The sequence below is a fragment of the Capricornis sumatraensis genome, chromosome 6, assembly GCF_032405125.1.
Source record: "Capricornis sumatraensis isolate serow.1 chromosome 6, serow.2, whole genome shotgun sequence".
In the NCBI taxonomy this organism is placed as follows: Eukaryota; Metazoa; Chordata; class Mammalia; order Artiodactyla; family Bovidae; genus Capricornis; species Capricornis sumatraensis.
In genome coordinates, this window is record NC_091074.1 from 88,760,839 (window position 1) to 88,905,017 (window position 144,179).

Consider the following 144,179-nt stretch of genomic DNA (forward strand, 5'->3'; position numbering starts at 1 on the left):
AAGTTTTTAAATTTTATTTTCAATTTATTAACCTCCTTACTTATTTCCAAATTGTGTGTGATTTTTACAAAGGCCACTCCCAATCCAAGGTTACAAAAACATTCTTCAATGTTTTCTTGTAATTCTCCTATAGTCACTTTTTTTTTTACATTTAAATTTTAATTATCTTGGGAATTTATTCTGAGTACCGTGTGAAGTCTAGAGCCAACTTGATTATTTTTCTCCACAAAAAATTGGAAATCAAATTTGGAGATCAATCAAAAAATCTGCTGAGATCACCTTTTCCACATTTGAGATGTCACCTCTATCATGTACCAAAGTCCCCAATATATTTGAGTTTATTTCTAGATTTTTGAAAAGTCTGTTCCTTTGGTCCGTCCACATAGGTGTACCCCCTGTTTTAATTACTGAGACTTTGGCAAAAGTTGTGCTATCTGGTAGTGTATATCCTCCCTTGTTACCTTTCCTTCTTAGAGTTTTGCAAGCTCTTGTTATTTATATTTTTCTAGATTAACTTTAGAGTTAGCCTGCCTAGCTTCAAAGCTAAGCAAAGTAAAATAAAGCAGAGACCAAAATCTGTTGTGTGTTCATTAAGGTTACATTAATTTATGAATCAACTTGGCAGGCATGTCACCTTTGTGATGCTAAGTCTTCCTTCCTAGGAAAGTGGTGTGCCTCACAATTTTCTCCACCTCTTTTATTTTGTACCTGTTGTTGTTTAGTCATGAAGTCATGTTTGACTCTTTTGTGACCCCATGGACTGTAGCTCGCCAGTCTTCTCTGTCTAGGAAATTTCCCCAGCAAGAATACTGAAGTGGGTTGCCATTTCCTTCTCCATGGGATCTTCCTGACTCAGGGATCAACCAGTGTCTCCTGCAGTGGAGGCAGATCCTTGACCACTGAGCCACCAGGGAGGCTCATTTGTACCTTAACGGTGTTTTGATGTTTTCTTAAACACAACCCATGTTTTAAAGTTGTTTATTCCTATATATTTAATCTTTTTCATTGTTATTATAGTTTTTTCACTTTATCTTCCAACTGCATTGTTTAAGTATTTGAAAGTCATTGATTTCTATATAGTGATTTTGTATCCCACCACTTTATTAAATTCCTTTTACTGTTTGCAATCATTACTAAGTTGATAATTGGGGGTTATTCAGATATATATAATGGAGAAGGCAATGGCAGCCCCCTCCAGTACTCTTGTCTGGAAAATCCCATGGACGGAGGAGCCTGGTAGGCTGCAGTCCATGGGGTCGCCAAGAGTCGGACATGACTGAGCGACTTCACTTTCACTTTTCACTTTCATGCATTGGAGAAGGAAATGGCAGCCCACTCCAGTGTTCTTGCTTGGAGAATCCCAGGGATGGGGGAGCCTGGTGGGCTGCCATCTATGGGGTCGCACAGAGTCGGACACGACCGAAGTGACTTAGCAGTAGCAGTAGCAGCAGATAAATAATCACAATTTCTGCATATGTTTATGGTTTCCTTCCTCTTTTCAACTTCTTATTTAATTACACTGGTGAATGCAGCTAATACAGAGAGAAACACTACTGATAGTAGTGCATGTAAGAGTTACTAATTTCTACTGTAACACTTCAGAACAAACTCTCCCCAAATTTAGAAGTTTAAAACAGCATCTTCATAGCTGCTCAGACAAGTTGCCTGACAGTTCTGTAGGCTGGGTTCCACTATGTATTTTTAGTCAACATAGATCAGATGGTCTAAGATGGACTTATCTGGGAAAGTGAAGTTGCTCAGTCATGTCCAACTCTTTGCGACCCCATGGACTGTAGCCTTCCAGGCTCCTCTGTTCATGGGATTTTCCAGGCAATATACTGCAGTGGATTGCCATTTCTTCTCCAGGGGATCTTCCCAACCCAGGGATTGAACCCGGGTTTCTCACACTGTAGACAGACCCTTTACCATCTGAGCCACCAGGGAAGTATATATTAACTCAGATCACCTCCTTGTGGCCAAATGGTGTGGCCAATTTATTTATTTATTTTTCTTGTGGTCTTCCCTAGTGGCTCAGATGGTAAAGAATCTGCCTGCAATGTAGGAGACCTGGGTTCAATCCCTGGGTTGGGAAGATCTGCTGGAAGAGGATATGGAATCCTCATAAGTTTGTGAATAAATGAATGAAGTTAATTTACTAAAAAGAAATAATGATTCTGATACCCTTGAGGGAAAAATGGGTGTGACCCGTTTTCCTGAGTTGAACTCTCACAGTTGCCACACAGAACTTGGATTTGCAAGAGAACTAAGGAAAACCTATTGAGAGGACATGCTGCTTGGGTATATAGCTCTGTTATCTGGTTCTGAAGTTCTCAACCTCTGCCAGAAAGATGAGACCGTATGCTGAAATGTTTTCAATCTTCAAAAAATTATTTTGCTGTAAAATATTTATTAAAGATCATGAAGGTTGCCATAGGCAGAGCTGAAGCTGGTCCAGTTTCCTTTCAGACACCTTCTCTGTGAATACAAATAAGGTTCCAGGGTATTTCTCTACACTTAATATTTTTCCTTTCCAGGATAGAAAATGGACTGAGAAAAAGGTATTTACAGAGGTGTTTGCACTAAAGGAAAAAGCCAGATGCATTTTCAATTCTCCACATCAAATACACAGAATGTCCAAAACTAAAAGCTTGAATACATTAATAATGCAAACTTGTCCTTGCATTTCCCTGTGTGTTTGGTAAATGCAAGGCCAAGGAAAACTGGTCACATTTTATAAAATCACTCAAGGGTCCCTTGGGACCATGTGTTCTGCCAGATCTCACACAAAACACAGAGTTCAGTTCATTTCCTTCCTTAATTCCAGCCCCATGTGACATGTCTGGACAGTTGTATGCAATCTGCATGTGTCTGTTATAGATGAAATAACAACTATGGCTTGAAGTGCATAAGGACTCATGTGAATAGGGTTAATTCAGAAATCAAAATAAAACAAGAACTTGAAGATATGAATTGCCAAATAAAATTAGTTTGCGAGTGTGGAATGACCTACGCCATTGAGAATGATGGTCTGGAGACATTCTTAAATTTTTAACTTGTATATCAAATTTAATTTTTTTTTCTCTTTCTCTCTCTTTTTCTTTCTTTCTTTCTCAAATTTAATTTTGACATGAAAATGAGTTGTAAACCCTGTGGCTTAGTAGAAAATAATATACTAAAAGAAAATTAAGAATTACAGTGATCTTTCTCCTGAAATTAGGGTTTGCTTTGTGGGTGGCAAAATGGAATAATAGGGAGATGGTTCATACAGTTTGAGGAATGAAGAGAGACCCAAAATAAGAAAAGGAATCATGAGATCAAAATGAGGAAAACCAGGGCTGGAATGGGGAGTAGAGTGTGAAGTAGGTGGGAAAACTGATTCTAGATGAATGGGCAACAGTAGTACCAGAACAATACCTGTTAATGTAGCATGGAGAGAAGGCTCTTATGTGGCATTAATAGCAAGGCACAACATAGGGCTTGATGCAGTAAAGGACATGAATAGAAGTAGATAGATATTAATTGACAATTATTTTTCAAATCTGTGGTAATAGAGAGGCACCAGTAATTCAAGGGAGAAGGCAATGGCAACCCACTCCAGTTCTCTTGCCTGGAAAATCCCATGGAAGGAGGAGCCTGGTGGGTTGCAGTCCATGGGGTCGCTAAGAGTCAGACACGACTGAGCGACTTCACTTTACTTTTCACTTTCATGCATTGGAGAAGGAAATGGCAACCCACTCCAGTGTTTTTGCGTTGAGAATCCCAGGGACAGGGGAGCCTGGTGGGCTTCAGTTTATGGACATGACTGAGGCGACTTAGCAGCAGCAGCAGCAGCAGTAATTCAAGGAATAGGTTACCAGTATTAGGTATTGCCTTAAAGTGCTAAATGCTAGTTAAAAATGGCATTTACTTCTACCTTATATGCATGAATTGATTATTATTGAACGTTTCCCCACATATTTGCTTAAAATTTTTCTTTTATGAATTATTTATACTTTTTTTCTGTTTGTACTGGACAAATTTATTTTCAAAATGGAAGTAGCTTTATTACCTTTGCCAATAATAAACAAAATAATAAAAGTTGTATCTATACCTTATAAAATTCAGATTTTCAGCAAAGGATAGAGAGAAAAATCAATCATGATTTCATTGCTCAGAGAATAAATATTTTTCTTAATAATAATATATTATATTATTTTGGGCTTGCGTGGTGGCTCAGATGGTAAAGAATCTGTCTGCAGTGGAAGAGACTCAGGTTTGATTGCTGGTTTGGGAAGATCCCCTGGAGAAGGGAATGGCTACCTACTGCAGTATTCTTGCCTGGAGAATTCCATGGACAGAGAAGCAAACAACTATTTTCATAACACTTATGAAAATTAGATTTAGTAAAAAAAATTTTCATTGTGAAAAATACACATAATGTAAAATTTGTTGTTTTAGCCATTTTTGAGTGTAAAATTTAGGGGCATTAAGTACATTAACACTATAGTGCAAACACGTTGTATTTCATCCAGTTTTTTTCACTTACACTGATAACGTCTCATGTAAAAAATAAAGATACAATTCTTTAAATGCTCCCTGCGGTTGCATTGTAGGACGGGCCCATTGATGGACATTTGGATGTTTCTAATGTTTTTAGCTGTTCAAAACCATGTTGTGATGAACATTCTTATGTCGTTACTTGTACATTTTTGCAGACCAATCTATTTACTTTAGGTTAAACCCCAAAGGGTGAATGACTGGAATGAACAATAATCGCATTTGTAATGCAGATGACACATATTGTCAGACTGACTTTCAGAAATGCCATAACAGTTACACTTCTACTGGCAGGAAATGAGCTTATGGGTAGTGATAGCAGAGGGGCTTCACAGGTTGCTCAGTGGTAAAGACTCTGCCTGCCAATGCAGGAGCTGCAGGAGATGTGAGTTTGATCCCTGGGTCGGGAAGATCCCCTGGAGTAGGAAATGGCAACCCACTCCAATATTCTTGCCTGGGAAATCCCATACACAGAGAATCCTGGTGGGCTACAGTCCATGGGGTCCCAAAGAATTGGACCTGACTAAATGATTGAGCACCCGTGTCATAGCAAAACAGGATTTGCCTCATTTAACCACCTCATGATCATTCCTTGGAGTACTCTTACATCAGTAAGGTGTGAGAGACCCTGTGGTCTAATGCTGTAGAACACTTGGAAAATTTGAGTGAATGCAGTCATAGCTCTTGTATATTTAACACTGGTCTTGAATAAACAGTTAAATTTTATATTAAATTAGTAGGGTTTCTAATAACTAATGATAAAACAGCAAAGTATCCATTAAGTCATATGGTCTGTTTGGGTGTAACCAAGAAGGACAAACCTGACTCCATATTGGATCTGTTTATTTTATTTTAATCTTTATATTCTATTGCTTTTGCTTCAAGTTAAGAATGTTGCTTATGGCCTGTCATATATAGGATAGCCTGTTCTCAAGACTTTGACCATTTAAAGGTATAACACTTCCATTCACATAGAGATAAAAAACATGTAGAACAGAGAATAACATTTGTCTTGCTGGAGGTTCACAGGAATGTAGTGACCTGATTTGTGTGCAGCAAGAACAAAGGATTCCAAGAAGTTTGCAGTAACCAATCACACTGCCTCTCCTTATAGTAAGTATAAAAGAAGCCTGAGTTCTAACTCAGGTAAGACGGTTCTTTGGGACACTAGTCCACCATCTTCTTGGTCTGTTGGCTTTCAAAATAAAGTTCCTATTTCTTGCCCCAATAATACTTGATTTATTGGCCTGTCATGTAGTGAGCAGTAAGAGCTTGGACTTGGTAACATATGTTGTTGATTTTCTGTTGCCCATTCATCTATTGACTATCCACCCATCCATCCATCCATTCTCTTTCTACTTCCAAAAATAACTCAAGGTGTTCTTGATATATTGAGGTAGTTTTTTTGAATTGTGGTTTGTAGGCATTTGTATTAGAATTGGGCTTCCTGGATGGCACTAGCAGTAAAGAACCTGTCTGTCAATGCAGGAGATGTAAGAGACATGGATTTGATCCCTGGGTTGGGAAGATCCCCTGGAGGAGGGCATGGCAACCCACTCCAGTATTCTTGTCTGGGAAATCCCATGTACAGAGGAGTGTGGAGAGCTACAAGTCCATAGGGTCTCAAAGAGTTGGACACAACAGAAGAGACTTAGCAAGCACACATGCAGTAGAAGAGCTCCAGATGCCCTTTCAAAATGTAGATTTTTGATTCTCACCACAAACCAGCCAACTTGGAATCTCTGGAGCATGGGGCCTGGGCACCTCCCTAACAGCCTTCCCCTATACTACTTGACTCTGGAGTGCCCTAAGGTGTGTGGACACCAGGGATTATTGGGATGTTGGAGTGTGGAAATTTGATTGTCCAACTAAGTTAATTAATCTCTGTATGGAACACCGTGGTTGTTCTAATTTTGTGGTTATTTTTCCAACCATTTGTTGCTTTTTTTTTTTTTTTGAACTGGGAGTCATACGAAAAATGTCACTCACACTCATATGCTATTACATAACTTTAGTAATCCCTTCATCCCAATCCAATATTTTTCTCTAAGAAAAGAAACAATGTAGGGAAGGAAAACATCTGAATAGCAACACCCATTTATTTTTCAAGAGAAGTTTTGAAGGAAATTGTCAGGTGTTTTCAAAAGCCACACTTTTTCCCTGAAGGCAAAGGGTGAAAACTTGGATCTTTTGAGCCTCCTAATCCCACTGGAAGAACCCACAATTATGTGTACTTTATGAGGGGTACTGTGGCTTGTAGTCTTTTCCTCATTCACAAGGTAAGAGTCACCTATGATTAACTGCCCAAGATACAGTTTCCAGAGCTCTGCCCCAAAGATGCTGAATTGGAATCTCCAGGGGAGTCAACTGAGAATCGGATTTTAAACAAGTACCCTGGAATAGAATAGTATTATTCTATTCAGGCACATTTGCTTTTGGAATCAGTTGTGTGTGTGTGTGTGTGTGTGTGTGTGTGTGTGTTAGTTGCTCAGTCATGTCCAACTCTGCAACCGTATGAACTGTAACCTGCCCGGCTCCTTTGTCCTTTGGACAAAGAATGCTGAAGTGGGTTGCCATTTCCTTTTCCAGGGGAACTTCCTGACCCAAGGGTAGAACCTGTGTCTCCTGCATGGCATGCAGACGCTTTAACATCTGAGCCACCCTGCCAAATGTGGTATGGAGTCAGTTATATGTGGGTTTAAATCCTCGCTCTGTTACCTTAGCTTGATGATCCTTGGCAAATTACTGCTTTACTTCTCCAAAGTCAGTTTCTCCACTTATAAAATTGAGATGCTTCCTTACTCAGGCATCGTGAACTAAACTAATAGCAGGTTAAGTTGCCAATACAGTGTCTAATGTAGTCAGATTTGTTACTTCCCATTCTACTCCCTTTAGAATGATTATGTTTGTTCAGATCCTATTGACGTTAGGAATTTATGATTGCCCTTCATGCAAATAATCCAGACTAGCTTGCTGGCAGGGAAGCATATGGCAAAACCACAAAAGGAAACTTCTCCCTGTAGATCTGAGCTCTGTTTTTCAAATTGTGGTCCATACATGTGAATCACCTATGACTCGCTTTAAAAATAATTAAATCAGTAAACTAGGCTCCTGGCTCTGACTCCACACTCATCAAATCAGAACTCTAGGAGCAGGATCCATGACCAGCCTTTACAACAAACACTTTAAATAATCCTTACGTATCTGAAAGTTGAGAGGCAAAGAGAAAAATCTCCTAACAGTCAAAAGAACCTCCTTCCAAAGAGTGTCCAGAATTGCTGGCTGACATCCCAGTGTCTGTGCCATAGCCCATCTCATTCATCAACATTCTCCTTGGTAGGCAGCATCCTCCTCTGTCACTCTGGCTTATTTAACGGTGCCCAGCCCTGGGATGTTCAGAGGACACCATCATTCCAGCTGGAGTGGAAAAGAAGCTTGATCTAACATTTCCTGCAATGCCTCTGGTTTCCATAGCCTACTTTCCTGGTCTCCCTCCACACGCTGTCCTGGCAGCAAGGGCTGTGACTTGTGCACAACTACTGAGTTGTATCATCTCCAGTTGACAGTGGTCCTTCTGAGACTGTTGGCCCAGAAGATGACCTTTGTTGAAAAACCATCTAAGAAACATGATTCTGAAGACAAAGTGCTGAAAGTACAGCATGTCCTGAGGGCTGCTTTGCAGAAGTGACAGGTGGTAACTGGACTGAACCCAGAGATATCTGAATATTCCAAGAACAAGTGTCCAGTTTGGGTCCCTCCTAGCCTCTCAGTTTTCCAATGACATCAGCCTCAGTGTCTGAAGATAGGGAGCACCTCAGATTCTAGACTTGTTCTAGTTTCAGGGATGCTGGGCTTGTCTGCTGACTTCAAAATCAGGAGTCTCTATTCCTTCAAAAATCTAGCTCCTGTGCCTATGTTCTGGCCGATAACTAACAAATAAGAGCAGTTTCAAGCTCAGAGATGGAGCTTTGTTTCTTCCATGGCTGCGCACATTGGTTAGTGGTAAAGAAAGCCCCACCCAGAATGTACTAGGAGAGATCCAAGCAAATGAGGTCCTGAGTTTCCCAGAACTCAAGATGACCCTGAAGTTAGTGTTCAGGTTTGTACTCTCAAGAGAATACGAGGGGAATAAAGGGGGAAACTCTGCCCTTATCTTCGAACATAGGTCTCTCCTTCCCTGCCCTTGCCGAGTGGAGATAAAGTGATTTAAGGCAAACAATATCTGAACAGCATTCCTCATCCTGGCTTTTAATTAAAGGAATCTATGAAAGATCAGTATTAACTCACTCAGGTCTCCAAGACCAAAAATGATTCACATAACTGAAAACAAAAACAAAACCTAGCAGAGCTCCCCCTTTGCCAAACTTTTCCAGGCTAGCTCTCTGTGCTGCTGCTTTTCATGTGATAACAGTGTGTCCTAATGTTAATAATTCTTGTATTCAAGGAACACATGTTCTTGAGTCAAACGCCTTAACAAATTGATGATCCCAGTTTCCTGTGGATTAATTTTCAGGCATAAGAAATAAATTGTCGAAGTGTAATCCCATGGTTCAGCTAGACATTGAACAAGTTTTCCCTAGAAAGCTGTCAAGGAAATCCCAGATACAGATGGTGTCACAGGTTGGGAGGTAGACCTGTGATGAATTTTGATGTGTGGGATCTTTATTAAAGGGTGTCCTTGGGAAGGGGGAAGGGATCAGGAGTGGGAAGAATGCAGACACATGGCAGTCTTGGCTGATGCCATCGAAGCTCTGGAAATAGAATGGCCCTTCAGAGTTGCCCCAGGTTGAGGTGAGATGGACCAGCAATTAGATGTGAGCCACCCCAGAGAGTGTGTCACTTTGGACAAGACAACTTCTGTAGCTGAGGCAGTCCTGTGAGGGGCTGATGGTGAAGGCTTCGGGCCAACAGCATTCTCAGTGACTGAGACCAGTCCTTCACTGCAGGGGGCCTGCTGGGCACATCTTTATGTCCACCATAGATGGTGCTCCATCCATGTGTCAATAACACCCATTAGAAATACTCTGGTGTGATTTGGCACCACTACTCACTTTGCATTGAGGGGTCTCCCCCTTTCTCCCTCTCTTGTTCTTATCTTCTCTAGCTCTTTGTCTTATTCTCTCTCCTGCCTTTCAAGATAATTCTCCACCCAGCTTCTACCATTAACATTTGTTTTAGCATTCAGTGACTCCATCCACATTGGTCCCTGGTTTGAGCATTGTGTTTTGAGCGCTGACCCAAAGCTTTGCGTTCGGGTTTATAGCTTTAGGAGTATGTGCCACTCCCACTTCTTCTGATAAGTCGTCACCCTTTCTGTGTATCACCTCTATCTGCAAAAAGAGAACATTAAACCCCTGCTTTGTTTGAGATGGGACAGCAACCTAGAGGCCACGTACTGTCTTTGACACTTAGCTTTGTCATTTCCCTTGAGAAAGTCCCTTTGAGGGACTTGGGTTTGGGTTTGGATCCAGCCTTGGGTGTTTGTATATTGCCTAGCTCCCAGCCTTTGGCTCTCCTAAAAATGAGCTGGCTACTCATCAAGGGCCATACAGCAGAGCTCATATCCATGAATTCTGAGGGACTGTCACTGAGTGTCCCTTACTACCCAAGGCCTGTAGATCTGGAAGGATCATAGTCGCTAGCATTGGCGCCTTAGCAATAACAACTGCTTTGTATTTTCTGCTCAGATTCAGCTGAAACTCATCGGAAATCAGATCTGATGAGGGCCTTAGTTCTGGTGACTACACTAACCTCATCTGATCAGATTTCCAGTTAGTCAAGCTGGTTGCTGAGTCCTTTGTCCTGTTGTTTCCTTGAGGCCAATTTGGAATGGTGGTGCTTCATGAATAATCCATGGGTATTAACCAGCTGCATACAGAAGGGCATTTCCACTGTGTCTTTGCCATGGAATGTTAGATGGTTCTGATGTAATTCATAAGTAATCAGGAAGCGCTAGGCTCTGATTTAAAGTATCTAGAGACCTTTGAGGGTCTTTTCAAGTTTCCAAAGGAAAGGCATGCTATTAACTGTGAGTGGTCATAACAGGGGAATTTCCCCTGGAGAGTCTTTAATGTCACCGTTGGCTATATTACAGGGACAAAGAAATATATGAGATACTTCTCAAAATGTTTGAAACAAAACTTGATGCCAGCTTTTTTTGGTTTCTGTTGTTGCCTTAATCACCAAGTGGTGTGGGTTAAAACAAAAGCCATAATTAAATTGAGCCCAGTTTGGGGGGAAGAACTGGGCAACTCTCTGCTTAAACAGAAGCAGGTGGTGTTGGAATGCTCAGTGGAAGTGAGCTGTGAGGAGGGAATGCAGATTTTTTTTCATTGAAATCACAGTTAAAAATACTTGTGCCAGGCTGTGATTAAGATATATACATATATATATCTTAATTTTATGTTTATATACATATATACATATAAAAACTAGGATGTATGTGTGTGTGTGTATATATATATATATATACACACATATATAAAACTGAGATAGACATATCTATCTCAGTTTCAGAAAAACTGTGACGGAAATGCAATACAGTTTTAATTAGAGGGTGATCTTTTGTGGTAAGGGAGGGTGGGATTTGTTTCTTTGTCTGTGTGTGAGTGAGAAAGAGAGTTTATTTTAAGGATTGCTGTAAATAAAGATGTTCTCCTATTCCAATTAGAAATGTAATTTAATTTGCACTCCATTCAGGAACTCATCCATGCTGGAATGGCCATCATTTATGTAGCAAATTTCACAATGGAAAGGAGGACGGATGGAAAGATTTGGTCAACACGTCACTGGCTGTCTGGGACAGGAGAGCTGCCCTGCCTCTCAGGACTCCTGAGAGCAGGAGTCCTGCTCTTCCCTAATCATCCTAAGATGTTCATTCCTGAGGGCATGTTTTGGTGGACTCTCCCAGTGGGGTCACATGTCTCCATGGCATGGGGAATGAAAAGGGCCACAGCCCAACTGCTGAATTTCCATTTCCCTCAGCTATTGCTGTCAGATAAAATACATGATGCCCAATTAAGTCTGAATTAAGATAAATAATGAATAATTTTTTATTAAGACTATGTCCTATGCAATATTGGGGACTGAAAATTACTCATTTTAAACCTAGACTTCAAGTTTAACCTCTTGTCCTGTAATTTTATTTGCTATATCTGGCATCCCTCCCTCCAAACGGCATTTTTTTCTTCTGATGGAAAGTGAGGCTGACACTTTTTGAATTGTTAGATTTTTTTTTTGTTACTGTTGTTGTCATTGTGCTTTTAAAAAAATTTGTAATTGTTATTTTTGATCTTATTAAATTCACAAAGATGCCTGGATGGAATTGCCTAGCTCCCACTCCATCACTGAAATAGAGGCCGGCTTCATGATTTCTGCTTAAGAAAAGGATAATAAGGCGGCCAGCATATGCTCCCACTTGTACATTACCATTCCATTTTTCTTAGTTGAATGCACAGTGTAAATGCTAGTACCTTGCCAAGTTGGTTCTTTGAGGATTTTTTACAGATGAGGAAAAACATTAGGGTTGTGCCTTGGGAAGACTTGTTATAAAAGCAGAGGAAGCTTATCAAAGGCCCTGATAGGACCAAAGATGTTTAGTAAAATTTGTGGTGATATTACAGGTTCTGTTTCCGGCTCTGATGATAATTAGCTGTGGACCTTAAGCAAAGCACTTTATCTCTCTGGCCCTTATTTTCTCCTTTTACAAAATGAGCTGGCTGGATTAGATGACTTTTAAGGTCCATTCTGACTCTCTTATTCCACTAAAAATATGTAATTTTTCCAATACTTCAGTACTATATCATTTCTGATTTGATAACTGGGGAGTCTAATTCCGTGGAAAGCTAGGATAAAGTACTTTCCGGGCATGACAAATAACTCCAATGAATAGCAGTTGTTTTATCAGTTCAATAACAGCAGCCTGTTCGAGCAGCAGTTTCTAGTTTATTCCATTGCTCATCTCGCAACTTTTGTGTGGATTTGAGGAATCAGAAAGTGCAAGACAGGGTCTCTGTCTCAGTCTAGTGGGTATGGGATAAGGATGGTCATGGAGAGGGACCAAATGAACAAGTCAGGAGCTTGTGGAAAGTGCTAGGCTAGAGACAAGGGTGGAGGAGTATGAATGCCGCACATATGACTGGTTTTTAAGGAAACTGTTTCCCTAGATGTGGGTGATTGAATTCACCATAAATTCTAGTATCTCTAGTGTCTGGCCACTCTGATCAGATGCAGAGTCAGAATCCCATTATTTACTCCCATGCTACGGCATGCGTGTTCTCATGAGCTGGTACATACACACACGTGCACACACGGACACACAAGTGAAAACTTTCTAGAGAGGGATAAAGCGAGAAGTTATGTGTGTAGAAGAAAGGAAAGAAAAGAGCGAGATAGAAGAACTGCTGCTCAAAAGAGCCACTCTCTTGTCTCCATTTTTTCTATCCTATATTATGTCACTAAGATAGTGATAGTTGCTCAGTCATGCCTGACTCTTTGCAGCCCCGTGGACTGTAGCCTGCCAGGCTCCTCTATCCATGGAATTTTCCAGGCAAGATTACTGGAGTGGGTTGCCATTTCCTTCTCTATTCACTAAGATAAGAATATGTTTATTCTATACTATGTCACTTTTTGAAAAAGCTGACATTTATGAAATACTCACTATGTGCTAGTCATTGTTTTTAACATGTTACACTCATTCACTTATTTAATTCCCTCAACACCCCTATGTAACAGATATTCAGCACTATTTTTAACCCATTTTATTGAGGAGGAAATAGGCATATATTTTGTTTGTTTGTTTGTTTGTTTTGTATGTCTTCCCTTTTTTTGGTTGAGAAATCCTTCTACTATTTTTACAGTGTAACTGGTCCAGGTCTAAGAAATCTATATATTATTCTTCTGAGGGCTTTCATTTCCTAAGGAATTAATAATTATGATTTCGTGAACTATTTCCTCATAGCTGACTTTTCATAATGCAAATACAATGCTTTTACAACTATTTTTCACATTTTCCCCGGATCCAACTGAGTAGTTTTTTCCCCATTATTTCAGAGGGGATGGTAGTTATGCAATGTGCATTTCTTCCCTTCAGCTCCATGCCTAGAAGATAGATCAATGTATTATTTGAATTGATTTGCACAAATAATTCAGAAATCATATTTTAAAGAACTATTAGATATGAATGTGAGAATTCCAAACTGGGTATTAGATTAGAAGTCACCAGATCAAAGCCATGTTTAACAATAATCTACGTAAGAATTGGTGAGAAGCATTTGTGAAGCTTTGATGAGGAGCTGGAGGATGTGGGAGGCAGTGAGGCGGTGGAGGGTGGAGCCTGCTCTTGGCTGTCTTAGCTGTCCGCGCCCGCCACTGGAGGATGGGGAGTAACAGAGGACAAAGCAAACACTGACCATCCTCTCTTACGTACCTGGGAAATTCATCTTGAATTTATGAGCCACATAAATCACTTTTCTGCAGAGCGTAGCCATAAATCACCACAGAAAGATTGAAATGGTATCATTTCTTTGGGAATAATAAGCTAGAGGTGGTATAGCAGTCCAAGAGCAATTATAACACAATTAAACGTTCAGGTTACTCCCTCTTCCTCATGATTTATGCCTGAGAAAAGTGCACCCAAAGGTCTATATTTTCTAAAGGAGGTCAGAGCTGCCCAGAAGCCAAGAACAGCAAAAAGACATTGACGATTGCCAAGCAGAAGACCAGCAATTTGTCCTTTCTTTCTTAGAAGGGATAATATTATACCACATAAAACATGTAAAAAACAAAAATGCCATGTAAAAAACATGTATCATGTATACACACAAAACATGTATACCACATAAACATGTTGAAAGCACATATCCTATGTAAAATATGTGTACAATGAAACATGTAACATAATACATACCTTGTAAACATGTAAATATGTATGTCATATCTGTAAAAACCATGTATTCTAGGTAAACATGCTGACCATGTAAAACAGGTAAAAATATGCATACTATGGAAACATGAAAAAAAGATGTGTATCAAAACTGACTTATATATTTATGATTTTTCTAAGAGTCTAATAGGGCTTCCCAGGTGTCAGAGTGGTAAAGAATCTTCCTGCCAATGCGGGAGATGAGGAGATCCGAGTTCAACCCCTGGGCTCGGGAAGATTCTCCAGAGAAGGAAATGTCAACCCACTCCAGTATTCTTGCCTGGGAAATACCATGGACACAGGAGCCTGGCAGCATTGCAGGGTCTCAAAGAGTCAGACACGGCTGAGTGACTGAGCACAAGAAACAATATGTTGGTTTAAGGAAATTATGACATAATCTGAAATATGATTTCAAATAGCCTTAGAGTCCTAGAATGTTTGAGATGGACAGGAAGTTAAAGATCGGTTTCTTCAGCCAAATAGATATAGGAAACCATCTGACAAACATTGGTTGACTTCCTACTAGGTGTGTAGGGCTAAAAGGGATGATTGGACTCTTCAACATTAAACACATTTGTGTATCAAAGCAATAATCAAGAAAGTTAAAACACCTAGAAAATGAAAGAAAATATTTTCAAGCCATAAATTTGATAAGGGTCTAGTATTAAGAATATAAAGAACTCCTACAATTCAGCAAGAAAAGTGAAAGTGAAAGTCACTGAGTTGTGTCCATAGTGAAAGATAAGTGAAAGTGAGTCACTCTTTGTGACTCCATGTACTATATAGTCCATGGAATTCTCATGGCTAGAATACTGCAGTAGGTAGCTCTTCTCTTCTCCAGGGGATCTTCCCAACCCAGGGATCAAACCCAGGTCTCCCCCATTGCAGGCAGATTCTTGACCAGTTGAGCCATCAGGGAAGCTCAAGAATACTGGAGTGGGTAGCGTATCTCTTCTCCAGCAGATCTTCCTGGCCCAGGGAATCAAACCAGGGTGTCCTGCACTGCAGGCAGATTCTTTACCAGCTGAGCTACCAGGGAATCCCCAACAAGAAAAAGACCATCTAAAAGAGGCAAAAGACTTGAACAGACAGTTGATGATGATATATAAATGGCCAGCAAGTCCAGGAAAATATGCTCAAAACCGTTAGTCATTAGGGAGAGGCACATCAAACCTATATGAAAATGTTCTGGAACTTGACAGATGTGGTGGTTGTACAATGTTGTGTGTATATTAAATGTCACTGAATTTGACACTTCTAAATGGTTAAATTTTATGTTGATGTAAATTTCACTTTTATTGAAAAATAAAGAAGTGCATTGTAGAATAAAAAGGGCACTGGATTTGGAATCACACTTGGGTTTGTGACTTGGCTTTTCTTTCTCTTTATATGAATCTGAAGAAATCATTTAATTACACTCTGGAAAATGCACATTCACAAATAGGTAGCGTTCTAAACTACCTCAGTTAGGTTTTCAGGTAACAGTCGGTAAACAATTGAGATAACATATGAAACACTTTCCTATCTGTAATTATTATTTCATATAAACTAGATATTGACTAAGCAAAACAAGAACACTTGAAAAGTAATACTTATGGGGAAAATGAAGCACAATTACTGTGGAAAGGAAGAAATGAAAGAGCGAGCTAAGTAAGGTAGAGAGGTGTGGGCAGCAAGACTTGCGGTTCCTGGTCCTCTGCTGGCCTGTCCACATGCTGGGAAGGCAAGGACTCATTGTACATTAAGCAAAGGATCAGACAGCAGTGGGAGCGAAAGGAGGAGAGGGTTTGGCTCATTACAGTGGGATAAACTGAGAGCTGGCTAACGCCTGACATGTTAAGGGTCGTCACTGGGGGTGGGCTTCCCTGGTAGCTCAGCTGGTAAAGAATCCACCTACAGTGCAGGAGACGCCGGTTTGATTCCTGGGTCAGGAGGATCCCCTAGAGAGGGGATAGGCTATGCACTCCAATATTCATGGGCTTCCTTGGTGGCTCAGCTGGTAAAGAATCTACCTGCAATGTGGGAGACCTGGGTTTGATCCCTGCGTTGGGAAGATCCCCTGGAGGAGGGCATGGCAACCCACTCCGGTATTCTTGTCTGGAGAATCCCTGTGGACAGAGGAGCCTGGCGGGCTACAGTGCATGGGGTCACAAAGAGTTGGACACGACTGAGTGACTAAGCACAGGACAGCACCATTTGACAGCCCTTAACATTGGTTGTGTCAAAACCACTGCTGCTGACTCAAGGACTGCTGATTACATTTATTTTGCAATGTGCAGACATGCCTCGTTGCCTGGGCCTCTGGGCACAACAGTGATAATGATGCAATTTATCAGCCTTGCTTCATTTTCCTTGAGAAACCCAGCTCACGTGCCCACTGGTGGTTACCTCTGCCAAGGGATAGATTTAGAAGGAAGATCCTAGGGACCCTTAGGGAGGCATTTGTGCTGGCACCCAGGAAACAAGGGGTTGCTATTGTTTTGAGTTGCGTGCAAACTGCTTTATTTTTCAGAACAAGGACATGGAAAAAGCTTTTGTTCAGGGAACAAAAATCCTTTGTACAGTGAATCAGCATAAGTCTGAGGGGCAAATTCATTCTGTTGCTTCCAGTAAAGGAAAAATATGTTATTTGATAGTGGCAGGTAATTATTTATTATGTAAATTCTTGGTTTTGCTTTAAATAATACCTAAAACTGTATGTATATAATCATATAACTTAACTAGAATTCATATCCTAGAATGAGGAAAGAATCCATTTATTAGCAGTCAATGTCTGTGAAATGGTCATACAAAGAGAACTTTAAAAATTTTAGGCTAATGTAGGACAAATTAAAAATTCTGCAAATCTTCAGCCTTTACTCTGTGTGTACTTGCACATGCACACATGTGCTTGTCACATGCATGTGCAAGAGTCCGTGTAAATGCCTGTTGCTGAAGGACCACAAAGCTCTAACACAGATGTGGGTCTGCCCTTGAAACAAAAAGCCCAGTTCATCTGACATCTGCTCATTGACTCAGAGCAGTCATGGCTTCAAGTGTCCACAATATAAAAAGTGGAGCTGATTCACCCAAGATTAGATTAGTTATTTAAATAACCACAAGGTGTCTAACAGAATTGAACCTGAACTCTCAGAGCTTCAGATTTCCTTCTTTTTGATAAGGCACACATTTCTATTGAGAAGGGAGAAGGACTTTTCGAATATTACAGAACAGATGAGTAACATATCAGTTGACCAGACTTATGCAAAGGTGGATTTACAGGGAATATGTGATAAAGGCAAAATTGTTCTTCAAGGCATTATCAAGACCTCCGTTACTGCGATGGAATATTTTAATGATGGTTTGCTGAAGAACTGCCCTGAAGAAACAAAAGCCAGAGGAGAAAGTGCTGAAGGTCTTTGACTGTTTGGGAGAAAATGTCAATATGTGGAGTGTGTGCGTGCATGCTCAGTCACTTCAGTGCTGTGACTCTTTGCGACCCTATGAAGTGTAGCCAGCCAGTTTCCCTGTCCATGGTGATTCTCCACACAAGAATACTGGAATGGGTTGTCATACCCTCCTCCAGGGGATCTTCCTGACCCAGGGATTGAATCCATGTCTCTTATATCTCCTGCATTGGCAGGCAGGTTCTTTACCACTAGTGCTACCAAATCTTGGGCCCCAAGAGAAGAGGAGACAGAATGGGGAAGAGAGGAGAGGAGAGGAGAGGAGAGGAGAGGAGAGGAGAGGAGAGGAGAGAGGATGTAGTAGGGCTTCTCAATTTGGTGAAAGACATGAGAGTCTAGGGAAAACAAATGAGAAAAAAATGGTTATTTTTCTCTTTTTGAAGGCTTTTTCCTTCCCTGCCTCTCCCAGGAAAAAATTAGAAAAAAGTAGAGTTAGGAAATAGTTTTGAATGATGAAAAGTATGTTTAAGACAAGGTGTTTACATGGCATTGAATTCTGAAAAATGATTTTTTAAAATTGTGTAAGAAGAAGACTTCCTGGGAAACATATTGCTTCTGTTCATTGTGAGCCATCATAATGAAGAACCACGCACGACTGAATCAGCTTAGCGTGGCCCAGCACAGCAATGATAAATAGGATTGTTCCAACATTCCAGGATAGGCACCAGGCATATTTCTCCATAAAGGGAGTACATTTCAGTGTTGGCAGTGGCTGCTAGGGGGTCAAGGACACAGAGACATTTCATGACTTACTAATGCCTATCAACCAATCAGTCACTTTTCTGGATTGGGTGGGGTTCTCATTGCCCAGGTATTTGCTATTCAAGTTTCTGGAGTTATGAGGTTATATAGAGAGTCACCATAAGAGAAAAAAATAATTGATCACTTTAAACTTTAGTCCTCCCTCAAACAGCGTTTCCCCTTCACAGTAAAGTCAATTTTGCTGTCAGATGTTGTGAACACTCAGTGATGCAATATAGATATAGTATTAGGCCCAGGAGTGTATAATCCCTCTCTTGAAAATGAGAGAGGAGAGCCTCTTCAGTGACCCCATGGAGTTCTCCACCGTATCTAATGAGGTTTCTGGCCACAGAACAGCTTTTCAGGGACTTGGAATCAGGGAGGTTACCCTGCCAGTGGGGAAGTCCATAGTGTGCCCACTCCAGGCAGCCCTTGGTATGTCCTATGCTGTGTCCTTGAGCACACTGTAGAAGCTGTGTCCTTAGCCTGTGTCACGTTGGTTTCACCATGTGACAACCATGCTCATGTGTGTCTTGTCCTTTTGGGCTGCTGTAATAGAATGCTACAGACTGGAGGCCTTATGGACAACAGAAACTTATTTCTTACAATTCTTGAGGCTGGAAAGTCCATGGTAAAGTGCCGGGATATTTGGTGTCTGGTGGAGTCCCACTTCCTGGTTCATAGTAGGCTGCCTTCTCACTGTGTCCTCACATGGTCTAGGGACTGGGCTACTCTCTGGGATCTTTCTTATAAGGGCACTAATCCTATTCATGAGGACCCCACCCTCGTGACCTAATCACTTCCCAAAGGCCCAACCTCCAAATACCATCTTGGGGGTGGGGTGGTTAGATTTAAATATATGACTTTGGGGGGAACACAAACATTCAGTCCATAGCAACGTGCATAGATGACAGAGTGAGGGAGAATAAATGACCTAAAAAGTGACAAGAGTGAAAATAACAGCAGACCATGGAGGTTATCAATTGTATATAAGGAGAGTGTGTTTTGCTGACTGTCATTGTTAGTCTGTGCAGAGCCCAGACACACACCATAGGGACAACACAGGACTGGACACCTGCCCTGCATCTGTAGCAGGACAAAAAACAGGCTTGCTTATTTTACTCTCTCTATATTTATATATTTAAGTCGCTTCAGTCGTGTCCGACTCTGTGAGACCCCATAGATGGCAGCCCACCAGGCTCCCCCGTCCCTGGGATTCTTCAGGCAAAAACACTGGAGTGGGTTGCCGTTTCCTTCTCCAATGCATGAAAGTGAAAAATGAAAGTGAAGTCACTCAGTCGTGTCTGACCCTCAGGGACTCCATGGACTGCAGCCTTCCAGGCTCCTCCATCCATGGAATTTTCCAGGCAAGAGTACTGGAGTGGGGTGCCATTGCCTTCTCTGATTTTACTCTACAGTCCTTAGTTTATATTGTCTATAGTCTTTTAGAGACTATAGTCTTTAGTATTTTTTTTCCAAAAATGAGCAAGGAAAAACAAAAACTTGACGCAATCATATGAGTAAAAGCCAAAGAAGCAAGCAAAGGTTGCAGTTAAGAATTTTGAAAACACCCAGAGGTCCCCTCTGAAAGGTCTTTGTGGTCAAGATGATCTCTGCATCCATCTGTAGTGCTTCCCTAGACTGCCAGAGTCCTTGGTTGTCATTCCATCTGAATCTGCCAGCTCATTTTTGTCAAAATCCATCTCCAAGGGTCCTGGATTCAGAAAACGTCAGAGGAATTTTGTGAAAGAAAAGACAATGACTCTATTGAGTACCTGGAATAATTTTAGAATATTATTTGTGCTCCCCTGAATCTTTAAAATCTGGACTTTTCTGGTAGTCCAGTGGTTTAGGATCCACCTGTATTCTGCAACGAGAGACGCCACCACAATGAGACGCCTGAGCACCACAACAAAGAATAACCATCCCCCAACTCCCGCTCACCACAACTACAGAAAGCCCTTTTGCAGCAAAGAAGATCTACCAGAGCCAAAAATAAATAAATAAATAATAAGATACTGTAAACAACTAAAACCTAAGGCAGAAATCCTTTGAGAATTTAATACAAAGCAGAGAAATCCTGTGAGCATGAGAGTACACTAGTACTGTATTTCTTGATAATATAAAGCAAGCAGAACCTCCCACACTTGGTGTTGAAAAGTCACATTGAAGGGTAATGTCTGATGCAGGAAACTCTCTAGGATCCATCCATCTTACGATGGGCAGCATTCATGTTCTCACTTTTCTTCTTTCCTTTCTTCTTGCTTGCTTCTGTAGGATGGGAAAGAGGTTGATTTGTATCAGAACAATTTCAAACAAATGAGAAATTATGTGTGTTCCTTCTTCACTGTATACCATAGATGACACTAGAAGGTAAAATACTTATTCTTAAACATTAATGTTGGTGTTTTCCTGGGTTCTCATACATTTGTCAGGTTAGCATAAGCTGGCAGACCTCATTATGTGTTAGGTTAGATTTCTTAAGGTTCATTGATACACAATTCCATGTAAAGACATATTAAATTTGTACACATATTTCTCAGACAATACAAGACAGGATCCTTTTATGAGCAGTCTATGTAATGTGTCTTCCTTCTTTCTCTGCTCTCATTGGCTTTTCTCCCTTAAATCAATCTAAGGAGATTTTATTGTCTCTACCTTTCCCACTCTTTGGTTTCATAGGGCAAAGTGAGGAAACAGTGTAGGAGCTTCCATGGTGATAGCTTTTGTCCTGCCGCACATGATATATTTTACCCTCTTAAACACAGTCAAGGCTGTATATTGTCACCTTGCTTATTTAACTTCTATGCAGAGTACATCATGAGAAATGCTGGGCTGGAAGAGGCACAACCTGGAATCAAGATTGCCGGGAGAAATATCAGTAACCTCAGATATGCAGATGACACCACCCTTATGGCAGAAAGTGAAGAGGAACTAAAAAGCCTCTTAATGAAAGTGAAAGAGAGTGAAAAAGTTGTCTTAAAGCTCAACATTCAGAAAGTGAAGATCATGGCATCTGGTCCCATCACTTCATGGGAAATAGATGGGGAAACAGTGGAAACAGTGGCAGGCTTTACTTTTTGGGGCTCCAAAATCACTGCAGATGGCGATTGCAGCCATGAAATTAAAAGACGCTTACTTCTTGGAAGGAAAGTTATGACCAACCTATATAGCTTATTGAAAAGCAGAGACATTACTTTGCCAAGAAAGGTCCGTCTAGTCAAGGCTATGGTTTTTCCAGTGGTCATGTTTGGATATGAGAGTTGGACTGTGAAGAAAGCTGAGTGCCGAAGAGTTGATGCTTTTGAACTGTGGTGTTGGAGATGATTCTTGAGAGTCCTTTGGACTGCAAGAAGATCCAACCAGTCCATACTAAAGGAGATCAGTCCTGGGTGTTCATTGGAAGGACTGATGCTGAAGCTGAAACTCCAATACTTTGGCCACGTCATGGAAAGAGTTGACTCATTGGAAAAGACCCTGATGCTGGGAGGGATTGAGGGCAGGAGGAGAAGGGGACGACAGAGGATGAGATGGCTGGATGGCATCACCAACCTGATGGACATGAATTTGAGTGAACTCTGGGAGATGGTGATGGACAGGGAGGCCTGGTGTGCTGTGATTCATGGAGTCGCAGAGTCGGACACGACTGAGTGACTGAACTGAACCAGACTGAACTGAAACATATCAAGAGACAGTTTGTCAATGGAAACACAAAGCAAGTTGGATCCATAGCAGTATCTCCCCACTTACTCCCATCACTTGCCAAACAATAGCCCAGTATAGTATATTCCTTTTTTTTTGGCTGCAGATTTTTTGAAAAGTTCACATTTCTCCAAAAGACATACTGAGGAAAGTAGATGTGACCCTTTCAGGAAAAAAAGGCATGGAGATGGCTTGATGTTATACCAGAAAATGAACTTCTCTCATTAAGATGTCTTTGACACACTTCTGCTTACCAAGTGGCCAACACGTTTGGCATGATTGCAGGCTCAATAAATGCCTGATGGATTGACCTGTCATCTAGGATGTTCTCCTTAGTCAGAAAAACGATGATGACTTTTGTTACAGTCAATACTTGGGAAGGAGCGTTGGGGTTAGTGATGCCACGTCTTTAAACACACCCTAAAGTTAGATTGGAAATATGTTTTGTTCAGAGATGATTTTGTGAAAGTACAAAGAGTCCAAATTAGAAGATAGCTCATCAAGCAACTGATGGAAAAAAGGTGAAACTTCCAGAAAGGGGGTAGGAATTAATATTTGTTGTTGAACATTTGCTATATAACAGACAGTGTGATCCTCAGAAGTATAGGTGAGACATACATTGTTTGATGTAATCCCCTAAAGGGATTGGGTTTATGATCTCCATTCCACAGATAAGAAACCTGAGGTTCAGGGAAGGTTGTAGATTGTATAGGATTACAGTTAATGAGCATCGGAGGCCAGTATTCTAATCCAGGTTATCCAACTTCAAAACCTATGCCCTTTCCCTAACTGGGAAACACCCCTCTTGCCCCACTTAGAGTTAGAAAGTTATTAATCCCATTGGCATGGAAAATTTTCTGAAAGGTAGAGTTCCATGTGGGGACTGTGATCAAGATGCTGGGTGTGAGAAGGAAATCAGACAGTGTCCCTGCCAAGGCCTGGGGCGCTTGCCCAACTCTCTCTTGGGAGCTACAAAGCCAGAGGGCCAAACAGGGGACTGGCCCAGAGCAAAGCTTAGAGGCAAGGAAAGTTCACAGCTCGAGTTGCAAGAAGGCATATGACACAGATAGAATTCAAGATCCAGAAGGCTGAGAAGTCTTCCTTTTGGAAGCTTATGGTTTGCAAAGTCAACACAGACAAAAATAGTGTCTGCTGAGCAGAAAGGGAGGGGAGATGGGAGAAAGATGCTTCCAGCTATATCAGTCTTTTCTCCTTTTAGACTGTATGCTTTTCATTACACTATTACTTACATTTAATGGTTAAAGTCACACTGAGCTCTAAAGTATAAGTTCTATAGCTCACTTTTTGCAAAACTCACCTTTTAAAATTGGGCAAGAAAAAATTGGTAAGTACAGTAAAGTAGGAAAGAATGTTGCGTAGTGAAATATGAAGTCCTCCTGGGCAGATCCAAATGTTGAGGGGATAATGTGAAATCATTATTATGAAAATAAACAAATAAAAGTTCTTTGTTGAATACCTATAAAGGATTTCTGGATTCATTTGTATGCCTCTTGGACTTGGAGATTGGCATAATTAGGAGAAAAGGAATCAAAACCAGGGTCTGGCAAACAGGAAACCATTTCAAATATAGTTTAAACTGTTAAATTACTTCCAAGTCTAGGCTCTGTCTGTGTCCTCGTCACAAGGTTGTACACAGGAGGTGGCTCCAGGGAAGAGAGGCATTCTAGACATGGATGGAAACAGGCTTTTCAGAGGGAAATACCTGAGGGATGGGAGAAGTCTTCTTTTTCAGTTTCATCCTCTTAAATATTTAATTACTGCATATACCACTGGGTACAGTGACTCAGACTGTAAATATATTGGAGAGACATGAGGTGGTTTAAAAAAAATATTCCCATTATATCATATGACATGACTGAAAAGGGAGAACTTGCCAGATTTATGTATGTGTTATGGTGATGCTACTTTTGTGTCATTGAGGGAAACTCTTATGAGGCTTCATTCGGTTTAATTAGGAAATTCAGCTCATGGGAAAGAGTGAGTTTTGAGCTCCATTTCTTGGAGCTGGATTACCCATGTTCTCTTGATCTTGGTTTCCTGAGATCTCTAAGTTCCTTGATCTTAGACTAGAGAGATTCCACATCACTCCATAGGTGATCCCAGAGAGAATCAAAAGAGCAGATGCTGCACTCAATGTTGGGTGAGTGATGGACCACAGCTCCTGACAGGGCACCTGGGTGAGGAGTGAGGTTAGTACAGTTGCTTCCAGAGAACTATGCAAAGCCAACACTGGCCACTGTGGGCTTCACCATACACATAATTCTTCCTACTTCTGGCAAAGAGCCTAGTGAGGGCTGAAATCACCTAAGAACTTCAAGTGGAAAAAAAAGATGTAAGAGAATGGGAGAATCCAAGGCTAATTCTACATAGAGGTGCTTTTGTGTTTTTTTATATTTTCATGTGTGACGAACTCCCCAATCAGATCTGGGCATGGCTGGAAATACTAGACTTTTCTAGAAATGGCAAAATGAAGTCAAAAAGAAATTAACAAGAATGAAGAGGAGTGATCATTAGAACTCCTTAGCTCCTGTCTGGTGCCAAAAGTAAAGCAGAATAACCGGTTGCTTGGAGGTGGTTATTTTTCCCAGTTTGGACACCACGGCCAGGATCCCTTGGATGTTTGCTCTCTGCAGGCTTTTTACCGATGCTGTGTGTCATTCATTCAGTCGTTTAATCATTTGCTGTGTCAATGTGACAAAAGAATCAGTTTGCAACAAACCCCGGGTCCCCCAGACTGTCAACATATTTTTTATTCAGTTTTAAGAGTATAACCATGAAAACATATGTTGAGGACCCATATTCTAGCATCTCCTTGCTGAATCCAAATGAATCAATGGCTCATAGCCTTTCTATGCACAATGATCATGGTGACAGTGAAATTTCCAGAGAACTCCAGCTCCTGTTTTTTTCCTCCTTTACCATCTTGTCAGTTTTCTATGTTATTTTCATTATATCTAATCACTTAGGAAAAGAAAGAACAGAGTAAAAAGAGCAAATGACAAAGGTGGTAAAGAATTGCAATGAAAGTTCAAAATTATATGTTTTGATTACTTTGTGCTGTGTGCTTAGGCGCTCAGTCATGTCTGACTCTTTGCAACCCCATGGACTGTGGGCTGCCAGACTCCTCTGTCCAGTGGGATTCTTCAGGCAAGAACACTGGAGTGGGTTGCCATGCCCTCTTCCAGGGGATCTTCCCAACCCAGGGATCGAACTCAGGTCTCCCGCATTGCAGGCAGATTCTTTACCATCTGAACCACCAGGGAAGCCCATTGATTACTTTACTTACATTATCTCTAAGTCTGTAAATACAATCTCTATCAGTATATACCTTTCTAATTTCCTTTGCTTATTTATGTTTCTTATAATAATTCTATAAGCTTGATATAAGGGACTCATTAGACAAAAGCCAGGCTTCCCCGGTGGCTCAGATGGTAAAGAATCTGCCTGCAATGTGGGAGACTTGGGTTCGATCCCTGGGTTGGGAAGATCCCCTGAAGGAGTGCATGGCAACCCACTCAAGTATTCTTGTCTGGAGCATCCCCATGGAAAGAGGAGGCTGGTGGGCTACAGTGCATGGGGTTGTAAAGAGCTGGACGTGACAGAGCGGCTGTCAGCACAGCATGCACAAAAGTCTCACAGCCAGGATATACAGAGTTGGATTTAACTGGCTTCCAGTCTCTTTCCAATACCTGAGGCTGTCCTGCTATCCTGCAGGGAGTCGTGGTGATCACGCTTGCAGACCAGTCTCTTAGTTTCTCGATTTATATTTGCCAAAACTAAAAACAAAACCCAGCTTATAGAAGCAGATTGATCCATAGCTTATAAACTGATCTGCTCTTTGAACCACTACCTCCAAAATATGTTCCAAGTTAGTGTGCATTAAAAGAAGATTCTCTGGGCAAACAAATTTGGGTCAGACAAGTTTAAAGTATTTACAGGAGGATATCTCAGAGATGTTATTTTCAAATAACACTGTGAAGCACTGCAGATTATTGGTGGTAGTGGGTACAACTGGCTTTCCAGACATGTTCGTTCATTGTCTTAGGTTGGGTTCCGTGAAAACAGACACTGAGATGGAGAATTGGAGTCAGAATATTTATCAGTATATGTTCTCAGGAGTCATACCTGCATGGAAGCAAGGAAAGCAGGACTGGGCAGAAGGAGCAGCTGAGCTGCCACACAGCTGTATTTGAATCCTCAGTCATTGCCACCAGGAGTTCCAGAGCTGGGATGGGACCCTCAGAGAGTCCTGAATTGTGCCAATGGGGTGAGACCTTTGGGCTTAGAAGATTTTATTGTTGACAGGCTCCCATGGTTCACATGTGATTTTTATCAAGTACTTTAAATTCATTTGGGGTTAAACTTAGTTCATAATTATTGTCATTAACTTACAGCCAATTTCAACTAAGGTTTACCTAGATTTTAAATGGGCTTTCCAAGTGGTTCAGTGGTTCAAAAAAAATCTGTCTGCAATGCAGGAGATGTGGGTTCAATTCCTGTGCCAGGAAGATCCCTTGGAGAAGGAAATGGCAGCGCACTCCAGTATTTTTGCCTGAGAAATCTCATAGACAGAGGAGCCTGGCAGGCTATAGTCCATGGGGTTGCATAAGAATCAGACATGACTTAGCAACTGAACAACAACAACAAACTTTAAACAACTCTAGGTGATCTTCACCTCTTGTATCTTTACCTCTCTATATTCTTCTTTGGCTTAATTTTCCTTCATGTTGAGGTATATCCTTTCAAATCTTTTCCAGTGAGGATATGTGAACTATAAATTATGTCAGTATTTATTTGCTAAAAATGTATTTAAGTTACGCTTTCTTGTGTGTACAACAAAGTATAAAATTCTATCAGAGTAAAGAGTGTTGCACTCAATATGCCAGCAAATTTGGAAAACTCAGCAGTGGCCACAGGACTGGAAAAGGTCAGTTTTCATTCCAATCCCAAAGAAAGACAATGCCAAACAATGCTCAAACTACTGCACAATTGCACTCATCTCACATGCTAGTAAAGTAATGCTCAAAATTCTCCAAGCCAGGCTTCAGCAATATGTGAACCATGAACTTCCAGATATTCAAGCTGGTTTGAGAAAAGGCAGAGGAACCAAAGATCAAACTGCCAACATCTGCTGGATCATGGAGAAAGCAAGAGAGTTCCAGAAAAACATCTATTTCTGCTTTATTGACTATGCCAAAGCCTTTGACTGTGTGGATCACGATAAACTGTGGAAAATTCTTCAAGAGATGGGAATACCAGACCACCTGACCTGCCTCTTGAGAAACCTGTATGCAGGTCAGGAAGCAACAGTTAGAATTGGACATGGAACAACAGACTGGTTCCAAATAGGAAAAGGAGTATGTCAAGGCTGTATATTGTCACCCTGCTTATTTAACTTATATGCAGAGTACATCATGAGAAACGCTGGGCTGGATGAAGCACAAGCTGGAATCAAGATTGCTGGGAGAAATATCAATAACCTCAGATATGCAGATGACACCACCCTCATGGCAGAAAGTGAAGAAGAACTAAAGAGCCTCTTGGTGCAAGTGAAAGAGGAGAGTGAAAAATCTTGGCTTAAAGCTCAACATTGAGAAAACTAAGATCATGGCATCTGGTCCCATCACTTCATGGGAAATAGATGGGGAAACAGTGGAAACAGTGTCAGACTTTATTATTTGGGCTCCAAGATCACTGCAGATGGTGATTGCAGCCATGAAATTAAAAGACGCTTAGTCCTTGGAAGAAAAGTTATGACCAACCTAGATAGCATATTCAAAAGCAGAGACATTACTTTGCCAATAGAGCTCTGTCTAGTCAAGGCTATGGTTTTTCCAGTGGTCATGTATGGATGTGAGAGTTGGACTATAAAGAGAGCTGAGCACAGAAGGATTGATGCTTTTGAACTGTGGTGTTGGAGAAGACTCTTGAGAGTCCCTTGGACTGCAAAGAGATCCAACCAGTCCATCCTAAAGGAGATCAGTCCTGGGTGTTCATTGGTAGGACTGATGTTGAAGCTGAAACTCCAATACTTTTGCCACTTGATGTGAAAAGTTGACTCATTGGAAAAGACCCTGATGTTGGGAGGGACTGGGGGCAGGAGGGGAAGGGAATGACAGAGGATGAGATGGTTGGATGGCATCACTGACTCAATGGACATGGGTTTGGGTAGACTCCAGGAGTTGGTGATAGACAGGGAGGCCTGGGGTGCTGCAGTTCATGGGGTCATAAAGAGTTGGACATGACTGAGTGACTGAAATGAACTGAACTGAACTGAAAGAATTTTATGTTGAACATTTTACAGGATTTTCACAATATTTCAATATCTCCTGGCCTGTATTATAGCTGTTGAGTTATATTAGTTAAGAGATCTCTCTTTTTTCTCTGGTTGTTTTAAAGAATTTCTCTTTGACATTTGTGTTTTGCAGTTTCAATATGCTGTTCTAAGTGTAGTTTTATATTTATTTATTCTGCTTAGGCTTCATATTTGTTAAATAGGAAGATTTATGTCTTTCATCTATTTAAGAAAGTTTCAGATATTATTTCTTTAAATATCGCCTCTACTCCAGCTAGACATACATTGGACCAGCCCATTATCTATGTTTCTTAACCTCTGTTTCATATTTTCTGTCATTTTTTCTCTATGCTATATGCAATAATTTTTTCAAATCTGTCTTGTCAAATATACTATTTGATCTGCCCATTCAATTTAAAATTTTAATGAAAATATTTTCCATTTATAGAAGTTTCATTTGGTTCTTTTTCAAATCTGCCTGTTCATTTTTCATACAGTCCAACCCCTTCACATATTTCTAATTTTTTATCCTTTAATCATACTTTATTGCTTATATTACATTGTCTTTTCTCTGAGGTCTTTGATGAATTAATCATCTATTGTATCTGCTGACTTTCACTCATGATGGATTGTTTGCTCAAGTATTTTGTAGTTCTTAATGAAAAATTAGTTTCAGAAGAACTTTAGTTTTATGGTTATTTGTTAATTTCTTTACTTTCACTTGGAGTTTCATAACTGATATGCATAGTTAAAATTAAAAGTTTTAAACTGGTGCAAGGCCCAGGTGCAGAGGATTTTTGGTCCATCAGAACAATTGAAGATAAAAGCCTACTAGTCATTTTCCTAGGCACACTGGGACATTGACATTCATTTATCCTTTCATTGGGTTGAAGCCCTTTGAGAATTCCAACTTTTGTAGGAGTCTCAGCTTCAACTCCTCAACGTTAGCCTACCAAGATCTTATAAATTGTTGCTGTATAATTTTAAAAACCAGTATCTAGTCATCTCTGAACTTCTTCTTTTTCTTTTGGGACATATAGTATCAACTATTGCTTACTGTTCTGACTCTCAACACATTGTCATCCTTCTAGTTTCCTCACCAAGACTGAAAGTACGCTTCTTTCCTGTCTTATACGTTGCCAGAGCAGCAGGGACTAGCTTAGTGCCTGGTACACAATAATAAACAACCAATACATTTTGTTGAATGGATAGATGAATGGATGTCACATGTGGTACCAGCTTACTTCTTTTGAAGAGAAATGAAACAGTCTCCTCCCTTGAGGCCAGAGAGGAGATGGATTTGCAAACAAGTAGTTTGAATTCAAGGAGATGCTATAGTAGAAGGGTAGGCAAAGTGTCATCATGTAGGGGAAAAAAAAGTTTTGTGAAGATGGTGGCATTAGAGTGGAGCCTTGAAGAATGAGTAGGGTTTCATTTGGAGGTGGGATGGAAGAAAAAGCATGGCAGGCAAGGAGGAAGGCATAAGCAAATGTGTGTATGTGTGGAATTAAAAGTTATGCTATGGAAACTGAAGGTCACCTCTTTGGCTGACTTCTGTCTTGTGGCAGCTATGAGAATGCCTATGGGAATGTCCCTTGCAGACATCCAAGTCCAGTGAGGGTAACTGACCAAGGGCCCCAGCTAATACTGTCTGAAATCCGCAAACCAGTCCACCTGGGGTCTCATCAAGATCATGTGCATCCCTAGGGGCTGCACTCAGCCAGTGGCCGAGTCAGGCAGAGACACTAAGACTGGCCCATTCCTAAGAGCGATGGAACTCCTTTGTTGGCTGACTCTCCCTGGATGTGCTCTGACAGCTCTTCCCAGTGGCCTTGTTGCAACTTTCTCAGGGTCTTTGGCAGACCCTGATGATTCTCCCCAGCATCCCCTCCCTCTCTCCTTCATTGCGGGTCAAATTGCTATGACAGTCTGAGAGTTCTTTGAGCCTTGTCCAGTTCCCTTCCCATTACCACCTCCACAGGTGTTGCTGCTGCTGCTGCTAAGTTGGCTTCAGTCATGTCCGACTCTATGTGATGCCATAGATTGCAACCCAACAGCCTCCTCTGTCCCTGGGATTCTCCAGGCAAGAATACTGGTGTGGGTTGACATTTCCTCCTCCAATGCATGAAAGTGAAAAGTGAAAGTGAATTCGCTCAGTCGTGTCTGATTCTTCACGACCCCATGGACTGTAGCCTACCAGGCTCCTCCATGCATGGGATTCTCCAGGCAAGAGTACTGGAGTGGGTTGCCATTGCCCTCTCTGCCACAGGTGTTAGCCTTCATTAAATCTGTGCACTGGTAATGCCACTGTGGTGTTTGCTTCTCTGTAGAACCATATCGGGGAAGGCAATGGCACCCCACTCCAGTACTCTTGCCTGGAGAATCCCATGGATGAAGGAGCCTGGTAGGCTGCAGTTCATGGGGTTGTTATGAGTCAGACACGACTGAGGGACTTCACTTTCACTTTTCACTTTCATGCGTTGGAGAAGGAAATGGCAACCCACTCCAGTGTTCTTGCCTGGAGAATCCCAGGGACGGGGGAGCCTGGTGGGCTGCCATCTATGGGGTTGCACAGAGTCGGACACGACTGAAGTGACTTAGCAGCAGCAGCAGACCCAGATCATCACGTACTATCTGAATTTTCTATAGGGAGCAGATAGAAAAAGAGACTGGATGGATCCATCTTGTTGAAGGCCTAGAATATCACCCTTGAGTTTGGGATGTAGGCAGAGGGTGTGCTGGGGAAATAGTACAGGAGGAAGAAATGCCATCTGGTTCAGATTTTGGGAAGGTGATCATGGAAGAAGCAGGAAGGGATGCCTTTTTAGGAAGTCATTGCAGTGAACTTGATGGGACGTGGCAGGCCTGTGTAGGAACAGAGGAGATGGCAAACTGACTTCACGGCTTCCATAGAAGAAATCTTGACTCTAGTGTCAGATTTTACCTTCTCTCAACTTTATGGGAAGAAGGCAGTCTTTTCATTAAGTTTATCACAGAAGACCCTACAGGTGAAGTATTAGCAGAAAAACATCACTCTGGGCCCCGTCCCGTTACTTTCCGGCATGGCCTCCCCACCGAGTCTGTTGGAAAGGCACTCGAGAAACAACAGCAGATTAGGCTTCTGTCACCAGGCTTCTTTTTTCTCAAGCGCAATCGAAAAGGGAAAGGATGCTTTCCACACGCTTTGTGACATTCTCTGTCCAGGGTCTCTGGCAAGCTGTCCAGAAAATGAAACCACAAAGGAGTCCTTGTGTCCTGTGAGCCCTACGAGGTGTGGGGGACAGTGAGGGGTTCCCCTGAGGGAGCGGATCTCTTTGGGGGATGGCCCAGAAGCTCCATGTTTTAGACTTGAAATTGGAAGGCAGCTCAAGAAAGCACAAAACTGTCTGTTGTTACCGGACATGGGGGCGAGGGGGCGAGGGCCAAGACAGGAATTACGTGAGGAATGTTGGCCAAGCCTGCTCCAGCCCCAGCTTCCGAAGCAGCTGCTCCCTTTATACCCAGACCAACGCAGAAGAATGGCGCCCTGGAAAACAGGCGGGCATGAGGGTCCTCAAGAGGCCCCTGGCAGTGGGGAATACAAGCGCTGCCATGCCCTGAACGAAACTGTCAACCTTTTAAACTTCCGGCTGAATGGGTAGGGTCCAGGCCGTCAGGGGCTTGGAGGGCGAATTGGCACATTTACCCCCAGACCTCATTTCAAAGTGAGGCATTAGAGGCTTCCTAACTGAACAAACAGGAAGCCTGTTAAAAATGCCATTGTCCCTTCCCGCCTGTGTGCTGACAGGACTGTGAAATGGCCAAGTCAAGGGACCCGGGGACATGCAGCTGCCGGTGCCACCTGTGTCTATGTGAGTCCAGCTAAGTGATATCCTCTGCAGCCCCTTCCCTCACTCCTGTGGAGCCCGGGGTCCCTGGAGTCCAGGGCAGGTAGAGGACTCATGGGAGAAGGGAGGGAAGAAGCAGTTGCTGCCTCATCCCTGGTTCCCTGGCCGAAAGCATACAGTGCTGCCTCTGTTTCAGTCCTGATCAGGAGCTGGTCTCACCCCCAGCCCCAACCTCCCAAATGCTCTGGCTAGAAACCAGATCCAACACAGAGCACCTGCCTTCCCCTGCTGCCCCACAGACACAATGCCCCACATGCTGGCTGGCAGCAGAGAGAAAAGAGGCCCATTAAAGAAAAACCCCTGATGGTATTAAGAAGGGCAGTCCTGCTGCTGTGTGACCTCTCTCTTTTGCGCATGCACACACACACACACACACACACACACACTCTCCTAGGGCTGTAAATTTACTTTTGCACATGTCTGAGGCTCCTTCACTGTCAATCAAACACTAAATGAGAGAGATAGCCCTCTCCTCTGGGGCCACGGCCTCTGTGAACCATAGGTGTATAGGACTGTGTGTACAGGTGTGTGTAGGTGTGTGTAGGGGTGTGTGTGTATGTGTGTGTGTGTGTGTGTGTGTGTGTGTGTGTGTGTGTGTGGTGATGGGTTCTGGGGTCTGGTGGTTACCAGCAGAGCCGTCCAGGAGGGGCACGAGTGAAAGAGGAGTCACGCTTCTAAGCCAGATGCTTGGTGAACCGGGCATCTCTCCCCACTGACCCCCCACCCCTCAGTGCCTGGGCTGTGCAGTGAGGAGGTGCCTCTCCCACTGGGGTACTGGAGCAGCAGGGGACCTCGTGGATGGCAAGTCAGGGCGACAATGCTTCCCTGGCCCCAAGATGACAGTCCATATCCTCTCATTGTCACCATAACCCCTGAGCCTGAAATGGCGGGTCCTGGGTCCGAACCATGCTGGCCGGCGGGGTGGGGGCCATTGGTCTGTCTGTTGGCCTGAGCTCTCCTGGTTCATCAGGGGTGGCTCCCTGCCAAGCCCGCCCGGCCAGCCGTCGCAGACAGTGGGGCTCTGTGAGCTGGTCTCCTGTGGGCAGCTGGTTGTTTTTCTATAGAGGGGACTCGTCATTGGAGGCCCCGGAGGATGAGGGGAGGCACCTTGAGCTGTTTTCCTTTCTCTTTGGCCCCCCCATTTACTTTTCCTCTTGGAAGGAGCACGGCCACCGGCCGGTGCCCACAGTTCACTTGTCCTGGTGAAGGCAGCTTGACAGCTGCATAAATCACGTGGCGATACCACTAATAGGTCGCTGCCTGAGACTGTACCAGACCACCCAGGCGCAGCCCCAGCCGCCTCGGAGGCTGCACATGAATACAGTAATGCAAATCGCTTAACCCTTTGTTACTTCACAGCACCAGGACAAACAGCTCCTAATGTCCTTTTCCCTCCGGTCCCTATGCCCAGACCAGCTTCGTTTGCTTCTCATCTCTTCTCTTCACCCCACCGAACATCTTACACTTTCCTTCCCCACCTGACATTCTCCCATTCTCTCCAGATTGTGGCTGACCTTGGGCTTCCCACAGGTGATGGAAGACCAGGGCTTTGAGCTCAGGTGAGACGGCATTGCCTGGGGATCCCGAGACTGAAGGAGGGGCCTTGGGCGAGCGGCAGAGCTGGAGACAGAGGCTGCGAGCTGAGCGCACAGGATTCTGGCCTTTGCAACTCCTACTTCTTGGCCTCAAGGGTGGTTTCTTCACAGTCTAGTGACAGGTGTCCTGGGCCTCTGTCCTGGATGCCAAAGGAAAGGGAAGTGTGCAGTGAAGACGGAGAGAGAAAACCATGCCGCGCGCGGAGGTTCTTCCCTCCAGCTGTGTTTCTCAAGTGCTAATAATGCATGCTCACCTGGTGCGAGGTGCCAGGACACCAGAGAGAATGCGACAGTGTCCAGAGGCTCCCCGTCCTGCACACTGCAATGTGACAAAGCTGTCTTCTCCCTGGCCCTCCCGGCCCTGCAACCACCCTCCTGCTGATTCTCCTGTAATGCAGCTAGCCTCCAGCTGTTCCAAATGCCCAGGCTGCTCCTCCAAGGGGCCTTTGCATTATTTGCTGTTTCTTTTCTTAAGGAAATCGAAGAAAGGGTGTGGCTCCCTCCCTCACATCTTCAGGTCTTTGCTCAAATGCCAATTTCTCAGCCAAAACTTATCACCTGATTTAGCACTGCAGCCAAATTATATGGCACCCCCACGCCTCTCCTCTGCTTTATTTTTCTTTATAGCACTTACTCGCTTTCAAATACTCTGTATAATTTTCTTCTTTATTTTATTGTATGCCTTTCCCTCTAGCAGGGTGTTTCTTTCAAGGTAAAGAACTTTTAATTGCTTTGTTCACTGATGTATCCTGGATGAATAGATTACTGCTTCTAGATACTGCTGCTGCTGCAGCTGCTGCTGCTGCTGCTGCGTCGCTTCACTCGTGTCCGACTCTGTGTGACCCCATAGATGGAAGCCCACCAGATTCCCCCGTCCCTGGGATTCTCCAGGCAAGAACACTGGAGTGGGTTGCCATTTCCTTCTCCAATGCATGAAAGTGAAAAGTGAAAGGGAAGTCGCTCAGGCGTGTCTGACTCTTCACGACCCCATGGACTACAGCCTACCAGGCGCCTCCATCCATGGAATTTTCCAGGCAAGAGTACTGGAGTGGGGTGCCATTGCCTTTTCCGTTCTAGATACTAGGTGCTCAATGAATATTTGTTGAGTGATTAAATGCTATAGTGGAGGAATATGGCATAAGTATTGGAGACCTGGGGTAAATAGTGATAGATTGGCATATAGGGGCTGGGGAAGGAGTCGTGAGTCCCAAATTTAACAACCCAGGGATCAGTCTTCCTATCAAGCAACTTGGAAGCCATCATGGAATTAAGGAGATTCACTTTCTTTTTATAATTACTTAGCATTACATCATCGCCTCCAAAAAATATTCATTTATTTTTCCTTGAAAATTGTTGTTTATTTGTGGTAGGCTAAATAATGGTCCCTAAAACTGTTCATGTACTGATTCACAGATGTGATTAAACTGGTGACCTTATGATGAGGAATTATATTGGCTTATCTGCATGGCTGAACGTAATCATGAATGTTCTTATGAGGCAGACAGGAGGATCAGAGAGAGAGAAGTGACCCTGCAAGCAGAGGATGGAACCATGATGGGCCACAAGCCAAGGAATGCAGGAATTGATATCAATTTCATATTAGTTCAGTTCAGTTCAATTGTTCAGTCGTGTCCAACTCTGCCACCCCATGAACCACAGCATGCCAGGCCTCCCTGTCCATCACCAATTCCCGGAGTCCACCCAAACCCATGTCCATTGAGTTGGTGATGCCATCCAACCATCTCATCCTCTGTCGTCCCCTTCTCCTCCTGCCCTCAATCTTTCCCAGCATCAGGGTCTTTTCAAATGAGTCAACTCTTCGCATCAGGTGGCAAAACTATTGGAGTTTCAGCTTCAACATCAGTCCTTCCAGTGAATACCCAGGACTGATCTCCTTTAGGATGGACTGGTTGGATCTCCTTGCAGTCCAAGGGACTCTCAAGAGTCTTCTCCAACACCACAGTTCAGCTTTCTTTAGAGTCCAACTCTCACATCCATACATGACCACTGGAAAAACCATAGCCTTGACTAGATGGACTTTTGTTGGCAAAGTAATGTCTCTGCTTTTTAATGTTGTCTAGGTTGGTCATAACTTTCCTTCCAAGGAGTAAGTGTCTTTAATTTCATGGCTGCAATCACCATATGCAGTGATTTTGGAGCCCAGAAAAATAAAGTCAGCCACTGTTTCCCCATCTAGGCGCTTAACTGGCTCTGAATTAAATGCATGTTCCATAAGCTTCTAGTTTGTACATATAAATGATGTGCCTGTCTCCTATTCTGGCAAATCAAGGCCATTTGACATGTTTCTTCATTTACCCTCAAAACTCATTTGGAGCCTTTAACCCCTCCTTCTGCTCCTCTTTTCTCTCAGAAGAGATACCCTTACTCATTTATGATTGATGTTTATGTTCTTGGAATTTATCTCTTCTGCCTAAAGCCAGCAAAAACAATAACTTGGATGTCATTGTAATTGTCAACATCATCCCCCTACTAATGATATGTGATATGTTACCCTTGTCTACACACACACACACACACACACACACACACACACACACACACACACAGAGGTGTCCTGTGGTGATGCAGTGCAGTCTTCATATTTAGCAGAGCATCCTCACAAAAGATATACACAGCCACTATGGGGCTTTAGCCTGATGCCTTGTACATAGCAGATACACAAACTCAGAGAATAAACTAACATGTCTAATAGAAACATCTTTGTTATTTGAAATGATCAGAAATAGTCTAGTAAGAGATATTTGTTATGTATAGCCTGTATGCCAATTTTCATGCCTTGTTAATCTTTCTATTATTAATCATAACAATATAATAATAACAATGATAATATCTAACATTTGTTGTTGTTATTCAGTTGCTCAGTTGTGTCCTACTTTTGCAACCCCATGGTTTGCAGCATGCCAGGCCTCCTGGTCCGTTACCATACCTTGGAGGTTGCTCAAACTCATGTCTGTTGAGTTGGTGATGATGCCATTCAGCCATCTCATCCTCTTTCATCTTCTCCTCTTCCTACCTTCAATCTTTTCCAGCATCAGGATCTTTTCCAATGAGGTGGCTCTTTGCATGAAGTGGTCAAAGTATTGGAGCTTCAGCTTTAGCAGCAGTCCTTCCAATGAATATTCAGGGTTGATTTTCTTTAGGATTGACTGATTTGATCTCCTTGCTGTCCAAGGGATTTTCAAGAGTCTTCTCCTGCACCACAGTTCACAAGCATCAGTTCTTCGGTGCTCAGCCTTTATTATTGAACATTTATTTATCTAACATTTATTGACCATTTGCTCTGTGCCAAGACTCTTCATCTCATGCAAATCCTAGAAGGATGGTACTGTCATTACCCTTCACCCTGCCCCCTCAACCTAGAGGCTCCTACTCAGTTTGCTCTTATTGAATATTGCACAAAGTGTTAACCCAGGCCTGTTAACTGTAAGTGCCAACTGGACCTTTGTTTCTAGGTAGACACAGAGTGCCCGTGATACACCAGAACCTCAAGCCCATGCTGGGGCATTGTGCAGGCAAACCAATAACCTTGGCAGGACTTCAAATGGAAGCCCCAAATTGGTAAGGCCTCTGGCTCAGCAGAGTAAACTCAAAACCACTAGAGGGACCTCCAGAAACCGGCGCAAGGAGGACAGAGGTGAGAAATTGCTTTTGTAGCAAATAAGCTCATACTTCCAAATTCTGAAGCAAGACAGTAAAAGCACCACCATATGAGAGTGTTCTCAGATTTGAAAAACAGATAGCCAAAGAAAAAGTTATTATATTTATAGGGTAAAATACCTATTTTTGAATATATGTATTTTTAAAAAAAAATCTGAATGATAATGACAAGATATATGTCTAAAGTATCTTAACTCAAGAAAGTAAAAAAGCAACAAAACAAAAATCCAAAGTAAATCCAAAGAAAATGTGAAACACAAATTAATGAAATAGGCAAAATCTTTAAAACAGAAACCTGATTCTTTAAAAAGATTATCTCTAATGAGATTATGTGTGTGTGTGCATGTGTGTGTGTGCTTGAGCAAGACAAAGAGAGAAAAGAGGATAAACATAAGAAATACAAAGGTGAAATAATTCAGATATAGGGATTGAAAAAAAAAACAAAAACAAGAATAACAGGAATATCTCTAAGCCCTAACTGAGAACTTAGGTACTAAAGGAAAGCTATGTGACTCTGACCCACTCCGCCTCTCTCTCCACACACTCTTCAACCACTTGCTATTTCCATGCTTCTCCTCCCAGCCATGAACATCTTCAGTTTCATCTGAACTTTACATCCATGAAATTATTGGAGGGAACAAGACATTTAAGTAGGGTTGTCACATGTAGCAAATGAAAAACATGGGATGCCAAATTAACTTTGAATTTCAGATAGACACAAATCACTTTTTGTTATATGCATGTCCCAAATATGCAGTGAAAAATGATTTAATATCTGTAATCCAAATTTAACTGGCCACCCTATTTTTTTTTTTAACCTGGCAACCCTACAAGTTTAGGATCTGTTGAGTTTGATAACCGGAAGGGTTGCCAGATTTAGCAAATAAAAGTACAGGACACGCAAATATATGCTAATATGGCATCTGGTCCCATCACTTTATGGGAAATAGATGGGGAAACAGTGGAAACAGTGTCAGACTTTATTGTTCTGGGCTCCAAAATCACTGCAGATGGTGATTGCAGCCATGAAATTAAAAGACGCTTACTCCTTGGAAGAAAAGTTATGACCAACCTAGATAGCATATTCAAAAGCAGAGACATTACTTTGCCGACTAAGGTCCGTCTAGTCAAAGCCATGGTTTTTCCAGTAGTCATGTATGGATGTGAGAGTTGGACTGTGAAGAAGGCTGAGCGCTGAAGAATTGATGCTTTTGAACTGTGGTATTGGAGAAAACTCTTGAGAGTCCCTTGGACTGCAAAGAGATCCAACCAGTCATTCTGAAGGAGATCAGCCCTGGGATTTCTTTGGAAGGAATGATGCTAAAGCTGAAACTCCAGTACTTTGGCCACCTCATGTGAAGAGTTGACTCATTGGAAAAGACTCTGATGTTGGGAGGGATTGGGGGCAGGAGGAGAAGGGGACGACAGATGAGATGGCTGGATGGCATTACTGACTCAATGGACGTGAGTCTGAGTGAACTCCGGGAATCGGTGATAAACAGGGAGGCCTGGCGTGCTGTGATTCATGGGGTCGCAAAGAGTCGGACATGACTGAACGACTGAACTGAAGTGAACTGATACTAAAAAACTGTATGCTGTTTACCTGAAATTCAAAATTAAGTAGACATTCTAAATTTTGTGTGGTGACTCTAATCCCGAGGACAAGGTTTACTGTTTGAGAGTAGCCTAACTGTGGAAGGCCCTGTGGTGGGAATTAATCACCCGGTCTGAAGTCCTACTAAGGCATCTTGGAGAAGCCCAGAAGCCAGAGGAGATGCTGGAGTGGGATGCTTTCTACCTGGGGTTCTGGTAAGAGGGTCTGGCATGCTCTCTGATTTGTAGAGGGCATGGGGCTTCCCTAGCTCTTGGGCCGCTTTGTTGAAGAGTCAGTATTCAAATCCAGATCAGATCTACTGTGGATCCTTCAGAGTGGAACATCTCTCTGTCCAAAATGTATTCTGATCTTGATTTATTCGGTGCTTCATTAAAGAAGATCTACAGCTCAGAGTTTCTGAACCAAACAATAATGTGGGGAAGGGAGGGGGGAAATGGCTTATGCCTTTTTCCAATTGTTGGTTAATCATTTTGGATTGTTAAAGGTTAAGTCAGAAAAAGGTAAAAATGTATGTGTTGCTGGAGTGGGGGCAAACTTGGGGTCTACACTGCCTTTAGTCATTTACCTTCTGGCTTAATTCCCTTTTATCAACTTTGTTTACCCTTCCCCCACTCTAGTCTCTTGCAAAATACTTGTAAAAGAACATCAGCAGGAGGAGGATCAAGAATCTTGTTTTCTTTTCATTCTTTTTGATTTATGTTCCTTTGTCTTGAAAGCTCCTGTAATCTCCCACATCTTCAGAGCCAGTTCCCTGCTGACAGGGTAGAGGCAGCAAAAACTCTCCTGGCTTTGAGATAAACCGTCCCAAGCTGATCACTAACTAGCTATACAAACTTTCTCCTTTGAGCCTTCTCTGAAATGTTGGGAACTCTAGAACTTCTGCCTTGAAAATGAGGGAAAGCAAACATTACAGGCCGTGTCTTTAGAAGCATGTAATCAGAGCTTTTTATTAACTCTGGTGGGAGTAAGACCTTGTATTGAATTGGTCTGGTAACTCCTTTATTGCAGCTGACATGTATTGAGGGGCTACTATATGCCACGGGCTAGGGCTGTAGGGGAGGCAAAGATAAACATGAGGTTGTGCCTTCAGGAACTTGCTTGTAAAATAGTTGGGGCCAAATATAACCAGTCTTCTAAGATCTCACTCTATAGCGGGTGAGATAATCCTGCTTTACATCCTTCCAGCAGTCTCTCTTCCTAATACTGCACATTTAAAAATACATTCACTCCTGTAAGGATTGGTGTCTTGCTCTCTCACGAGTTTCTATGCTCTGTGAGCTCCAGGAGGGGAAGGGCTGGATCTAATTTGAAGATATTCAGAAACGGGCACCATGGTCTCCTTACACACTGTACAGCTGTGAACTGAACGCACGGCAAGGACTTGCAGGATGTTTACTCAGAGGGCATTCTTCTCAGTGGTGGAAGGAGGACACACTGCCCCCACCTGGCTCTTACCAGGGGATATCGGACTCAGCCCAGAGATGAGAATCCGTCTTTACAGCCTGCAGCATCCCTACCTTCACTGACCTCAGCTTTAGAGGAATTAGCACCAAACCCTGAATCGGAACACTGCAATCAGAAGGTTCCCTATACCCCTCTGGGAGAGGCAGAGACCTGATCCCAGTTACTACCTGAAGCCCAAGGGTCAGTGACAGTGTGTAGCTTAGAGAAAATCTTGGCTAAACAATAGGGACTTGAGAATGTTCCTAGCACAGTTAGGTAAGCATCTGATTGACTTTCCAAAATTTGGCACTTTGGAGAATAAAGGGGGGGCCCTATTATTAATTACTCTTACTTCCCTGGTGGCTCAGACAGTAAAGCATCTGTCTACAATGCGGGAAACCCGGGTTCGATCCCTGGGTCAGAAGATACTCTGGAGAAGGAAATGGCAATCCACTCCAGTACTATTGCCTGGAAAATCCCATGGACAGAGGAGCCTGGTAGGCTACAGTCTATGGGGTTGCAAAGAGTTGGACACAACTGAGCGACTTCACTTCACTTCACTTCCTATTATTTACTCTTACTTCCCTGGTGGCTCAGACAGTAAAGCATCTGTCTACAATGTGGGAGACCTGGGTTCGATCCCTGGGTCGGGAAGATCCCCTGGAGAAGGAAATGGCAATCCATTCCAGTACTATTGCCTGGAAAATTCCGACAGAGGAGCTTGGTAGGCTACAGTCCATGGGGTCGCAAAGAGTAGGACATGATTGAGCGACTTTCACTTTCTTTCAGGCATGAGCCAGGATTTTCTCAGGCAAACTATGAGTAGTCTGAATGGCTACACTATAGAACAGTGGTTAATAGTGCAAACTCTGAAGCCAGACAGCCTGGGTCCAATTCAAACTCTGCCTCTCATTAGCTGTGTGACCTGGAGATGTTACTCAATCTCTCTGTATTTCAGTTTCCTCAGCTGTTAAACTGAATATGAAAACAGTACCATCTCACATGGTTGTGTTTAAGATTCCACGAGTAGAGAAATGCTAGTAAAGTGCCTGGGTGCAGGGCAAATGCTACATAATTGTTTGCTGTTGTTTTTATTAAGGAATGGAAAGAGAAGTATGTATTTTTCAAAATTCCATAATGGGCCAAGCACTCAACTTGGTGATATATGTACATTTTGTTTTATAATCTTCAAGTAACACTACATTGTTGGGATTTTTAACCCAACTTTAGGTATGGGGAAACTGAGGTTCTAATGAGGCTAAGTAAAGTCAATTCATGTGTGATCTGAGCTCCGTTGTGCCTCAAAGCCCAGGCTCGGCCTGTTATTACCATCCTGCTCTGGCAGAGGGTGCTACCTCCACCCCCACCCTACCCCCTCCTTCCCGTTCAGTGGTACAGGGAATAGCTCATAAATTCCTCCTACATCTGACAGTCCTCAGGCCTCTAGTATTTGCCTGTGTTGTCCCCTCTACCTGGAAAGCCCTTCATCTACTTGTTTAGTTTTGTTGCCTCCACTTTACATCTAATTCTAGCTCAAGCATCACCTCCTCTGGCAATCCTTCCTACATCATCCACCCTAGTCTTCAGTCTGAATTAGGTTTTCCTCCACGGTCCTGCTTGATGGTCCTATAAGAACTCTTAGTCTCCTCTGGGTAATTATCTATTTCCCTTACTAGCCTACAAGCTTTCTATGTTTATTCATCTCAGTAAATATAGTACCTGGGCATAACAGGTCCTCTTAAATTTGTGGGGGTTGGATGGAATCGTGAGTGAGCTGTGGAGAAATGTTGAGAGATACCTGTAGAGAAGGGCTAGAACCTGGAGATGCGGTATGTCATGTCGGAATCCAGACTTCAGGTTGTTGCAACATGAACAGAGGGGAGAGATCTGAATAAGCAACATGATGAGCATGGGGTTTTCAGTCCTGGATGTTCTTCTGGGGGGATTAGAAGGAAGGAGAGTAGGGGCCTTGAGAAAAGTGATGCTGCTGCTACTAAGTCACTTCAGTCATTCCTGAAATAATACAGGCTTCAAGTGATGACGTTGGCAATGGGAAAGGACAAGAAGGCTCAGGTGGAGAAATGGGCTCAAAAGGAAACTGATGATTCAAGAGAAGACTCAAAGTGCTCCTTGCTATTAATCAAACTAGGAATCAGAATACGAGAACCAAAGTAAGACCAGAAATAAAAGCTGGAGACCAGGCTCAGGGTGGACTGGATTCTCTGGATTGCCTGGAACCTCGCTTCTACAATGCAGGGAGAAGTCAGAACCAGGTGAGCTACAAGAGATCTGAGGCTTCATGGCAAACCTACCTTCTCTTTCCAGGTCTGATCCTTAGAAACAAGACACAAACATCAGTCCTAGAAAGATCTGAAAATAAAGGATGTTTTTCAATCAGGCAATAAGCTTTTACATTTTTCCTTCTAGGACATGAACCAATCACAGGGTTTCTCTTATCTTGACTACAGTTAAGTATGTTGTGCTGATGAATTGAGGGCTTAGTAGAAACAGTTTCTGAAAAGTTCAAAGAAACAATACATATTTGTTAATTGGTTAATGTGTGGTAACTTTTAAAAAGAATTAGCATTTATTTTGTTTTATTTCCTGCCAAATTAATATATATCTATTGCAGAAAATTTGGAAAAGGCAATCACAATGAAGATTCAGTTCAGTTCAGTTCAGTTCAGTTTAGCTGCTCAGTTGTGTCTGACTCTTTGCAACCCCATGGACTGCAGAATGCCAGGCCTCCCTGTCCATCACCAACTCCTAGAGCTTGCTCAAACTCATGCCCATTGAGTCGATGATGTCATTCAACCATCTCATCTTCTGTCATCCCCATTTCCTCCTGTCTTCAATCTTTCCCACCATCAGGGTCTTTCCAGTGAGTCAGTTCTTTGTATCAGGTGGCCAAAGTATTGTAGCTTCAGCTTCAGCATCAGTCCTTCCAATGAATATTTAGGACTTATTTTATTTAGGTTTGACTGGTTGGATCTCTTTGCAGTCCAAGGGACTCTCAAGAGTCTTCTCCAACAACACAGTTCAAAAGCATCAATTCTTCAGTGTTCAGCTTTCTTTATAATCCAACTCTCACATCCATGCATTGACTACTGGAAAAACCATAGCTTTGACTAGATGGACCTTTGTTGGCAAAGTAATGTCTCTGCTTTTTAATATGATGTCTAGGTTGGTCATAGCTTTTCTTCCAAGCAGCAAGCATCTTTTAATTTCATAGCTGCAGCAGTGATTTTGGAGCCCAAGCAAATAAAGTCTGTCACTGTTTCCATTGTTTCTCCATCTATTTGACGTGAAGTGATGGGACCAGATGCCATGATCTTAGTTTTTTGAATGTTGAGTTTTAAGCCAGCTTTTTCAATGAAGATTAAATTACCAGTAATTCAAATACCCAGTGATGATCATGGTCAACGTTGGAAGAATTCTCATAGCCAATCATTGTGTGGCCTTCAAATTGTTAATGTGATTTAGGCATTCTGAAGGCAAAAGGGAAATTCCACTATGGGTGAAACTGAGGAGCATTTTTTTTTTTTTAACAAAGATGGATGCTAGTAGGGTTTTGGTGATTGTTATTTGGTGATCACCAGATATTTCCCTAAGCACTTTATACTCAGAAAATATTCCATGTTTTATGTACATGTGCATATTTATACATGTAGTATCATATTACAAAAAAGGTTTGGTAAATCTTTAGAATTTTTCCCTGATGAAATGAAGTTTTCCATGTCTCATGACTGTGAGCACATAGAAAACAAGGACTTTATTTTAATTCATCTCTTCCACAATTCCTGACATGTGATGATCTGTAGAACTGAACTGATATACATCCACATCATCTAAGATACTTCCATATGCTCTAGGGTGGAAAGGCTACCTTGCTGCAAAGGGCCACTGTTAGTTTAACTGATCTATGTAATAGCTATCTGTAGCTGTGTAACAAATTACTCTGAAATTTAGAGGCTTAAAAGGACAAACATTTATCATCTCACATTTCCTGTGAGGCAGGAATTTGGGGGCAGCTTGGCTTGGTGATTCCAACCTAGTATCTTTTGTTAGTTGTAGTGAAGTTATTATCCAAGGCAGATGTTGCCAACCCCCATCCCCTACCCCCGCCAGAGGATTCTGATGTACACTACAGATTGATTGTTCTAATATAGTATTCTTTTCTCAGCACTGTGGTGCTTCCTTTTCACTACCCTTTAACAAATATTTTTGTTCAGAGTTCATTGAGAGATTCCTAGATACCTTCCCAACTTGGTCTCTACTTCCACACCACTTCTGAAGGATGGATGAATGCCTGAACTGTTTTGTTTAGTAGAAACAGTACCATGATTGATTAGCAAGGTCTGTCACAGCAGAGCAGGGCCAATGCAGCCATCAGCATCAGCCCTACCTTAGCCTCTGGCTCTCCGGATAATTTGAGAATTAAAAAAAACAACAACACACACACACACATACCACAAATTTCTTTAAATTATGAAAGAGGCATGTAAATTGTCTTTGGTTTGTACTATTTTATATGGTGTTTGCAACCTTTGTAATTTTAGGAGAGATCTTATTTTGTATTAACCACACATATGGGCAGGAGTAAAACAAAGCAAAACAAAACAACAGAAAGAACTTACTGTTTGTTTTTTAAGCCAGAGCTGCAAAAAGCTCCGTGTTGATGGAAGGCTCTGTATTTTTCTTTGGCAACTAGACCTGGAGGGCCCGGCTAGAATTTATTCCCTTCCCAGGACGCCCCTCCCGGGGACCTACTCCACACCCAAGAGGGCTCTGTGGTTACTTTTCATAAGCTGCCATAATTTTCAAAGCCCAAAGGGCTCATAATCAGATTTGGGAAAGCTGCTCTATTTGTAAGCGGCTGAGGCTGGCTTTCACGAGGTTGTTCCCTGAAGGGAGCGATGAGTGACAGCAAAGACATCCTTTTTTCCCCACTTGGGGATAATCCTTTGTTTAGCAGGTCTTTATTGTTGCGGAGGAAGTTTACTTAGCTTCTGATCCCACTGGACTGATTCAGCTGCTACGCCATCACCCCCGCCCCATGCAGCACCTCTGCAGACTGAGCTCCTGGGAAGGGGTGTGAGGAAAGGGTCAGTCTGCTTGGTGTATGCACAGGTTTTTAGGCAGATCTTTTTTCTGCAGGCTTATGGATTATATCCTTCCACCTGCAACCTCAGTTATCACACAAAGGGAAACTGTTTCAGCTGGGGTTACAGCAAAATGCCTCTTCTTGCAAGGTCATCCTTGTCCTCCAGGGAAAGCACTCCAACTGCATGGCTGCCTTCTTTCTGCCTGCTTTGCCTCAAGAAACGCTGAAACATCAGAAATGTAGATTCCAAATCCCGCTCAGCTCCTTAATATTGATCAAGGGAGCTTTCAGCAAGGCTTCTTTGCCCGTTTCCTTTGCTTTTCACAGTGTGCCCTTACATAAGCTTCTTCGAGGACATTTTTAACTTTGAACCACTGAATCTAATTGCTTAACTGTCACTTTAGTTCTTTGCTCTTAACCATTTCTTCCTCAGTTTCTCATGTCAGGTCTCTTGATTCTTCTTTTCACGAAAGAAGACAGTTTATTAACCCATCATTAATATTTTATAAGGAAAAATCCTATTAATTATAAGTATCATTTATTGAGTTTTTATATCATTCTATTCTTCAAAGAGTTTTCCATGTAGTAACTCCTTTAATCTTTGCAACAACCCTGCATGGTCAACAGTATTGTAAATGACAATTTTCAAGTGACGATGCTGACTCAGAGAGGTTAAGTGATTTGCCCGAGGTCATATGGAATGCTTCCCTTAACCAGTTCTGCTTAACAGTTTACCCTAAATTAATCATAGACTTTGACAGGAAGGATCTTACTTTTAGAAGGAGACTGTTTGGGGGATAGTAGGTCAGTCCTTGGTTGTGAAAGAAAACTTTTTCATTGTGATGTTTATCACTTGGCTGTACCATGTGGGGTTTGAATTCTTGAGTCTTGTTAAATACTAAGTTCCAAACAGCTGCATTAACTGACTAGTGAAGAGTCACATATTTGCAAAAAGGAAAACAATCTTCACCTCCACCTAGTGTGGGTTTCGTCAGCCAGATACAATTTCTCGTTTCACGGCTCAAGGGCTCAGAAAATCTTTTTCCTTGATTAGAGTGGATTCTCCAAATTCCCTACCACCTCCTCATTCTGGGCAGAGACCCCTTTCTTTAACTGAGCATTCTATTTAGTTGACTTCTAAGATGCTACCAAAGCTAGTTTCTTTGCATCTGTCTCTGGTGCACACCCTCCAACTGAGACAAATTAATTAATAACTGATGGATTTTTCAGTTTTACCTGTAGGTTTTTAGATATTCAGCTCATCAGTAAAATACAGGATTGATTTTTGTCTGACACATATTTCTAGACTTGAAGATTCTTTGATTTCAAGAGGACAAAATTAACCATATTCTAGTCGTCCCCGTAACTTTCTACAGGCAGTGACTGACGATTATTACCGCATGTTAACCTGTGTTCAGTTCTTTCACTTTGGCCTTGAAGTCCAAGTGTGTCACAGGCAGGAGTATGACTCACCTTCCCTTGGGGGAGGTATTTGACTGTCCTGGTCCCTCACTCACCTCGCAGATGTCTGTGAGATCACAGCCTCTGGGAATGAACTCCCCACGTATTGTAATTCTAGATGAGCCAAAGCTGTTACACACTTTATGTCACCATTCAACATATTTCTGATTACAGGAAGGAAGCCAGAGAGAATGAATAATAATTTCCTGTGGTGGTGAATTTGGGATGCAGTCAACAGGTGTGGGAACATCTGTAGCTATCCAGCAGCACTGTTCTGAATAGTGTTTTATAAACATAATTAATTCTGCTTCCAGTGGATTCGACTATATTGATGGAAGAGAACTGCTAGATCCAAGGAATAAATTACTGAATGCAACTTATTGTTTTTGGTTAATTCTGTAGTCAGAAATCTTGTTTCTTGAGAAGGACTTAATGAAATTAGCAATTTGCAAATCCTCTTTCTTGGGGGTCAGTTTCACGAAAAAAAAAATGTACTTTTGAGAATCCTTGCTGAAGCTTAAGGAAGCAAAGTTTATTCTATGAATTCTCTAGGTGACCAAAACATTGGAAAAGAGCACTGTATTTTTCCTAAAGACTGTGAATGGAAAGTAGGACATGATTTATAGTCAGTGTCACCAGGGACACAAACTTGAAGGTAGGAACAACCAACAAATCAGTGAACTGTGTTTTGCTCTAACTTCTTTTTCTTGTTTAGAAAGAGCTCTTTGCTAAGATGTTGCAAATAAAATATGCTTCCATACAGAACAGAAATAAAAATCATTTTCATTTGGGTAGTCAGTTTTCTTCCATCTTTGTTTCCAGAATGAGCAGACCTTGTTTGAACCCTTTTCCACAAACGTTTTATGTTGCAATTTCTTGACCTAGTAAAGAATTATAAATGTGTGATTTGAATTCTATATCCAGAGCTGTACAAATATTTGAATTTTGGTTTTAGCAGAGCATTCATCAGTCATGACGTTGCAATGTGGCTTCTCCTAGCATTTGTTGTCTTTGTTTTCTACTAAAATATAAATTCTGGCTTTTCAATTAGAACTTGATTTATCTCCAGAAAGTTACCAAAATAAACTCACTATTAGTGAGCTCATAGGAAAATATTGCCCAGGTGCTCTGGTAAGCAGGGGTCATGATCTTTTAGCCTTCTCTCCTACTTATCCTCTCCACAATCCTCGAGAAAGGCTTCTCTAAATGAAGCTATTGCCTTTAAGTGTCCTTAGGAATTTGAACAGACTGAAACTGCCTGAAGCCATGGGGTTTACTGAAGGGCTTTAAAAAATTGACATTTCAAAGAGCAAGGGAGCGAACAGAGGAGGGAGACCTCCCTCAAATTGGCTCCTCGGTTTCTTAGTTAACAAAATGTGATAGATATTTGTTTTACGTTACTGATGCTCAGAAGATGGCTAGGCAATCTAGTGCAGATGCTACTAATTGTGTGTGTGTGATACAACCCTATTACCAGTTAAAAACATTTTATATATGCAAAAGCATGTACCTCTCTATATGCACTGCATGCATTTATAATTTGTTTCATTCCCTATGATACCTCTATATGATGTACATTAAAACATATACACAGCGAAATGCACAGCCCTTGAACAACAGGGACCCTTGTTTGTGGAGTGAAGAGGGCATTGAACTGGGAGCTGGTACACAGAGGTTTTGATTCATCTTTCTAAGCAGCTCAGAGCTGCCACTTGAGTTCTTTTGTATTCCATTTTGTCAAATAAACACGAAAAGGGTTGAATTTACTTTATTCTTTCCGAGTTTCTGGAAGCTGAGAAATATGCCTGAAGTCTGGGGATACTGTAGAGGAGATTTTGGAGATTGGTGGGATTCAGATAATCAGGGCCTTCCCAGATGGCGCTAGTGGTAAAGAGCCCGCCATCCAATGCAGGAGACGACAGAGATGTGGATTCGACCCCTGGGTTGGGAAGATCCCCCTGGAGAAGGGTATGGCAACCCCACTCCACTATTCTTGCCTGGAGAATCCTGCGGAGAGAGAAGCCTGGTGGGCTATAGTCCATGGGGTCGTAGAGAGTCAGACAGGACAGAAGTGACTTAGCATGCACACAGATAGTCAGAGGGAAGGAGCGGATTCCTCACTGGGGTGGAGGCAGCTCTGGTAAAAGGCTGACTCAAGGATGAGGGTGGCAGGGTTGGGAAAGCATGAAGCAGAAAAGTTGGGGGCTGCTAAGAAATGTTTTGTGGTAAGCAGAGAATGGTGGGACAGATTTTGAAGCCCTCAGAGTGAAGCAGAGAAATTTAGCTTAATGCTCTAGATGAAAGTTTAAGTCATTTGAGTAATAGGATAATTGCGATTTTTTCTTGAACATTCATGTGATAATGGTATGTAGGATGAATTGAATGGGGAAATTAAGTCTGGAATTAACATCGTGGCCTGGAAGGCTGGTACATACGTTCATTTATGCATTTAGTCAATCAAGATTTCAGTCACTGATCATATGATTGTGGCCTGTTTAATATATGTCAGGATAGTAAGCGCAGAAGACTCATGGTCTTTGCATTCATGGAGCTTTTAGAATCTGTTGAGGGAATGCAAACTAAACAAAAATTGATATTAATACTTAATTTAAAAGTGTGATAAATACTAGAAACATGAAAAGATTGCTCATAACAATAAGAATAAATTTGTTATGATTCATGGGAAGAGAAACAATACATTTAACAGAGATAGCGGAGGAATAATAATGTGGTCTGGAGGCAGAATAAGGAAGATTGACGGGTACTGGAAAAGTCAAAGATGACTCCAAAGTACCTAGAATGGAGGAAACTGTTCAGCCACACTCCTCACATTATGGATTTTGATGGTTGTATCATCTAGTGTCATTTGCCATGCTCTTCTAGCCCCAGTATTTCCTGTGAACTGTCAGTTTAATATGGAGGATTGATTAGATTCAGTTTCAGTTTTTCAGCTAGTATATATCTTAGGTGAGGCCCTGTCATTCCCATCTGCTCACCTCAGAAGGTTGCTACTCTTGTGATGGCTGTTCTTTTTGGTGATGTTAATTTTGATCAGTGTCCTTAGGTGTTCTCAGCCCGTCTCCTTATTGATCTTTGATCTAATGGTTTTAGCAACCTCTAATGATCATTGAGGGCTGTCAAATGGGGCTTTCTTAGTGGCTCAATGGTGAAGAATCTGCCTGCCAATGCAGGAGACATAGATTTGATCTCTGATCTAGGAAGTTTCCACATGCGGCGGAGCAAGTAAGCCTGTGCGCTGCAACAATTGAACCTTTGCTCTAGAGCCTGGGTGCACAGGCTCTGAAGCTTGGGTGCTGAAAAGCCTGAGCTTGGCAACAAGAGAAGCTGTTGCCATGAGAAGGCTGAGCACCACAACTAGATAGAAACTCTCGCTCACTGCAGTTAGAAAAAGCCCGTGCAGCAACTAAGACTCAGCACAGCCAAAAATAAATCAACCAATAAGATTTTCAAAAGAGCTGTCAAATGGTGATTTTATGATTCTCTGATTCCTTGTGTGTTTATTACCCTCATCAACTATTGGGTTGTCCTGAAGAAAAGATTGAGCAAAAGGGATAGAATGAATGCTTGATCATTTTTGTTTTCTTTATCAGTTTTTAGAATAAGGAATCGGTTCCCTAGCATCTAGGAAAATAAGGAAATGGTAACCCACTCCAGTATTCTTGCCTGGAGAATCCCATGGACAGAGGAGCCGGGTGGGCTACAGTCGATGGGGTCGCAAGAGTTGGACATGACTGACTTTCACTCCCTAGCATCATCCAGAATTGAACAATATTTACTGTTTAGTATTTTTAGTGTCATGTTGAATTTCTCAGTTTTTAACATAATTGGTATGTTTCAATCCATTGCAGCCGTAAGGGAAGAGAAACTTTTCTTTCTATCCTTTTAGATGTAGCATCCAGGGACCATGAATCAAACAGATAAAACACAGATTAACGGAAGACAAGGTTTCTTTTGTATGCACATTGGGGTCTTAAAGTGAAGGTAGTGAAGTTGCAAAGAGGAAGTTAGACCTCTATGCTTACAACGGTTTTAACAAAGGGCAAAAAATTTGTGGGGAAGTGACAAGACAGAGGAAAAGGGGCTTGGGCTCATAAAGGTGGTAAATTGTGCAAAAGCAAATTTATGAGAAAATGAATGGAAGATAAGGGTCATTTTAGTAGGGCTTGTTTGTGCCGTCTCATCTTGGTATCATATCCAACTCCAGTGATAAATGTTATTTTTCCCTTCCTGGTATAAGAGAAGGGGATGCTGTCACAAAGGGAATCTTAGGTTCTCACTTTAGGCAGATGGGAGAGAGCAAAGAACTTTTTTCTATATCTGGTATTTCTCAATTGCCTTCAGCTCAAAATAATTCTCATGCTAAAGTGGCATGTATTGGGGGTGTTGTACATTGAACTCCTTCACATCTCTATTCTTTTGGACGCTCAAATTATTTCATCTTTGGCTAGTAGGAGTTTGTTTTTGTCTCTTTTGAAACAACCCAGTAGTCTTAATAGCTTGCTGGATCTCTGGCTTAACAGAGGTTCTAGGTTCCTCTCATACATTCCTTGTGTCAGACCCAGGATGAGTCATTTCTCCAAGGATCACTGGTTCCTATTAGAGGCACATGGTATTTGGAAACCAAACTCTGGGCACAGCAAATATATGTAATTGAATGCAATGCCGTCATTTGGACAATTTAGATCAGGGCAAACAAAAAAAATATATCTTTAAAGAAATTTTGTATATATAATCTTATAAACCAAATAGTACTTTGGCATAGTGAACTTCCTTTGCAGACTGTTCAATAAAGCTAATGCAATATGACTATAAAGTTTGTTGTAAAGCTCACATAAAAATGTCTTATTAATTTGTGACTACCCTGTGTGTGTTGGGAACTTTTCTCAAGGGTAGCAGTGATGAATGATTTTCTACAAAATAATCTTTATTAAAACTTATGAGCCCTGCTATGATCTGAATGTTTGTTTCCACCTCCCTCTACCCCTAAAATTTATATGTTGAAAACTTAATGCCCAAGATGATGGTATTGGGAAGTGGGATCTTTGGGAGGTGATTAGGTCATGAAGGTGGAGCCCTCATAAATGTCATCAGTGCCCTTATGAGAGAGACCCCAGAGAGCTAGCTCACTCCTTCCATCATGGAGGACACAGTGAGAAGTAAGCAGTCTGCAAGCTGGAAGAGGACTTCACCAGAACCTGACTGTGCTGGCAGCCTAATCTTAGAATTCAAGTCTCCAGACTGTGAGAAATATATTTCTGTTCATAAGCCACCCAGTCTGTGGTATTTTTCTATAGCAGCCCAAACAGACTTCAGCAAGCCCTAAATGACCTCATGTGCCATTGTAAATTATGAGATAATATACAAAATGTTTGGCCTGATGAAAAGCAGGAATTATGGATTAGTGATATTAAGAAGAGGTGGCAAGAATACACAAAAGAACTTTACAAAATGATCTTCACAGCCAAGGTAATCACAATGATGTGATCACTCACCTAGAGCCAGACATCCTGGAATGTGAAGTCAAATGGGCCTTAGAAAGCATCACTATGAACAAAGCTAGTGGAGGTGATGGAATTCCAGTGGAGCTATTTCAATTCTAAAAGATAATGCTGTGAAAGTGCTGCACTCAATATGACAGCAAATTTGGAAAACTCAGTAGTAGCTACAGGACTGGAAAAGGTCAGTCTTCATTCCAATCCCAAAGAAACGCAATGACAAAGAATGCTCAAACTATTGCACAATTGCACTCATCTCACACGCTAGTAAAGTAATGCTCAAAATTCTCCAAGCCAGGCTTCAGCAATATGTGAACCCTGAACTTCCAGATGTTCAAGCTGGTTTTAGAAAAAGCAGAGGAACCAGAGATCAATTGCCAACATCCGCTGGATCATCAAAAAAGCAAGAGAGTTCCAGAAAACATCTATTTCTGCTTTATTGACTATGCCAAAGCCTTTGACTGTGTGGATCACAATAAACTGTGGAAAATTCTGAAAGAGATGGGAATACTAGACCACCTGACCTGCTTCCTGAGAAACCTGTATGCAAGTCAGGAAGCAACAGTTAGAACTGGACATGGAACAACAGACTGGTTCCAAATAGGAAAAGGAGTATGTCAAGGCTGTATATTGTCACCCTGCTTATTTAACTTATATGCAGAGTACATCATGAGAAATGCTGGGCTGGAAGAAGCACAAGCTGGAATCAAGATTACTGGGAGAAATATCAATAACCTCAGATATGCAGATGATACCACCCTTATGGCAGAAATTGAAGAGGAACTAAAAAGCCTCTTGTTGAAAGTGAAAGTGGAGAGTGAAAAAGTTGGCTTTTAAAACTCAGCATTGAGAAAACGAAGATCATGGCATCCGGTCCCATCACTTCATGGGAAATAGATGAGGAAACAGTGGAAACAGTGGCTGACTTTATTATTTTGGGCTCCAAAATCACTGCAGATGGTGATTGCAGCCATGAAATTAAACCAGGGATGCTTACTCCCTGGAAGGAAAGTTATGACCAACCTAGACAGCATATTAAAAAGCAGAGACATTACTTTGTCAACAAAGGTCCGTTTAGTCAAGGCTATGGTTTTTCCAGTGGTCATGTATGAATATGAGAGTTGGGCTGTGAAGAAAGCTGAGATCCAAAGAATTGATGCTTTTGAATTGTGGTGTTGGAGATGACTCTTGAGAGTCCCTTGGACTGCAAGGAGATCCAACCAGTCCATCCTAAAGGAGATCAGTCCTGAGTGTTCATTGGAAGGACTGATGCTAAAGCTGAAACTCCAATACTTTGGCCACCTCATGCAAAGAGTTGACTTGTTTGAAAAGACCCTAATGCTGAGAGAGATAGGGGGCAGGAGGAGAAGGGGATGACAGAGCATGAGATGGCTGGATGGCATCACCAACTCGATGGACATGAGTCTTAGTGAACTCCGGGAGTTGGTGATGGACAGGGAGGCCTGGCGTGCTGTGATTCTTGGGGTCGCAAAGAGTCAGACACAACTGAGCAACTGAACTGAACTGATCTTTTTTTCATCCTTTCAAAATATTTCTTAATGATATTATAAAGGTTTTATTTTTCAGGTAAAAAATCACACATAGAAACTGTAAAGGAAGAGAACACTCTCAAGTATTAGAAGAATGAGAGCTGTTGATTCCATTAAGAAGAGTGTCATTGTGCCAACAAAGGCTAATAGACTAGAGATTTTTAAGAGGTTTTGACTCTGTGCAATTCTGGTTGCTGACTAACTGATCTTTGTGTCTGATCTTAGAGAAGCTGGAAGGAAAGGAAGATGGAAGAGGGGGGAGAATAAAAACCAGCTGAGGAGCATGAGTGGGAGCTAGAAACCTCAAGAATGGAATAGAACCTTTATCAGGTTCTCATCACTTCCAACTTCAATGATGGGGTGATCTTGAGCAAAGCATGCACCTGGAAGGAGTTGGAGAAAGTTGAGGAAAATCTGGGGATGGTGGAACAGTGGAGGCCTGGCTGCTGCCTGGTGTCAGTGATGTGAGCTTAAGTAACTTGGGACCCCTCAACTGACATTTAAATGTAGTAATTATATAGTTGTTGCTTCACTTTCATCTTCCAAAATTCAAAAAGTCCTTCATGGTCCATCTTTGTTGATTCTGCTTCGTCTTCGTCATGTGGGTGTGATGTCACATTTCTTTCTTTTTTTTAATTTTAAAATCTTTAATTCTTACATGTGTTCCCAAACATGAACCCCCCTCCCACCTCCCTCCCCATAACATCTCTGTGGGTCACATTTCTTTCTTGCTATTATTTCAATTAGACATCACAGCTGTATTTCTGTCTCCAGCAAGTATTAAATATTATTCCTTTATTATCTCATTACAACAACAAAGTTGTGTAATGAAGTCTTTCCTGTAGAGTCACCATTTTGTTATGAGTGGGAGAGACCTTGAAGTAGTAAATTATAGTTTTAGCAAAAACATATTTTTCCACCAGAGTTAAGATACATGATTGCAACATTCTCTAGAATGAATAAAAACCCAAACAGAAATTGCCTGTGAGATGAGGAAATCGGCAGAGGTAGTTTATTGCTGCAGCTGAATGATATGTAAGAAACACTTACATTATTGTTTCATAAAGACTATTCAGATTTCAAACATTCTTTTAAACTTTGTAGTTAAGTATAGCAACAGTTGGGCTTCCCTGGTAGCCCAGCTGGTAAAGAATCTGCCTGCATTGCGGGAGACCTGGGTTAGATCCCTGGGCTGGGAAGATCCCCTGGGGAAGGCATGACAATAGACTGTAGTATTCTTGCCTGGAGAACCCCCATGGACAGAGGAGCCGGGCGGGCTGCAGTCCATGGGGTTGCAGAGAGTCAGACATGACTGAGCGATGAACACTTTCACTTCATAGCAACACTTAAAGTAATCTAATTAGAAACTTATAATACTCCTTAATTCATATCTCAGTGGTGGCTTTTGCAGAAGAAATCTGACTTCTCTCAAAGGAGGTTCCAAGTCCATCGAAAGGCGACCTCTATTCATTGGTTCACTTTTAATTCTTAATCTCCTCTCTGGCAGTAATTTCCACTCTGTTGAAAGTTGACTTCTATTCTGCCCTAACTAGCTCTGTGATCATACTTACGGGGCCCAGAGCCCCACCTGCCACATCGTGAAATGACAGGGTTGGACATGGATGATTCCTAATGCTCCTAATGGCTTTAACGATATGTGTGACTATGACGGATTAAATCACCACTCTCCCGTAACCATCAGGTTTCTCTCTTCAAACTGCCAGAAGACAAATTTGTGGTCCCATGTGACACGTAATTAGTACTAAGCTTATTTCTGGCTTCATTTAATACATACTTTTGTTTTCTCATTATTCTTTCTCTTATCCAGTCTTATTTCATGGTTTCTTTGTAGTTTATATTATCTTCACAAACTATCTTAACCATACTTTGGAAAATGGCAGGGTATAAACCCCGAAACATTTATTCTTATTTCATGATATAGAAGCAGCAACATAGGATTATAATTAAGAAAATGACTTCCCAGCCATTGAGGTAGAAAAAGGATTTTCATTATTTGAGGGCTTTGGTTAATTGAGTTATGTGCTGCACTGTGGGGAAAACATTTCAATATGCGTACAACCACAGACACATCAAAGAGTGTTATGGGTTCTGCTTTATCTGACCCCTTTCTTAGCATAGGCCTTTGACTCTTGTTTGATTTCCCTACTTTCTCCAAAAAAATGCCAAGCTCTTTCCCCACTTCAGATCTTTGCTTCTTGATCTTCTGTTTCAGACTATCAACCCCTTTGGTGGTAGTGGTGTTAGTCTGTCAGTCATGTCCAACTCTTTGTGACCCGATGGACTGTTGCCTGCCAGACTCTTCTGGCATGTAATCCTCCATGCAAGAATACAGAGTGTGTTGCCATTTGTTTCTCCAGGGGACCTTCCCGACCCAGGGATTGAACCTGGGTCTCTGCATTTCAGGCAGATTCTTTATCGTTCAAGCCACTAGGGAAGCCCCATCAACTCTTTTCTTCCCCCACTAAATCTCGAGGCAAGATTTTCCATCTCTTACACATGTCTGTGTTATCTGTCCTTCAGGATGCATTTCAAACCTTATCTCCTTCCCAGTGCATACTGGGTAAATCATGGAATTGAGAACTTCAGATTGTATCATCCTTGCTTTTTACAAAGTACTGCTGTTGCTGCTTAGTTGCTTCAGTTGTGTCTGACTCTGTGTGACCCCATGGACTGTAGCCCACCAGGCTCCTTTTTCCATGGGAATTCTCCAGGCAAGAATACTGGAGTGGGTTGTCATACCTTCCTCCAGGGGATTTTACCAACTCAGGGATTGAACCCAGGTCTCCTGCATTGCAAGTGGATTCTTTACCATCAGAGCCACCAGAAAAGCCAATATTTAGTAATAGGCTTGCAAAAGCAAAGCTTGATGTAGCTTTATTTCTGGATATGCTATAATTTCTACACGAAGAGTTGGAGACAAAAAATACCCCTTACTCGATCAATAGCTATAATGAAAACAATCTAAACAGAGATGTAAGCTTCAAGATTCTAAAAATATTTTGAAAAGGGGAAAAAATTGGAGCAGTCGGTGATTTAGTGGTCATAGAGAATTCCAGGCGTTTTCAGTGAAAAAATGAACTCAGTCATTTACAAGTGGCTAATAGGTTTGCTTTGCTTCTCACCCAGGTTTCTGTGATTGGTAGGTGCAGCACCAAATGTGAGTCACTGATGCTGGTAATGTGCTCTGTGGCTTGAGGTGAAGTGGCATTCCTGAGCTCACACATCTTTTATGACTTCTTCCAGCCCAGGCAGGTGGGACTCCAGGCAACATGGCAATTGCCTATTTACTTGCTGAGTTGTCCTGATTGGCTTAGTTCTATGGGCAGAACCTGGGTCCATCATGTTCACCACTGGTTCCCCAGATAAGATCTGTAGAACTGGTGATTACATATTACCCCAGAATTGAATTTTGAATCATGAATTAAACATTTCCAGAGAAAAGAAGCTTCAACCCACCAGAAAGAGTTTTTATTTACCCATTAAACGGTTTTTGATATTTTTGTTGCCAGCCAGATAGTTGTGGGAAGTATTGTTTGAAACAGCAGTCAGGATCCATGGCTTTTTATCAATTCGGTCTGATGTATGGGCCCATGTTTAGCATAAGGTGCTATCCCTCCAACAGTGTGAAGATTGAGACACGTTATTCCCTTTATTTGGCTTGTTCAGCCACAAATTGTTCAAGGCCCCTTTGAAACCTAAATCATTAAAACATACTGAAATTTGAGGATTGATAGCTTATCTGGTGTAAACATAGATTTTGCCACAGAGCAAATTACAGCATTTAAAATAGAAGAAATTCATGCTTAAGATGAGAATATTATTATAGCTTTGCTTTCAAGGAAAATATAGCTTTGTGTGTGTGTTTGTGTGTACTATGACATCCTGAGTCAAATTTATTCAGACCTGTGCTGCTTTCTCAAAAAGGAAAATTATAGACTATTCATTACTAGGGCAGCAATATTTTATTAAAATAACCATATATTTACAGTTTCAAATCAAATTGCTTCCCAAAGATATTTGAAGCAAGTCATATTTATTAATAACCGTGTATCAAGTTCTGATATAGTAAATACTTTGTGCCTGGTACTGTCAACACATATTTATTTTTACACATATTTCTATTTATATATTTATATTTGTGCCTACATTCTATTATTAACCCATCTACTATCTGCATTTTACAGATGAGGAAACCGAGGCAGAGAGTTGTTATCAACTACCCCAAGTTCACACACTTGATGAGGGATAAAGTCAGGATCCTTACCCAGGAAGTTCAGCTTCAGAACCCAGGCCTATGCCCACTGCCACTATGCTAAAATATTGACAATTCAATTGCTCCTATCTTCAGAGCAACTGTTCAGCTCAGATATCATCTTGTGAGATCTTTCACTGCTCACTTCTGCCCTTTGATGAAATAGGTGTCTGCCACATTAATCTCTGCAGCATTCCATCTTTAATTTTATTATATCATATATCATCCTATATAATGATCATTCATGTCCTATTTGACTTTCCATATAGACTCTGTATTACTTGAGGACTGTGTTTGATTTACTATTCAATCTCTGGCACAGATCCTGACTTGTACCATGAACTAGCTTTTCAAATATTTGTTGGAAAGAACAAATCAATAAGCAAACGAATGAATATTTCTGACCCTGTATCTTTAGCTGTGCTTTTTGTGGCAGCCTTGCCTGCTCTCTCCTACAACACATTTAGTAAGAGCTTGACAAAGCATGGTGATGCATGCCCAGGTGCCAGAATTCAAGACTAAGCCTCCAGTGGATAAATACATGTTTCAGAATCACTGCCAGAGGGAGGAAAATGTGTTATATTCGACAGGAGAAACCCTGCTGTGCAAACAGTATGTCTATGTAAGTTTCAAAGGGGTGACTGCAAGCTTTTTTTTTGACAAAGATGATAAGATGTGTTCAGTAACTTCAAGGAATTTGTTATTTACAAGTGTGTTCCTGACATTTTGACTGTCAGACATTTTTCTCAAATGAAATGCCAAGAATGTGCCTGAGAGCAACAACTGCCTTTCACTTAGAGGCCCATCTCTCTGCTGCTGATGAGGTGTGCTCTCCCCTCCACCTGAAGGTGTACCCTCCATGCCCTTCACACTCTAGCCCAGAGGACACTGGCCATCCTTTCTTTGGTTATCTTGGCAACACACACCAGCCTTTGGGAGTTCAGGCTACACTCAGTCATTTCTTCAAATAATGCTGGCTAAGTTATCCTAGTGTGCTTCCCTGATAGCTCAACTGGTAAAGAATCCACCTGCAATGCAGGAGACCTGGGTTGGAAAGATCCCCTGGAGAAGAGATAGGTTACCCACTCTAGGATTTATGGGCTTCCTTGGTAGCCCAGCTTGTAAAGAATCCACCTGCAATGCGGGAGACCTGGGTTGGATCCCTGGGTTGGGAAGATCCCCTGGAGGACGGCAAGACAATCCACTCCAGTATTCTTGCCTGGAGAATCCCCATGGACAGAGGAGACTGGTGGGCTATAGTTCATGGGGTTGCAAAGAGTTGGACACAACTGAATGACTAAGAACAAGCTATCCTAGTAAAGGAGCCATGTAGTCCCTCAACACCTGAATAACGTTACTTTTAAAATTCATTATCAGTTAGCTTGGACTGATATGCTCCCTTTCATGGAAATCTTTCCATGAATTACCTATAGTGAATATAGATATTTTTACTATTATTGTCTTTTAACTGTCCTATTGTCTTTATAAGTGCCTGCTCCACTACCTATACTGTATGTTTGCCTTCACCAATGAGATTTTTCTCTTTATGTTTTTCCTATTTCTTGTTTTGGTCTTTTTTGTGTAGATAAGTCTCTTTACTATTTCTTATTGATGATCCATACTTGGTGATACTGAACTCTATCAGTTTTTGCCTGTCTGTGAAATTTTTGACCTCCCCATCAAACCTGGACAAAAGTCTTGCTGGGTAGAGTAGTCCTGATTGTATGTTTTTTCCTTCTCATCACTTTAAATACTTTGTGCTACTCTCCTCCGGCCTGTAGAGTTTTTGATGAAAAGTCACGTAGTCTTATGGGAATTCCTTTGTACATGACGAGTTTCTTTTCTCTTGCTGCTTTTAAGACTCTCTCTTTATCTCATCTAAATCTCATTTATTTTGATTGTAAACATTCTACTGGTATGAAGTGGAGTCTCATTGTGGTTTTGATTTTGCATTTCCCTAATAGCTAATGTTTTTCCAGTAGTCATGTATGGATGTGAGAGTTGGACTGTGAAGAAGGCTGAGTGCCAAAGAATTGATGGTTTTGAACTGTGGTGTTGGAGAAGACTCTTGAGAGTCCCTTGGACTGCAACGAGATCCAACCAGTCCATTCTGAAGGAGATCAACCCTGGGATTTCTTTGGAAGGAATGATGCTAAAGCTGAAACTCCAATACTTTGGCCACCTCATGCGAAGAGCTGACTCATTGGAAAAGACTCTGATGCTGGGAGGGATTGGGGGCAGGAGGAGAAAGGGACGACAGAGGATGAGATGGCTGAATGGCATCACCAACTCGACGGACGTGAGTCTGAGTGAACTCCGGGAGATGGTGATGGACAGGGAGGCCTGGTGTTCTGTGATTCATGGGGTCGCAAAGAGTCGGACACAACTGAGCGACTGAACTGAACTGAACTGAATAGCTAATGATGGTGAGCATCTTTTCATGTACATGTTTGTCATTTGTGCATTTTCTTTGAAGAAATGTGTATTCAAGTCCTTCGTCCATTTTAAAATGGAATTGTCTTTTTGTTGTTGAGTTAACAGTTTATTTTATATTCTGGATATATATATATATATATAATATATATATGGACCTTTACCGGCCTCATAGAATGAGCTAGAAAATGTTCCCTCCTTTTCCATTTTTGGAAGTGTTTGAGAAGGATTGGTATTAATAATTCTTCTTTAAATGTCCGTGTTTGTTTTAATAAGTAAAGTTTTATTAGAACAGAGCTGCATTCATTTGTTTTCATATCAGTTCTGGCTGCTTTTGTATGACTATCAGGGGCAGGGTTGAATAATTGCAACAAAACTGTATGACCTGTAAGCCAAAAATAATTGCTATCTATTTCTCTTCAAATAATTTTGCTGACCCCTAGTTTAGACCATAAATCTTGTTTCTTGCTGAGTGAACAGGAAAACTGAGAAATTTACCTTTTGAAGTAAAATATTCATTATAACTTTAAAAATTCACTAGGCCATTTAATCATGCCAATACTGTTTAGAGGTAATTTTCTATGTTTTGGAGAATAAAATGAGAAAGAGTCATAACTTATCATTGTAAGAAATCATTCTGTGTATTTTTGACAGTAGAGAAGACTGAAGCAAATTGGAGAGTGAGAAAGTTTCTGAGAGTTGTGCAACTAGGAGTGGGAGGGTCAAGGATAAGGATTCCTTCTCACTTAACTAGGGAAGATGTGGGGAAGTCCAGATGTGTAGGGGAAAATGGTGTGTTCAATTTTTAATCGGCTGAGTTTGAGGTAGATTTTGAATGTCTAAACAGAGATGGCATGAAAAGGAAACATATCACCCCTAAAAAGTGGCCCTCTTTGCCTCTAAATAATTAATATACCAAGGCAGACTCTCAGATCCCACTTACCCCAAGAGGCATTTGCTTCCTAATTGGAACCACTTCTAAAGAGTTTGGATGCAGCTGACATTCCCCTCCCTGTGACTTGGAACCTTAATCCTGTCTCCCGGGGCCTCTTCTGTCAGCCCCCAGAGTTTTCTGCATGGTTTCCCTTTGGAGGCATATCCAGCCCGCCCACAAATAGCATTTCCAGTGACTTGTTGTGTTTTCAAGTTTGAAGTGCCTAAGCAGATTATGTGTTCACTAATTCTCACTAAATGCATGATTAAATTTACTCAATTTCCATGATTTGCATTATTCTGAAAAAAACTTGTAATGTTTTTTACAAATTATTTTTTGCATTAAAAAAATAATGTGGGGGCAAGGGTTAAATCAAAATAAAGAACTCAAGAATGAAGAAGGAGTGGTGGGAAGACTAGTTATTGGCATGAAATTCATGCCAATATTGATCTGACAAGAAACAAATGGGGAAATTATGGTTTATGTAAATGCTTCAAATCCTGACAATATGAAAATTATATAAAGCAACAAAAATTTGAAGGGATGTGGAGGCAAGAGGAGGTGAAAGAGGGTCCCCATCCAAACTCTTTAAATCAATCCAAACTGTTTGTTTGAAAATAAAATATGTATTTTAAACAGCCAGCAACCAATGGTGACTCTAAGCTGCTAATGACTTAACAATTTCTTTCTTAATTTTAGATGCAAAGAATCATTTATCTAATATTCTGCAATTTCCTCTATGTCACTTTCTTTATCCTTTGTTTAATATTAAAATGTTAGATTGACTTTTCTTAAATATTTATTTTTATTTATTTGTACACATCATATGATTTCATTCTAGTGAAATCATTTATCTTTATATTGATGCCTATTTATTTATCTATCAAACTTTTATCTTTATTTTTTGCAGCCTTATAGAGATACAGTTGACATAACATCCATTCTTTTATCTGCACATTTTTCAGAGAGATTCTGTAACAGTAATATTTCTAGACTCTTAACATTGCTTATTTCTGGTTAGTAGAATTTGTTTTCTTCTTTTAACTTTTCTATATTGCTAAACATTTTTTGCTTTTACTACAAATGTATTACTTAAGAAGATAAAGGTAGATGACACTCTTACATGAATTCAGTTTTTAAAGGTTAGCTATTTTTAAGATTATATTTTAAGTTCTTGAATCAGTTCATTTGCTCAGTCATGTCCCCACTCTTTGTGACCCCATGGACTGCAGAATGTCAGGCTTCCCTGTCCAACACCAACTCCTGGAGCTTGCTCAACCTCATGTCCATTGAGTTGGTGAAGCCATCCAACCATCTCATCCTCTGTCGTCCCTTTCTCCTCCTGCCTTCAATCTTTCCCAGCCATCAGGGTCTTTTCCAATGAGTCAGTTCTTTGCATCAGGTGGCCAAAGTATTGGAGTTTCAGCTTCAGCATCAGTCCTTCCAATGAATACTCAGGACTGGTTTCATTTAGGATTGACTGGTTTGATCTCCTTGCAGTCCAAGGGACTCTCAAGAGTCTTTCTCCAACACTAAAGTTCAAAAGCATCAATTCTTTGATGCTCAGCTTTCAAAGTCTCACATCCATACATGACTACTGGAAAAACCAAAAAGTTCTTGAATATAATTAGGGTATTATCTTCATCATATAATGAAGATTGGTTTCCTACTTCCCACTATTCACTTGAATGGAAGATTTTTAAGATTCTTACATTTTAACAAACGTTGCTGAACTCACAAAACATTTAATCTTACAGGTTACACTTGTCTAATTAGAAGTGTGAACCTTTATCTTAAGTTTCATAGTCTGTCTTTAATAACTGTATTGTATTTATATTTCTAATACAGAATCCCAGCCCAAATGGAGGAACATCACACCACTGGTTTTATTGGTCTTGGAGAACAGTAAAGCCATTGAAAGTACTCAGAGAAACAGAAAAATCAGTGCATGTTTTATGTGATACCTGTATCTGTTATAAAAGAAAGAAAACAAATTGGAAATTAAATATAAACTGTGTTGAGATAATAACTCTGGTTGAATTTCTAATAACTGGGAAATTTGTTTAGGCCAGACATGTGAGATTTAATATATTACTTTATGACTAGGTTTACATTTGAATGGAAACAGATCATTTTAGGAAGGGAATGGAAGTTTCAATTAATGCACATTCAGCTTCTGTGGCAGAAGTTTTCTCTCTCTTTCTCCTCCTTGTATTGCTTTTCTTCTTTCCTTTTGTTTCTCTCCAACTGTCTTCCTCATCTTTCCTTCTTCCATTCTGCCCCCACCTTTCCTGTCTTCCATTCTTTCTCTCAATGCAGTTTATGGCATTATTTACTTAGGCCTCTCTTCCAGACCCTGACAGATGCCAGCGATACCCTAACACTCTGTGTCTATGGCAGGCTACAGTGTGCTCTAACCCTGGTGTTTATGCTGCCTATTAAAGGCATCACTTTTTGGAAATATATAGGGAGTTAAATGATCTCTGACAGCTGTGAACTGCAGAAAAAAAAGGACTCCATTGTTCAAAGAGCTGCCTTTAATATTGAAAAGCCCTCGCTAAACATTGGAGTCTAAAGTATGGCAAATGTTAACTGGCCGTAAACTTAACAAGAGCTGGTTTTCCTCCCTTCCCTCAACCTCCCCCAGCTCAATTTCCCCCTGCCTGTTTCAAAGTTCTAGTTTCTTACATGACACTTCCATGTTTTTTTGCAAAGTCACCTCAATAGTGTCTAAGACTTTTAGAAATACTATTTTCTCCTAACACTTTTTTCTTAGAAGCAAATAGTGTACAACTCAGACTAATTGAGGCAATAAAGCGCAAGTCTTGAAACTTCAAATATCCAGTTTATGGATGTCTTTGTTACTCCCAAGGAGCTTCTCTGATACCCTGCATTTGTAAGCCATCAAACACCAGCTTCCTTCTTGAACATTGGTGATTTTCAAAAGCAAACTTCATTCATCCCTGGGCATATTATGGAAAGGTAGAAAGGGTAATAAGAACAGTGTAGGATCATTCAGACATTCAGAATAGAGAATCCTGGAACCCTCGTGGCATTCTTACATGGAATGTTTTCCTAATCTCTTCTATTATCCAAATATTTTGGGTCTTATTAGGCCCAACTCATACTTTTTCTGACTTCTTTAGTTGACACAGAGTTTTACATCATGACTAATATTTGTAGTGCCTGTAATAATTACATACTCACGTATTTATTAGTGTATATTGCAGTTAGAATTTGGCTTTCATAAGACTGATGTTGAAGCTGAAACTCAAATACTTTGGCCACCTGATGTGAAGAACTGACTCATTTGAAAAGACTCTGATTCTGAGAAAGATCGAGGGCAGGAGGAGAAGGAGATGACAGAGGATAAGATGGTTGGATGGCATCACCGACTCAATGGACATGAGTTTGGGTAAACTCCAGGATTTGGTGATGGACAGGGAGGCCTGGTGTGCTGCAGTCCATGGGGTTGCAAAGAGTCAGACACAACTGAGTGACTGAACTGAACTGAACTATTAAAAAAAACTAGATTCATTAAAAGAGTTACTGAATATATAGGAATATTTACATTCTGTATATCAGTTTATGAATCTGACTTGTGTTGTTTACAGCCATTATCTTTGGAATCTATACCATACAATTTAGTGCCTAGGCCTTCCCTGGCGGCTCAGAGGATAAAGCATCTGCCTGCAATGCAGGAGACCCAGGTTCAATCCCTGGGTTGGGAAGATCCCCTGGAGAAGGAAATGGCAACCCACTCCAGTGTTCTTGCCTAGAGAATCCCATGGACAGAGGAGCCTGGCGGGCTACAGTCCATAGGGTCGCAAAGAGTCGGACACGACTGAGCGACTTCACTTCACTTCACTTCACTTCACTTATGTAATGTCCATAGCTTAAAACTCTGAATGGCTTAGTGGGCTGGGCACTGCCAGATACATATTTTTCATGCATTAGTTTGATTTTCTTTTCAAGATGATCAGCTTCTTAAGGACTGAGACTATCACACATCATTTTATCATCTCCTCTCCCCAATACCCAGTTTAGAGCTGAAAATATTATACGTGCTCAATGAACACTTTGAGTGATTAAAACGAATTCTTTTAAAACTGAAAAAGGGCTTAGAAATCACCTACCACTCTCTTACTTTGTATTTAATTTCTTTATTTACTTTTGTCTCAAATTCTTTTATGGTTTTATGCAAAATCCAATTGTGTTTAGTTTTAATTACACAAAAATTTATTTTAAATTACATTTTTAATCATGATAAAATCTTCTCAGTGTCTAGGTCTCACTTTACTAACATTCCCCTTGGTGAAGCTGTCCCTGACTTTGCCTGTGATTCTTTAGCTTGTCTTTCCAGGCCTCCATTATACATATATTGTCTCTCATTGCTGGTTATATAATTTTATATGTTAATTGTTGGTCTCCTCACTAGATATCATAAAGTCCTCAAGGAAGTCATCATGTCATTGAATTTTCAAGCCAAACACTGACACTTACAACAAAATAGTTGGTCAAGCAATTATCAAAGAACCTTGTCTCTGAATCAGATGTAGTAGGAGAAGAGGGTGTTGGTGATGGAGTTTTGGGGGACTGCATCCTCAAACCAGAGTTCTCTCTACCCAGCTTAAGTTTCTCCTTTTCCACATTGTGCTGATCTCTACAAAGAGTAGCAATATAGCTGATAAGAGCTGACAGAATACACACAAGAAAATCTTTCTCTTTTTTCATACTACAGAAGCAATATAAACTAATTGTAACAAATTTAAACAGTACTGCTAAGATGGCAGAGGAATAGGATGGGGAGATCACTTTCTCCCCCACAAATTCATCAGAAGTTCAATTCAACACTGAGCAAATTCCACAAAACAACTTCTGAACTTTGGCAGAGGACACCAGACACCCAGAAAGGCAGCCCATTCTCTTCAAAAGGAGAGAGAAGAGATCCAGCTCCACCCACCAGAACACCGATGCAAACTTCCCCAACCAGGAAACCTTGACAAGCGGCTCGTCCAACCCCATTCACAAGGAGGAACCTCCAAAATAAAGAGGAACCACAAACTTCCAGCATACAGAAAGGCCACCCCCAAACACAGCAACTAAACAACATGAAAAAGCAGAGAAATATTCAGCAGGTAAAGTGACATGATAAATGCCCACCAAACCAAACAAAAGAGGAGGAGATAGGGAGTCTACCTGAGAAAGAATTCAGACTAATGATAGTAAAAGTGATCTAAAATCTTGAAAACAAAATGAAGTTACAGATAAATAGTCTGGAGACAAGGATTGAGAAGATGCAAGAAATGTTTAACAAGGACCTAGAAGAAATAAAAAAAGAGTCAATAAATAATGAATAATGCAATAACTGAGATCAAAAGCACTCTGGAGGGAACCAACAGTAGAATAACTGAGGCAAAAGATAGAATAAGTGAGGTGGAAGAGAGGATGGTGGAAATAAATGAAGCAGAGAGGAAAAAAGAATGAGGACAAACTCAGAGACCTCTGGGACAATGTTAAACATCCCAACATTCGAACCATAGGAGTCCCAGAAGAAAAAGACAAAAAGAAAGGCCATGAGAAGATACTTGAGGAGATAATAGTTGAAAACTTCCCTAAAATGGGGAGGGAAATAGCCACCCAAGTCCAAGAAACCCAGAGAGTCCCAAATGGGATAAACCCAAGGCAAAACACCCCAAGACACATATTAATCAAATTAATGAAGATCAAACACAAACAACAAATATTAAAAGCAGCAAGGGAAAACCAACAAAAAACACACAAGGGGATTCTCACAAGGATAACAGCTGATCTTTCAATAGAAACTCTTCAAGCCAGAACGGAATGGCAGGACATGCTTAAAGTGATGAAAGAGAAAAACCTACAGCCCAGATTACTGTACCCAGCAAGGATCTCATTCAAATATGAAAGAGAAATCAGAAGCTTTACAGACAAGCAAAAGCTGAGAGAATTCAGCATCATCAAACCAGCTCTTCAACAAATGCTAAATGATCTACTCTAGACAGGGAACACAGAAAAGGTGTATAAACTTGAACCTAAAACAACAAAGTAAATGGCAACGGGATCATACTTATCAATAATTACCTTAAATGTAAATGGGTTGAATGCCCCAACCAAAAGACAAAGACTGGCTGAATGGATACAAAAACAAGACCCCTATATATGCTGTCTATAAGAGACCCACCTCCAAACAAGGGACACATACAGACTGAAAGTGAAGGGCTAGAAAAAGATATTTCACACAAATGGAGACCAAAAGAAAGCAGGAGTAGCAATACTCATATCAGATAAAATAGACTTTGACATAAAGGATATGAAAAGAGACAATGAAAGACACTACATAATGATCAAAGAATCAGTCCAAGAAGAATATATAACAATTATAAATATATGTGCACCCAACATAGGAGCACCACAATATGTAAGACAAATGCTTACAAGTATGAAAGGGGAAATTAACAATAACACAATAATAGTGGGAGACTTTAATACCCCACTCACACCTGTGGATAGATCAACTAAACAGGAAATTAGCAAGGAAACACAAACTTTAAATGATACAATGGACCAGTTAGACCTAATTGATATCTATAGGACATTTCACCCCAAAACAATGAATTTCACCTTTTTCTCAAGTGCCCACGGAACATTCTCCAGGATAGATCACATCCTGGGCCATAAATCTAGCATTGGCAAATTCAGAAAAATTGAAATAATTTCAAGCATATTTTCTGATCACAATATGGTAAGATTAGATGTCAACTGCAGGAAAAAAAATGGAGGCTAAACAACACGCTTCTGAATAACCAACAAATCACAGAAGAAATAAAAAAAGAAATCAAAATATGCATAGAAATGAATGAAAATGAAAACACAATAACCCAAAACCTATGGCATTCAGTAAAAGCAGTGCTAAGGGGAAGGTTCATAGCAATACAAGCTTACCTAAAGAAACAAGAGAAAAATCAAATAAATAACTTAACTCTATACCTAAAGCAACTAGAAAAGGAAGAAATGAAGAGCCCCAGGGTTAGTAGAAGGAAAGAAATCATAAAAATTAAGGAAGAAATAAATGAAAAAGAAACAAAGGAGACCATAGCAAAAATCAACAAAGGTAAAAGCTGGTTCTTTGAGAAGATAAATAAAATAGACAAACCATTAGCCAGACTCATCAAGAAACAAAGGGAGAAGAATCAAATCAACAAAATTAGAAATGAAAATGGAGAAATCACAACAGACAACACAAAAATACAAAGGATCACAAGAGACTACTATCAGCAAATATATGCCAATAAAATAGACAGCTTGGAAGAAATGGAAAAATTCTTAGAAAAGTATAACTTTTCAAAACTGAAACAGGAAGAAATAGAAAATCTTAACAGACCCATCACAAGCACGGAAATCGAAACTGTAATCAGAACTCTTCCAACAAACAAAAGCCCAGGACAAGACGGCTTCACAGCTGAATTCTACTAAAAATTTAGAGAAGAGCTAACACCTATCCTACTCAAACTCTTCCAGGAAACTGCAGAGGAAGGTAAATTTCCAAACTCATTCTATGAGGCCACCATCCCCCTAATACCAAAACCAAAGATGCCACACAAAAAAGAAAACTACAGGTCAATATCACTGATGAACATAGATGCAAAAATCCTCAAAATTCTAGCAAACAGAATCCAACAACATATTAAAACGATCATACATCATGACCAAGTGTGCTTTATCCCAGGGATGCAAGGATTCTTTAATATCCACAAATCAATCAATGTGATACACCACATTAACAAATTGAAAAATAAAAACCATATGATTATCTCAATAGATGTAGAGAAAGCCTTTGACAAAATTCAACATCCATTTATGATAAAAACCCTTCAGAAAGCAGGAATAGAAGGAACATATCTCAACATAATAAAAGCCATATATGATAAATCCATAGCAAAGATTATCCTCAATGGTGAAAAATTGAAAGCATTTCCCCTAAAGTCAGGAACAAGACAAGGGTGCCCATTCTCACCACTACTATTCAACATTGTTTTGGAAGTTTTAGCTACAGCAATCAGAGAAGAAAAAGAAATAAAAGAAATCCAGATTGGAAAAGAAGAAATAAAAGTCTCACTGTTTGCAGACACCATGTTCCTCTATAGAAAACCCTAAAGACTCACTAGGAAATTACTAGGGCTAATCAATGAATATAGTAAAGTTGCAGGATATAAAATTAACACAGAGAAATCCCTTGCATTTCTATACACTAACAATGAGAAAACAGAAAGAGAAATTAAGGAAACAATTACAATCACCATTGCAAAGCAAAAACAATACCCAGTTGTGGATGTGACTGATGATAGAAGCAAGATCTGATGCTGTAAAGAGCAATATTGCATAGGAACCTGGAATGTCAGGTCCATGAATCAAGGCAAATTGAAAGTGGTCAAACAAGAGATGGCAAGGGTGAATGTTGACATTCTAGGAATCAGTGAACTGAAATGGACTGGAATGGGTGAATTTAACTCAGATGACCATTATATTTACTACTGTGGGCAGGAATCCCTCAGAAGAAATGGAGTAGCCATCATGGTCAACAAAAGAGTCTGAAATGCGGTATTGGATGCAGTCTCAAAAATGACAGAATGATCTCTGTTCGTCTCCAAGGCAAACCATTCAATATCACAGTAATCCAAGTCTATGCCCCAACCAGTAAGGCTGAAGAAGCTGAAGTTGAACGGTTTTATGAAGACCTACAAGACCTTTAGAACGCACACCCCCAAAAGATGTCCTTTTCATTATAGGTGACTGGAATGCAAAAGTAGGAACTCAAGAAACACCTGGAGTAACTGGCAAATTTGGCCGTGGAATGTGGAATGAAGCAGGGCAAAGACTAATAGAGTTTTGCCAAGAAAATGCACTGGTCATAGCAAACACCCTCTTCCAATAACACAGGAGAAGACTCTACACATGGACATCACCAGATGGTCAACACTGAAATTAGATTGATTATATTCTCTGCAGCCAAAGATGGAGAAGCTCTATACAGTCAACAAAAACAAGACCAGGAGCTGACTGTGGCTCAGATCATGAGCTCCTTATTGCCAAATTCAGACTTAAATTGAAGAAAGTAGGGAAAACCGCTAGACCATTCAGGTATGACCTCAATCAAATCCCTTATGATTATACAGTGGAAGTGAGAAATAGATTTAAGGACCTAGATCTGATAGATAGAGTGCTTGATAAACTATGGAATGAGGCTCGTGACATTGTACAGGAGACAGGGATCAAGAACATCCCCATGGAAAAGAAATGCAAAAAAGCAAAATGGCTGTCTAGGGATGCCTTACAAATAGCTGTGAAAAGAAGAGAGGCGAAAAGCAAAGGAGAAAAGGAAAGATATAAGCATCTGAATGCAGAGTTCCAAAGAATAGCAAGAAGAGATAAGAAAGCCTTCTTCAGCAATCAATGCAAAGAAATAGAGGAAAAGAAGAGAATGGGGAAGACTAGAGATCTCTTCAAGAAAATTAGAGATACCAAGGGAACATGTCATGCAAAGATGGGCTCGATAAAGGACAGAAATTGTATGGACATAACAGAAGCAGAAGAGATTAAGAAGAGGTGGCAAGAATACACGGAAGACTGTACAAAAAAGATCTTCACGACCCAGATAATCATGATGATGTGATCACTAATCTAGAGCCAGACATCTTGGAAAGTGAAGTCAAGTGGGCTTTAGAAAGCATCACTAGGAACAAAGCTAGTGGAGGTGATGGAATTCCAGTGGAGCAATTTCAAATCCTAAAAGATGATGCTGTGAAAGTGCTGCACTCAATATGCCAGCAAATTTGGAAAACTCAGCAGTGGTCAAAGGACTGGAAAAGGTCAGTTTTCATTCCAATTCCAAAGAAAGGCAATGCTAAAGAATGCTCAAACTACTGCACAATTATACTCATCTCACGTGCTAGTAAAGTATGCTCAAATTTCTCCAAGCCAGGCTTCAGCAATACGTGAACTGTGAACTCCCAGATGTTCAAGCTGGTTTTAGAAAAGGCAGAGGAACCAGAGGTCAAATTGCCAACATCCGCTGGATCATGGGAAAAGCAGCAGAGTTCCAGAAAAACATCTATTTATGCTTTATTGACTATGCCAAAGCCTTTGACTGTGTAGATCACAATAAACTGTGGAAAATTCTGAAAGAGATGGGAATACCAGACCACCTAACCTGCCTCTTGAGAAATCTGTATGCAGGTCAGGAAGCAACAGTTAGAACTGGACATGGAACAACAGACTGGTTCCAAATAGGAAAAGGAGTACGTCAAGCTGTATATTGTCACCCTGCTTATTTAAGTTATATGCAGAGTACATCATGAGAAATGCTGGGTTGGATGAAGCACAAGCTGGAATCAAGATTGCCGGCAGAAATCTCAATAACCTCAGATATGCAGATGACACCACCCTTATGGCAGAAAGTGAAGAGGAACTAAAAAGCCTCTTAATGAAAGTGAAAGAGAGTGAAAAAGTTGACTTAAAGCTCAACACTCAGAAAACGAAGATCATGGCATCTGGTCCCATCACTTCATGGGAAATAGATAGGGAAACAGTGGAAACAGTGTCAGACTTTATTTTGGGGGGCTCCAAAATTGCTGCAGATGATGACTGCAGCCATGAAATTAACAGATGCTTACTCCTTGGAAGAAAATTTATGACCAACCTAGATAGCATATTCAAAAGTAGAGACATTACTTTGCCAACAAAGGTGCATCTAGTCAAGGCTATGCTTTCTCCTGTGGTCATGTTTGGATGTGAGATTTGGACTGTGAGGAAAGCTGAGCACCAAAGAATTGATGCTTTTGAACTGTGTTGTTGTAGAAGACTCTTGAGAGTCCCTTGGACTGCAAGGAGATCCAACCAGTCCATTCTGAAGGAGATCAGTCCTGGGATTTCTTTGGAAGGAATGATGCTAAAGCTGAAACTCCAATACTTTGGCCACCTCATGTGAAGAGTTGACTCATTGGAAAAGACTCTGATGCTGGGAGGGATTGGGGGCAGGAGGAAGAGGGGACGATAGAGGATGAGATGGCTGGATGGTATCATTGACTCAATGGACGTGAGTTTGAGTGAATTCCGAGATTTGGTGATGGACAGGGAGGCCTGGCGTGCTGCGATTCATGGGGTTGCAAAGAGTCAGACGTGACTGAATGACTGAACTGAACTGAACTAACTGAACTGAGGAGAAATGGATAAATTCCTAGAAAGATACAACTTACCAAGACTGAATCATGAAGAAATATAAAGTATTAACAGATCAATAACAAGTAAGGAAATTGAATCAGTAATCAAAAAAAAAAAGAGAATAAGATAAAAGAAAAAGCACTCAGTAAAGAAAAACAGCACCAGAGGCTTCACTGGTCGATACTACTAAACACTTATAAAGGAATTCATGTCAATCTTTCTCAAAATCTTCCAAGAATTTTAAGAGGATGGATAACTTCTAAATTCATTTTACAAGGCCAACATTACCCTAAAACCAAAAACAAAGTATAAAAAAAGAAAAGGAAATTACAGGCCAATATCCTTGATGAACATAGATTGTTGGGAGCCAAATTAGGCATTACTGACAAAATGGAGGCACGGCCCCAACCCCCTCTCCTTGCGGGGGACGGCCCGTGAAGGGTTAAGTCCTGGGAGCTGCTCCGCAGGTATGCAGAGCCTTAGGCGTTGTCCTAAGCTCCCTGTCCCGCCACCCTCAAGAATTCTTGTAGCCCTTAAGGCTCCAGGTCGTCTTGCTCCAGGATGTCTTGTTCCTGCAACATGTCCTAGAAGATAGATTATCTTATACACGTATCATAAAAGATAGATTATCTTATTGAATTCTGTACACAATGGTAGGGGTCTGGTGATTGTATTTTGAGATTAAAGAATAACCTTGTACATGTCTTAAGTCACGTACTTTACCCTATAAATACCGTGGCCTAATAAAGGAAGGCATCAGACATAGTGGGTCTGATCCTCTCAACCCCATCTTTTGTCTCTCTTATTTTTCCACGCGGGGATGCTCCGTTCTCTCCCTTTGCAGGTGCGACTCTTGCTTGTGCTGGCCGCGGCATCTCCTCATCTCTCAGTTACGGCCCCAGGATGAAGGAGTTAAGCCTTGTGATTCTGACTTTTTCTTTCCTTTCTTCAGTTTAGTTGGCTGGAAAGAATGTTAAGGTGCTTGAGAGAAGCATGAGAAAGCACAAAGCCTTCTACAGCTGTGCCCAGAAAATAATCTATAAAATAACCATTGACATTTGTTCAAGGATCTTTACAAAGAATGTCTGAGGATGAGCTTGTAGGCTGCAGCTTGAGGCCATGGGAAGGATTGTTATCTGAGACCTGTTTGTGAGGGAAATATTTATGGCAAAAGAAGATTGCTGAGTTTAGGGTTTAGGAATAATTAAGAATAGCTAGAGGCCTTTTTAGGAGATAGTGATTTTAAGATGCTAGGGGCAAACAGGATTTAGAAAGATAAGAAACTGAGGAATGTAGCATGAGTTACAATGTAATCACAAGTTAAGTACAGTAAATCTGGGTGGGGGAAACTAAAAACCTCTGACCTAATGTGTTTGTCAATGTATAAAAGCAAACCTGAAGCTTGAAATAAACATGTAGTTCTGTACTATGAGTCAGAGGCTACATCATCATCCACTGACACCGCTCACACCTTCAGGTTGATTCCCTGGCTGCTGGAGCTGGACTCTGGCAATAGATGGAAAAATCCTCCACACAATTCTAGCAAACCAAATAAAACAGAATATTGAGAAGGTCATACACCACGATCAAGTACAATTTACTACTGGGATACAAGGATGGTTCAATATATACAAATCAATGAATGTGGTATACCACAGTAACAGCATAAAGGATAAAAAGTTATATAATCATCTCAATATATTCAGTAAAATCATTTCACAAAATGCAACACTACTTTCTGTGGAGGAGAAAATGGCAACCCACTCTGGTGTTCTTTCTGGAAAATCCCATGGGCAGAAAAGACTGTTGGGCTATAGTTCATGAGCTCACAAAGAGACAGACATGATTGAGTGGCTGAGCACAGAATAACATCCCTTTACACTGAAATGGCCAACAAATTAGGTATAACAAGTGTGACATGGTGACTTATAATAAGAATATGTATAGCATAGTGACTATAGTTAATAATACTGTTTATTATATATTTGAAAGTTGCTCAGAGAGTAGATCTTAAAAGTTCCCACTACAAAAAAAAAATTGTAATTATATGTAGTGATAGATGTTAACTACACTTATGGTGGTGATTGTTGTTCAGTCACTAAGTTGTGTCCAGCTGTTTGTGACCACAAGGACTGCAGCATGACAGACTTCCCTGTCCTTCACTATCTCCTGCAGTCTGCCCAAACTCAAGTCCTTTGAGTCAGTGATGTCATCCAACCATCTTATCCTCTAGCATCAGGGTCTTTTCCAATGATTATTTAACACTATAAACATAAGGCCTCTGAAGAGGGCTTACAAATGGCTGTAAAAAGAAGAGAAGTGAAAAGCAAAGGAGAGAAGGAAAGTTATACACATTTGAATGCAGAGTTCCAAAGAATAGCAAGGAGAGATAAGAAAGCCTTCCTCAGCGATCAGTGCAAAGAAGTAGAAGAAAACAATAGAATGGGAAAGACTAGAGATCTCTTGAAGAAAATTAGATACCAAGGGAACACATCATGCAAAGATGGGCACGATAAAGGACAGAAATGGTACGGACCTAAGAGAAGCAGAAGATATTAAGAAGAGGTGGCAAGAATACATAGAAGAACTTTACAAAAAAGATCTTCATGACCCAGATAACCACAGTGGTGTGATCACTCACCTAGAGCCAGACATCCTGGAATGGGAAGTCGAGTGGGCCTTAGAAAGCATCACTACGATCAAAGCTAGTGGAAGTGATGGAATTCTAGTCGAGCTATTTCAAATCCTGAAAGATGATGCTGTGAAAGTGTTGCACTCAATATGCCAGCAAATTTGGAAAACTCAGCAGTAGCCACAGGACTGGAAAAGGTCAGTTTTCATTCCAATCCCAAAGAAAGGCAATGCCAAAGAATGCTCAAACTACTGCACAATTATACTCATCTCACATGCTAGTAAAGTAATGCTCAAAATTCTCCAAGCCAGGCTTCAGCAATATGTGAACCTTGAACTTCCAGATGTTCAAGCTGGTTTTGGAAAAGGCAGAGGAACCAGAGATCAAATTGCCAACATCCGCTGGATCATCGAAAAAGCAAGAGAGTTCCAGAAAAACATCTATTTCTGCTTTATTGACTATGCCAAAGCCTTTGACTGTGTGGATCACAATAAACTGTGGAAAATTCTGAAAGAGATGGGAATACTAGACCACCTGACCTGCCTCCTGAGAAACCTATATGCAGGTCAGGAAGCAACAGTTAGAACTGGACATGGAACAACAGACTGGTTCCAAATAGGAAAAGGAGTATGTCAAGGCTGTATATTGTCACCCTGCTTATTTAACTTATATGCAGAGTACATCATGAGAAACGCTGGGGTGGATGAAGCACAAGCTGGAATCAAGATTGCTGGGAGAAATCTCAATAATCTCAGAAATGCAGAGGACACCACCCTTATGGCAGAAAGTGAAGAGGAAGTAAAATGCCTCTTGATGAAGGTGAAAGAGGAGAGTGAAAAAGTTGGCTTAAAGCTCAACATTCGGAAGATGAAGATACATGGCATCTGGCCCCAATCACTTCATGGAAAATAGATGGACAAACAGTGGAAATGTTGCAGGAAAGGGGAACCCCTCCAGGGCCTGAAACTGAGCTCTTGTCTAACACTTGGAAATGAATTGTCTGAGGAGACACATGCGCAAGAGATTTTATTGGGAAAGGGCACCTGGGTGGAGAGCAGTAGGGTAAGCGAACCCAGGAGAACTGCTCTGCTGTGTGGCTCACAGTCTTGAGTTTTATGGTGATGGGATTAGTTTCTGGGTGGTCTTTGGCTAATCATTCTAATTCAGAGTCTTTCCTGGTTGCGCATGCATTGTTCAGCCAAGATGGATGTTAGTGAGAGGGATTCTGGGAAGTGGATGGACACCCGGTGTCTCGTTTCAACCTTTCTGAACTCTTCCGGTTGGTAGTGGCTTATTAGTTTTGTATTCCTTATCGGGATCTCCTGTCATAAAACAACTCATGCAAATGGTTACTATGGTGCCTGGCCAGGGTGGGTGGTTTCAATCAGTGTGCTTCCCCTAACAGAAACAGTGGCTGACTTTACTTTTGGGGGCTCCAAAATCACTGCAGATGGTGACTGTAGCCATGAAATTAAAAGACATGTACTCCTTGGAAGGAAAGTTATGACCAACCTAGACAGGATATTAAAAAGGAGAAACAGTACTTTGTCAACAAAAGTCCATCTAGTCAAGGCTATGGTTTTTCCAGTGCTCATGTATGGATGTGAGAGTTGGACTGTGAAGAAAGCTGAGAGCTGAAGGATTGATGCTTTTCAACTGTGGTGTTGGAGAAGACTCTTGAGAGTCCCCTGGACTGCAAGGAGATCCAACCAGTCCATCCTAAAGGAGATCAACCCTGGTGTTCACTGGAAGGACAGATGTTGAAGCTGAAACTCCAATACTTTGTTCACCTGATGTGAAGAGCTGACTCATTTGAAAAGACCCTGATGCTGGGAAAGATAGAGAGCAGGAGGAGAAGGAAATGACAGAGGATGAGATGGTGGGATGGGATCATGGACTCTATGGACATGACTTTCGGGAAACTCCAGGAATTGGGGATAGTCAGGGAGGCCTGGTGTGCTGTGGTCAATGGGTTGCAAAGAGTCAGACACGACTGAGCATCTGAACTCAACTGAACTGATATACATATAAGAAATCAGTAAGTTGTACACCTGAAACCAATAAAATGTTATAGGTCAAAAAAATTTTTGTATGGATTCTTACAACATGCAGAACATTAGAATTTAAAAATATAGTTGTGCTGTTTCTCCGTTTTAAAGGGGAAAAAAAGAGCTATATTAATGTATTTGGTCTTTGTCTCTGTTTCTGGAACAGAATTCCTAAAACCTTTGGAATTTCCTGTGATAAGGACAATAATGTGTCTTTTGTTCCATGAATGAGGTGGAAATCTCCCCTTCACACACACATTCTGCAACTCCAGGGAGGGGAGACTGGCTAGATGGATCCAGCCACCAAGGGCCAGTGATTTAACCAGTCATGCCTCTGTAATAAAGCTCCACACAAACTTCAGTGAACAGAGTTTTGGGGAGAATGATGTGCTAAAAGAGAGCAGGGAAGCTTCTCATCCTGTCCTCAAACTTGCCCTTGCATATCTTCCATTTGACTATTCCTCAGTTGTATTCTTTAATAAGCCTTTAATTTAGTAAGTAAAAGGTTTATCTGAGTTTTGTGAGCTCCCCTAACAAATTCATTGAACCTGAGAATGACATTGCTGGAACCACAAATCTATTGCTGGTGAATGAGAAGCACAGATGACAATCTGTGACAATCTGAAGTGGGGAGGGGTAGTCTTGGAGAGCTGAGCCCTTAGCCTTGGGAATCCAATGCTATCTCTGTTAGGGGAAGAACTGAGTAAAATCACTCACCCTGGCCAGGCTCCCTAGTAACAATTTGCATGCTGCTGTTGCTGCTAAGTCACTTCAGTCGTGTTCGACTCTGTGCGACCCCATAGATGGCAGCCCACCTGGCTCCTCCATCCCTGGGATTCTCCAGACAAGAACACTGGAGTGGGTTGCCATTTTTTCCTCCAATGCATGAAAGTGAAAAGTGAAAATGAAATCGCCCAGTCGTGTCTGACTCTTTGCAACCCCACGGACTGCAGCTCACCAGGCCCCTCCATCCATGGGATTTTCCAGGCAAGAGTACTGGAGTGGGTTGCCATTGCCTTCTCCAAACCATTTGCATGAGCTCTTTTACAACAGGAGGTCCTGGTAAGGAACTCGGAGCTAATAAGCCAGCACCATTTGGAAGAGTTTGGGGCAGAGTAGTTCTCTTGGGTTGCCTTACCCTGCTGCTCTCTGCCCAGGTACCCTTTTCCAATAAAGTCTCTTGCTTTGTCAGCACATGTATCATCAGACAATTCTGTTCCAAGTGTTAGATAAGAGCCCACTCTTGGGGCCCTGGAGGGAGCCCCCAATCCTACAACAACTGATGACCACAAAGAGACCCCCATTTTTACTGTGGCTGACATCTTGACTGCTCCAGGTACTCCAGGACCAGCTTGTCTGCCAATGGACCTGACCCAGTGGCTGCAACTGGGACCTATTTGTCCTTGGTCTCCTCCTGATGCAGACAACTGGCCAGAGTGCATTGACTGGACAAGGAACAAGAGATTTTGTTGACTCCTTTTATCTCACCCCTCTTTTCAACCCCTCCTATCCTAGCCTAATGTTTTCCTGTACACTGGTCCTGCATGCAGGAATCTGGTCCATGAGCCTCAGCCTGAGCTGAGGATTAGAGACTGATCACCTCCTCTTGGCAGAGAACTCAAATTCTTGTTTTGGGTCTGAGTTCCAGTCTTCCCTTCTCTGGAGGCCCAGGGAAAAGTTCTGTGACACCTGGGTATCTGCAGGTGGCAGGAGATGTCTATAAGGCCACCTCTTTTCTTTTCTTTCTCTCCTCCACTTTTAGACCTCTTTTCTCTCTCCATGCCTTCTCTTTCAACCTGGCCTCTTTTCCTCTCTTTGAAGACCCAAGGTATTTCTGTTTACTCTGTGTTTCGATACTCAGGCCTGAAGTTCTGGGTCTTTATAAGAGATTTTCTGAGAGGCTATGCTCTCTCCTCCCCATCAATTGTGCTTTCTGTTCTTGGGGAGATAATCAGGTATTAGAAGCCCTCCATTGGGTGCCCTGTTTCTATAAAAAATTCAGTCATTTAACTGAGCTTTTGGCTGAATGCTTCCATGTGGAAGTGATTGACGAGGTTCAGTATAGTTGCACCTGGTCTTGGGTGAAAATTAATACCCTAGACATATGTTTAGGAGTTAACTCACCTTTTGGGACCAGTCCTTCAGCCCCATTGATTGTGCTTACCATTGAACATTTCGTTTGGTGCATATACAATCAGGCAATTTGGGACCAGGAGAGAGCTTCCAATCTCTCTTGAGTCAGATATAGGAGCATCCATCCCAGTACTAGTCTACTGGGAATGAGATATAAACTATACAACTGTTAAAATGGGAAATAACCTAGCTTCCCTTTAGACACCCTGCTGGGTTGCCTTTTGGCCCACTGGGAGGGATACCAACTGGAAGGGCTAAAAAAGAAAAAAAAAAAAAAATCAAATACTGTACTCGATATTGGCCTACTTACTCCCTGAGAGGAGGGGAAAAATGGCCCCAGTCAGGGGTCATTTGAATTCAACACCATTTTACAACTCAGTCTATATTGCAAATGCGAAGGTAAATACAAGGAGGTTCCCTATGTCCAGGCCTTTATGGCCCTCTACCAGGATTCTGAAAAAAAGAGAAAATGTAAGCTTGAAGACTTTGATAAAGTCTCTTTCAAAGTCCTTTTGGCAAGGTCTGAAGCATAAGATCCCCTTGACCTTCTCTTGATCCCCTCACCTCGGGCAGAGAGGTCACAGGGAAAGGAAGTTTAGACATGCCCAGAAGTCATGAGGCCAGGTCTGAAAGTCACAGGACCTGAAAGGATGCCTCTTACAGTTGCCTCGGCTCCACCTCCATAAGTCCCTTCCCTGATGGGATTACAATCAGAAAGTAAGCTCTGCCCTCTACAGAAAGAAGCGTCATCCTGGGACAAAATCTGCCTCCTAAGACAGGTACCAGATGGGGAGGGGGGAACTATGCATGTTCATGTTCCTTTTTCTATGTAAGACTTTACCCAGTGTAGGGAACAATTTGGTACATATTCAGAGAACCCTCCAAATTTAGCAATGAATTTGAGCGTCTTAGCCTTAAGTTCTCCCCCACCTGGAGGGATACAATGGTCATCCTCACTTGGTGCTGTAATGATGAGGAAAAAGCTAGAATCCTGGATCAGGCTAGAAAAGTGGCTGATGAAAGGCAGCAGGTGGATGTCAGTCTGGCCCCTGTGGAAGAGGCAATCCCCTCTACAGAGGCAGATTGGCATCCCAATACAAAGGCAGGAAAGGAATCCTTAAGACACCTCACTACTTGCCTACCTGGGTTGTCCTAAAGGTTGGTAATTATAAAAAGATAAAAATGTTTACAGAGAGAGAATGAAAATCCAGCTCTTTATTTGGGAAGACTCACAGAAGCCTTAAATAACTACCCAGGCAGATCTAGAAAGTACAGAAGGAAGGGTCCTGTTGGCCCAGTCCTTCATAACCCAGGCAGTCCCAGACATAAAGAGAAAATTGCAAAAACTAGGAAAAGGACCAGAGATCCCAATCTCTGATTTGGTGGAGGAGGCAAATAGGGTGTTTTTGAATAGGGACCCAGAGGAGGAAGCCAAAAAGGAGCAAAAGGAAGCCTGAAAGGATAGGAGAATAGAGAGGCAGACCCAAGCCTTGCCCCGACAATAGGCTAAAATCCTGGCCTTGATTCATCCTGCCACTATGCGAGAGTCATGGGGAGAGCAAGGAAGAAAAAGGGATCTTAGAAATACACCGCAGCTGAGATGCACCCAGTGTGCCTACTGCAGAGAGGACGGGCATTGGAAAGGGAAGTGTCCATATCACCCTAAGGGGAAGGTGTATGGAGACCCCTACACCCGCTCCCTCTGTGTTAGTCCTGGGTGACCGGGACTGATGATGCCAAGTGGTTTGAGAAAACCTGGTGAATAGTGAGATCCAGATCACTCCTCTTGACCCTTGGGTGACTCTACAAATAGAAGGTAAGGATGTGAACTTTCTTTTGGACACGGGGGCTAACTTCTCTGTTTTTCCTTTCTGATTAGGACCTTTAGACTCCCTGACCAAAATGGTGATGGAGGGAGGTGGAAAACCCCAAAGCTGAAATTATACTAAGCCCCTCCTTAATATAGTAAGGTGAGCAATTGGCAAGGAACCCACCCCTTCTTATACACCCCTGGATGCCCTGCTCCCCTATTGGGGAGAGACCTTCTTTGCTGCCTCCAGACCAGAGTGAATTGGGGAAAGCTAGAAGCTGATAATTTCCTTTGCCTGGTGTCTGAATATAGGAGTCCTTCCCTTTCTTAGGTGAGGTCAATCCCCAGGTATGGGATGTCTCCAGCCCTGGGCTAGCCATAAATGTTCCACCAGTGAAGATTCTTCTGAGGCCAAATGCTCCCTACCCCTGGAAAAGACAATATCCCTTAAAACCAGAAGCTCTTGAGGGTCTTAGACCATTAGTTAACAAATACTGAGGTATCGGAATTCTCATCACCTGTGAGTCTCCCTGCAGTACTCCAGTCTTGCCTGTTAAAAACCCAAATGGATCTTATCAATTTGTCCAGGATCTAAGAGCTGTTAACGAAGCTGTTGTTCCCATTCGCCGCATAGTCCCAAATCCATATACCCTCCTATCCCAAGTGCAAAGAAATGTTAAGTACTTCTCATTCTTTGTCCTTAAGGCTGCTTTCTTTTGCATTCCTCTCCATCCTAAATCCCCAAAACTCTTTGCCTTTGAGTGATGGGACCTGGGAACAAGGGAGGCCATACAACTTTGCTGGACTTGACTACCACAAGGGTTTAGGGACAGCCCTCATATTTTGGGGACTTCCTTGGGGAGAAAACTAAGGGAATTAACCTTAACAAACAGTAATCTAATACAATATGTGGATGACTTGCTCATAGCTGGTCCAGATTTTACCAGCTGTCAAATGAATACTATTAAAACTTAAAATTTCCTGTATGAAAAGTGTTATCAAGTATCCCCCCCAAAAGCTCAGATTAGCTTAACCCAAGTAAAGTATCTTGGATTTATAATTATGGAAGGATAAAGAATGCTCGACCCCCAGAGGAAATCCCTCACCTTAAATGCTCCATATCCTCTAATGAAAAAACAGCTTAGGGGATTTTTAAGAATGACTGGGTTTTGCTGAATCTAGATCCCTGGTTATGGAAAATTGGCCCAACGTCTATAATGAGAAGTGGGAAAGAGGACAAGCCACTTGACTGGGATGAGACATGTAAGGTTGCCTTTAATGCCCTGAAAGAGTCTATCACTATAGCCCCAGCTTTAGGCCTCCCGAACCTGGAAAAGCCTTCCAAGCTGTAGGTCTCTAAAAGGATAGGAACTGCTCTTGGGATGTTAGGGCAAATGATGGAGCCTGTATTGTAACCCATAGCTTACTTCTCAAAACAACTAGGTGAGGTGGCCAGAGGGTGGCCCACTTGACTCTGGGCAGTAGTGACCACTGCTCTTATGGTTACAGAGGCATCTAAGCTGACCCTGGGTCAGCCCACCATGGAGTAAACGCCTCACCAGGTACAAGAAGTCTTGGAAACTAAAGCGGTTAGATGGATCACAGAGGCAAGGATCACCCAATACCAAACCCTCCTTGACACTCCAGAAATAAAGTTAAGGGTCTATCAGATTTTAAATCCAGCCACCTTAGTGCCAGATCTCCCTACTTCCCCTATGGATCACCAACGCAGACAAATCATAGATGAGTTATAGTCTTCTAGCCCTGACTTATCAGAGACATCTTTATCTGACCCAGAGAAAGAATGGCACACAGATGGCAGTAGTTTTGTAGAAAAAGGAGAGAGGAAAGCAGGATATACTGTAGTGAGCTTGGAGGAAAATAGGGAAAGTGGATCTCTTCCCCCAAGCACCTCAGCCCAGAAAGCTGAACTTTTTGCCTTGACAAGAGCTTTAGAATTAGGGGAAGGAAAGAGGATTAATATGTATATGGACTCTTAAGTATGCTTTCTTCATCCTGCACACCCATGCAGCAATTTGGAAGGAGAGAGGGATGCTCAGTATTTGAAGCTCTCCTATTAAACACAAAGAGCTCATTCTCAGGCTCCTGGAGGCAGTCAGACTTGCTGCTAAATTAGCTGTCATCCACTGTAAGGGTCACCAAAAGGGGCAAGGAAAGGAGGCCCAGGGAAATAAGAAAGCGGATCAGGAGGCAAAATGAGCTGCTAAGGAAACTACCACTGTCACTGCTATCTGCCCTCTTTTCCCCAAGGAAACCCTGACTCCAAATTATATCCCAGAGGCACATTCCTGATTTGCTGAGTAGGGCTGGGAGATTGGGTCACATGGGTGGTTCCAGACTGATCAGGCCCAAATAATACTCCCTGACTCTCAGGGTTGGAAAGTAACTAACTAACCCCTTACATAAAAGTACCCATTTTGGAGGAGATAATCTGGAAACCTTGCTCAAGCCTATTCCCTACCATCCTCAGTTGGCTAAGGTTGTTAGGTCACACAGAATTGTGATACATGGCTAAGAAATAATCCAAAAACCAGACTCTTGCCACCTTCTCTAATTAAACCTGTCCAACATTGGGGATCATACCCAGGAGCGGACTGGCAGGTCGATTTTACAGTCATGCCAAAGATCCAAGTGTTCTCCTATTTGCTAGTCTTTGTTGACACACTCACAGGATGGATTGAAGCTTTCCCTACTAGGACAGAAAAAGCTACAGTTCAGTTCAGTTGCTCAGTCCTGTCTGACTCTTTGTGACCCCATAGACTGCAGCACGCCAGGCTTCCCTGTCTATCACCAACTCCCGGAGTTAACTCAAACTCTTGTCCACTGAGTCGGTGATGCCATCCAACCATCTCATCCTCTGTCGTCCCCTCCTCCTCCCACCTTCAGTCTTTCCTAGCATCAAGGTCTTTTCAGATGAGTCAGTTCTTCGCATCAGATGGCCAAAGTATTGGAGTTTCAGCTTCAGCATCAGTCCTTCCAATGAATAGCCAGGACTGATTTCCTTTAGGATGGACTGGTTGGATCTTCTTGCTGTCCAATGGACCATCAAGAGTCTTCTCCAACACCACAGTTCAAAAGCATCAATTCTTTGGCGCTCAGCTTTCTTCACAGTCCAACTCTCACACCCATACAAGACTACTGGAAAAACCATAGCTTTGACTAGATGGACCTTAGTCGGCAAAGTAATGTCTCTGCTTTTTAATATGCTGTCTAGGTTGGTCATAACTTTCATTTCAAGGCATAAGCGTCTTTTAATTTCATGGCTACAGTCACCATCTGCAGTGATTTTGGAGCCCCCAAAAGTAAAGTCAGCCACTGTTTCCACTGTTTCCCCATTTATTTGCCATGAAGTGATGGGACCAGATGCCATGATCTTAGTCTTCCGAATGTTGAGCTTTAAGCCAACTTTTTCACTCTTCTCTTTCACTTTCATCAAGAGACTCTTTAGTTCTTCTTTGCTTTCTGCCATAAGGGTGGTGTCATCTGCATATCTGAGGTTATTGAGATTTCTCCCGGCAATCTTGATTCCAGCTTGTGCTTCATCCAGCCCAGCGTTTCTCATGATGTACCCTGCATATAAGTTTAGTAAGCAGGGTGACAATATACTCCTTTTCCTATTTGGAGCCAGTCTGCAGTTCCATGTCTAGTTCTAACTATTGCTTCCTGACCTGCATACAGATTTCTCAAGAGGCAGGTTAGGTGGTCTGGTATTCCTATCTCTTTCAGAATTTTCCACAGTTTATTGTGATCCACACAGACAAAAGCTTTGTCATAGTCAGTAAAGCAGAAGTAGATGTTTTTCTGGAACTCTTTTGCTTTTTTGATGATCCAACGGATGTTGGCAATTTGATCTGTGGTTTCTCTGCCTGACATTGTACAGGAGGCAGAGAGAGCTAGAGAAGTCTGTAAAGTTCTGCTGAAGGAGAGAGTGCCTAGGTTTGGGCTGCCTAAATCACTTCAGAGCAACAGTGGGTCCTCATTTACAGCCACAATATCGCAGAAGCTGGCCGCATGCTTAGGACTCAAATACCGCCTCCACTCATTCTGGCGGCCTCAAGCCTAAGCAAAGGTGGAGAGAGCCAAGCAGACTCTAAAAGGGCTATGGCCCAACTATGTCAAGAAACCATAATAAATGGATCCATATGCTATCCATAGCTCTCATGAGCGTATAGGCAGCCTCCAAGTGGTCACTATTATTAAGCCCTTATGAAATAATGTATGGGCATCCATTCTTAAATTCTGACTTGCTTTTTGATGAGGACACCAATACACTCCTAAAATGTATAATTGACCTGGGAAGGTTTCAACAAGAACTCCGATGATATGGAGAACAGATCCTCCCTAGATCACAGGAGGACTTGAAAAATCCCCAAGTAGAGCCAGGGGACCAAGTATTAGTAAAGACGTGGCAAGAAAAAGTGAGCCCAAGCCAGCTATCTGAGAGATGGACAGGGCCATATCAGGTTGTCCTAGTAACCTAAACTGCTATAAATGTGAAGGGTCTATCTGCCTGGGTCCACAAATTCTAGAATAAAACCCTGTGGCCTACAGGAGGGGGAGACGGGGACTGAGACTCCAAAATTAGAGGACAATGATTCCTGTGAACCTGTTGAAGACCTCAGACTCTTGTTCAAGCAGAACCCCATCAAATCTCCCTCAGATAAGTAAAATGCATCCTATGATGTTCCTCCTCTTCCTCATCATGTCTCCCTGAACAGCTATTAATCTCTCCCTAAATGATGCATATACACTTGCAAACCACTTTGTTTCTTGACTCAACCTGACCAGCCCTTGCTGGATCTGCATTAATAGCAGAAGTTGGGGGTATGTCCAACCTATACCAGGGTATCAGTGGCCCACCCTTCCAGCCCAGCTACTTGCTGTCACCCAGTGCACCCCTTCTAGTCATGGTATGGCCGTTTGGGAAAAAGGGGAGAAAAACTTCATGCCTTGGTATCAGCAACAGTTATCTGTATTTACTCCCAAGATAACATCTGTAATCCCACCCAAGCCTTTATTTTCTTTCTTGACTAACATTCCCCAAGTGACCTTCCCTATCTGTCTAAAAAGTGATTCCCTAACGGGGGTGTCAGTGGAAAATCTGGACAACTCATGATGCGGGGTAACTGTCAGAACTGATGGAGAAAACCAGAATCTAGAAATTTCTCTAGGATATTATGATTTAGCCCAAAGTCTGGGAACTAGAAGTTCTGGCAGAACTGACACACTATACCTATCCCTGAGCATGAGGCTCTCCTCGGATGCTATTAACCAGTCTTGAAAATCCATGTTCTTTTCTGGACAACCAAAAAGCCACACCTGCTCAGCCTGGTTTCTAAATTGGGCAGGCAACTCTGACCCCTGTTATTCCCTTGTTGGGTTCCCCAATCCTGAATACCTAACCCTATGGTGGGAGCTTAAACGAAATACTCTCTACCTTGAGGACACCAACCACTCCATTCTAAAGGAGATCAGTCCTAGGTGTTCTTTGGAAGGACTGATGCTAAAGCTGAAACTCCAATACTTTGGCCACCTCATGCACAGAGTTGACTCATTGGAAAAGACTCTGATGCTGGGAGGGATTGTGGGCAGGAGGAGAAGGGGATGACAGAGGATGAGATGGCTGGATGGCATCACCGACTCGATGGACATGAGCTTGGGTGAACTCCGGGAGTTGGTGATGGACAGGGAGGTCTGGAGTGCTGCAATTCATGGGGTTGCAAAGAGTCAGACACAACTGAGTGACTGAACTGAACTGAGGACAAAACCCAGAATGCCTCACAACACTTGAATCCTTTCCTAAATGCCCTCACTGCTGCTGGTTTTGCAGCAAGTGGAGTGACGGTCTCCTCCCAGCGGCTAAAGGACTGCCCCTGTTCCGTTATGCCATGTTCCAGTTGTAAGACAGATGGAAATCCTGTCCCCCTTTGGCAAACCCATTTTGTTGCCCAGCTTGAACCCAGTTATTGTGTCTACTTTGTATGTGGGGATAAGGCTTATTTATCCCTGCCACCTTTTTGGCCAGGAACTTTCTCCCTAGGGTAGGTCACACCCCACATAGATCTGGTCTGGAGTAATATCTCCTTTCCTTTACCAGTATATACCCACCAAATGATATGTCATGTGGTAGTACTTGACCATTTCTTCCTGGCATTAGGACTGACGGCTGGTTAGACAGGAGCTGCCACTGAGGGAACTTCTTTACATACATAAATTTCAGCAGCTTTCTACTGACACTGCTATATCCATAGAAAAAACCGTGAGGACCCTCCAATGCCTACAGTCCTGGTTAGACTCCCTAGCCACAGCGGTCCTACAAGATCGTCAGGCCCTAGATTGACTGACTGCAGGGCAGGGGGGCACTTGCCTCTATCTAAAGGAAGAAAGCTGTTTTTATTACAACCAGCCTGGACAGGTCCAAGAAGATATCAAGGGGCTTTTGGAGCAGGCCTCAGAGATCTGGGATTTGAGTTCAACTGGTGTATGGACTTCTCCTTTCCCTTCTTGGCTCCTGCCGTTTCTGGGTCCAGTGATAACTATCTTGTTAGGCCTTCTGTTTGGCCCCTGTATACTCCAACTCCTTACAAAGTTTATCTCCAGCAGTTCCAAGCCAAGCTGATGTTACCACAAGGGTGGAAGCTGGTTTCCGATATGGAACACCTCAACTTAGATCAGGTAGAGAGAGACTTCTGCTCCGCTAGGCAGTACTACGCCCATGCACAGCAGGAAGGTTATAGAAGAAAGAGACCTCCGCCCCAATTCCCAAGAAGTATCTTGAGTATGAAGTCTCTAATTGGGTGTTGTTAGGGGAAGAACTGAATGAAGCTGCCCACTCTGGCCAGGCTCCCTAGTAACCACTTTCACGAGTTGTTTTATGACAGGAAGTTCTGGTAAGGAGCACAGAACTAATAAGCCACCACCAACTGGAAGAGTTCAGGAAAGGTCAAAAGGAGACACCATGTGTCCGTCTACCTCCCAGAATCCCTCTTGCTGACATCCATCTTGGCTGAGTGATGCGTGCGCCACCAGGAAGGACTCTGAGACAGAATGGTTGGCCAAAGACAACCCGGAAACTAATCCCATCAACCTAAAACCCGAGACTGCAAGCCACACAGCAGAGCAGTTCTCCTGTGTTCCCATACCCTGCTGCTCTCCACCCGGGTGTCCTTTTCCAGTAAATTATCTTGCTGTGTCAGCACGTGTCACCTCGGACAATTCTTTTCTGAGTATTAGACAAGAGCCCACTCTTGGGGCCCTGGAGGGGGCCCCCCTTCCTACAACATCTCCAGGTAGATACTGTCAAAATTGAGTTATATTTTAGGACACCAACCTGGCATCCTATAGTTGCTTGTTCGTATGGGGGAAAAACACACACTCTAACTGAGTGCAGAATGTTAGAAGGAATTTAACTTAACATAATAAAAACTGTATATGAAAACCTACACTAATGCCATGCTCAGTAGTGAAAAATTGAAAGCTTTACAGAACAAGATATATGTACCCCTTCTCACCATTTCTATTCAGCATAGTAGTGGAAGTCCTAGCCAGAGCAGTTAGGCAAGAAAAAAAAAACAAAGGCATTCAAATCAGAAATGAAGAAATAAAGTTGTCTCTGCTTTTGGATGACAAGATGTTATATTTAGAAATCCCTAAAGATTTCCACCAGTCCTGTTAGAGCTAATAAACAGATTCTAAAAGTTACAGGATAAGATTCAAAATTAACATGCAGAAATTATTTGTGTTTCTGTGTACTAACAACAAACTATCTGAAAAGGAAATTAGGAAAACAGTCCCATTAACAATAGTATCAAAAATAATAGAATAATCTTAAGTCTGCCTTTAATAACATGCTTATAAAACATGAGGCTGAAGGCTGCCTGCCACTTTTACACATGACTCTCAGTTAGTGTGGATCACATCAGAGATGCCCAGAAAGCTCCAGCTGATGCACTAAACCTGAGGAATGACTCATCATATGTGCTTCTGATTCATGGGTGGCACTCTCTCGAGGACAGTGGCGTCTCCTCTAGGAGTGGCCAACGGTATGTCTGCCATAGCCCTGTCCTCTGTGTCCTGATTCTGTATGCCTTTACCATGCATTTCCTGGCCCTCATCATTTGGTCTGGGATCCACATATGACCGGCATCAGAGATGTTAATAATATTGGAGTCATCAGTCTCTGCCTCAAATTGCACAAAGTTTAGTTTTTTTAAGCATAGAGATTTTCTGCTTTTAGGATCCACTATTATGTAACTAACTTTTATTCTATTTCTCTTCTTATTATTTGCTATTTTATGGATTTATGAAATTTCTTTCTTTATTTTTTGAGCCACTCATCCGAATGAGAATGTTTTCTGGTTAGGTATGAACTTTAAAAGCCCTGGGCGAGGTTTAAACTCAATTATCTTAGTGTTAGGTTGAAACAGAAGTGTGTGTGTGATAAGTCACTTTAGTTGTGTCAGACTCTTTGTGACCCTATGGACTGTAGCCCACTAGGCTCCTCTGTCCATGAGATTCTCCAGGCAAGAATACTAGAGTGGGTTGCCATGCCCACCTCCAGGGAATCTTCTTGACCCAGGGGTTGAACCTGAGTCTTTTATGTTTCCTGCATCGGCAGGTGGGTTCTCTACCATTAACACCACCTGGGAAGCCCCTGAAACAGGGTAATGTAAACTAAATGCTCTTGGAGAGTTTCTTATGTTTCAAAACCTCTTTTTTTCCCCTCTGGTCTTTTTTTGTAATTCAAGGGCCTTGTGGTTGAAGAAATGAGGTTTAAAGTGATGCGATGGTACAACATTTTCAATTTGCATGTCATTTTCCCCCCTCTCTCTACACAAAGGACTCAAGTTTGGATTTAATTAGGAGACAAGAAAAGAAGAGAAAAGAAAAGTGGAAGGCAGAAGCTTCTCTGACAGGGTCTTTGGGTAGGGTCATTGGGATTCAAGTGCCCTACTTCTAAGGTTGCTGGAGATGAACTAGGACACGCATGTGGCATCGCATCAGCCACGTCGAACATTCTCAGTTAACCTTTACTTAGGTGGTCTTAGCTTTGCTTTTTATTCTTTGGAATCATCTATGTTCTTTGCTGTTGGTTGAAATGTTGTACCTGAGCCAAATCCCATCAAGACTTCTTTAAAAATAATAAGTTGCAGTGATTTTCTTAAAAAAGGAAAAAGAAAAGACTCATCAGTAAAACTGATATGGAAGGGAAACTTGGCACGCACATGTCAAGTGATTTAAGCCCTTAGCAAGTAAGGGCTTCCGCCTTCAGGCACAGACCTTGCCAGGTATATTTAATTGGGACTTGGATGGGAGTTTGGCAGGAAAGCCAGCCAGAGTGAGCCCTGGGGGAGAGGTGTGTGTGAGAAGAAGATGTGAGGGGGTTGGGCTGAATACCTGAGCAGTCAGGATCACAGAGGTCTCCAGGCAAAGGCACCCCTGCTCTCAACAAGAGCCAATTAGAGAGAATGACAAAACCCATATCCCTGTTTCCCAACTCATTAATTCCTGCCACTGGAGAATGCAGTTTGTTTTTCGTATCTCCAGTCCCAGGGAACACTGTGCTTGCGGGTTGTGGGGCCACTGCTGGGGAAGTAGAGTTCTGGGTGAAGCATCCTTGTAATGCAAAAGTGGGACATCAGTGAAGTGTGGGGAAGGGACTTCCCTGGTGGTCCAGTGGTTAAGGTTTTGCTTTCCAATATGGGGTGGGGGTTGGGGGGGTGCGGGTTTGATCCCTGATTACGGGACTAACGATGAAGGCATGGCAACCCACTCCAGTATTCTTGCTTGGAGAATCCCCTTGGGCAGAGGAACCTGACGGACTGAAGTCCATGGAGTCGCAGAGTTGAACATGACTAAGCACACACGTGGGGAGTTAAGATCCCATGTGCCTCTTGACTAAAAATCCAAAACGTAAAACAGAAACAACATTGTAATGAATTCAACAAAAATTTTAAAAAATATATAAAAAAAAATAAAGTGTGGGGTAAAAGGGACCTCAGAGTCCATGCCAATCAACACTCACATTTTGCATGGGAAGAAAGTGATGCTCAGAGACTCTGACATTTTTAGGAATACAACCGACAGTGACAAAGCCCAACATGAGCCTTAAGCCTCCTCATTCCAAGGCTGTGCTTTCCCTGGTCCTTCTGTAAGGTTTCCTGGGATATATATGAGTCTGCTTGGGCTTCCATACACATAAATATAATACTAGCAGACAGGGTGTCTTAAACAACAGACATTTGTTGTTTCACAGCTTTGAAGGCGGAAAGTCCAAGATCAAGGTGTGGGCGGGCTTGGTTTCTCCCGAGGCCTCTCTGCTTGGCTTGCCCATGGCCACCTTCTTGCTGTGCCCTCACGTGGTCTGTCCTCTGTGTGTGCATACCCGTGGTACCAGGGTGTTGAGTTTCCTTTTCATAGAAGGATAGCAGTCAGAATGGGTTAGGGCTCACTGTAATGGCCACATTTTCACTTAATCACCTCTTTAAAGGTCCTGTCTCCAAATATAGTCACATTGTGAGGTTAGGGTTTCAATATCTGTATTTTGAGGGGACACAGTTCAGCTCCTAACAGAATGTGACAAGGCCCGTCAAGACCGCAGCACAGAGATCTCTGCCTGTCCTTTTGTGGCTTCCATGAAGTCACTGATTCAGCATATACACATATTTCAATCTGTATCTCCAGTCTTATTTCATTGTCTTTCTTTTGTCTTGGAGATGAACTTATTTCTCAGTCATGGACCATTTGAGGGCTTCCCAGATGGCGCTAGTGATAAAGAACTTGGCTGGCCATGCAGGAAACTTAAAGAAATGTGCACTGGATCCCTAGGTCAGGAAGATCTCTTGGAGAAGGGAATGGCAACCAACACATTCCAGGATTCTTGGCTGGAGAATTCCATGGACAGTACAGCCTAGCGGGCTACAGTCCATAGGGTTGCAGAGTCGGACAAGACTCAAGTGACTTAGCACCAGCTTGACCATTTGAGGCTACCCAGAGTCCACCAGGGGGATGATCTGAGCTCTCAGTGTCAGCTACTGATGGCAGAAATAGCTGACGGAGATCTCGCTTGAGAATCTAAATTCACTGGGGTGCTCCATTGAGGAATCCTGATTTCCTATCTTAATTTCTCTGTATTTTGCACATCCTTGATTTCTTTCCCTCAGGAGTTCATTTTGTATAAATTTGCTTTGAGTCATGTAACTTTTATTTTTTTTTTTTAGTAATGTTCTTTCCTTGACGTGACGAACACTATCATTTGCTCCTTCTGTATTTACAATACAAATCATACACCTCCAAGAAACAAAGTAGTTACAAAAGCCTGGGAAGAAGTTCCGTCTACTAGGGTGATTTAGGATTATAGCTGGAGGGGAATCTTAGATTTTAGTCGGCTGTCAGAGGGCAAGTGTGCTCGAGGTGCAGAGAGTGAAATAAGTTTTCTTCAAGGAAGAGAAATGCTTGCAGGAGAAAGGGAGTAGCGGCAATACTTTTAGAGAAAATAAGATCAGCTGCCTCTGATGGCATAGACACCTCCAGATTTCTGTCAAACACTGATCTTTTCACTCTGTGAGTCCTAGGAAGCAGTGTTCTACCAGGATGAAGTAGCTCGCTTGACAATGGCAGTGACAGAAGCAGGGCATCAGGCTGCTTTGTCATAAATGGATACCAGCCTTGGTCCCTGGACCACTGAGGTGGTGGGGTCCATGGGGCACCCAGCACCCTCTGCATCCAGCCACCAGACCCTCTCCTGCCAAGTGTGTAGAAGGCAAGGAATGAGCAGCTGGCTGTCCTAATGGATTCAAGGGGAGACACTGTAGACTCTGGGGCTATCCAGAGTCTCCTGAAGCTAAAAATGTTTGGTCGGAGTAAGGAAATCAGTGCCTCTCTTAGTTTTCAAAATGTGTCTGTGTATCTGTGTGTATGCAGTTGATTTTTATTTCAAGATACAGCCTGAGCTCCTTGACTTCAGAGCTTTGGGTGGTTAGATCTGATGTCAGCAGACACCAGTAGAGACCCACGGAGGGCGGGGGGATGGCCACCCTCTGCCCTGGGGGCCTCCCATGCTTTCAGTTTCTGGCCTGACATCCTGGCCCACCTGCCGCTCACCACATCTGGGGTCTGGCCCCTTTCTCCCTCTTTTGGTAAAGCAGTGACTTGGAGGAGGTAAAAAAAGCTGTGCCTCGCAGTGTGGACATGGATGTGGATATGTGTGGACAGAGCCAAGACACAAGGGGGTTGGGGGGAAACACAGATTGGCCCTCACTCTCCACTCTTGCTTCAGAGACACCCGGGAGGGGACCTGATTCTGCTGCTGTGTGTCCAGGTCCTGCTTTGCATCTCACTGGCTCCCCAGGGACCTCATTCACCCAGCTGACTTCCCTGTCCTTATCTTTGAAATGGGAGACATCTTTGCATGCCTGTCTCACAGGGTTGTTATGAAGACTAAATGTATTTGTGGATGTCTTTGGTACCTCAGTGGTTAAGAATCCACCAGTCAACACAAGGGACACAGGTTAAATTCCTGGTCCAGGAAGATCCCGAACGCTGCAGAGCCCATGGGCCACTAGTACTGAGCCTGAGCTCTAGAGCCCACCTGTTGAAACTACTGAGCCTGCATGCTGCAACTACTGAAGTCTGCAGGCTTAGAGCCCATGCTGTGCAACAAGAGAAGTCAATGAAGTGAGAAGCCCATGCACCACAACAAAGACTCTGCAACCAAAATAATACTAATAATAATAATAATAAAAGCAATAGTCTTTTAAAAATGTATTTGTAATTCAGGAACTATGTAATATATGTGTATTGCATATGTATATTATGGATACTTATATGTACAGTTAATATATGAATAAAATGTGTATGTATGATTTTTTCTTATCTCTTAGTCATTATCTCATGTGACGATAATGAAAAACTAAGACTTTGAGTTTATGATTTAACTTCCAGGAAGAGTCTACATCAGTGGGTTGGAGGAGGCACAGTAAGAGCATGATGTGAGGACTCAGAGGGTTGAGAAGGTGTGGCCTGTGAATTGTCTCTTGTGTTTTTCCAAAATTACATCCCTTGGCATCTAGTTTTTAAAAGATGGCATGTTTCCCCAATGAAAAACTATTGTAAAAAATGGGGTAGAAATCTCAAAAGATGTACCTGAGCCTGTGTCTCCAACATGCTTCCAGAAGCCTGCTGTCTTCCTCTGCTTCTCACCCCTTAGAAAGACAGCAGCTAGTATTCCAGAACTATCTGAAGAAGTACTTATTTTTTTCTAAATTAAGTTCATTTCTCCTCTTCATCCTTGCTTCCCTCCCTTTAGTTCAATTCAGTCGCTCAGTCGTGTCCAACTCTTTGCGACCCTATGAATCGCAGCACACCAGGCCTCCCTGTCCATCACCAACTCCCTCCCGTAGTCAGAATTTAGCTTTTGCTGGCCCAGGGCACTGGGCAGCCCAGCCTGGAGAGGGCCATCCAAGCCCAGGAGTGGGTCTTGCAGGCTGCACTTGTCTGCGGGCAAGGTGGCTTGTGAGCGGCTGGGGATCAGGGGCCACTAGGGGGCGCCCCTGCTGGGGAGGGTCTGGTCAGATCACCTTAACCTGGTCTCTGTCCAGCTTTGACTGCGCTTCAGAATCCACCCAGACTCACGAAAGGACGCAGTTATTCCTGAATGAGGTCAGTGCCTGCAGTGAGGTTCCTGGAAGACAGCCCAGAGTTCTGGGCTCGTCTCTCCTGATCAGGCAGTGGAACAAATGCTGAGCTGATATGGATTTCCCGATGATGGAGGGCACTGGGCAGCCCAGCTTGGAGAGGGTCAGCTGAGCTGCAGGAGTGTCTCACGAAAGGGAAAAGCTCACGGGAGTTTCTGTAAGCTCTGCTCTGCATTGTGGTGATTGTTTTGTTGGTTTAGAATAATATCCACCTCAGTGGGCATCTCTTCCTTGTCTTTCCCTATTTGAATATGACAATATTACATTTGATTTAATAATTTCCTCCTATGCCAAAAAAAGAGTTGGTGTAGCTGACTGAGACATTAAAAGAGAAAAAAGTGAATAAGCAGGAGGAGGACTGGTGGTGAATGGGAAAGAGCATGAAGATCAAGTTAAGATCCAATGTGCGCTTTTGGAGAAAGACTCTTGTTCTGTGTTTGTGATGTTTGCATTCGCTCAGGTTTCCAAACAACTGGATTTTGGCGGGAGAAGAGGAGCCTCAGCTAACTTCTTTGTAGTTAACACTCAATGCTTTGAAGTCCTTTATTTGGCAGGAATAGTTTGTAAAGTGACTAATACACTATTTTTGGAAGATAAGCCTGGACAGTTTGAAAATATTAAGTTTGAACACAATGTTTATTTTAACCTTGGAACCGTACCTTAAAACCCAGCAGAGTAATAAGATGTTCCGTTGGCTGGTGCCCACTGAAATCTACAAGGAATTCCAGGAGACACTTGAGCATAGGCAGTTCTACTAGGACAGTTTCATCTCCACCTGGGAGGCCCAGAGACCCTTTCAGGTTTCCCAGGAGGTGGACACTTGTCATAATGACAGATATTACTTGGCCTTTAAAAAAAAATCTCAAATAAATAGTATATTTTCTAACAATGAGTGGAAAGCAAATGCCGATGAGAACCTAGATGTCTTATTCCTAAAGAGATCCATATTAGTTTCTAATATATTCGTGATTTATAGTAAAGCTATAGTAAAGACTATGCATATAAAAAAAAAGACTCAATGTGCAGATTTCAGAGTCTGTACTGTTGGCTGGGAGTTATCTTTGGTTCTCCAGGGAGGCACCTTGGACTTCCTGCTGTATTGTATCCTTGCATGGCCCAGGGTGCTCACAAGATTCTTTGGTCCATAGCTCCCCGCTGGTCTTCTTCTCTGACTGATGGTCAGTTGCAGAGGATCCCGCAGAGGACTCTGAGGCCCTCAGGAATGGCAGAGCACAAAAAAGGAAGCGTCCGGGTCCCTGATTTACTGCATTGACTAGAATGCCCCCTGACCAGGAACACTTGTTGAAACTTTATACAAATGAAAGAGAAACTTCTGTTGTGTTTGTTTATTGAAGCCATTAGCTTATCAGATTACTATACTTTTCACTGTCCTCCAAGCAGCCTTGAGAACTTTCTGGAGCTTGAGAGACAATTCAGAGTCATGTGGGCCATGAGCTTCCACGCTGGTGAGCCCTTCTTTCCTTGGTGTCCTAGCTTGTGCCACGGGCCTCCTGAGGACCAATTGCTGGTTCTATCGCTGAAGCTTCCCTTGGTCTCCGACTCCTGTCTGGTTCCTTCTGCTGCTCATTTTCTGCCTATCTGGAAGTGGAGAATGGTTTTTCCCTCAGGCGACCAGAGATTTTGCTCCAGCATTAGATATTTAGATTGCCAGGGTGTTACAAGTTTTTACAGAGAGTTTTTTCCTTCCCAGTACATTCCCCAGGATATTATTTCCCAAATTGTTCCATGAATCACCAGTTTCAGTTCACACAAGATGTCAATAGATATGTGGGGATAAGAAAGTTTGGGGATAAAGATTTTCCCAAATGGAGAAAAAAGATGAGATGAATCAGCATTTTTAAAAATTCAGGAGTAGGCAGAGCTTTTACCATTCTGGTGAGGGGTCAGCACACTTCAGCCCATAGGACAGGTCTTACCTGCTACCTGCTCTTATAAATAAAGTTTTATTGGCACCTGGCCATGTCCATTCATTCACATATACTCCATGCCTGCTTTACTCTGACAAGCAGAGTTATAACAGAGGCCAGAAGGCCTGCAAAACAGAAAATTTTTACTATTTGGCCCTTTAGAGAAAAAAATGTGTTAACCTCTGCTTGTGTGTCTCTAACAAGAGGAACATAGATTTGTGCTTACAGGTTCACCATACATCCCTGTATTCCTTGGATCACCTGTTAACCTCTTGAGAGTGTTCAGTATTCTTGGAGAATGTTATCTGAAGGTCTGAAGGCCTCCATAAGACCCTTCCTCTCTACCTCCAGGTGCAAACTCAGAATTGTTACTAGGTGTGCAGGAGCCCGTATCCCAATTTCTTTCGCAGTGAGTTTCTTTTCCAAATCCTCAGGCCCAGGAGTTAGGGTTTGCCTCATTCTCCTCTGAATCCTGGTGTCCCGAATGGCTGTGGGATGGAAATTCTGTCCCATTTTTCTCTAAGGTCAGGCCTGCTCGTGCCCTCACTTCACAAGGGCAGGAGGGTGCCGAGACCTGAGAGAGGACAGGTGGACTGCCCAGCGCGCGCCAGCCCTCCCACTCAGCCAGCTGGCAGGCCTTGTATGGTCACACAGGCGGGCTTCGGCCTCCAGGGAAGGCTCGTTCCCACCCCGGGGCAATGCTAGGTGTGCAAATAGCTCAGGGAAGGATCATTTTAAATCGCCTTTTAAGCCTGATTTGTAAATAATCTAAGACCAAAGACAGAGCAAGTTAAATATTTATTTGAAGATTACGTCTCTAAGGAGGGATTGTTGAAAATTAGTGAGTGCTCTGCCATCCACGCTCTCCCCTCCCCTGCTGGAGGGCATATTATTTTTACGGCTGTGTTTGACAGCCAGAACAAGCCTCTGTAGATTTAGTGGTTGTTTGTAGTGGCATTTATGTGTTTGAATGAGCTGGGCAAACAGGAGGGAGGGGAGTGGGGGTGGTAGTTAATTAACTTTGCGGATCTCTCCGCACACTTCCACACTCTGAGATGCTGCCTGTAAAAGAACCATTCAGTTTTTTTTACAAAAGAAATCCTTATCACTGCAGATTCAGGATCTTCAGAGGCAAAATCTTGCTTCTGGGCAGAAAATCTCTATGGCTCTCCTTAGCTTTCTTCAGTGAATATCTCTGGAAAAGATTTAATTAGAGCACCGGTGATCAGTAGACTTTTTAAACTAGAGAAAGAGAAGTGTGAGGAAAGGGCCATACATGACTATTTCATAATCATGGATGTGCTGCCGATCACTGACGATCATTGAATGGGGCAGCAGTGACGTCACAGGTGCGGGCCTCAGGAATAAATGGTGCAGTAGGAAGAGGCCATGCTATAGTGTTAGGGCCCGAGGGAAGAGGAGAACTCATGCAGGCTGCTGGTGGGGGAATCAACTTGATTTGGGGCCCTAGAGGCCACGGGGCACTGCCTCCTGGAGGCCTGAAGTGGGAGGGAGGTGGGCTGCAGGCACATTTTCTCTCCTTGCACTGCCGTCTGCCCCTTTCCTCAGTTTCCCCAGCCCTGGGAGGTTGCTGCGTGGAGCTCTTGCTCTTTTTCTGTCTCTTCCCAGGCACCATCACACTTACTCTTTCCTCCACCCCAAGACGCCTATTCTTCCCCGGAGCCCGATCCTCATCAGGCAGGTAGGGGAGCCCTCTTTATCGCTGTACACACGGTCTTTGCGATGCCTCATTCTCTGCTGAACAAACTCCTACTCTGTGTCCAGGTGTCCAGCAGCTCCTGAGAGATGGTTCAGGCTTTTGGGCACTGGTCCCCTCCTTCACTCATTGTCTCTGCAGTCTCAGGGGAGGTATCAGCTTCTTGCTGTTCCAATTTCTGTGTTGCCTTCACATCTCCTGTCTGGCTTCTCAATGCTTCCATCATCTCTGTGTTAATTCCCTGCATTAAACCCCTTTGTGTAGGCGACCTGGACACATTTTCTATTTTCTGTACTTGACCCCTGATTAACTCGGCTCTCAAGGTAGGTCCCCAGGCTTAATTTCTGTTTTGAGATTCAGAGCCATGTATACAATGGCAGTACCTTACAAGTGACTGGCTGAAATGCTGTCATCTCCTACTTAGGGGGTCCTAAGTGCAGTATGTCGACCTTTCCAATTCCTTTCCTCTTTCAGTGTTTGGGGTGTTTGGGGTCAGATTTCAACATTCTCTACAACTCTTTCCTCTGCCTCACCCCTCACGTTCAGCGCGGTGCCAGTCCTCTTGTGGACAGTTCCCCAGTGTGTACATATCCACACCGTTATATATACTCCCTCCACCCTGCTTTAGGCCCCTATCCTTTCTCTCATTGTAAAGGACTCTGCTGGCCCCTGGGCTTTGGTGTCTCTTCACCTGGAGTCCAGATGTACACTCCTCAAGTGATGACGGTCAGATAATTCCATTCTATCCACCATGGATGAAATAAAAGTTCAAGCCATCACAACAAAGGAGCTCTCTTGTCACCTCACCCACTGACACAGCCTGGCTCTCACTGTCTCCCAGGCGAACCTTGCATTTCCTGCTTTCATACCCTTCCCGCCTCTCAGAATCTCCTTTCTTCTTATTTCTACCTGTCTCCAAGTCTTGGTCTAATGCCAGCTTCAACCTAGAGCCTCTCCTAATCCTCCTATCTGGAACTAATCTCTCCTTCCTCAATGAGCCCCTGCATTTCTTTGTTCAACTGCTTTGCCTCTTATTGCATTCTGCCTCATAGGGGAGTTACACTGCTTAAGTCACCCCAAAAGGTAAGATTTTTGGATAAGGTGCTTGTTCATATTTAAAGCTCCTGTGAAATAGTTGATTCTCAGTGAAGGCTGTGGGGAAGGTGTGTTACTGCCACTCCATACGTGTACTATGCTACACTTGACTGTGAATTATAGCAATGCTTTCATCTCTCTCTCTGCGTATATTAAAGCTACCTATTTTCTCCATCAGTTTCATTCCTATTTTTCTTGGAAGTAGTACTTGCTTATCTTTTAAACCTGGTTTCCTAAACAGAATCAACAGACATGAATGATCTAGTATTATTAGAACAATTTTGCCATATGTTTACCTATTTATTGTCTGTCACATGCACGTGTTGTTATGTACTTTAATCTTCTTGAAGATGGATTCTCTTTATTTTACAGGCAAAACAAAAAACAAAGCAGAAGAAACCCAAGGCTCAGAGACATTAAGGAATTTTACCAGCATCACATAGCTGGTAAGAAGCAAGGACATGAACCCAGGTCTCTGTGTATGCATACTGAATTGCTTCAGTCCCGTCAGGCTCCTCTGCCCTTGGGATTCTCCAGAAAAGAATACTGGAGTGTGTTGCCATGCCCTCTTACAGGGGATCTTCCTGACCCAAGTATCAAACATGTGTCTCTTACATCTCCTGCAGTAGTAGGTGGGTTCTTTACCACTAGCACCATCTGGGAAGCTAGAACTCAGATCTAAATAATTCAAAATCCTGCATTCTAAAAGGCAGAGACTTTACCCCCATCTTGGGAGAGAATGATGGGTTTGATGGGAAGTGATACAGTTTGCATCCATAGAGCAGATGGCAACTCCTGCCTCTTGTTTGCTCATGTCCCTGGAATTACCCTTCTGTCTTGGGTTTCCCTGGACACTGGTAAGATTGCCCCCCACATCCTTTCTACCCTGGTTCCCTCCAGAGTAACTCAGATTACCTCTGACCTTCCATTTAGCATCCTCACCAGCTGCAGACACAATGGACCCTGTCCTTACCTCAAGATGGGTACAACTGTCCTAATCCTCAGTAGCTCAATAGTTGAATAGTTCGTACTTATATGAAACCCAGAGGATATGTCAACCTTTGTCTCTAGGAGATGGGAGGTGAATCTGACCATCAGGAACCATGTAGGCCTCTGCATGGTCCAGGGCATATGATGAGCAGTGGAATTCACACCCAACCTCCACCTAGAGTCTGGGCAGGCTGGAGTGGTTGGCAATTCTTTCCTGGGTCTCCTGCCTGCCAAGTTAATTGACCTTTGGAGCCTGGTGAAAGGTATATCTTTTGGATTAGCTATTTTTCAGGGCTTTTGGATTCTCTCTTGCTTTCTTTCCCCTTTGATTTTTCTTTTCAGAGAGACTCAGCATCTTCATTCATTGCAAGAGCCCAAAGGCATTGAGGCCTGGGTGCCCAGAGGTGCCGAGCTCATTAATAGGAGTCCTGTGCATGAGTATAATAGTGTGAAAACAGTAACAACAGTGAGGTGACTCTCCTTTCTACCTCATTTTAGATAATCCTCACTGTCTTTTTTTCTGTCTCAAGGTTCTGTTGCCTTATTTCCCTGCTACTCTGAGTTTCTGTCTCTCCTTTTCTCTCTGCATGTCTCACTTCTCCCGTTGTCTTTTATCTTCCCTCTTCATAGGCAAAAGGACGCAGCTTCTCAGTGTCTGCCTGTCAGACTTCTTGGCCTCGGGCTGAAAAATTTATGGAGTTCTCAGGAGTTCCTGCAAGGCTGGCTTCAAGGAGCCCCTTCACCTCACCCTCCCAGACCACAGAGAGCAGCAAGAATCCTTCCAGGCAGACTAGGTTGGATTGGATTCAGGAGCCTAATTACCACCAGAAAATTAAAGAAAGGTAATAATTGCTTTTAAATACTTAACAAAGGCCAATCTCACCTCGCAGGTTTGTAAATTTGTAGTGAGAACTGATTACAAGGGAGCACTTGTGCTGCCCTCTTTGTGTTTGATTTGCAAACTAGAATGCACACGCCCCATATGCATAATTGGGTCCTCACGGTCTCCGCATCAATGTGGCAATGCAGTAGAAGTTTATTTATCCAATGCTCATTCAAAGAAAAGCTGAATGGAACAAGAAAACTCCCACTTTGCGATGGGATTAGGTACCATGGAGTATTCCTCCTCCTTACTCTTTCAAGGACTTTTTTTTTTTTTTTTTTAAGTTTCTAAATCTGCTTGGGAAGAAAAAGTAAATTGCCAGAAGTGAGATTAGTGGGGAATATTGTTCTTAGGACAATAGTGTCTTTATGGCTTGACTGGTATGAGCTCCCCGCTTCAAAAAAATACAAGGGCTGGAGGTGTGGGGGTTCTTAATTGCCTACATCTGATCAACTGGCAGCAAAAAAAGAAGAAGAAAGAAAGAAATCTCATTCAGCTCTGATTTGGCCTGGATCAAGTCCACTTGCTAATCAGAGTTTAATGAGGATGCCACTGGCCCTGTTGTATTTGCCAACGCTCCCACTAAGGTCCCTGGCCTCTGTTTGTGAAGGGAGCACTTTCGTCCCGCCGCCCCACGAAGCAGGATGCGGGCTGAGATGGAAGAGTCCTGGCCCGGAGAAGTTAATTAAGTTTAGGCCCTTGGCATTCCAAGTCACCGGAACCCATGGTGGGAAACCTCACCCACCGCACAAAAGAGACCTCCATGGTGCTCTGAATGACGGTCTGTGGTGGGGGTGGCTGGGCTTCTGCCTACCCTGCTGCCAGCTCTTAACCCCTGGAACCATGTCCCCTCCACTGCACAAACTGAATTGGCTTGCAGGACCCAGGGCTGCCTCAGTGCAGGAGGATCCAGGAAGCACGTGGGCTGTCATCCAATGTCACTCATAGACATGCAGATGCCAGAATCTGCGGAGAATCCACAGACCTGGGAAGGCTCAGATGGAGGACTGATTTCCTTAAAGTCCTATCCTCTTTGTTTTTTTTTTTAAACTTATTATATGCAAAAAGTTGACCTTTCGATGAGTAGGATACTGTCTTTTCTGTTTTTAATTATGTGTTCCGTAATCTCTGAGAAGGATCCGCAGAGTCAGGGGTCTCTATGGGGATGCTGGAGCATGCCAGCACCTTGGAGACCTGAAACAACTCACAGGGTTCAGGGAGCCCCAGGGTAAAGGGGACACCTCCTCTTTGTTGTGTGTTTGCCTTGATGTCAAGCAAAGGCGTGAGAGCAGTGGAAAGAATGTGAGGTTTAGAGGCTAACAGAGTTGGGTCTGAGTTCTAGGTCTGCCTGAATTCCCTGAGAATTTACTTTGGGCTAAGGATTGAGATAATGTGAGATCATTGCTGTGAGAGTCATCTTCAAGGTCACATGGTAATTGTGCTTGTATTCCCTCTAGACCTGCAGTTCTCAAAATCTGGATATCATCTGAGTGCTATAAAGTGCTGGTGAGGGTACCCCAGCCTCAGCGAGGCCTGAGGATCATCATTCTTAATAAGCTCCTAGTGATGCTGGTGCTGCCGGATTGTAAGCCACACTTTGAGGCAAAGCCTTGGATTGCTGAGTGTTCTGGCAATGTCTTTTTTATTATATCTGAAACCACCTGCATTTGCAATATTGTGGGTAGAATTTATTCTGCTAGGCCTGGTAAGGCCCTGCTAAGTGCTTTTTTTTTTCTGTCTCTCTCTCTCTCATTGAACACCTTCAAGGTCCCACATATTGTGTGGAGCATATTACACATGTCATCCCATTGAATTCTCTCTTTTTCTCATTCAAACTTCCAAAAAGGTGCATGGCCTCTTCACTCAGTTCCTAGTAACCTTTGCTCAAAATGTCACCTTTCCCATGTGGACTTACCCAACCACTCTTTTCCAAATCAAAAAAGTGAAAGTGTTATCACTCAGTCGTGTCTGATTCTTTGTGACACTATGGACTGTAACCTGCCAGGCTCCTCTGTCCATGGAATTATCCAGGCAAGGATACTGGAGTAGGTAGCCATTCCCTCCTCCAGGGGATCTTTCCAACCCAGGGATTAAACTAAGTTTTCCCACATTGCAGACGGATTCTTTACTGTCTGAGCCACCAAATTAAAGCCCCACACCATTCCTTAGTATATTCTGTCCTCCTTTTCTGTCCAACTTTTTCCTTTCCAAAAAGTGTTTATTACAATTGAATGTGCTATGTATTTCATTTGTCACCTGAATACTCCCAGTAGCATGTAAATTCCACAAACACAGGAATTTCTTTCTTCTGTTCTTCTCTCTCTCCCTCCCTTTCTGTTGCTGTTCAGTCACTCAGTTGTGTCCAACTCTTTGCAACTCAACGTACTGCAGCACACCAGGTTTCCCTGTCCTTCACTGTCTCCCAGAGTTTGCCCAAACTCACATCACTCAGTTGGTGATGCCATTCAACAATCTCATCCTCTGTCTCCCTCTTCTCCTCCTGTCCTCAATCTTTCCCAGCATCAGAGTCTTTCCCAATGAGTTGGATCTTTGCATCGGCTCTTCGCATCAGGTAGGCAAAGTATTGGAGTTTCAGCTTCAGCATCAGGCCTTCCAATGAATATTCAGGGTTGATTTCCTTTAGGATTGACTGGTTTGATCTCCTTGCTGTCCACCAATGGTGGATAAGCATTATCGTACATTTGTTAAAATCCGCAGAATATAGAACATTAAGAATGTACCCTAAGGTATGGTATGGACTCTGGGGGAGTATGATATATCAACACAGGCTTATTGATTGCAAAGAATGTACCACTGGGGTTCAGAACATTAACAGTATGGGAGGTTGCACATGTGTAGGAGAAACGTGGGAACTCTCTACTTTCTGCTCAGTTTTTCTGTGAACCTAAAGCTGTTTTAAAACATAAAGGCTATTAAGTTGAAAAAAAATAATCCATAATGAGATACCACCTTATACCTGTTAAGATGGCTACCTCAAAAAAGCTAGAAAATAGCAAGTGTTGATGAGGATGTGGAAAAATCAGAACTCCCATGCACTGGTGGTGGGAATATAAAATGATGAAGTCATGATGGAAAACAGTGTAGCAGTTCCTAAAAAAATTAAACATAGAACTACTATTCCAATAATTCCACTTCCGGATGCATATCCAAAGGAACTGAAAGCAAAGTCTCAAAGACATACTTGTACACCATGTTTATAGCAGCATTATTCACAGTAGACCAACAGTAGAAGTAACCCAAGTATCCTTCAGTGCTTGAGTAGATAGGCAAAATGTGTCCTATACCTACCATGGACTGTTATTTAGCCTTAAACAGGGAGGAAATTCTGACACATGGTACTATGTAGATGAACCATGAGGATATTATGCTTAGTGAAATAAGCCACTCACAAAAAGGACAAATATGCAAGACTTCACTTATATGAAGTATCCAGAGCTGTTAAATTTTAGAGAGAGAAAGTAGAATGAAAGCTACCAGGGACTGAGGGAAGAGGGGGTGGGGAGTTATTTAATAGGTATAGTATTTCGGTTTTCCAAGATGAAAAAGTTTCTGGAGATTGGTTGCACAACAATGTATATATAAACACTGCTGAACTATATGTTTACAAATGATTACATGGTAAATTTTATTTGTGTATTTTACCACAGTTAAAACTTTTAGAAAATTAAAAAAAAAAAAAAAAAAAGGAAAGCTCTGCAGCAGAAGAAAGCTGACTGGTTTCTCAGAGGACTCCATTTAACTGAATCAACCTTCATTTGAGTAGAATCCTTGTGCTAAGTCTCTTCAGTTATGTCTGAGTCTTTGCGACCTCATGAACCGTAGCTGGCCAGGCTCCTCTGTCCATGGGATTCTCCCTGCAAGAATACTGGAGTGGTTGCTGTGCCTTCCTCCAGGGGATCTTCCCAACCCCAGAACTGAACCCATATCTCTTACATCTCCTGCATTGGCAGGTGAGTTCTTTACTATAGGCCCCAAGAAGTGAAGTGAAGTGAAGTCGCTCAGTCATGTCCGACTCTTTGTGACCCCACGGACTGACTGTAGCCTACTAGGCACATCTGTCCATGGGATTTTCCAGGCAAGAATACTGGAGTGGGTTGCCATTTCCTTCTCCAGGGGATCTACCCTACCCAGGGATTGAACCCAGATCTCCTGCATTGTAGGCAGACGCTTTACCATGTGAGCCACCAGGGAAGTCCCACAGGAGCCAAGAGTCCTTAGCATTTTAATTTCTAGCAGTTCCATTAAGGTTTTGGGTGTTGGCCACTCTAGTTACATTAGACTTCTCCAGTCGATTTTTCCAATAATAGTATTTTCACATATGAATCACTGAGAATGTACTTGAAAAGACAGGCAAAGGCATATCTTGGCCTTGAGGGGATCATAAACTAATGCAGACAGATGCTTGCTTATAGAACGTGATCCTGTTCAGATAAAAGAAGATGCAATTTGAAATCTAGCCTCTAATTCAAGCTTTAAAAAAAAAGACACTTGTCATGGTTTTATTTATAGCTTATCTCTCAGTTCCAGCACCTTCCTATCCAAGTTTAAACCAGTCCTTCCACATTCAAAGTGTATGGGGACGATGAATGACATTGACTCATCATCTAGCTCCCTGTGAGATAAGCACAGCACAACTAAGTTTCACTAATTTCTAGTCAATGATATAAGCAAGTATCCAGCTTCATTTTGTTATTATGGCAAAATATACATTATATAAAATTTACTATGTATTATTTTTTTAGATGGTTTTATTCTTCTTGAATAAAATTTGTATATATTTAAGAAAAGCAGCATGATGTTTTGGTATTTGTGCACACTGTGAAATGATTACCATAATCAAACTAATTAACATATGTTACCTCCTATATTACCATTTTCCTTTCATATCATTTTATTTTTTAAAACTTATTTTAAAAAATTTTATTGTAGTATAGTTGATTTATAATATCATGTTAGTTTCAAGTGTATAGCACAGTGATTCAACTATATATACATAATACACATATATATTATATATTATGAATTGATGCTTTTTAACTATGGTGTTGGAGAAGACTCTTGAGAGTCCCTTGGACTGCAAGAAGATCAAACCAGTCCATCCTAATGAATATTCGTTGGAAGGACTGATGCTGAAGCTGAAACTCCAATACTTTGGCCACCTCATGTGAAGAACTGACTCACTGGAAAAGACCCTGATGCTGGGAAAGATTGAAGGCAGGAGGAGAAGGGGACCATAGAGGATGAGATGGTTGCATGGCATCACCGACTCAATGGACATGAGTTTGAGCAGGCTCCAGGAGTTGGTGATGGACAAGAGGCCTGGCATGCTGCAGTCCATGAGGTCACAAAGAGTTGGACACAACTGAGAGATTGAACTGAACTGAATATATATATATATATATATACACACACACACACACACACACACACACACATACATATATATGTGTGCATTTGTATATACTTTTTCAGATTCTTTTCTCTTATAGGATATTACAAACTCTACCATTTTAAGCATTTTTAAGTGTACAGTTCAGTGCCACCAAGATTATTCTCTTTTTTTATACAACCATCATAGCCATCTATTTCCAGAACCTTTTCAACATCTCAAACTAAAACTCTTTACCCATGAAACAATTATTTTCCATTTCTCTCTCCCACCAGCACCTGGTTCAGTATAACTTTTGGCTATATATTGTTACCTGCTTATTTGACTTACATGCAGACTACATCATGTGAAATGCCAGGCTGGATGAAGCACAAGCTGGAATCAAGACTGCTGTGAGAAATATCAACAACCTCATATATGCAGATGATACCACCCTAATGGCAGAAAGCAAAGAGGAACTAAAGAGCCTCTTAATAAAGGTGAAAGAGGAAAGTGAAAAAGTTGGCTTAAAACTCAGTATTAAAAAACTAAGATCATGGCATCTGATCCCATCTCTTCATGGCCAATAATAGATAGGGCAAAAATGGAAACAGTGGCAGAGATTTTATTTTCTTGGGCTCCAAAATCACTGTGGACAGTGACTACAGCCATGAAAGATCCCTATAGTCAAAGCTATGATATTCTCAGTAGTCATGTATGGATGTGAGAGTTGGACCATAAAGAAGGCTGAGCACCAAAGAATCAATGATTTTGAATTGTAGTTTTCTGGAGAAGACTCTTAAGAGTCCCTTGGACAGCAAGGAGATCAAACCAATCAATCCTAAAGGAAATAAATTCTGAATATTCATTTGAAGGATGCTGAAGCTGAAACTCTAATATTTTGGCCACCTGATGCAAAGAGCTGACTCTTTGGAAAAGACCTTGATGCTGGCAAAGATTGAGGGCAGAAGGAGAAGGGGCAGATGGAGGATGGTGGGATGGCATCATTGACCCAATGGACATGAATTTGAGCAAACTCCAGAAGATAGTGAAGGACAGGGAAGCCTGGCATGCCGCAGCCTATGAGGACAGAAACCTAGCGGGAAACATTCTTTCCTGTTCATCAGAAAATACTATTGATTGTATGATTGTGTTTCATCTTGTTAAATACAGCCTACTTCTCTCCAATTTCACAGCAACCACCCTGGTTCAGGCTCCAGTAAGGACTGTGAAACTAGCCTCCCAACTTGTCTACTTGCTTTCATTCTGAGCTCTTCTCTGTGGTGGTAGTTTAATTGCTCAGTTGTGTCTGACTCTTGTGACTCCATCGACTGTAGCCTGCCAGGCTCCTCAGTCCATGGAATTCTCCAGGCAAGAATACTGGAGTGGGTTGCCATTTTCTTCTCCAGGGCATCTTCCTGATCCAGGGGTTGAACTTGCTTCTCTTGCATTGCAGGCTACCAGGGAAGCCCAAGGCTTTCTCTAATGCAACATTAATAAGAAGGATAAGAATAAGAGTCTTAGTATAGTGCTGTCTACCCTAGCCCCTGCTTTGAGTGCAGTACATATATTAACTTATTTAACCCATATACTTTGTTGTTCAATTGCTAAGTTGTATCTGACTCTTTGCAGCCCCATGAACTACATCATGCCAGGCTTCCTTGTCCTTCACTATCTCCTGGAGTTTGCTCAAACTTATGTCCATTGAGTTACACAAGTTATGGGCATATACTAGTTGTGGGCAAATCCCTTACTTGAAAGTAACCCATGGCTTCCCATTGTTTTAAGAATAAAATTGAAACTCCATGTCTTGCTTGAGAGATGGTGAAGGACAGGGAAGCCTGGTGTGCTGCAATCCATGGGACTGTCGAGTCAGACGTGACTTAGTGACTGAACAACAACCGAGTCTTGCTCTGCAAGATTCTGGGTGATCTGACTTCTTCTCCAGCCCCCTCACTTCACTCTTCTTTCTTTTCAACCCAACCTCCCTGCCTTCCCTTCACTCTCAAATCTTTAAAGTTCCCTTCCCTTTTATCTCCCAACTCTTTCTACAATAAGGCTTTAGGTATTAACTCGCAGGATACCACCTTGGAGAGGCCTTTCCAACCAAGCTGATTTTGCTCATTCTCTTTTTGTTCATTCTTCAAATTCTTTTTATTTTTATATATGCATATTTTTAGCACTTAAAATTTTTATATAATTTTTAAAAGCTACTTTTTATTCAGTTTTTGTAAAAAAAGAATTGGCTAGATTCCCTGTGTTGTATGACACATCCTTGGGCCTATCTTACACCCAGCAGTTTGTACCTCCCTCTTCCCAACTCCTGTACTGCCCCTCACCTCAACCAGCAGCTTGTTCCCTCTATTTGTGACTCTGCTTCTTTTGTCTTATGTTCACTATTTTGTTGTAATTTTTTTTTTTTTTTTACATTTCACAGAAGTCATATCATACAGTATTCATCTTTCTCTGGCTTATTTCACTAGCATAATGCTCTCAAATTCCATTCATGTAGCTGCAAATGGCAAGATGCTGTTCTATTTTATGGTTGAGTAATATTCCCTTGTGTACACACACCACATCTTTATCAGTTCATTTGTTGATGGACACTTAGGTTGCTTCCATATCTTGGCTACTGTAAAACGCACTGCTGTGAACATTGAGGTGTGTGTATCCTTTCAAATGAGTGTTTTTTGTTGTTTCTGGATATATGTCCAAGAGGATTTTGCTTTTTTTTTTTTTAAGTAGCATCATCCAGTTTGTTATCTGAGCAAGCTAATCAAAGTTTGTACTGATCTTCTTTCTTTATTTGCATGATGGCTTATGTCTTGTTTCCACTAGGCTGTTAAGACATAAGAGGGCAGGTTCTTTACCAGTTTAGTTCCCTACTCCCACCAACACCCATCCGAATGCCTGGAACCCCAGGAGGGGTCAGCACCTGTGTGTCAATTGGAACTAAGAAAGGATAAAGGACATACAATAGAGACAGTTTGACTTCATGGGGTTGTTGGAGGATTAAAGTACATGAGATAACATATCTACTACGTGAATCAGTCTCCAATTAAAATATTTGAGAATAACTCTCTTCCTTTCTATAATTTATCATTTTCTATAGTTTTTAAGCTTAGCCTTCCTCTTCTGGATCTTTCCCTGGGGATCTGTGTTATACCAGGATTAGGTAGGGTGTGGGCATTTTTGCCTAGAGCCAAGAGTCATGTCTAAATAGCCCACTGGGTATATCTTTAGTGCGTCCAGGTCCCACTCAGGTAAGGGACCCTAGGGAGGCTGCTGGGGTCTGTTCTGCCTTAATGGACATATAGCCTTCCTCTCTGGGTTCCCCCACCTTTCTTGTGGTGTTGCCAGGAGAGGTCCACAGATCTTCTTTCTTTCCTTCCATCTCCTAAGCGGGAGGACCCTTCCCATCTGGGGCCTGGAGGAGCCTTGCTGTGGCCACTGCTTCTGGTGAAGTTCCCATCTGTGTTCTTGATTCTCCTAAGGTCTTCTTGTGGCTTAATTTCTGGGAGATGATGACCATAAAGATCTTCAAGTGGCCTCCATTCCTCCCCTCTTGAGTCAAGGAGCACTGAAAGGAAAGGAAAATTACATGTGGAAAGTTACAATAATTAAGTCTTCTAAGATGTCTAGCCACATTCACAAAGCAGCAGTCTCAGTAAGCACTTAACAAATATTACTTCCCTACCTTTGTCACATTCTTTCCTCCCTGAGAGGCCTCACAAATGATCTGCAGAGTCAAATTCATTGGGACGTTAAGGCTGACATGGTGAAACAGTCTCTTCCCTGCCGGTCTTGGCCAGCTCAGGCTGCCGTCACATGACGCCACAGGTTGAGGATAATTCAATGCAGTGTAAAGAGATGGCTTACCCAGATTACAGTCTGTTTAGAGAAAAACAGGAGGAGCTTCTCAGAGCTGATGACTGGGTTTCCTGAAAATTGAGTCTCTACATTGGGATCTGCTCTTCTCTCCATAAGACTCCAGTGTACTCCCAGAATCTTGAACATCATGAATATTCATTGCATAACATAAAGATTAGATGCAATGGTAATTCTGCACTTGGGCTGAGAGGCCATATAAAGTGGGAAGGCACATTTTGAATTTAACCAAAAGCCAGTATTATAGCTATACCTATTTATTTTTGTAGTGATTTAATAATTTTACTCATTAAACTAGACTATAAAATCCATGATTACAGGGATCTAATCAGTTTATCACCAAATCCCTAAATAAATAGGGAGGAATGAATAAATATATGTATTGATAGATGTGTATCAATGGGCATTTCTTGAGTGTTTCAATAGGTGTGAACTCTGTGCTAAAATGTGTGGAGGGAAGAGGTGGGGAACATGGGGGTGGAGGGTGGAGGGAGATTGTGGTGTGGTTCACAAGCTCCAGCAAGCAGATTCTTGACTCAAAGCTCAGAAGAGAGAAACTTGTACACTTAAACTCCATAGACAGGAGGAATGTTTGCAAATATACCACCATAAAGAAAAATGCAAAAGTATGTTTCAGTGGCACAAAAAATAAAACATATGTGTAATATATTAGCCATAACTCAAGGCTAGATGCCAGCTAAAGCAAATGCAGCTGCCTGTCTTGTTTTAGCTTCAGCCTGTGTAAAATACAAATGTATTTGTCTTCATTTTCAAAGATGTCAGTGCTAATTTAGCTAGTTGCTCAACTCACAGCAAGGAGAGGTAAGTGGATTATTTTAAAATCATTTTAAGTAGCTTATAATGCAAGTATTGAGTTATTCATCATAAAAAATCTATACACATTTATACATAAGTGGAAAGAATTGCATTTCAGACTTAACATTGCTCTTAGTTTTTATTCATTTTAAAGTCTTTGGTGTGCTTGGGTTGTAGCATCAGCCATCTTTAGGTCTTGTAGTGGGCTGATTTAAGGTTGGAAGCTTTTTACAAGTCATATTGTACACATAATAGACAGGCAAGCTATTAAAAAATACTGTTGATACTGTAAGTAATTTTAATTTCAAAGTATTTCTAAGATTATGGATTTTGAATAAGTTTTTATATAGATAAGCATTTGAATAAGTGTTAAAGATAGAAAAGATAGCTTCATGGAGATACAATTAATGAAAGGCCTAAAAAGATGGGACATTTTTTACTATCTTGTATAATTCAATATTATAAATCATATTATATGATAAAGAGCTACAGATATAGAAATAAATAGGAAATGAGTAAGCTGAGTTAATCAGAGAAGTTTTCATGTGGCCCTTACAGCTTGAGTAGGGTCTGGTACTTTGAGGACAAAGGGATGGGCAAACTAGGCAGGGCATGTGATTAATTTCTCATTTAGTAAAGTGTGGGAAAGAGTATGCACAGTATGTATCCCATTAAGACTAGAGAGTGTGAGTTTGGGAGACCTTGGAATATGGTAGGATGTGTAGGATAGGGCAAGACTACAGAGAACCAGAAAATCACCTGTAAGAGGTTGTTGGAGGCACTGGAAACTATGACGGTAAGTGTATCGGTTGGGATGCTTTGAGCTGCAAGTAATAGAAAACTTGACTTACATGACTTTAACAGAGAGAAAATATGTTATGACTTCACATAGAATGTGAGTACAGCCTGCTGCTACTGCTAAGTCACTTCAGTCGTGTCCGACTCTGTGCGACCCCAGAGATGGCAGCCCAGCAGGCTCCCCTGTCCCTAGATTAGCTCTTTTCTCTATGTCATTCTCTGATAGCTTGTTCTGAGGCTAGATCTCCTCATGGTCAAAAGATAGCTGCTCCACTTCTTCCAGCTGTCACATCCAAACACAGCAATGTCCAGATGATAAAGATAGGGAGTCCCACCCTGAATGGCCTTTTTTCCCTCTTTAATCAAAGAATGGCCTTTTCCCCTCACTAATCAAAGAAAATAAACCTTTTCCCAAATCCCCTTTAGAACTTTTTCCTATCCACTGACCAGAATTGCATCACAGGTGTATGCCTAAGGTAATGGCTGGCAGAAGGAATGCAACCACATGAGATGGGCAGGGACCATCTTCCTTGAAACTCAGGGTTATATAGAAGAAAGTGAGTCCTTGAACAAAATTTGAATTCTCTTAGGAGAGAGGAAGGGTAATTAGCTACTGGCAAAGCAGATTTGGTTTTATGTTGCTGGATGGTTATACACTCTGGAATTCTTTTTTTAAGAAAAGACATATAAAGTCATGAATTCAAAATTAGAATTAAAAATAAATAAACAAAAATAATAACACTTTAAGTAACTGCCTGGCACGTCTCTATGAAATATTTTCTTTAAAACTCTCTTCACCTGGCAATAATTTGTGTATAATTTTTTACAATGATGATAAAAAGATAATTCAATCTTTTGTCAATGTGATAGATCAAATTTTTTTTCTAAATTGATAACTTAAAAAAGTATTTTTCAGTTTGATAACCTGCGATCAGTAATGCCATTAAAGATTAAGGATTGTTGCTAAAATTGAAGACACTGTCACCTGATTTCTTTCATAAATGCGTTGTAATGTCTTAGGGTATTTCAAGTTCTTCTGTGTGTTGTTCTGTGCCTGGTGTGGTTGACAGACACACCTTTTATTCACAACACTCATAAAACAGTTAGTTGCCAAAGTCCTCACCCTAATGTGCATTGTGAGTTTTGTGCTGAATTTGTTGTCAATATTTTGTACCAAATTATTAAGAAATTAACATGGTTTCCCATATATTCATATGATTTGAATTGTTAGTAAAATCATAAAATAATCAAAGAGTTTATTGGTTACTTTTATTCACAATTTATAAATATATTTTAATGTATTACTGCTTAAAAAAACAGCTTAAAAAAAGTCCTGGCTTCTGGCTGTATTCCAGATGCTTCATAAACCTCACTATTTGCTTTAAGCCAATGTGGGTTTACCTTGCAGTGAACCACATAGTCTACTAAGCCCATGTTGAATGTTCCCCAGCTTCACTTCCCTTTATCAGTACACCATAAACTACCTACAAGCACCCTGCCACCATTCAGTATGAGGGGAAGTGTGAGGCAGGGAAATTGGGGAGGAAAATGACAGTGATCACACCCAGTTGAGGTGAAAATATCTTACACACATATGTAACCTTGAACGTAAGATGCTTGCTTTTCCCAGGCTTTGGAAGGGAGCCCAGCCCAGTGGCTGGCCTGGGGGTTTCAGCTTCAATGGCTTCTCAGTAAGTGGTAAGTCTACCTTAGGGATCTAGGGTAGGCAACCACCAGGGTCTGCTCTCCTTAAGCAAGGAAAGTTAGAAATCTTCAGAAGCAGTGAAAAAGCCTAGAATCAAGGATGTAGGAATCAAGCCAGAGCAGAGTTCCAGGAGGACACAGACTTGGAAGTGGCCATAAGTGTGTGGAATAGAGATGGGAGGCAGGAGACTCTGGAGGCAAATACTACAATGTCTTGTGAGTAAGCAGATGTATAGATGAGCTCCGTCAATGATGCATCTCAGATTGTCAAGACTGAATATCAGGGAAGAACAAATCTGACTCCATATTGGATCTGTTTCTTTTACTTTAACCTTTGTATTCTATTGCTTTTGCTACAAGTTAATCACTAAAGGGATGTTGCCTATAAGTTTAAATTATACATTATGGGGAAAGGTGCGGGGAGGGATAATTTAGAAGGTTGGGATTAACATATACACACCACTGCTGCTGCTAAGTCGCTTCAGTCATGTCTAATTCTTTGTGACCCTGTGGACCATAGCCCACTAGGCTCCTCTGTCTATGAGATTCTCCAGGCAAGAGTACTTGAGTGGGTTGCCATGCCCACCTCCAGGGAATCTTCTGGACCCAGGGATCAAAATCATATCTCCTATGTCTCTTGCTTTGGCAGGCGGGTTCTTTACAACTAATGCCACCTGGGAAGTCCCATATACACACTACTATTTATAAAATTGGTAATCAACGGGGACCTAATGTAAGGCACAGGGAACTCTACTCAATACTCTATAATTTGCTTGTTGTTGTTGTTTAGTTGCTAAGTCTCATCTGATTCTTTTGCAACCCCATGCACTGTAGCCCACCAGGCTCCTCTGTTCAAGGAATTTTCCAGGCAAGAATAACAGAATGGGTTTCCATTTTCTTCTCCAACTCTATAATAATCTATATGGGAAAATAATCTGAAAAAGACTATATAGATATATAAACTGTATCACCGCCCCCCCCCCCATAAAAATAATGGCTGTTCTTTGGGAACTCTGCTGACTGTAATGAGCATTAAGCTAAAATACATTTGTTTATTTCACAGAAAACCTCTTGACCAGGGCTATCTATGAATGGCTGCAGGAAAGAAGAAATAAGCACATTCCTTTCAGAGTTTGATTGGAACCAGGACTTTACCCCTATTGGTACAAAAGAAGCCTGAATTCTAACTCAGGGAAGATGTCTTTTTAGGACATTAGTCCACCATCTTTCTGGTCTGCTGGCTTTCCAAATAATGTCACTATTCCTTGCACCAATAACTTGTCTCTCAATTGATTGAGCTATTATGAAGCAAGTGGTACAAGCTTGGACTTTTTAATGCCTGGGTCAGCAGGAAGATGGGCATCATGAGTAGGCACAAAGAGGTTGAAGGGTGGGATTGTCACATCCTGAAACCATACACAGGGGCTTAGGTAAGCTGGTCAGGAGGGGTGGGAGCTGAAACTCTCTGGGCCCCCTTTAGATATTGAAGTTTGTTTTAGTATAAAAAGTGACTTACTTTGGGTTAATTCTTACAGCGTGGCAAAGTGGGAAGAGAAGCCAGTTTTTCTGACTCTGTTTCTTTTCTTTACCCCAGGCTGCTTCCCAAATAAAATCTTTACCTCACGCTAAGCATTCCATGCTGGAAGAATGCATTCATTCTTGCCTAAGGAGAGCCTTCCTGGGAGGTGGCTCTTGGTGGGTGGCTCTTCTTACTGATGATTTTATCAGTTGTAGGGAATCTGTGCTGGGCGTTAAGAACATCCATAAGACAGGGGAGGGAAGGAGAAACCTGTTGTATTGTCTTTGTTTCTCAGTTCAGTTTTCTCCTCTATGCCTCCTGCAAACACCTGGTATTGGTATTCTAGTGCCTTTAAGCAAAACTAGTTCTTCTGCCAAAGAGAATTCTGACACTAAACTTTGTTTTTCCCCATTTAAAAACCCTTTATCAAATTATCACCACATAAAAATGGAAGCATTTTAGTCACTTGAAGCAGTTCTGTGATAATTTTGGCTGCAGTTTTAAAAAGGGAATATTCATTCATTTATTCAGCAGATACTTATGAAATGATGCAGTGTGACAGTCACCACACCTGACACTACAGCAAACGCAGTCACCATCCTGCCATCCTGTAGACTCTAGTAAAACAAATCATAAGCAAGTGTAAAACTGCAACAATCAACTAAGAGAGGCACTTGGCTGATATCCAGCCACAATGCATTGATCTGTTCTATCAGGGTTAAGGTACTTGAATGTGTCCATGCTGATGGTGGTAGATATTGTCCTCAGATGGCCACTATTCTTCCCTTCCCTCTGTACATAAGTGCTGCTCTACCCTCCAAGAGGTGAAGTCTTTCCGATTTCTTGAATAGGGCTGGCCTTAGGACTTGCTTTGGTTAGGAGAAGGCTCTGAAGAGATGGTATGAGAATTCTGAGCTAAGGCCTTGAAAGGACTGATGGTTTCTGCTTAAATCTACTCTTTTGGAAGCAATCTATCATAGGCACAGTATCCTTACACCATAGTGTTATGAGGAAACCGAGCCAGTCACAGGGAGATGTCACGTGGGGAAAGTGATGCTCAGCCAGGTCCTGGCTTTTCAGTCATCCCAGCTAAAACACCAGACGTGAGTGAAGAAGCCATCTCAGACATTCCTACTCTAACACCTGAAGAAGAAAACCACCCAGACAAAACCAACCCAGACTGCAAAACTGTGAGGCATAACAAATTATCACTTTAAGTTGTTGAGTTTTGTGGAGGTTCGTTACACAGCAGTAGATCATTAAAACACCAGTGTAGCTGCCCTGGCCTCCCTGGGTGCCCTTTCCCCTGTGGCAGAGGCTTCACAAGCCCCATCTCCAGCTACCCCAGTATGGCTCCCCCATGAGTTAGCACGAAATAGTCAGTTCCTGGCACAGAAGGAAGCCTCCAGAGTTATTCCAGAACCCATTCTGATGAGACCCATGTGCTGTTGGCCAGTGTTTGCACAGTACTAGAAAATGTTCTGAATTCCATTTGTGGGTATGCAGCAGTAGCAGACCTATTCAAAGGCCAGGGAAGGATTCTCTTAGGAAGTGACACAGGCTGAGAGCTGAAGTATGTGAAGCCATTAATTTGGTCAGAAGAAAGAAGAGATATGACCTCAGAGAAGAGAGGTAAGAGAACTCTGTAGTGGGACAGAGAGTGAGGAAAGAGGAATGGAAAGGAACCCGGCACCACTGGTGTTACAGAGTGAGAGCCATGGGAGGAGTCTGGGCCTTGTAATTCTCTTCCCAGGGTACAGCCAGTTAGACGAGAATACTGTACCCTTCCCGAAGCTGGCCAATGACCAAGAAGAGTGCTGTATGCAAAGTGACTGGCCAACCCAATCAAGTTGTCTCTTTCAGAGAATTCAAATCAAGCTGTTCCAAGAGAGTTCATTGGTCAAGAACTGCTTTATGGCTGAGTTACTCTAATGACCAAGGAGGACTGAGCAAGGGATGTTTCTTTCCAGCTGAGGACTGATCTCCAGTGTTTCTGTAGAGATGAGGCGGCAGATAGTAGCCTGAAGGCCAGGTGATGTGGTCAATACACCTTTTTGTTCTGTCTGCCCACACAGAGTTGCCAAAGCAATGTTTTCTTATGAAATCAGTTGTGAATAGCATAATATCAAAAGCTTTTCTATTTAGAAAAAAAATTGGGATTTTTTTTTTTTTTTAACTCTTTCTGCCACATCCCTGGTGGCAACAATGGGTGGAGGTGAATAGGAGCAGCTTGCTTCAGGTAGGGTATGATCAGGGTACACCAATTTATAGCAGTTTCCACTACTTGCTGAAGAGAGGTAAGAGGTATTCTCCCAACATGTGAGATTAGTGTTAGTTACCACTGTCCACAAATTGACACTTGCCATGGGCACTTAGAGTCTACCTTTGTGCTGTGCCGTGCTCAGTCACTTCAGTCGTGTCCAGCTGTTAGCGAGCCTGCTGACTCTAGCCTGCCAGGCTCCTCTGTCCATGGGATTCTGCAGGCAAGAATACTGGAGTGGGTTGCCATGCCCTCCTCCAGGGGATCTCCCAACCCAGGGACTGCACCTGCATCTCTTATGGCTCCTCCATTGGCAGACGGATTCTTTGCCACTTATTTGGCTGTATGTACTCCCCCTTCACCAAAATCGCATATATACTGACCTTCCTCTTCACCTCTTTCGAGCAGTTTCTCAGAGCTCTCTGAAATGCTGTCTCCTGGGCTACAGCCCTCATTTTGCCCCAAATAAAACTTAACTTGCCACTCTCACATTGTGCATTTTTTAAAAGAAAATATCGTACATCATCCTACACAAGTCCTGCTGCACACTGGTCCTTAGAGGTATTGGATGGGTGAGATCTATTTTATTTAGCCACTCTAGCTGCCATTGTAAACTACAGGCCCTTGATGTTCTCCTGGTTGTATGTGACGTAAGGTTGCTGGGTTTAGCAAACTCGAAAAACAAAGCAATGACAATGCCAATGCCAACCATACAAACTAAAGCCAGTCACCAAGTTAAATTTGAATTTCAGATAAGCAGATGATCTTAAGCATAAGTGTGTCCCCAGATTTCTCTGACAACCCTATTCACGAGACAAAGCCACATGGCCTGTTCTCCATAAGCATGCTTCCGTCAACAAAAGCTACTTTGAGTGAGTCTCTTGCCACTGAAGTGTCATACAACACAGGTGTCAGCTAGTATCCATTCCATGCAGACTGTCTCAGAGGGTGATTAGACTCGACTCAGGCTGGGGGAGGGGGTCTGCTAACCCAGAGGCTGTGGTGACTGAGGTCTGAAGTAACAAGAGTCTTCATTGGAATGTGGAGGCTGTAGAGGAAATCTATTTTTCTATTCACAACACTTCTGACACCAAATGTAGGGGTTTTCCACATCAAGCAATTTTCCATTTCTCTGTGGACACCAACTGAGTGTCCTACCACTTAATTCTATTCTGACACTAACTACCTGGAATTAGCATGGATCCCACAGGTAAGGGCTCAGTCCCACAAGACTGTCCCTATTTTAGATACCAATCCAAAGTAGCAGGTGCCCAGGTTACCCACACCTCTGAATGTTAGTTGCTTCAGTTGTGTCCAACTCTTTGTGACCCCATTGACTACAGCCTGACAGTCTCCTCTGTCCATTGGATTCTCCAGGTGAGAATACTGGAGTGGGTTGCCATTTTCTTCTCCAGGGGCTCTTCCCAATCCAAGGATTAAAGCTGGCTCTCCTGCACTGCAGGTGGATTCTTTACCACTGAGCCACTTGGGGGAAGCCCAACACCTCTGATTTGGCAACAAGTCAGTGTTTCCTGTGACCCCTTCTTAGGTTTCATAATTTACTAAAACAGCTCACAGAATTCAGGAAAATATTTAACTTGCTGTTCCCCATTTATCATGAAGGATATCATAAAGGCTACAAATGAACAGCTAGATGAAGAGGCATACAAGGTGAGATTTGGATGTCTCCTCCACACAGGAGCTTCTGTCCCCGGGAAGCATCACCCTCCCAACCTGTGGACGTGTCCCTGCACTTAGTGTTTTCATGGAGGGTCTCCTTCATGAGCATGATTGATTAAATCATTGGCCACTAGCGATGAACTCAATTCCATGCCCTTTGCTCCTCCCTAGCAGTAGGGGATGGTGGGACTGAAATGTCCAGCCCGCTAATCTGATGGTAAATTCCTCTGGCATCAGAACCCAGTATCCAAATGGGGTTTTGCATAAGGTTGAGAAGGGCTTATTGTAAATAACAAAGGATGCTCTTCTTACCCTTAACTCTCAGGAAATTCCAAGGGTTTTAAAAACTCTGTGCTAGGAACCAGGGACAAAGATCAAACTCACAGTTCTTACTGTATCACAATATTACAACTGGAAAACAGAGGATGTGACAAGGCGACCAATTTAGAAAGAAGAATGAAGAGTCTTTGGTGGCAGGTTGGTGGCAGGACAGGGTGGAGGGCGGATAGGAGGAGTCAAATATATTGTTTATTGATACTTCTGTTATCAATAACCAATATATTTAATGAATATATAATGTAATCAATAACCAATATCTGTAATCAATCCAGTTATTGAGTAGTGGCACCACTGCCTTGGGGTTTTATTTCCTAGGAAGTTGGTAAAGGGAGCTGTTCTAAAGAGAAGAGCAATGCTTTTTCTAGATGTGTTGATTTTGAGGCACTGTCAAGGGAAACAATCCTGTAAGTGGTTGAAAATTCCACTGAAAACAAAAGCAACTACTATTTACTCTGTGCTTTGTATGTATTACCTGTTCAAAGAACTTTATACTTTTGATTCATTAAATCCTCATAAGAATTGATGAGAGAGACACTATAATTTTCCCCACCATATGGACTGGAAAACTGAGTAACAGAGACATTCCATAACTGGTGTGAAGTCACCCGGTGAGCGATATGTCATCCCACTGACCCTCAGTGTTTTGGCCATGATTCACCCCAACCTAGACCCAGGCAGTCTAAGCGCCCCAACTCCCCTTTATTAAGTCAATCTAGAGTTGCAAACCTTGAGCTGTCAGTATCATATTAATTAATTAAAAACTTAGAGGGAAAAATATACCATTAAAACCAGACATCCAAAATTAAATTTTATTTACATACACAAAGAGTCAAAATGGGTACATGGGTATGTGGCACATTTATTTTGTGACTTCTTAGGTTAGAATGTTTTAATTTTATCACTGTCATCTCAGTATTTAAGATTTAGTGAGGTGGAGATATCATGACTTCTTTGAGGAGCCTCTCAAACATGATTAAAATTATTGGCAATGTTATGTCAGTTAACTAATTAACAATAGCTTTGCCATGTGAATCTGTGGCAATATTATTTTACAGGTGACTGAAAATAAGCTGCTAACAGGTAGCTCTGTTTCTGTCTTTAACAATAATGTTTATTCTGTGTGTAATAGTAATGCACTTTCATTAATCAATTTAACAAGTTGTGTGTTCTTGCTGGACTGAAAAATGTTATTTTGTCTTTTAGAAAAGAATTGTTAAATGCACGTTCTGAGATTAATAGCTGGTGTTGCTCTCTTGTTCTGAAAAGTTTGAAGGAGAAAGTTGTATTCCTGAAGTCAGAGGCTGGTTCCAGATTTCAGCCTTCCTCCACAGAAGATCTACTGGAAGAGAGAATTTGGAGGGGTGGGAAACCGCATTGGTGGAAACGTCATGGGGTCATCACTAGGGTAGCAGATTTAGGACACAGGTGGACAGCTATCTCTCCTGACCAAATCAGTGACCACACTTCCAGCTTTATCACAGACAAGGGGGAAATCTGGGAAAAAAGCCCCCAAAGCGTCTGTATACACGCACATGCTTTGGCCTGTTGCTGACCCTGCCATAGGCTATTTGGGATGTGAGAGTGACCTCAGTGTGTGCATGGCCTGGCTCTTTTTATCACTGTGTACTTCTCCTGGTCATAAGTAAAGTTGGAAAAAGTGACAGCATGGAGAAATAAATTCAGGACTGCTGTAGAGTGATACTGAGCAATGGGGCAGCCTCAAATCTCCCCTAATGGTTCCCTGCTGACTGTGGGAATACAGGTTTACTGATGGCAGGGCTGGGTGCTGTGGTTGGACTGAAGACAGAGTCTCTCAGTGCCCTCAGTGCAGAGGCCACTGGGCCCAGGGAACTCTAGGGTAACTGACTCATGATTCTTATGGGAATACTGGCAAAATCTTTGTGAACTTGTGCAAATCAGATACACTTGAGGCAAGTGAAATCAGCCAATTAATATAATGTGGTCCAACCTTAGAGCTGTGGGAATGAGAATGCAAGGGAGAAATCCTGTGGCAGTTTTGTTGAAGCAACGGGTGTGTGTGTGTGTGTGTGTGTGTGTGTGTGTGTGTGAGTGCGCGCGCGCGCGCGTGTGCGTGTGTGCACTTAAAAATCCTTATTCCAGATTTCTAAGTGATTTCCACCACTTATATGAGAATCCCTTTCCTTTTCTGTTCTGATGGCATTTTCAGACCCTCACCACCCATTTCCTCCCATTCCTGAATGTCAGTAGTAATTTCAGGTTCTGGATCAAGGTGGCAAAGTAAGAGGTTCCTGAACTCACCTCTGAGGAATACACTGAGTCTACAGCTACAAGAGAACAATTCACCCTGAAAGAAATCCAGAAATACTGAGATGCCTACACATCAAGAGAATGAGAAAAGACCCACCTTGAAATGGATGGGAAAGAGACTTGCCACCAACCTCCTGCTCAGTGCTGTGACATACTGGAAGGAACTCTTGATTCCCAGCTTCTCCCTCAGGAGCAACAGGCTTGAACCTCACATCTCCTACCTCAACTTTCAAGACTTCCACCTGAGAGATGGGCTTCCAAAGCATCTAGCTTTGAAATAGATGGGCTATAGGACACAGAAGACCTCCCATCCCCAAAATATTGATTTTTAACTTGACTCTTTTATCTTTCTTGGATACATGATTTTTTAAAACCTAGGAAAAAAAGTGGAAATTTTAGAGATTGATGTGGACCCTTACCAAAATAAGTCCTGTAATAATCCTACAATCCTGAAAATCCTATATTAATGAAAATATTAATAGCTCATATTCTTTAAAAAGGTAGAAAGTTGGCTAATTTCATGCACATTGGTCACTTGGAATAAAGTTAAAACCTTTTGAATAGGTCATCTGAATGCATTTTCTCTTGTAAATAGGTTTAAGCAATAACAGATTGAACTTTTTCTTCCCCTGTTTCCTTGACATCAATGTGGGATGGTCCTTGTCTAAAGACCAGACACACAATGAGATGTGTGTGTGTGTGTGTGTGTGTGTGTGTGTGTGTGTGTGTGTGCATGTATGCATATGGAACCAGTTTTGCTCTCAATGACCAACACATGAGTGGATTCTGTGCATCCTTCCTGGTTGTTCAGCTCTAAGGACACAGGCAGTGAGCAAGCCCAAAGCTGCTCTGCTTGGCCTATGATATAAATTCTCCTGCTGACTCCTCCAAGTTCTCTTCTGGTGACGGCTTAAGAATAAAGATGAAGACAGGAAGTCAGTCTCTTCAGAATGAAAGGAGTAAGTGGTCTTCTAGTTTGGGAAAACTTCTGCAGACTTGATGACTTCCTGAACTTAAGATCAATGGTTCACACTCCAGGGGGTTCTGCTGACTATGTTTTTCTCTCAGCAGCCATGAATGCAACAAAGGTCACGATTTTATGTCAAACAAAAATGATTTGCTTTTATTTTTCCCATATGGGAGTGAGGGAAGGGTTGAGGCAGAATAAATCTATTTGCAGGCTCTTCCAATGAAAGTTATTACACAATGGATGATTTATTTTACATTCAGACTCTAGAGTATTTTAAAAAATCTAGGCCATTTATGTTTATTTTACTTAGGAATAGTCTAAGAAAATACTGTGAGTGAAATATTTCACTTTGCCTTTTCTAACAGTTTTATAAGCAAAATTGTTAAATGGTAGAGAATACATGTAAGAGAAAACATTAAGAAGTGCTAGTGAAAAAGAGAAAAATATGTATCTGTTCTCAGTAAAGACTGCTAAACTAGCTTTATAAATATAAGCTGTAATCACTAAGTGACAGATAGTAAGTTTATTTTTGCTTAATAGCACAAGTAGGACCATAATAATTACTGGCCCAAAGTACTAGGATGTATCTGCTCTATGACATTCTTTACTGGAATGATGCTAGGGGTTTTCTGCAGCCCTCAGTAAACATAGCCGTGTTGAATAAATGGTCACTTACAGGATCTGTTCTAAGTTATAGATGCCTCAATAACCTTTTGGTGTTTGGTTGTCTTACGGGGAATGAATATTTTCACTTTTTATTCAAAGACAGGAGAGAGCTGCTGGGAGTGCTGGGTGAGCATACCCCAGTCACTGGTGGAGCTTTCTAAATTTCACTCTCTCTCTGACAGGTTGTAATATTGTCATCCCTTTAGGAGGTACCCTCTTCTTTCTCAACCTCAAACCACACCCAGAGTCAGCTGCTTGACTGAGGGAGTACATCTTATTCCCCATATTCATTTTTACTTCTTAAAGTCTTTTTTTTTTTAATGTGGACTATTTGTAAAGTTTTTATTGAATATGTTTATCACTTCTGTTTCATGTTTTGGCTTTTTGGTCTTGAGACGTGTGGGATCTTAGCTCCCTGACCAGGGATTGAACCTGCACCCCCTCCAATGGAAGGTGAAGTCTTAACCACTGAACCATCAGGGATGTCCCCCGTCAGATATTTTAGACAGGAAAAAAAATGTCTGAGAAAAATTAGTATTTCTGAGAGGATTTTTATTTTCAGAAATAGAGGTGTATCTCATCACCAAATATCTGCTAGTCAGTCAAGATAATGCTGCTGCTGCTAAGTCGCTTCAGTCGTGTCCGACTCTGTGTGACCCCATAGATGGCAGCCCACCAGGCTCCCCCGTCCCTGGGATTCTCCAGGCAAGAACATTGGAATGGGTTGCCATTTCCTTCTCCAATGCATGAAAGTGAAAAGTGAAAGTGAAGTCGCTCAGTCATGTTCGACTCTTAGCGAACCCATGGACTGCAGCCTACCAGGCTTCTCCGTCCATGGGATTTTCCAGGCAAGAGTACTGGAGTGGGGTGCCATTACCTTCTCTGAAGATAATGCTATGCATCTTTAATCAGTTGTGGTTCCAAATTAATTTATATTTGAATACTCAGGCTAGGAGGCAAGGTCTCTGCAGAGTTTGTTTCAAGCGTGGACTGGATGACTTAGCTTAAAGGTCACCATGAAAACTGTTTTAAGCGAGGAGGCCTCTGAGTTCTACTCCTGAACCACGGCAGGAAGATGTAAGTGCACCTTCTCTCTTGAATCCACTGAAAGATTTGGTTACAGCTTATTTTCATCTAAAAATTTGTTTGTGATGGCACCAAATCCCGGCCCATCATGAGAGGGCTTACGTCCTCCTGTCAGATCCACTACTTTGAATAATGATCTATCAGCTTCGGAGAAAACTTGAACTTCTGAGATTAGAGACAGCTGTGGGCAGAAAGAACCTCTTCCGCTCCGCGTTCCAACATTCCCACAGAAATGAATATGCCTTTACTTGAGCCAGCTCAGACACAGAGCAGTCAGTGCTGGAGCATTTATCTGAAAAGGAAACCCTCCCCAAATCCTGACATGTCTTGAAAAAGTCTCTAAAAATCTAGACATGATTGCAGCGTAAAGGCCTGCCCATGAAATGTGTGTGGAAGGTCGACGCTCCAGACCTGAAAAGCCTAAATCCACTTGTGGTTTTTTGCTCAACTTTGAAATGGCTCCCTGATATATGGCATCATTCCCTTAGAGGAAGATAGCCTCCGTCTGTGGGAGATGGCAGAGAGGGCCAGCTTCTTGGAGAAGGTGGCAGTTCTTGGATGAATTTCAATATCCCAGAACATAGGACACATTAAAAGTACAGGAAGGTACTTCTAGAGACTTTCTTTGGGGGCTTTCATTCCCTAAATTTCTTTAGCTTGATTCAACCCCATTTATAAAACTTACAAAGAAGGACAACTTTAGATTTCAGTGAAGACAATGATTTCCCTTCACTTTTCCCCTTCAAATGGGAAATAAAGTAGTTTATGGGAGACATTTGAAGCAAGCTATCAAGACTTGTACCCCCACCTACTGCATCCCGCCTATACTGATGGAGTGTTTTGTGGAAAAGGCTATTTTCTCTGCAACTGAAAGAAAAGAAAAGGAAAACAACCTAAATGCCAATTCCATTTCAGTCAACAGAACTTGAGAAGTCAATGTTTGAGCAAGACTTGGCTGAGTAAATCCATGCCCACACACCAGGCTGGAGATGTTGGCAGGGGTACAGGTAGGCATGAACCTCAGAATCTGGTCAGTTCTCCTGCTGGGCACCTGCTCCTTAGTTAAGCACAGGCTCTCTCCTGGGCCCTTTTCACTCTCCACCACTCTCCACTGGCCCTCCTGAGGCCAACTTCATGCTCTGCCCATGGCTAGCTGGCTGGAGACTTACTCAGTGATTCTCAGCACCTTCCTCTGTGAAGAGGTGACCTCGTGGGGCTACTGTGGGAAGTGAAGAGGACAGTGAGCATAATGGTTTCAGCAGAGCGATGGCACTAAATAAAGGCTCAACACAATGTCAAGTCGTATATCCTTAGGAATATTCGCTAGGAAAATGGGAACTGTAAACCAGGGGTACCAGAAAATCTACTAGAAATGATTGTTGCTCTTGTGAACCTTTTAATATACAGACACAGACATATTTTGTGACGATTAGGAGATGCACTGGAAGATTAGAAGTGGAGAACGTTTTTAATGTTTTTAAACAAAAAGACAGATCCTGCAGAAGTAACACCTGGATAAGAATGCAGCGGATCAATACATGCGTGGGCTGTGAGTATCTAGAAAAGAAAGCAGCGTTATGCGAATCAGCCAGTGCTGATGAAGCTCATGTATAAATAGGGCGCAGCCCTTCATGCCTTTTTTTTTTTTTTTAAGCCAAAATGGGCAGAAATGGAAATTACTTCAAAGGTTAGAAATGTTTTATTTTACCAGACTGGGAAACTTGAATTCAAGCCTTTGAGATGAGCTTGCTCTTTCTTTTCTTTAAATGTATGTATAGATGTATGTGGGCTTCCCTGGTGGCTCAGAGAGTAATGAATTTGCTTGCAGTTCAGGAGACCCAGGTTCAAACCCTGGATCAGGAAGATCCCCTGGAGAAGGGAATGGCAACCCACTTCAGCACTGTTGCCTTGAGAATTCCATAGACAGAGAAGCCTGGCTGGCTACAGTCCTTGGGATCTCAAAGAGTTGGACACGACTGAGTGACTCACACACACACACACACACACACACACACACGTGTGTGTGTGTGTATGTACTGAATTCTGGGAAAGGATTATAATGGGCTATTACTTTTAAACTCCATAAAGACAGGCAGTGTGCCTAGCTCCCAGAATACTAGCTGAGACAAATGACTATTTGTTGAATGAATGAATGAATTGCAGTGAATCAATAAGTACGTACTCACCCAATCACTGTTGGGAAAAACTTGGGGGCAAGCAGAATGAGGTTTAACTTTTGTTTGTTGGGGAGTTGACTCATTGGAAAAGACTCCGATGCTGGGAGGGATTGGGGGCAGGAGGAGAAGGGGACGACAGAGGATAAGATGGCTGGATGGCATCACTAACTTGATGGACATGAGTTTGAGTGAACTCTGGAAGTTGGTGATGGACAGAGAGGCCTGGCATGCTGAGATTCATGGGGTCGCAAAGAGTCAGACATGACTGAGCAACTAAACTGAACTGAACTGATTGCATTCTTTAGCTGGGTTTCTTTGGGAGAATTTGTGTGTGTGTGTGCTAGATTGTTGTCTGTTCTTATGAAACTGTATGCTCTTTGTGGAATGGTTGTGTTCCCAGAGACCCAGGCCTGATGTGGTGAGGACTGCAGAAAGTTTATGGTGTGATGTCCTACACTTTGTGGGGAAGAATCTACAACAGCCAGCTGGTCTACACTCGGGTGTATGTAAAAATGACTATCTCCTAACAAACTGAAGTTGGACCAGTATTATTAGCAATCACTAGGTGGCCCTGGGCCTCTAGGGAGCAGTAAGGCAATGGAGACCCTCACTGTCAACCCTCCTGGAAGAATGAGCAGTTTGTCTTGGGCTGGAGAGGAGGGTATGGGAGGAGGCCTCTTTCTTCCTTTGTCTCCCTCTCTCTCTCAGGGCCCTCATAGTAAAAGTCTGTACTTCAGAAAGAAGATAGTAGAACTGGATTTTGTGGCAACTGATGGAAAGCCAGGAAACAGGAAAGGGGACCCAAGTGTGATGGACCTGTGGGCTCGACTATTAAGCAAATTTAACTATAAAACATGGTCATTATAAATTACTTCCCATAAAATATTTTCATGACTAATCAGGCTTTTGGAAAATGAAATGAAGAGATCGTGATAATCTCAGTCACTCAGGTGAGTGATTGAGTTGTGAAAGTAAAAAGTCCCATGCCATGTGAATCTCTTTTCTAGCCATAAATATCTTTTTACTGCCAGTGATTCTCAGGTTAAAGGGCCTTGCTTTGTTATCTTTTATTGTATCTATGTCACCTCCCTTGTTAAGAGGCCAGAATTATGTCTCCCAGGTCTTCCTCTACTTACTCCATTAAGCTGATAGTTTTGTAGTAGATAATATGGAAAAGGAAATAGGATCTGATGCACCTCAACAAAGGACCAAATGTCGGTGGCAAGCACTTTGCATACATTGTTGTTTCATTCCTCTTGGCAATTGTGCCACATGAGTATTGTTATCTCCATTTTACAGAACTGAAGACGGAGGCAGAGGAAGGCTAAGCTGCTTGCCTAGCCTCACCTAGGGAGTGAAAGGCCACCCAGGCATTGAACCGAGAATTACCTGACTCCAGAGTTCTTGCTGCTTCCTTCAAGACACCTCCTTGTGCTAAATTCCTGAACACTTTTCCATGTTCTCTTGAGAGGTTATGTGACTGTGCAGGTGGCATCAGTGTCACTGAATCAGGTTCATTTGCCTGAAGCACAGCAAGCCAGAACTCTAAGATGCCAAATTTTGCAGGAAAGAGAGGGTTTACTCATGAAGCAGCCGAGCAAAGAGATGGGAGAACATCTCAGATCTGCTTCCCCAAAGGCAAGGGGCTTGAGACATGGGATTAAAAAAATAGCATGATCTTCATGATAGGGAAAGGTGATTGGGGATATAAAAAAGGCGAGGTTCTGTGTAGGCCTATCTGAGTTACACACTTCTTTGTGGGATGTAGGTTCAAAAATGTAGGCATCCAGCATGGTCTGACAGAAGGGATTGACGCCCCACTCCAGTACTATTGCCTGGAAAATCCCATGGACAGAGGGGCCTGGTGGGCGGCAGTCCATGGGGTCGCGACTGAGTGACCTCACTTTCACTTTTCGCTTTCATGCATTAGAGAAGGAAATGGCAACCCACTCCAGTGTTCTTGCCTGGAGAATCCCAGGGATGGGGGACCCTGGTGGGCTGCCATCTATGGGGTCACACAGGGTTGGACACGACTGAAGCAACTTAGCAGCATGGTCTGAGAATGGAGTTTGGAGCCATCTGACATCAAAAGATCATTCACTGGACCCCCGAGCAGGCCCAGTTTTAGGGTCCACGGTCTTAACCAGACTTAGTCAGCTCAAGGTGGAACCAGACACAGCTGACTTGAAGTTCTTGAAAAACAACTCTGGCAAAGGTCTCCTGTTTAGGGTCTGTGAAATTTGGAGGGTGTGCAATTTGCCACAGAATAATTAAGGTGAGCCTGTTCAATGAAGGCAGGCTACAAGTGGAGGGATTTTTAGCAAGCCTCAAGATCAGCTCAAGAATTTCTGTCAGTCACCAGTCTCTGATACCCTTGTGGGCACAGTTTCATCGGGAGCAGGGCTGATGGGCACAGCGTGTGGATTGGGGTGCCATCTTGGTGAATACTCACCTGCTGACCTTCTGCTGTTTCTGCCTCTTCCCGGCTTCCCCACCCCTATCAACAATCTCCTGCCTATGGAAGAAGTCACAACAAGGGATTTGTCACTTGAGATCAAACCAGTGATCCATCCAGCTCAGTTTCCTGCCTCTTGAGTTTGGCTGAGTCATGACACCTGAGCAGGAGGCAGGACACCGGGCAGCCCCCAAGGCGAGCAAACAGTATTGCTGGCAGAAGAGGCATGAAAACACCCGGGCTGACCCCAGACCTGTGCGTGCCCCAAAGCAGCACACTTAATGAAGTAAGTGGCCAGGTGAGGTCACCAACCAAATTCCAGGCATGTTTTGCCCACCCCAGCTTGAGGGGCCTCCCTGCATCTCTCTGTCAGATTTATAGACACATCTGAATCTCATTTTTAAAATTCCAGACTCTGGGTTTTGATATATTTCTTTCTAATACTTTTCTGCTGTGGCCTGAGAAGCACAAGGAACACCTGCATCCACCTTGTAATTAACATTAACAGAAGAGGAAGATTTAAAACAATCGTTAACATTATTTTAATAACATTTATAAAGTTGGCAGAAGATGAAATGGTTGGATGGCATCACTGACTCGATGGACAGGAGTCTGAGCAAGCTCCGGGAGTTGGTGATGGACAGGGAGGCCTGCCTGGCGTGCTGCAGTCCATGGGGTTGCAGAGTCAGACACGACTGAGTGACTGAACTGACTGATAAAGTTGGCATCTCAGGATACACTGAGAGAAGTGGTAATTTGCTATAAAATGTTTTCTTATACTTCATGTGGAGTTGGTTTATATCTACTCTCTTGCCTTTCATATTATCTTTATTTCCCCAGCGTAAGCATGCTGACTGCCTCTACAAGCCATCAAGATCATATGTGCTGCTGCTGCTGCTAAGTCGCTCCAGTTGTGTCCAACTCTGTGCGACCCCATAGATGGCAGCCCACCAGACTCCCCTGTTCCTGGGATTCTCCAGGCAAGAACACTGGAGTGGATTGCCATTTCCTTCTCCAGTGCAGGAAAGTGGAAAGTGAAAGTGAAGTCACTCAGTCGTGCCGGACTCACAGCGACCCCATGGACTACAGCCCGCCAGGCTCCTCTGTCCACAGGATTTTCCAGGCAAGAGTACTGGAGTGGGGTGCTGTATGTGCTAAGCTGGGCCAATGGTTCACCAAGAAGGCAGGTCAAAGGGCCATTTCAGTGGCAGGGCTGATGGGTTCTAGGTCAGATACTGGAATGGCTTGGAGGCCCTGGAGGCTCTCAGCTCTGGTTCTGAGAATGAGTTGGAAGAGTCTTAAGCCAAGTGCCCGGCAGACATAGGGGCTTGCGCAGTTACTGAAGGGCCAGACCCAAAGCTGCAAGGTCATGCAGGTGAAAGGACCACGCCTCAGGTCTCTAAGGTAACCACACAGTGGTTGCTCCCTAGTGTCTGCAGTGCTTCCCTCACGATGGAGGCCAGGCTGGGCTGGCCACATGCCGGAAACTCTTGCAATGCCTGTCTCACAAGGCCAGAAAACTTGGTGCCAACATTGCCATGCTGGGGTCAAGTGTTTATTTTCTTTCCTGACTTTCTCTCTACTTCTTTCTTCCTAGTGTATGGATTTTAGTTTATTTTACTTTTTTTTTTCCTCTCTCATTTTTTTTTTTTTTTTCTATGTGAGGCTGAATTAAGTTTGGCCACAAGGGTTATGCAGCATCATCCCCTGAAAGAGTAATACTGTCTCTTCTTTTTGTCCCTCTCACCTTTTTCAGGAACATAAAAAATGGATCTCGGGATCATAACTAGAGCTTTTCTCAGATGACCAGGGCCCTAATACAAAGGACACATTTCCGAGGGATCTCCTGAAAAACTGCATGTTCCAGCACTTCCTGGTGCTGATACCACACTCCTAAATTATCACAGCCTGGGTGTCTGGAATGTGAAACAGAGGTAGCCCAGCTGGCTGAGAAGAAGAAGATTCGTGTTAGGAGCAGTGGTCAAGAGTTCAAGTTGATTACATTGGCATTTTTCTTTGGAAAGTTGCAAAGCACTGACATTAAAATATCCTCCCTGTTAATTAAGGGTTTTCATAGAACAGGGGTAAAGAACAGTTAACAAGCACCGCGGCACTGTGTTGCTGAATTAATGACTGAAGGAAGGAATCCCAGAGCACGAGCTTATCGGCCATTAGGCATCTCTGAACTGGCAGGAGGAGCAAACTGACAAAAATCACCGTGGAAATGATTGAGTTTCTCAAACAGCCTGTGTTATTTTAATTAGACCGGGATATGGAGAACATGGTGCATTGATAAACCGGAGAAATAATGAAGGTTGTTTCTTCTCCCCTCATCTCTCTCCACCCCCTTCAAATGAAGCAATTATTTCCCTGAGCCCAGGAACCACATTTCAAAGAGGTCTGAAGACAGGCTTAGGCCTGCTGCTCTGGTGAATTCTGCGGTGCCCAATTACTGACCCCGGGAGTCAGCATTCCGAAGATTAGAGTCACTGGGAGTTTGCTTCACAGACTTACTTCTAATAATATACCTTCCGCGCAGACACCATTAACCTGCCTTTTCCAGTTAACCAATAAGGTCTGTCTAGGGGCGAAATTGTTATCAGCTCTCAGGGGCTCAGGCCCCTGGCTCTAATGAGAAACAGAGGCGTCTGCGAGGGAAAGTAATAAAGCGCCCAGCAAGTAAACGCTGCCAGCTGAGGAAGGCGAGGTGAGAAGTCACTGTGCGTTTCTGGGCCTACAGGAACAATGCACCTCCGGTGCTGAAAGAATCCCAGAGCTTTCCGTCTCTCCAGCACCAGAACGCTAGTGCTGAATTTCCTTGAAAGTTCTGTTCCTATGAGCTGGCCAAGTGATGTTGTTCATTTATTGTTGCTGTTTATTTGCTCAGTCATATCTGACTCTTTGCGACCCCATGGGCTATATCCCGCCAGACTCCTCTGTCCATTGGGGTTCTCATGAACATTCCCAAAAACACTGGAGTGGGTTGCCATTTCCTTCTCCAGGGGATCTTCCTGACCCAGGGATTGAACCTGGGTCTTCTGCACTGGCAGGCGAATTCTTTACCACTGAGCCACCCAGGAAGCCTGGTATTATTGATTCGGAGCTGATTTAAAAATTCCCCAGGATGTGCTGAATCCGGCCCCATTCCTGTGCAGCGTCCCCCACCCATGGGAGAACTGAGAGGACAGTAACCCATTTTCTTTCTGTAGGGCTTAATTCCCTCAGGGAACACCCACTGGACAAGGCTGACCCCAGACACACAACTGCTGTCATTTCCCCACCCCCCACCCCTCCACCGTTAGACTAACCAGGAAGGTAGGCAGTTAGCCCAGCATGAGCCCCGGGTGTGAAAATATCTGGGAGGTGGGGGAGAGGGGAATGCAGGCTATGCTAGCACAGAGGAGGGTCAGGGATGGAGGATGGTAGAAGAAGCCTCTGTAGGGAGAGCAGAGCTGGTCACAGAGGCAAGAGGAAGGGTCTGGGAAGGGGGCAGAGTTGACAGAGGGAGTGAAGAGAGACAGAGGGAATGAAGAGAGACAGAGGGGCTACTTTTCAGGGTGGACATGGCAACTCTTCAGTATTTAGCACTTAGTGTATTTACATGACATGTAGTAGGTGGTCTACAATACTTGTTGGATGAATTATTGAAGAAGAGGATGGGGGCATGTCTGGAGGGGTCCTCAGCAGCCACCTTCCACAATCTGGGCTTTACCCTAACGGCACTTGGGAGCTGCTGAAAGATCATGAAGCTGATTCTGCTGTTTCTTGGAGATGTCGGGGAGTATAAAGGACAATACTTAACAGAAAACTTGCAGTTGAGCTTCCCAGGTGGCTCAGTGGTAAAGAATTCACCTGGCAATGCAGGAGACTCTGAGTTTGATCCTTGAGTGGGGAGATCCCCTGGAGAAGGGAATGGTAATGCACTCAGTATTCTTGCCTGGGAAATCCCAGGTACAAAGGAACCTGGTGGGCTATAGTCCATGGGCTCGTAAAAGCGCCAGGTACAGTTTAGTGACTAAAAATCAACAACAAACTTGCAACTGAGTGATGACAAAGAGGCACTGAGTGCAGGCCGGTCACCCATGCCGAGTCCCTTTCTGATGGGCCTCCCCCAAGTCCCTTTTCCTCCTGACTCTCTGTGTCCCTCCTGCTTCCCCTTCTCTCCATCCCTCAGCTTTTTCTACCCCTCTGTCCTTCCCCAGGTCCCTGGCCCCACCTGGAGGGTAGGCATCAGACCCTCAGGACCTGTGGTTTGGGGGAAAGCCCCATGTTATAGATATTCTTCAGCCAAGCCCATCAAAGACAACCCCCTTTGCTGTAGTGTCGCTTTGATATGTTCTTATGCTTTGGAACTTTATTCAACTTTACCCGATTTTACACCTGTTCCCTTTCTATTTACCACTTTCCAAATATCCCATGTAGTTCTTGGTGACTGCATTAGAGCAGTGGAATCAGTGAGAACATTTCTCAAAACTGTACCTCCTGTGGAGAGGTTGGTTTTATCTCACCTACTCATTTTATAATGACAGCAATAATTCAAAGTTGTTTTTGCCTTCATTTCAGGGCTCTGCTCTCTTTCCAGTGATCAAGAATCTATTCTTGCCACTTTTATAACATTCACACCGTATTTCTTCCATCTCTGATGCCAAAAAACTCTAAGAGTTAGAGAATGATTTTCCAGCTGGGCCCCTGAGCAGGGGAGTTGATCTGAGAAGATGAGGGAGGGGCTGAGGAGGGCAGGCTGCCCACCCTCACACCTTGCTTCAACCACAGTGACTTGGATTGCTTGGGTGCTGCCCTCAGCATGAGATCCCATCAGAATCAGGGGTTCCACAGTGGAGCAGAGCTTGAGAACCACTGCTCAAGAGAGCAGCCAGATGCTGACTGCAACAAGACTGCATGGTCTGCAGTCACTGAGCAAGAAGAAAAGTATTCAGGCGTCTAGGAGCAATTGTGGCTGCACTGTAAGGACCTGTGATCACTTAACACAGATCACCACAGGGAGTTAAGAGATGAACTAAATGGAGGGAGGCAACTGGCATTTTTTGACATTATCTAATTATCAGACCATGTGCTTTCTGAGAGTTACTTCACTTCCCTCGCTCCAAAACTGTAGGAAGAAGGTTTAGGGAAGAAGAGAAACATTGATCTGACATCCAAGTAGTCCCTCATGTAGCTCAGATGAGCCCGAAAGAAAGTGACCCTATCTTGTTTAATTTGCAGTGACTGGATTGTAACAGTCAAGTTACAAGCGATATCTCCAAATGCTCTAACATGTCCTTAGTAGGATAATTCACAGTAGACACGAAGAAACTATGCTGTGCACATTCTAGAAGTGAGGTTCTCAAACTTTAGTCCATAAATAGCACCTCAGATCAGCTGCTCAGTCATGTGTGAATCTTTGAGACCCCATGGACTGCAGCACAACAGGCTTCCCTGTCCATCACCAACTCCCAGAGCTTACCCAAACTCATCTCCATCTAGTCATTGATGCCATCCTACCTGCTCATCCTCTATCGTCCCCTTCTCCTCCCGCCTCCAATCTTTCCCAGCATCAGGGTATTTTCCAATGAGTCAGTTCTTCTCATCAGGTGGCCAAAGTATTGGAGTTTCCACTTCAGCATCAGTACTTCCAACGAATATTAAGGACTGATTTCTTTTAGGACAGACTAGTTGGATCTCCTGCAGTTCAAGGGACTCTCAATAGTCTTCTCCAACACCACAGTTCAAGAGCATCACTTCTTCAGCACTCAGCTTTCTTTACAATCCGACTCTCACATCCATACGTGACTACTGGAAAAACCAAGGCTTAGACTAGATGGACTTCGTTGGCAAAGTAATATCTGCTTTTAGACATGCTGCGTAACTTGATCGTAGCTTTCCTTCCAAGGAGCAAGTGTCTTTTAATTTCATGGCTGCAGTCACCATCTGCAGTGATTTTGGAGCCCCCCCCAAATAAAGTCTTTCACTGTTTTCATTGTTTCCTGCTGGGGTCCAGCCCCCGCAGGATCCAGGGAAACCTGAAGGAGAAATGGCGTCGGTGATTGATTTAGAGAGAGAAGGAAAGAGAGTTGAAGATAAGAAAATAGAGGAGAGAAAGAGGCTGATATTCCTTGGTTTACATAGAGAACCAATAAAACTTCAAGACAAGAAGTTTGCCCTGTTCACGGAGGCCACAGGTGCCTTCTCGGTCTCCCGAGGGAGTGAAGACGCAGAACGTCTTCCCGTTCAGGTCTTAGAAACCCGGGCAGATAAGTGAACGTAGGGAGCCCCCATGCTCCAAGGGATCATCCTGAAAAGGAGAGGGAGAGGGAGAGGGAGAGAGAGAGAGAGAGAGAGAGAGGGAGAGGGAGAGAGAGAGAGAGAGAGAGAGAAAGAGAGAGAGAGAAGAAAAAACACGGGGTGACCAAGCTTCTGCGAGGCCCAAAAGCTTTATTTTTCAAAAGGTACTTTTATACCTTGCCTTATACATAGAGGGAAATGAAAGATGCAAGGTCATACAGAGTCAGCCCAAACATTCCAGCAGTTTTGCCCTTATCGAAACCAGGATTTTTCTGCATACCTTTTCCACAAAAGATGTTGTGTATAGTTTCTTCTGGCCTTGGAGGCCTGTGAACATTTTATGACCCTCTTTTGATAAAGGCTGCTCAACCAGAAAACTTATTTTCCCTCAAAGTGTTTTTTCTTTATATTTCTAATCTATGTCAGCCTCAGAAAATGCCAAACAGAGTTACGTTTTTCACAGAGCAAAGGTGCAGTGAGTTACAAGAAAGAACCAATTAGCTCAAAAGTCTGATATGGTTAAATTCAAGGCTACACTTGTTTTTCTAGCATTCTCACTATGTTAACTAGTGCATTCCCAGTGCACAGTGGATAAGAGATATGGGAACTTAGCAACAAGCATTGGCCCAATAATGAAATCCTACATCAGCACTAGCACTACTCTAATAACTTTTAACTCTTTCAAAGACTCTGTTTTAGGCTTTCTGTGCCTCTCACAGTTGGGAGGCTGTAAATAATCACATGCGTAGCTGTAAGAGTCTGGATATACCTGCTGAGCAAGCTAGAATGCTAAGAGAGGGGGTTTGATTTGAAATATTCCTCTCATGTCCAGGAGACTTATTAGCTATAGCGCTAAGTTGATTTTCTCCAGAGAAAGGTGGTCAGGTTAGCCCCCTGTTAATGTCAGAGGAGTTGGGGAAAGTCATGAAACAGTAAAACAAACAGATTCTGGTTTGGGGGTAGATGCTCGAGAAAGCCTAGGGAGCCCCTTGAGTTCTGAAGCCTTGCTTAACAGTTCTCTTCCACATGACCTTGTCATGGGTGGGATCTCCCATGGTGGCTCCCGGCAGTTTCCCATCTATTTGCCTTGAAGTGATGGGACCAGAAGCCAAGATCTTAGTTTTCTGAATGTTGAGTTTAAGCCAACTTTTCACTGACCTCTTCCACTTTCATCAAGAGGCTCTTTAGTTTTTTTTCACTTTCTGCCATAAGGTGGTGTCATCTGCATATCTGAGGTTATTGAAATTTCAGTGGGCAATCTTGATTCCCGCTTGTGCTTCATCCAGCCTGGCATTTTGCATGATGTACTCTGCATATAAGTTAAATAAGTTAAATAAGCAGGGTGGCATACAGGGTGGCATTCTTTCCCGATTTGGAACCAGTCTGTTGTTCCATGTCCAGTTCTAACTGTTGCTTCCTGACCTGCATACAGATTTCTCAAGAGGCAGGTCAGGTCGTCTGGTATTCCCATCTTTTTCAGAATTTTCCACAGTTTGCTGTGATCTACACAGTCAAAAGCTTTGGTGTAGTCTATAAAGCAGAAGCAGATGTTTTTCTGGAGCTCTCTTGCTTTTTTGATGATCCAGCTGATGTTGGCAATTTGATTTCTGGTTCCTCTGCCTTTTCTAAATCCAGCTTCACTATCTGGAAGTTCATGGTTCACATACTGTTGAAGTCTGGCTTGGAGAATTTTGAGGATTACTTTGCTAGTGTGTGAGATGAGTATAATTGTGCAGTAGTTTGAGCATTCTTTGGCATTGTCTTTCTTTGGAATTGGAATGAAAACGTACCTTTTCTAATCCTGTGGCCTCTGTTCAGTTTTCCAAATTTGCTAGCATACTGAGGGCAGCACTTTCACAGCATATCTTTTAGGATTTGAAATAGCTCAACTGGAATTCCATCACTTCCACTAGCTTTGTTCATAATGATGCTTCCTAAGGCCCACTTGACTTCCCATTCCAGGATGTCTGACTCTAGGTGAGTGATCACACCATCGTGGTTATCTGGGTCATGAAGATCCCTTTTGTATAATGCTGTGTTTTTGCCACCTCTTCTTAATATCTTCCGCTTCTGTTAGGTCCATACCATTTCTGTCCTTTATTGTGCCCATCTTTGCATGAAATATTCTCTTGGTATCTCTAATTTACTTGAAGAGATCACTAGTCTTTCTCACTCTATTTTTTTCCTCCATTTCTTTGCATTGATGACTGAGGAAGGCATTCTTATCTCTTCTTGCTATTCTTTGGAACTCTTCATTCAAATGGGTGTATCTTTCCTTTTCTCCTTTGCCTTTAGCATCTCTTCTTTTCTTAGCTATTTGTAAGGCCTCCTCAGACAGCCATTTTGCCTTTTTGCATTTCTGTTTCTTGGGGATGATCTTGATCCCTGTCTCCTGTATAATGTCATGAACCTCCATCCATAGTTCTTCAGGCACTCTGTCTATGAGACCTAATACCTTGAATCTATTTGTCACTTCCACTGTATAATTGTAAGGGATTTAATTTAGGTCATAGATGAATGGTCTAGTTGTTTTCCCTTTTTTTTTTCAATTTAAGTCTGATTTTGCAATAAGGAGTTCATGATCTGAGCCACAGTCAGCTCCCAATCTTATTTTTGCTGACTGTGTAGAGCTTCTCCATCTTTGGCTGCCAAGAATGTAATCAATCTGATTTTGGTATAGACCATCTGGTGATGCCCATGTGTAGAGTCTTCTCTTGTGTTGTTGGAAGAGGGTGTTTACTATGACCAGTGTGTTCTCTTGGCAAAACTCTGTTAGCCTTTGACCTGCTTCTTTTTGTTCTCCAAGGCCAAATTTGGCTGTTACTCCAGGTATCTCTTTTCTTCCTACTTTTGCATTCCAGTCCCCTATAACAAAAAAGACATCATTTTGGGGTGTTAGTTCTAAAAGGTTGTGTAGATCTTCAGAGAACCATTCAACTTCAGCTTCTTCAGCATTACTGGTTGGGGCATAGACTTGGATTACTGTATTATTGAATGGTTTGCCTTGGGAATGAACAGAGATCATTCTGTCATTTTTGAGATTGCATCCCAGTACTGCATTTTGGGCTTTTTTGTTGACTATGATTGGTACTCCATTTCTTCCAAGGGATTCTTGCCCAAAGGAGTAGATATAATGGTCATCTGAGTTAAATTCATCCATTCCAGCCCATTTTAGCTTACTGATTCCTAAAATGTTGATGTTCACTCTTTCCATCTCCTGTTTGACCACCTCTAAGAAAAGTTATGACCAACTTAGATAGTATATTCAAAAGCAGAGACATTACTTTCCCGACTAAGGTCCGTCTAGTCAAGGCTATGGTTTTTCCTGTGGTCATGTATGGATGTGAGAGTTGGACTGTGAAGAAGGCTGAGTGCCAAAGAATTGATGCTTTTGAACTGTGTTGTTGGAGAAGACTCTTGAGAGTCCCTTGGACTGCAAGGAGATCCAACCAGTCCATTCTGAAGGAGATCAGCCCTGGGATTTCTTTGGAAGGAATGATGCTAAAGCTGAAACTCCAGTACTTTGGCCACCTCATGTGAAGAGCTGACTCATTGGAAAAAAGACTCTGATGCTGGGAGGGACTGGGGGCTAGAGGAGAAGGGGATGACTGAGGATGAGATGGCTGGATGGCATCATGGACCTGATGGACATGAGTCTGAGTGAACTCCGGAAGATGGTGATGGACAGGGAGGCCTGGCGTGCTGCGATTCATGGGGTCGCAAAGAGTCGGATACGACTGAGCGACTGAACTGAACTGAATTTGCCTTGAGTCATGGACCTGACATTCCAGGTTCCTATGCAATATTGCTCTTTACAGCATTGGACTTTACTTCCATCACCAGTCACATCCACAAATGGGTGTTGTTTTTGCTTTGGCTCTGTCTCTTCATTCTTTCTGGTGTTATTTCTCCACCAATCTCCAGTAGCATATTAGGCACCTACCACCCTGGGGAGTTCATCTTTCAGTGTCCTATTTTTTGCCTTTTCATACTGCTCATAGTTTCATTGAGTTAGACAAGGCTGTGATCCATGTGATCAGTTTGGTTAATTTTCTGTGATTGTGGTTTTATTCTGTGTTCCCTCTGATAGATAAGGATAAGAGGCTTATGGAAGTTTCCTGATGGGAGAGACTGACTGAGGGGGAAACTGGTTCTTTTCTTGTTTTGATGGGTGGGGCCATGCTCAGTAAATCTTTAATCCAATTTTCTGTTGATGGGTGGGGCTGTGTTCCCTCCCTATTGTTTGACCTGAGGCCAAACTTTGGTGGAGGTAATGAAGATAATGGACCTCCTTCAAAAGGTCCCATGCAGGCACTGCTGCACTCAGTTCTTCTGACCCTGCAGCAGGCCACTACTGACCCATGCCTCTGCCAGAGACTCCCGACACTCACAGGCAAGTCTGGGTCAATCTCTTGTGGGGTCACTGCTCCTTTCTCCTGAGTCCTGGTGTGCACAAGGTTTTCTTTGTGCTCTCTAAGAGTCTGTTTCCCCAGTCCTGTGTTAGTTCTGGTGGCTCTCTGGTGGGATAATGGTGACCTCCTGCCATACCCAGGTCTGCTGCACCGAGAGCCCCTGCCCCTGCGGCAGCCCATTTCTGACCCTCTGCAGGCAACACTCAAGCACAGTTCTGGAAATAGCACCTGGAAGTCTGATAAAAATAGACTTTCGGTTGCCAACGGCAGAAATATTGGTTCAGTAGTCTTGGGAAAGGCAGGGTCCATTTTAGAGTCACTGGTAGACTATACTGCTAAGAAGCCATAGTAACCATCCTTTAATCTGGGAGCTGACTTTCCAAGTTCATTTGTATCATGAAAAGTTATAGTTGCTAATTAACTTGAAAAGTGAGGTTGCTGGATTGATCCACTTTAGTTATTCTGTTTTAAGTGTGGCTTTATGTCTTCAAGAAGGTCCCACATCATCTGCATTTATTTTAGTATAAAAGAAGTGTTATTCTTTATTTTCTCTTGTAATTTCTTTTGTTGCTGCAATCTTCGCTGATAAATAGCTAAACATGCCTTTGTAGCTGATTGTTTTGTGAAGTTATCTGTGTGCATGCAGCTAAACTAGTCTTGTAAACAAAGTACCCAAATCAATAAGCCCAAAGACCATCTGGGCAGACTCTTTCTTCATTGTGGCCAGAGCAGCCCCACCATTGCGTCTTTGTTCATTTCTTTGGCAGACGATGCCCTCTTCACCCTGTCAAATCCTATAGATGCTTAAAGTGTTATTGCAAATGTCACATCCTCCTAAAGCATTTCCTGATTTGCTTCTTCCACTTCCTTTTTCTTGCAGAGTCAAATGATTGCCATCATCTTTGAGCCCACAAAACTAACAATTACAATTCTTTAATGGGACATATTTTTTCTTCCTTTTTAAAATCTACCTTGTTTATTACTTTATTAAATTACTAAACAGAGAAGGCAATGGCACCCCACTCCAGTACTCTTTCCTGGGAAATCCCATGGATGAAGGAGCCTGGTAGGCTGCAGTCCATGGGGTCTCAAAGAGTCGGACACGATTGAGCGACTTCACTTTCACTTTTCACTTTCATGCATTGGATGAGGAAATGGCAACCCACTCCAGTGTTCTTGCCTGCAGAATCCCAGGGACGGGGAAGCTTGGTGGGCTGCCGTCTATGGAGTTGCACAGAGTCAGACACAACTGAAGCAACTAAGGACCAGCAGCAAATTACTAAAAATGCTTATTGTAATACTTAAGTACTACAGAGGTATACACAGTCAAGAATGAAGCCTCATATTAACATACTATCATATATAAAATAGAGAAATAATAGGGACCTACTGTACAATCAGGGAATTATGCTCAATAATTAAAAAATCTGAAGGCAATGGCAGGCACCCCACTCCAGTACTCTTGCCTAGAAAATCCCATGGACGGAGGAGCCTGGTAGGCTGTAGTCCATGGGGTCGCTACTAGTCAGACACGACTGAGTGACTTCACTTTCACTTTTACTTTCATGCATTGGAGAAGGAAATGGCAACCCACTCCAGTGTTCTTGCCTGGAGAATCACAGGGACGGGGGAGCCTGGTCGGCTGCCATCTATGGGTTCTCACAGAGCCGGACACAACTGAAGCGACTTAGCAGCAGCAGCAGCATAGATATATAACTGAATCTCTTTGCTATACATCAGAGACTAACACAATATTGTAAATCAACTATTCTTCAATTAAAAAATATTGAAATATGAGCCAGTGATCCCTGGTGGCTCAGACAGTAAAGCATCTGTCTACAATGTGGGAGACCCGGGTTCGATCCCTGGGTTGGGAAGATCCCTTGGAGAAGGAAATGGCAATCCACTCCAGTACTATTGCCTGGAAAATCCCATGGAAGGAGGAGCCTGGTAGGCTACAGTCCATGGGGTCGCAAAGAGTCGAACACAACTGAATGACTTCATGTCACATTCACGTTCACGATCCCACTCCAGGGCATATACCAGGTGAAAATCTCAATTCAAAAAGATACATGTACCTCAGTGTTCATTGCAGCACTATTTACAATAGCCAGGACATGGAAGTAAACTAAGTCTTCATATACAGATGAATGGATAAAGAAGATGTGGTAAACATATACAATGGAATATTACTCTGACACAAAAAGAACAAAATAATGCCATTTGTAGCAACATGGATGGACCTATAGATTGTTATACTGAGTGAAGTAAGTCAGACACAGAGAGACACATGTATGATATCACTTTTATGTGACATCTAAAAAGAGTACAAATGAACTTATTTTCAAGACAGAAGTGGAGTCACTGATATAGAAAGCAAACTTATAGTTACCAGGAGGAAAATGGTGGGACAAAAGATCAATTGGGGTTGACAGGTACACACTACTATTTGTAATAAAATAGGGGCTCCCTCGGTGGCTCAGTTAGTAAAGAATCTGCCTGCAATGCAGGCGACTCATGAGACTCAGGTTCATTTCCTGGGTTGGGAAGATCCACTGGAAGAGGGCATGGCAACCCGCTCCAGTGTTCTTGCTTGGAGAATCTCATGAACAGAGGAGCCTGGTGGGCTATAGTTTATAGGGTTGCAAGGAGCTGGACATGACTGAAGTGACTAAGCACACATATATAAAACAGATAACTAATGAGAACCTACTGTATAGCACAGGGAATTCTGCTCAATATTCTGTAATGGCCTATATGGGAAAAGAATCTTTAAAAAAAGAATGGATATATGTATATGAATGGGCTGCCCTGGTGGCTCAGATGGTAAAGCATCTCCCTGGAGTGTGGGAGACCTGAGTTCGATCCCTGGGTGAGGGAGATCTCCTAGAGAAGGCAATAGCAACCCACTCCAATATTCTTGACTGGAGAATTCCATGGACAGAGGAGCCTGGGCGAGCTACAGCCTATGGGGTTGCAAAGAGTTGAACACGACTGAGTGACTCACACAGACAAACATATATATTGTATAACTGATTCACTTTGCTGTATACTTGAAATGAATACAACATTGTAAATCAACTAAAGTTGAATAAAAATGTTTCA